At 38.8% G+C, this 144,179-nt stretch overlaps 2 protein-coding genes across 4 annotated transcripts; one reads left to right on the top strand and one right to left on the bottom strand.

The window, feature by feature from the left end:
- The first annotated feature begins 13,898 nt into the window (after positions 1 to 13,898).
- On the top strand, positions 13,899 to 38,300 carry Mex3c (mex-3 RNA binding family member C). Its single transcript, XM_047526931.1, has 2 exons — positions 13,899 to 14,917; positions 35,281 to 38,300. The coding sequence occupies exons 1-2, from the start codon at positions 14,176 to 14,178 to the stop codon at positions 36,504 to 36,506; spliced, it is 1,968 nt and encodes a 655-aa protein (XP_047382887.1). The 5' UTR covers positions 13,899 to 14,175; the 3' UTR covers positions 36,507 to 38,300.
- A 41,280-nt stretch (positions 38,301 to 79,580) lies between these two features.
- Positions 79,581 to 139,672, bottom strand: Smad4 (SMAD family member 4). 3 transcript variants are annotated; one of them, XR_007105172.1, is made up of 13 exons: positions 139,215 to 139,672; positions 127,114 to 127,492; positions 124,985 to 125,159; positions 124,519 to 124,548; positions 119,466 to 119,678; positions 115,893 to 116,012; positions 115,683 to 115,799; positions 114,275 to 114,325; positions 106,371 to 106,554; positions 104,506 to 104,674; positions 87,477 to 87,615; positions 86,862 to 86,974; positions 85,929 to 86,067 (listed from the first exon to the last, which is right to left on the bottom strand). XR_007105172.1 is itself a non-coding variant. In XM_047526327.1 (12 exons), the coding sequence occupies exons 2-12, from the start codon at positions 127,360 to 127,362 to the stop codon at positions 85,856 to 85,858; spliced, it is 1,659 nt and encodes a 552-aa protein (XP_047382283.1). In that variant the 5' UTR covers positions 127,363 to 127,492; positions 138,891 to 139,003; the 3' UTR covers positions 79,581 to 85,855. The 3 variants fall into 3 exon arrangements, 2 of the variants coding, with proteins under 2 accessions (XP_047382283.1, XP_047382282.1); XM_047526327.1 differs by lacking the exons at positions 86,862 to 86,974; positions 139,215 to 139,672 and adding an exon at positions 138,891 to 139,003 and having other exon boundaries at positions 79,581 to 86,067; XM_047526326.1 differs by lacking the exon at positions 86,862 to 86,974 and having other exon boundaries at positions 79,582 to 86,067; positions 139,215 to 139,667.
- Between the last annotated feature and the right edge of the window lie 4,507 nt (positions 139,673 to 144,179).

Here is a 144,179-nt window from a genome sequence, read left to right as displayed (position 1 = left end):
AGCTCAGGCCCCCGTGTCCTGGTGTCTAGTTCCCTCACTCCAATACACACCTGCCCCTTTCTCTGGTTCATTCTACACACCATGGCAAAAGTAAAATTCCCCAAGCCCCACATCCAACCCTTTACTGACTTCGCTTCCCTTTGCACAAGCCCTCAGGGTTGCCTCCCTGCCCCGCCCACCACTGCAGAGAAGAAATGACCGCTAATGTGATGAGGGCTCTCTTGGCTGGGTCACAATGAACTGTCACTCCATGTAGCCCCACAACACTGCTGGGCAGATGTGATCTCCACTCTTTGGAAGGGAAACAGGTCCAAAGAGGTTAAAGCACCAAGTGACATATTGTTCATACGTGGTGGAACAGGGTCTCATACGTGGTGGAGCTGGCTCTTGTCTCTGGCCTGCCTGAACCCTCACACGAGAAACCAACCACAGCCAGGCCTTTCAAACTTCCAGGCTTTGCCCCCTCCACTGCCATCTCTCAATTTCTCACTTTAATCAAACTCGTCTACTCACCTCCCAGTCCTACCAATCCCAAGTCTGTGAGCACCTCTTTTGCTTTTGAGTCTGTTTGTGATGTTTCTTACCCAGAAATTGCCCTCTCCCTCCTTTCACATACAGAGGTTCCCCCCTGACCTGCTGGTTCATGTTCCACAGTGTCAGTTACCCACAGCATGAACATATTAAATGGAAGATCACAGAAATAAAAGTTTGTGACTTTAAATTATAAGTCATTCTGAGTAGTTTCATAAGATCTTGCTACCACCCTGCTCCATCCTGCCTGGTACATGACTCATCCTTTGTCCAGTGTTTCCACACTGAATATACTATCCACCTGTTAGTCACTTGGTAGCCAGCCAGGTAAAGCGATCAACTCTCCTGGTATCACAATGCCTGTGTTCCAGTGACCCTTATTTTTCTTAATAACACCAGCAAAGTGCAAGATATGATGTTGTCAGTTATATTACAATTTATTTTTAAAATTGTCCTATTTTAATGTTAGTTATTGTTAATCATTTATGGTGCCTAACTTATAAATTAAACTTTGTCATGTATGATGTGTATGTATAGGAAAAACAATCTAACTAAGGTTTGGTACTACCCCTAGCTTCAGGCATCCACTGGAGGTCTTGGAATATATTACCCACAGAAAAGGTGTATTTAGAATTCATCTCCCTCACAGCTTAGCTTAATTTTATTTCTATGAAGTTTTTCCTGATTAGTTCACAAAAATATTTCTTCTCAAAAATACGTGGAATATGTCTCTCTGATTCCATTTAATTATTAGATAGTTTTCTATGCCCTTGTATATAATTTTAAAATATTTTTAGTTGTAGGTGGACATAATATTTTTATTTACTTATTTATTTTTATGTAGTGCTGAGGACAATCCCAGTCCCTCACACACACAGGGTAAGCACTCTACCACTGAGCCAAAATCCCAGCCCTGCCCTTGTATGTTTTAACTTAATACATTCTTCTAACTAGATTCTGAATCGCTTCAGTTCTAGCCCATGATTTAAATTTTTTAAATTTCCTCCCACATGCTAGTTCAAAGCCTTATAAGAAGTTCATAAATACCTGTTGATCCATGTCCTTTTTCTCTAAGGTTCTCTAAGGAGCATAATAATTCTTAAAGAGTTTTTTTTCCCTCTGTTTGGCAAAATATTGATTTGATCTTAAAACTTTCAAATCTTTGGACTTTTCTATTAGGATTAGTGATTTTCAGAAGTGAGAATTATAACAATCATACAATTCTGAGGACATAAATATATTGGAAATTTTTCGCTAGCATTTTGTAGTTTACCTTGCAACATATGCTAATAAGCATGCAGAGGGAATTTACTACTAAGTTTCACTATCAAGAAGTTTTATTGATACAACTTAAAAATAGTTCATGGTACCTAAAGATTCAGGAAATCAGTTTTAGAGGACATTAAACTTTTTATCCATTGCTCTTCACTTTCTAGATTTTATAATATTATTCTATATAATAAATAGCAGTTACTGGAAAACAAAGTAATCTGGAAGAATGTGGAGAAATTGTCTAAAGACCAGTTTACATGGGGGTTGGAGCATCTGTTTCAACTGATATTGCTTGAAAATTGCATGAAACTTTGGGGATGACGAATGTTTACAATTTGCATCCACATTGTTACTAACACAATAGCCTGTTAAGTCCCTTGCCAGGAATGTGAGCAGACTGCAGGCCATTCACGTTATTTATCAAGGGGGGAAAACATCATTCACAAATTTTAATTGCTCCTGTGGCACCCACAACCCGAAAATGAAACATAAAAATGTGGCCTTGGGGAAGTTTTGCTGTGCAATGACTTTAGTGCAAACCTGACCGGAGGGAACCATGCCTCTGTCACAATAACCCAAGGACCTGAATAAAATAAGTTAATAGTTTCAACCCAGGCCCTAGTGGACAGTTAGCATATTTTAAAACTCATTTTATCTACTGTAAACTCAACAACTCCTACACATGACCCAAAACAAATAAGCCAGAGACTCGACTGATGTGGAACTGTATTTTATACTCCTCCTTCAAAGGAGTTTTTCCAGGTCAAGTTTCAAGTATTTTTCTAAGTACTGAAAGAAATGCTTTCAAGTTTTCCATATGGAGAGAAATTAACCCTCTAGTATTGTAAAGTCAGCATCAAATTTGCTGGGGGGTGTGGCGCAGTGGTAGAGTGTGCCTCGCATGCCTGAGGCCACCAACCACCCTGAAACCTTTAAAACCTGAGAAATATTTATCCCAGCTTTCTCTGCCTGCAGCCCTCCCGTTGATGGCAACCTTGCCCTTTGAGTCAACAACCTTGGATGGCACTGTCTTCAAAAAAAAAAATGTGTCCCAAAGCTACTGTCTTCAAAAAAAAATGTGTCCCAAAGCTCATTACTTCTTGTCTCTCTGTTCTATTCCTGCCTCCTGCCATCAGTTCTCAACACCTATGTGACATCACTTTGCTCGAAACTCGCAATGGCTTCTCATTTCACTTAGTAAACAGATCTTTAAATGACCTAGGAAGCTCTGCATGATCTGCTCACTGCCCTTCCTGGAACGCTCTTCTCCCAAGCATCTGCTTGCCTAGTTCCTTAACCTCCAAGTCTTTGTTCAGACATCACCACCTCATCAGGCTCCCTGCCCAAGTTTAAAACTGCAGCCTGCCGGGGCCCCTTGTTGTTGGTACTCCTTACCCTGTTGCACGCTTTGATTTCTGGCTGGCTTGTTGGTTTCTTATGTAGTGACATTACCTTCTAGAGTACTGTATAGTGTACTTATTATATTTGTTGTTTAATTTTTTGCATCCTCCCCACAGAACATGTAAATTCCAAAGAAGAAGGAATTTTATTTTAAGTTCGCCAATACAGTTCAGATTGTTAGAACAGCGCTAGGACTTAGTATAGGCTAAATAATTATCTATTGGATAATAAAATGAATCCATATTTTATTTGTGAAGAAAATGAGGCACAGACAGGATAAATGATTTGTCAAACCATAAGTAGCAAACTCCCATTTGGTTCCCCAGGGTCTCAGGAAAACAGATTCTGTGGGTTAGGTTCTTATATGAGAATATAGTATTTTTATCAGTGTTCGAACACCAAGGCAGAAAGGCCAAGTTGAACTAATGAACCTCATAAGTTAAGAAAACCAGCATTTCATGGTGATTCAATGTTAAAGGCAGGTATATAATTAGAAGCAGAGTTGGCTACAGGAGAAGGAAGAATTCCAAGTCAGTTGATATCATCAAAAATTAGGGCAGAAATTGAAGTAAGAGGAATGTAATTGTATGTGGATCAATCCTCTCTTTTATGTAGTAATTTAATACTTGTTCGACATAAGTTTAAAATGTGTTAAAATCATGTTTATGTAATATATTTTCAGATTTCCTTTTTAACCATATAAAGACATTTTTCTTAGTCCGTCAATGACTTCATTTCATGAGTCCAGATTAACTTAAATATTTTTCTCTTTCCCAATTTCAAACTGCACTTCATTTTCTTCTTCAATTTTTCTAGTTTTACTATTTTTGTCAATTTTTGCTGTTTCATGTATTTTATATAGAATATGCCATAGCTTATCTCTTTTGCAAAAGGTTTAAATCTTTACATAACTCATTTTTTTCTAATTATTCTAACTCTTTGATCATTCCTATATTGCCTTTCATGGCAGTATTTGTTTTTGTAGTAATTCACCCTTCAGATTGAGTCTCTCAGATGGAATCACTTCAAATTTGGGGGCCATTTGTGCTAATTTTTCTCCTTTTATATGAAAACCTAAACTTTAAAATTGAGACTGCCTTCCCCTTCAGAGTCTCAGGTAACTTTCTATTTATATAGATAAGTCCATCTAAAATAATATTACTTCTTTTCAATCTATATGTCTTTTATTTCTTTTTCTTGCCTTAATTTTATGGTTAAAACTTCCAGTACTGTGTCAAATAAACATGGTAAGGGAGTAAACATCTTTACCTTGTTCCTGATCTTAGGGGGAAACACTGAATCTTTTGCCATTAATTATGTGAGCTGTAATAGAGTTTGGAGTTTTGTTTTTGATGACAAAAATGCTATTTTTCTTGGTAGATGTTCTTTACTATGTTGAGGAAGTTCCCCCCTATTCCTCGTTTTCTGAAAGTTTTTATTATGGATGAATTTTCTGATGTGGTTTTTCTACATCAGATAATATTATATGACTTTCTCTCTTTAGATTGTTGTGGCAGGTTATATTAATTTTTTAGCTATAATTCACATACAATATAATTCACACATTTGAAGTATATAATTCTGTGGTTTTCTAGTGTATTCACAAGGTTTTGAACCATCACTACCAATTCTAGAACATATTTGTCTCTCCATAAAGAAACTTTATACCTAATAAAAGTAGCTCCCTTTCTTTTTTCTTTCCAATTCTTGCATCTTCTAATTTACCATCTTATTCCACATCTTATTGCCATCTTATTGCCTATTCTGGATATTTCACATAAGTAGAATCACAATATGTGGACTTTTGTGAATGATTTCTTTCACTGAGTAAAATGTTTTCAAGGTTTATCTGTGTTGGAATAGGTATATCAGTATTTCATTCTTTTTTGTGGCTAAATAATATCCCATTGAATGGCTATACCTCATTTGCTTATAGATATTTGAGTTGGTTTCACTTTTTGACTATTATAAATAATACTGTGGTGAACATTCCTGTACAAATTTTTATGTGAACACAAGTTTTTGATTGGTTTAATTTTAAATACTGAACCCGTCTTAATATCTAAAATGAATCCCTCTTGGTAGTCGTATATGACATTTTCCACACATTGTTGGATTTGATTTGATAATACTTGTTGAGGTTTTTGTGTCCGTGTTCATGGGAGACTTTGATCTGTAGTTATACTTTGTTTTGTTTGTATTGTTTTTACCTGGTTTAGTATCTGTACCAACCTCATAAAATAAAAAGTGTTCTCTCTCCTTTTTTCTGAAATTATATAAAATTGGTTTTAATTTCTCTTCAACTATTTTGTAGAATTCTCTGAATTCTGGGGATTTTCATTTACAAGTTTAATTTTCTTATTATTAGGGGACTATTCAGATTTTCTCTTTCATCTTGATTGAATTTTGGCAGTTCATGGTTTTCAAAGAATTAATCCATTTCTTTCAAGTGACTGGATTTATAATCTTAAAGTTGTGTATGATATTCTTCTTTTAGCCTTCCAGTGACTGCAGGATCTATAGTGATATCCCTATTTCATTGCTGGTATTGGCAATTTGTGTCTTCTCATCTTTGTCAGTTTTATTAAAATTTTGTCAATTTATTGATTTATTTCTAAGAATCAGTTTCTTGTATTGATTTTTCTCTGCCGTTTTCTTGTTTTCAATTTCATTTCTTTCTTCTTTCAGTTCCTTCTGTCTGCTTGTATTGGGTTTACTTTGCTCTTCATTTTCTCATTTCTTGAGGTAGGAATTTAGGTTATTGATTTGAGACTTTTTTCTGTCTAATATAAGCTTTTTGTGCTCCAAATTTCTCTCTAAGCTCTGCTTTAGCTGTGTCCCACAAATTTTGATGTATTTTTATTTTTATTTTAATCAATGTATTTTTGTTTTCCTTGAGACATCTCATTGACCCATGAATTACTTATAAGCATGTTGTATAGTTTCCATGTATTAAAGATTTTCTTGTTCTCTTTCCATTATTGATTTCTGGTTTTATTTTGTTATAGTCAGAGTGCAAACTCTATAGAATTTCAATTTTTCTATATTTGTTGAGGTTTGTTCCCAGCCCAAGATAAGGGCTATATATATATGAATATTGCATAGGCTCCAGAAAAGTAGGTATATTCTGCTGTTATTGGGTGGAGCAATCTGTAAACATCAATTAGATCTTGTTGGCTGATGGTATTATTTGGTTCTATTTTTTGGCTGGTTCTCTGATAATAGTTCTAATTACTGAGAGGTAGATGTTGACATCCTCAACAATTGTGGATTTGTCTATTTCTCCTTTTCAGATTTATTTTCACATTTTAGTGGGGGTTTTTATTCCCCCATTTATTTTTGAAGCCCCGATGTTTGGTACATGCATATTTGGGATTACAGTGTTATATTGGTTTATTGATCCTCATCTAAATAGTATCTTTGTAGTTCTGTCCCATGTCAGATTACCCCAGCAATTTGTGATCAGAGCATATAAGTAATCTAAACTAAATATTATAACTGAGAGTTTGGAAATTTTTTTTTAGTGGACTTTATTTTTTAAAGCATTTTAAGGTTTCCAGAAAATTTGAGCAGAAAGTACAGAGAGTGCCCATACATGCTTTCTCCCTACGTATACAAAACCCACCACCACTATCAATATCCCACACCACAGCAATACACTCATTGTAATCCACAAACCTGCACTGACACATCATTATCTTCCAAAGTACGGTTTATATTAGGATTTGCTGTTGGTGTTATAAATTTTACAGGTTTTGACAAATGTATAATGACATGTAGCCACCTTTGTAGTATCACAGAGTAGTTTCACTACTATAAAAACCCTTTATGCTTAACCTATTCATCTCTCCCTTTTCTTAACCTCTGGAAATTACAAATATTTTTACCATCTCTTACAACGGGAGGAGGGGTAAACTGGTGTCTTTTATTAGTTAAGACAGGCTTACTGCTATAGCATATGTATGCAAAAATATATACTATTTCAAACTCAACAATATTTTTTACTTACATTTCTAATGGGAGGGCACTTCTACGCCACGTGGTGATTTAAGCTCCTTTCATCTGTGACTCTGTCATCTTAAATGTGGCTTCTAAGGTTATCATATTCATCTACATCCACAGATGGGAAAGGAACATGGGGAATAACATGAGGGCTTTTGAGGGACAGGACTAGAGGCAATGTACACTGGACTCAGTCTTCTGGATATACCCACCTATTACCAAGTCCAGGAAATGTAGTTTAACTGCATGTTTAGGAAGGAGAGGAAACAGGTTTAGTGACAATCTAGCCAGTTGGATCCATGGAGAGAGTTTAGGGGGGTCATCTAAATATCCAGCAGATATATACAAAATGTTGCCTTCATATGCATTTTCCTGGAGAATGGTAGAGAAAAACAACCCCTGATGTTATTGACTGGCCCCTGATTCTATTAACTAGGATTGAAAGTTGAAAGAAGAAGTCAAATTTAAGCTGAAGCTTAAAAAGGTATAGAGATGGGAAGGGTAGGATAAAAGGTAAGAGAAATCTGAGAAGAAACACACAAGCAAAGGCACAAAGATGGAAGATTACCATGTGTATTTGAAAAATGGCCAAAAGCTCACAGTAGATGAAATACTGAGGTTAGTGGGAGGAATATCCATTTAAGTCGGCAAACACATACTAGCCCCTCCTGTTTGCCAGGTGTCATGGTAGCCACAGCTTTAGAGGGATGAAAATAGAGGAAGAGGGAAAAGTAAACCACACAGGTAATGAATGCCACTGGGATGCACAGGAGGTCATGAGGGCCTCCTCTGGGACAGATGCCTTACCTAGAAGGTTAAGGAAGACATCCTGGGAAAAGTGACATTTACTGAGCCCAGGATAATCAGAATTTAGACAAGCTAAGCATGAATAGAGGCGAGCCATGCTGTAGGCCTGGAGGCAGAACGAGTGTATAACACATATGGATATCTGCTCGGGGCTTCTATGGCGGGTTCAAGGATGCAGGAAGAAGAATGGCCTGAAATAAAGCTAAAGACATAGACAGGGCCCAGAGGCAAGAGACCTTCTAAGTTTGTTAGGAAGTTTGTACATTATCCAAAGGAAAACAAAAAGGATTTTAGTCAGGGAAGTAGAAGGAATAAACCTGAAATAAAATCATTCCAGCTGCAACATAGAAAATTAATTACAGAGGAGCAAAAATGGGCATAATAATACTGTGTGGGGGACTATTATAATAGCTCATTATCTAAATGACTATAGCCTAGAGTGAGTAGTAATGTTCTTTTAATTTTTTTTTTGTTATAGATGGACACAATACCTTTATTTTATTTATTTATATGTGGTGCTGAGACACAAACCCAGTGCCTCACACGTGCTAGGCAAGTGCTCTACCACTGAGCTACAACCTCAGCCTAATAATAATGCTTTTGAAATACTTTTACCCTCAGCCCTTCTGATACCAAGAATTTGAGGGTTTGCCCCCTTACCAAATAATTCTCCAACTTTCCAGACTAGGTGTCTCATAATTCAGTTCTGACACTAACTACCTAAGGTGGCAGAGGCCCCACAGGTCAAGGGTTCAGTCCCACGACTGCCCCTACTTCAGATGCCAACTGCAAGTTTGGGGTGCTCAGGGTACCTACCTTTCTGATCAACTTGAGAATGAAGTCAGAGGTTCCTAGTACCCTCTCCTCAGGAGTGAAACTTTGTTAGAACAGCTCACAGAACCTAAAAAAGACTTTTCTTTTATATTCGGCCGGGTGAAGAGGTAACTCAGGGCAGGCCTGGAAAGGTCTCAGTACAGACAAGTTTCTGTACTTGTGGGTTTGGGGTACTCTTCCTTCCCAATACATGCACACATTCACCAAAGTAGCAGCTCTCTGAACTCTACATTCAAGGTTTTGGCTTTTTGTTGTTTGTTTTGTGGTGCCAGGGATCAAACTCAGGGCCTTGCCCATAATAAGCAAGTGTTCTCCCTCTGAGCTATGCCCCCAGTTCATTTACGGGTTTTTAGGGAGGTTTCATCACATAGGTATGATCAATCATCAACTCACTCTCCAGTCCTACTCTTTTCCTCAGAGGTTGGGGGATGGGCCTGAAAGTTAAGGTTTGGCCTTTCAGATGACCAGGCTCCATCCCAAAGCAACTAGGGAGGGGAGTGGAGGTCTGCCAAAAAAAAAAACACATAAGAACAAAAGATGCACTATAAAATCCCAAGCTACGTGTCAGAAACTGGGAGGAAAAACCAAATATTAAAATGAAAAAAGTTCATAAAGCCCCTATCACCCCAGAAATTATAGGCATTTTTAGGAACTCTGTGCCAGGAATCAGGGGGAAAAAATCAAGTATAAATTCCTTGTTAAATATCACAGTTGTTAAGATGAAGAAAGATAGGTGGATTTGAGAATTAGGAGGTATGACTAATGGGATCTATTATTTTCCCTGGCTATGGGGATTAAAAGAGAAGTCAAGAATGTCAACCAAGTTTTTGGTCAAAAGAACTGATAGTGGTATTATCTAGTACTAAGCTAAAAAACAAATTTTAACTTAGATTTCAGTTTGGGATTTGGGCTTAAACTGAGGTTGAATTTGAATTGCCAAGTGGAGATATCCACAAAATCCATATCCTATTCATATCCAATCAATCATAGTGAGATTTATGGATCTGGAATTCAATGGGAGATGATGAATAGGCAACAAAGACCTAAGAACTATCAATAAGACAACAGTCACCTTGGAGAAAAGGATAGGAATTTTTAGGTGGAGAGTATGGAATAAGTAGAAAGGAGGCCTGAGATAGATCTTCAATAAATACCAAATCATAAGAGATAAGAATGCAGTCTGCAAAGTAGACCGAAGCAAACTATAGAAGTAGGAAGAAAAGCAGAAGAACACAATCTCAAGGGAGAGTGGTTTCAGGAGCAGTCAATAATATCAAGTCCTGCATGGAAAGATCAAGCTGAATTTAGCGATCAGGTGAGGATAATTTCAGTGAAGCATCAAAAGCCCTGGTTGGATTGCAGGGTGAGGTAAACAAACAGAAATGGAGTACAGACCACTGATTGGATGTTGATTTGGTGTAGAAAAGACAGGATGGTGACAAGAAGGAGATGTGGTATCAAGGAAGAGTTTCTGTTAATAGAGGAAAAAGCAGATGAGCATGTTTGTGAAACAATTTTGAGCACCCACCAGAGTATTGGAAGGCCTAGATTTCCAGGTAGGGAACTATATTCCTAGCTAATGCGGAGTCTTTTCAAGTGAGAGAATGGCAAGATTATGGTCCTGCTGTAAGAAGGCTGATCTTAGAGTTTGGTACTGCTGATCCCAGGGTACACCCTACCCTCAAGAAACTCATTCTGCCTTAAAATGAAGCTTGTGTTTAGTTTGGGCTTCTAGGTGAGGGTCTTAGGCAGAGTTTTCCTCCATGAATTTGTGCCAGTCTTTATATAACCTTACTTCAAAACTGTGGTCTAATTATGGGTTTTCCTATGAGCTTAACATCTTGTTAAGCTCTGTTTAGTTTGCAATTGTTCCGACCTTAATATTACATTTGGATGGATTGGAAGAGCTAATTCAGCAATAGGCCTTATACCTGATAAAAGGTAGTCAATTCTGTAGTTTCTAAGATCCTTAAAATGACTCTTCTGCCCCACTGTATCAAACTGCTTCATAAACAGCAGCATAGGAATAAAACAGAAATCTTCTTCAGGTACCAAATTAACATATTGTATAACTGGGGAAGGGTAGAAGGGATTGGGTTGATAGATTTAAATGAAAAAACCCCAGTCATATATTTTTAGCAAAAGCAAATCTCAAATTTGCTTCATAGGCAAGATTTAACACAAGACAATAAATTCAGAACCAAATGGGAAAGTTGGTGAGTTTCAATATCTCCTGCCTTGTTCATAAATCACAATATTGATCACATATAAATTAATGCACGAATGTATATATTTGTGTACAGGAATAAATGAAGCCTCATTTATTATGTGAAAATGAAGTAGAAAGCAATTTTTATATTATGAACATCTAAATTAAACCATTTAGCATTTTTCTTTTAAAAAAAAAAAAACTTAGCTAAATGATTCTTTGTGTATCTTATCTACCTGAATTGTTTTGTTTTGTTTTGTTTTGTTTTTTTCTGCGCCAGGATGGAACCTGGGCCTCATGCATGCTCAGCAAACACACTACCACTAAGCCACACCCCTAGTCCAACATGAGTCTATTTTTCAAATCATCTCTCAGTGTGGATTATCACTCCTGCTATAGCTTTTGCTTTGGGTCCTTGGGAAGAGAATTTAAGACTAAGAGATGAGCATTAAATGGTAACTCATGAACAGAGGAATGGCCAAGAGTTTCAATTTTAATTCTATTACATATTTCCTTTCAATGACAAATATCCTGTAAGTGCCACTGCATGTTTTATTTGGCTATCTCCCTTGCCTGGATTTCTTTATTTGGAAGTTTTACTCTTCAAATAATGGTTATATGGTTATCATTTAAAGTGAATTGTCAGGCAGTAAGCTTTTTTTTTAATAACTATTCTACTAGTAAATGTCTAGTTATACAAGTTATTCACTGGTGCATTTTAAAAGATTCACTCCCTTTATGTTAAGACAACATGAAATATGTATTTCAGACAATCTCAAAAAGGGTGTACATGTAGTAAGTCAGTCAAGATTATACCTAAATGGAAAGGTACAGACAGAGATCCTGTTTCAGTAGACTTAATAGCAAGGCTTCTTTTGTAAACCCCAAACTCCGACCCTGACTGAGCTTAAGAATAACCTGCATGACTTTTGAAAAACATGTCTAGGCCTCCATCCAAGAGTGTACCTCTCCCTGGTCTGCATTTATCTACTTTTAAAAATACTTCTTGTTTTGATTTATAGCCAGGGTTGAGAATCTCTGTTCAAGAGCACACTGCTAGAAATGAGTTTTTAGGGAAGTAACATACAGGGTTATAGGAGTTAGAGAAACTCTGGAGTAACAGAAAAGGTTTAATGTTAGTTAAAATTTGCCAGGCCTTTGATTGTAGGGGTGCAGTAGGTTGAAGGAGGGTTGTGCAAATGGCCCTGTGGGCACAAAATAGGGAAATGGAAACTACAATACAGCCTTCTCTGTACCACTGCCTTTATAACATCCAAGACAACTTAGAAAAATAGGTACTAAACGTGCCTCATAAGAAACAAGTTTGAGGCAGCAAGATACAGCGAATAAATCCAATATAAAGGGCTGGGGGATATAGTTCTGTTGGTAGAATGCGTGCCTCACATGCATGAGGCCCTGGGTTCAATCTCCAGCTCCACAGGGGGGAAAAAAAAAAAGATAAATCTAATATAAGATTCACTCACTATACCTTCAAAAGCTTCGGTTTACAATTCAAAAATCAAGAGCTCTAGAACTAATGGTTACTGAGTACATTAAGAGTGCTAGTGCACAGCAAATTGAATTGAGATACACTAGGTGTAAAACATCAGTTTCAAAGACTTAGGATAAAAAAACTGTAAAGAACGTAAATTGTATGTTGTTTACATGTTGAAATAGTAGTATTTTTAGACATATTGAACTGTGTGTATATATATATTAAAACTATGTTTCTACTTTAATGGGACTACTAGAAACTTTAGAATTACATTGTTGCTCTCCAACACAGGACAACTATGGAGGTTGACTAACCAGGGGTCTGGTACTACAGAGAGGGGTGGGGCAGTCACAGCCTAAAACAGAGAAACGTAATAAGCTTTGTTTTAAACAAGTCATTTAAAAATAACCGCTAGAAAAGATAGCGATGTTGACATCACCTGAGCAATACTGGGGAAGAAGTGTTTTGGGGAGGAAACAATGAATTTCCTTTAAAAGCCCCAGAGAACTGAAGTTCAGCACTTTCGGGCTCCTGATGTAACCAACCGGCTGCACAGGGGAAGCCCGGACAGCTAGGCGTGGGAGGACCCAACCCCGAGGGAGGAGCATTCCCAGGTCTTTGCAGGGAGGCCGAGGAGCCACGCGGCTCAGGAAACCACCCCCGCGAGTGGATAGGGCACTTGCTGGCCCCTCCTTCGATGACTCTTCTTAGGCCCTTACGCTGAAAAGGGCCAGCTCTAACTCATCCTGGGAAAACGACGCCCTCTGGGCCTACCCACGTTGTACTTCAAAGCTGCCTTCCCTGTAAGACCCGACCCAGGTGCACTAGAGAAACGGGAAAGCGAGGTGGAGGAAGAACCCCATGTGTGCGCCAAAACTGCACGCGCCTGCGCGAAAGCCCCGCCCCGCCCTCAGTTTCAATCTCTGCTACAGCACCTCGGTCCCGCCTCCTTTTTCCCGCCCCCGTCGGGGTTCGTCACAGAGAGTGACGTGTAAAGCGAACAATCACAGTCCCTCTACTTCTGAGCCATAGGGAAAAGAGAGGGAGGGGAGGGGGGAGGGGAAAGGACGGAAGAAGCCAGCTTCCAGGGTTGGCTCGTCCCCGTCACCCAATCAGAGCGCTCTGGGGAGGGGCGGGGCGGGGCCCGAGAAGAGGGTGGGGGGTGGGGCTAGGGAAAGGAGTGAGAAGGCTGCGGGAAGAGAGGGCGGGCTCCCAGAGATTAAAAGCAGCCAATCAGAGCGCGCCGGCTTCATTCGGAGAGCGGCGTGGGGCGTCGCCGCCGCCGCCGCGCGCGCCGGGGGCTGGTTAAGGCCATGAAACAAAAGAAACCCTGAGAGGGGAGCCGCTGCCACCTCCACCAGCCCGCCCCGCTGCCGTCCCCACCCACCCACCTAGTTACCTACCTCTGCCTCCTTCCCCTGCCCCTCCACCCCGCCCTCTCCAGTCTCCGGGCGGCCCTGGCGCTCCTCAGCCCGGGTCGCGGGCCCCGCCGCCTCCCAAGAGGAAAGGTGTTTGCGCGCTGAGCAGGGCCCGGGCCCTGTCCGCCATGGGGCTCGCCGCCCGCCGCGCCTGACCCGGCCGCCGCCGCCGCCGCCGCCGCCGCCATTGACAGCGCGCCGCCGCGATGCCGAGCGGCAGCTCCGCGGCCCTGGCCCTGGCGGCGGCCCCGGCCCCCCTGCCGCAGCCGCCCCCGCCGCCGCCGCCGCCGCCGCTGCCGCCGCCCGCGGGCGGCCCGGAGCTCGAAGGGGACGGGCTCCTGCTGCGGGAGCGCCTGGCCGCGCTAGGCCTCGACGACCCCAGCCCAGCGGAGCCCGGCGCACCGGCGCTCCGGGCCGTGGCGGCGGCGGCGCAGAGCCAGGCCCGGCGGGCGGCGGGGCTGTCTCCGGAGGAGCGGGCTCCGCCCGGCCGGCCCGCAGCCTCGGAGGCGGCCGAGCTGGAACTGGAGGACGACGAGGAGGAGGGGGAGGAAGCAGAGCTGGACGGAGACCTGCTGGAGGAGGAGGAGCTGGAGGAGGCAGAGGAGGAGGACCGGCCGTCGCTGCTGTTGCTGTCGCCGCCCGCGGCCACCGCCTCCCAGACCCAGCCGATCCCGGGCGGGCCCCTGGGGTCTGTGCTGCTGCCTGCCGCCGGCTTCGATGCTCGAGAGGCCGCGGCCGCAGCGGCTGGGGTGCTCTACGGAGGGGACGATGCCCAGGGCATGATGGCGGCGATGCTGTCCCACGCCTACGGCCCCGGCGGTGGCGGGGCGGCGGCAGCAGCCCTAAACGGGGAACAGGCGGCTCTGCTCCGGAGGAAGAGCGTCAACACCACCGAGTGCGTCCCGGTGCCCAGCTCCGAGCATGTCGCCGAGATTGTCGGCCGCCAGGGTGAGTGCGGGAAGTAGGGATGTCCAGCAGGGCACGGCCCCAGGCGTGGGTGGGAGACGAAAGAAACGGCTTGAGACGGAAAAAGGTGGAACCCAACGAGTCCACCGATCCAGGGTCTGGGAGGATCCGAGGGGCGACGAGATGAGATGGGTCACCTTGCGAAAACCCACACTGTTCCTCTGTTTTGACTGATAAAGTGTTAAGTTTCTCGGGTCACCCAATCCGGTGGTGTTCACTTTACTCGGGCTGTATTCGTGGAACAGCAAACTGGCGTGGCACCAGAAACCTCAGCGAGGTGGTAAAAGGTCGGGTCAGAGGAGTTGCGGGTTCGGTGTTTTGTACGGAGAGCTCGAGATTGCAAGTTTGCGCAGCAGAGCCTCTTGTAAGAGCTCCCGACTTCCCTTAGAACCGCGTATTCAGATGAGAAATGGGCAGAAATGGAGGCATGTACAAAGAGCTTATTCGAGAGGGAAGGGATGTTTAGGTGGACCGTATCACACTCCCCCCTTCCGCTATTCTGAAACTTAGCTTTTGAAGAGCAGCCTAACTCTTTTGATCTTACGGTGTTCTCGAAGGTTACATTTTTATTCTCGAAAAGGCACACTGATTATCTTTTAGGACGCTTTAGTGTGCACGAAGAAGAAAAAATTGAACAGTAAGGTGATTAAGGAACTTTAGGCGTTTATGCAGTTTTCAATAAATTCTCTTCTTCACTTGCCAGCACACCAGTACTGCAGACAGACTCCTCCCACATTGTTCAGACAAAGGACCTATGTCTCAGATTCCAGGAGTAGATTTGTGAAGGTGGGGGAAGGGGATGCCCAGAGTACCTCCGTATCCGACATTTTTAGGGAAGGTTCTGTGTTCTTCAGTGTAGCTTCCCCCGCGTCGCACAAAAGAGTAAATATTACCTTCTGCCGCCTATTACAATATGGTTGAGCCTGGTTGATACATGTTTCTTTACTGCTAGGTTGAGAGTATTGTTGGGGTCAAATAAAGAGATGATGGCGCTGCTGCTTAAATGATCTCATCTTTCCCAAGTGGTCTAAAGTACACATAAATAAGAGGTCTGTTGAAATGGTGGTTTCACATATCAGAGTTGACTTTTCTTCAAGCATTTTAATAAGAAAAAAATCTGAAATGTGAATAGAGGAGATAGCTTATTTCAGACAACCTAATTAATCAGATTCACCTGCCTTATTTGTCTGTTTTTGGTGCTATTTAGGATAATTCAGGAGAGAATTGTTTCACCTACATAAGATAAAATAATAACATTTCATATTATAAATCCAGAACTAGTTCATCATTAACAATGATGAGGGATCGCTATGTATCAAGCTTGTATTCTGCCAAGTATTGAGTTTATGGTGATTAAGTTGGAAAAGTGAGATTGATTCAAACTTTCTGACCATTATTAAGCTAGAAGTCTAATTAACAGAATGACACTAAACTAGTATGAAGTTAATGGTCCTAACTGTAGTATGATAAACAAAAAGGCACCCAGGACTGCTTTTGAGAATAGGTAAGAGTTTAACAGAAGTTGAAGAAAGGCTAAGGAACATGAGGAAAGATGTGGAAGAATTATTTCTAGGTGTGATGGGCAAGTCCTGTTGAGTTTTGGTGATGCTCAAGATTTGTAAAAGGGGAGGGGTAGAAAAGGGCTGGGAAGGAAATCGTTGAGGCCAGAATATAGAACCATGAATGCCATGCTAGGATGCTGCTTAACTTGGCACAGGTTGCTTCAGCATTTTTATGGTGACAGTGTAGGTATGATAACAAAAAGAACATTTACATTGCCAGTTTTATACAGGACATGGGAATGTATTTGGTAGATTTAGTTTAATACAAACTTTTGTCTTTCATATATCATACCCTTTAGTACTATACAATGGTCCTTAATTGTGTAAACTCTTAATCTTTATGCAAAACTGTTATTTAAAATGAAAGGAAATTTCAGGTTTTTATTTTGTACCATCTATTACATGATAATAAATGAGAAATTTTTAGTTTTTCTTAGTGCTGTGCTTATTGGTTAATAAGGAAACATAAATCTATGACTTAGAACATGGAGACAAATTGCTGACTGTTCCTTTGCAATTAATATTTTCCCAGAGTTGAGAGTACTGTTAAAAGTATGTCATCTTCCTCTATCTTATCTTAAGGGCAGAAAGCCTTACCCTTTTCCTGTTTGAATCATTCAACTGGTGGATCATTGACCCCTTTGCCACCCACGCACCCCAGTAGCATGGTAATAAAACCTGTGAAGTATTTGCTCACTCCTGTGGAGAACTAAGTAACTTCTAATGCTCACATCCTTTTATAATGCAGTAATTTCCCCCATGAGAGAATACCTGTCCTAAGTAAATTAAACAGGGCAAATCATTTCATTTTCTTGTTTGCTTTGAAGAAGCTAAATATTCATCCTTAAGAATTACCAATTCCTGCCATTTATTCATTACCTGAAGTCATAATTTTCTGTTTGACATCTCTTAATTGGTTTTGGAAATAATTATGTCACAGATGGAGACATTTATGACTTCAGCTCTAAAGCAAAGAGTGGGACAAAAGGAATTCTGAGTCACAGACTGGCAACTAATGTAGATGGCCTCTGGTTCCAGTGTCTTCCAAAAAAACAAACCACTGCTTTTGATAGTGATGAAAGTTGGCAGAGTGTTTGACCTCAGTATTTTACTCCCTGGTAGCATATGGTCTTTGTGAATGTTAAATTGGCCCTGTTTTGTTTTGTTGTCTTTAGCTCTGCATCTATTGTGAAGCCAACAATACTGTAAAATAAAGTCAGGAACTAAAAAGGTTTATTGATAGTTAAAGAAGTTTTAGAATATGTCTGACCACATTTTAAGACCTAATTTTATGAATTTAGAAACATCTGCTTTTTAAGTGTAGCGCCTACAAGACTCATTGACAGTGGTTAACAGATTTAAGTCAACAGGTTTTGTTCATTCATATAGTCACTGATATCTAGTAAGGCTAAAGAGTTAAAGTAGATCTCAAGATGCATTCTTAACTGCACTATAAGTAATTATCGAATATTATAAATTCAGTCATTTAAGGACTAGCACCTCAAAGTTTTTTATTGCTGTTTAAGATGTGCATCTTCAAATGAAAATCAGAAACTTTAATTGATGGAGTATGTGTGTTCTGTGACCTCCTAGTCTAGAAAAGTCATCCCTCGCTTTTTTATTTACTGTACACTGGGTCAAAAAAGAAATTAAGCTTATACTCCCAATATCTGGACATTTGTGTACGAATAATATGCCTGCTAAAACATTGCACATTGTAAAGCTTAAAAATTTTAAAGAACTGAGTAAAAATGAAAATAGGAGTTCTTGTGCTTTCATTTTTCCTGCACTGCAGTGGACTCCAAATTAGATACTGTACCTTTCTAGACTAAATTTATAGTAGTTTGAATGTATTAGTTCAGGAACCATTAGGATAGTTTGAACTACTATCATCACTTTACAAATGGATGTGAATCTCCTGCCTTTTCTTCTTTCCTTATTTAGTTAATTCTGATTCACTAGGAAGGAAATGGGAAATAAAATAATGTGGTAATTCAAGGATGTATTTTTTTACCCCCTGGTTATCAACAACCTAAAAATTATCCACAGAGCCACATATTTGAGAACTGTTATTCTATTAGAGACTTCTACCTAGAAAGATTTCCACCAATGTTTATGGGTTGGAATTCTGGGTAATTATCTACATCTCAAGTTTTCAAGGAAAGAAGAAAAGCAGATCTGTGACCATCTCAAATGTTACTGGTCTCCTTTTGTGCAGGAGGATAAGAAACATTGCAGAGCACACACTAGTCTTTAAATGTTAGAGCCGGAAGTAATAATTATCATATCTGCTCATATTACATTAGCATTATTTCTAATACTTAACATATTGCTGATTTGGTTTTGAATATTTTGGTGTTTGTATAAATTAAAGAATTTATGGCAAGTTTTATACTTTTGCCTTTTAATGCAAAAAGATGTTTACAATGCATGTTCTAATATTAAAATTACTGTAAACTACATCAAAATGCCTACAACAGTTTCTGTTCAGCTGTGGTATTCTGGAAAGAGCTAGCAATCAGAAGTAGATATTATTGAATTCTGATTACTCTATTCGAATAGTTTACTTCAGGGTCTTAAGCAAGTCACTGAAACTCCTTAGGCCTCAGAGACTCCTCTTTTGCAGCTGGACATAATCATATCTGCGATACTTCTACAAACTCTAAAAATAAGTTGACATATATGAAACTTTAAGTAATGAACACATTTTACTTTGTTAAAGCAAATTTGAAGTTAAATTGGAACCATTATAGTTAATACTCTTCACCTTTTCTCAGCTTTCACAGATTCACACATTATATTATGTAATAGAACTAGAATCTACTGATGATTAAATGCATGTTAGATATTTGGCACTTATGCTGTAGTAACAAAGAACCCCAACATCTTAGTGTTAAAACACCAAGGTTCACTGGAACTTTGCTCATTTTAGTCAGGCCAGCAGATCTGTGACCATCTCAAGTGTTACTGGTCTCCTTTTGTGCAGGAGGATAAGAAACCATTGCAGAGCACACACTGGTCTTTAAATGTTAGACCCGGAAGTAATAATTATCATATCTGCTCATATTATATTAATCAAAGTAAATCATCTGGCCACACCTAATTCAAGTGGACTACAAGGCACGTTATAACAATGTTCCCACAAGGAGAGAGCCAGAATATTAGATAACGACCACAGTGCTATTTTATAATGTATGGGATGGTATAGAATTTTAAACAATGTAATTTCTGCTATTTGGAATTTGTCATTTTAAACTCAAAATGAAAATGAAATAATTTTCATAAGATACTAAATTGATATATTTGCAATTTTAAAAATGTTTTAGAAAGCTCCAAATAGATCATGGTTAATATATTTTAAAATCCCACTGATTTTCAGATGATTATAAAGTAATACATTTCTTATTAAACTGCATTCTTAAATCTCTCCCAGATGGCTTACACACCATAATTTCTGGTTTTAGTTTTAACTTTTTCCCATGATACCTTTAATTCTTATATAGAGATTTACCAAGATTAAATCTGATATTTAAACCTTTAAAATAATCTTGTTAGAATTACCAAGTCCAATTATACTAAGTTGAATGTAATTCTGTTTAAACAGTTCTAGTCTTGATTCTATGACTAATTTTGAGAAACTTAAGTTACACTAGGTAACTGCAGAACCTCTTTCATGCCAGTATTTGGAATTTTTTAAAATATGTTTTTAGTTTTTGATGGACTTTTATTTTTTATTTATATGCAGTGCTGAGAATCAAACCCAGTGCCTCACACATGTTAAGCAAGGGCTTTACTACTGAGCCACAACCCCGGCCACCAGTATTTGGAATTTAAGAACAATTCAAGTATACAAAATTCATTGCGTTTGCGCAGTAAGCAGGGAAGCCTTATTTGACCTCAGTAAAGTTATGTCATGGAATAATAAGACCAGGCCATAAAATAATAAAGAAAATTCTTTTAATGAAAAATGGAGATGCCGTTGAAAGTAAGCATAAAGAATTTGGTCATGAACACGGTTGACATTGATCATGAACATTGTCCTCCCCTCTCAATCATTCTTCCCTTTTGCCTTATCCTCTTTGTGTTAGTTTCACCACTTGTTACTTATGACTTTGGACAAATCACTTGCCTACTTTGAGTCTCAGTTTCCTCTTAATGGAGAAAACCTATTGCATTTACTTGTTCTTCTGGGTACCTTCCTCACCTTCCCACCCCCCACATTTGTCATGAGGATCAAGTTTGAGATGTCATTAATATAAATTCATTATACAATTGAAAGTATAGAGGTGAGAATTATATTTAAGGTAAGGTAAAGTTGGGAGTTGTTTTTTGTTTATTTTTAAATGGGGTCTCCAGGCTGGCCCTGAACTCCTGGACTCAAGCAATCTTCCTGCTTTAGCACCTCCAGTATCTGGACTACAGGTGCACACCACTATGCCTATCTTAGAAATGTTTTTTAACTGATAAATTTCTTTCCTACTCTTAATTAAATTATTTAAATTTAAGTTATTTGTTTTGCAAAGTTTACAATAATTTAAAATTGGAACTCTGAAGTTAGGTATATACCTGTAATCTCAGCGACTCAGGAGGCTGAGGTAGAAGGATTGCAAGTTCAAGACCAGCCTCATTAATTCAGAGAGGCCCTGAGCAATTTAGACCCTTTCTCAAAATAAACAAAAAAGGACTAGGGATATAGCTCAGGGATAAAACACCGCTGGATTCAATCCCCAGAACCAGTTTTTTTTTTTTAAATGGAGCTTTGAAAATATATTTCCTGGCAGAGATCTAAGCTTGTGAAAGGAAATCATTTACAAATAATTGATTCCTTTATATGGTATCCTAAAAAGCAGTTCTAAGATTTCTTTCTTTTCTGGGTTTATGGGGAGTTTTTTGGTGTTTTTCATTTGTTTGGGATATACAGGGAATTGAATCCAGGAGCCTTGTGCATCCTAGGCAAGATCACTCTCTCTGCCACTGAACTACATCCCTAGTCCTTTTTTATTTTACTTTGAGAGATCAGGGTCTCAATAAATTACCCAGGCTGGCCTCAAACTTGGGATGCCCCTGCCTGAGCCTCTACAGTAGCTGGTATTACAGGCGTGTACCATTGCTCCCACATAACTTAAACATAACTTAAAGCTCCCTAGTTAGGAAAATTGTTCTGTCTTTCATCTCTAATTTACACTGTCTTCTGATTGTTTCAGCGTTAATACAAGGCCAAATGTGAACCTTTTCATTAAATTATCCAATTCTTTTATCTAATACAACTAAGTAAAAACTGGAAAGTGGGGGATTAGGTTTAGTTTTGTCCATATTTTTAAAAATACCTTCAGTGAGCAAGAATTTCTTTTCCACTCAAAATATAAAGAAGGAAAAGAAGATAGGTTGGGATAATAATGATTTTAAGAAACATTAGTTTTTAACTGAGAAATTCTAAGCTTTAGTTTTCTTCATGTGTGAAATGAGAATGAATGAAATGATCTCTCAAAGTTCTTATATTTTGAGTTCTTTCTAAAGATAATTCCTAAAATGTAGAAGTAAACCAGATTTCAAATTACCAATTAGGTTGATTTCACATCTCCCAACTTTGGAGAGTTTATAATATCTTAACATGTTTTTCATAATCTAAATGTATTTTATCTTTAGAAGATAGATTCTTTAAATGTTTTTAATTTCCTGTAGAAAATCAGCCCATTTGACTTTTTTATAATAACAAACATTTAAGTGTGTCAGGCATTGTGCAGAATTGCATGTATCAGCTCATTTGATCTATTCTTATTTCCATCACAAAGATAAGGAAATAGGTCTGTGGAGGTATAAGCAAGTTGCCCAAGGTCTCAAGCTAACATAACTAGAGACTTCAATCAATGCTCCTATCCCAATGAACGGTAGAACAAGGAGACAAAAAATCATCAAGAATATAGATGATCTGAGAACACCATGAACAACCAACAACATAAGAAAATGATTGATCATCTACATGAACATGTAGAAACACTAAATCATTCTGATGCTTGAAATTGATACAAGGTAGTAAGGGCATAACTAAACTTTGGTCATCTTTGTATCCTTAATATTAGTTAAAATGCTGGAAGTAAAGTAGATACTTGCTGTTTATTTGATTGGACTGAATTGCTAGATTAGAAACTTTCCATTTTGTTATTTACATTTTACTTTCTATATTGTAGTAATGAGGACTTTTATCTCTTGCCTTTAATTCCTAGCCCTTTATTTAAGGAGACAGTCCAGTTGAGGTTGTTTGGAGCTTTTGTTTGAAGGACAGTAAATACTGCTTGATTGAAAGCATTAAATGTCCCTATGAATACTGATAAATAAAGTAAAATCATGTAAATGGAGCTATTGAAGGCTGTCAGAGTGAGATGAACAGTATTCTTAATCAAAAATTCAGACAATTTTTACTTTTAAAAAGCTACAAAAAAGACACTTGAGCCCTAGAAAGAAAAGCTTTTAGTTCTATATTGTACATTTAGGGATACATTGCATCCTTAAACTAAATTACTTATTATTTAAATATTGGAATAAATTCTTTTATTGGGATTTAGCTGATATTTATCAGACCTTGAAGATAATTCTGAAGTTGAGTTACTAAAAAGTGGAGGGAACTTTTGAATAGTCTAGACTATTGCAAAGGAAAAAGGACTTTATTTTATATAAAATCATTAAATAAAATGATCACCTCTTGCTAATTGTAACATATCACAAACTTGAAATGATGTGCTTTTACAGGGAAAGTGTAGAACAGTGAAAAAAGTGTGGAATTAAGACAATTTAGGTTTACGATCTCACTAAACAGCTGGATGATCTTGAGCAATTCAATTAAACTCTATCCTGCCCTTCCTAAAGCACTCTGTTCTGATGATTAAATGAAAATGTATCTGGGAGAGAGCCAGGAAGACTAAAAGTGTTCTGCAGTTGTTTTTTTTTTTTTTTAATTTCAAAACTAGGTCCAGTCTCCTAGATACTGAGTTTACTCATGAAATACTTCCTAGGAAAGGTGGAAGAATGTGAATTAGTTCTAAAAAATGATAAAACCTGTCTTTATTGAGCACCTAACTGAATAATAGGTATTATGATTTTGTTTTTGGTTTTTGTTTTGTTGAGGAGTGAATCCTCGGCCTCACACAAACTAAGCATTCTTATCACTGAGCTACAGTCCCAGTGAGCATTTTTAATACGGTACTTTGTTTAATCAACAACTAAACTAGGGAAGTATTTTTAATCATGGTTATTCATACATGAAGGAGAGATGGAGGTTTAGTGACCATTCACTAAGCTGGTTTGCCATAATCTATCCAGTCTTATTCTCAATCACTATTCTACCAACCCTTTGTGAAAGAAAGAATAAATGGATATATTCATGTGAAATATGGTAGTGTATGATTATCTCAAGTGCATTTTAGACTTCAGGAAGAGGAAGCAAGAACTATGCATTTCTTAGAAGAGGGACTTTATCCAAAAAGATAAGCATTAGAGAAGACCTGGAGGTTGACTGACCTAACATGGAAACAGCAGGTTACTAGGGGTTAATTACAACCCAATCCTACAGATAGTTTTTTGCTTCTTGTAGTTTCATTGAGTGGGACCTCAAAGGATTCATTTATGGTAGCTGTGATAATAAGTATATTCCCATGTTTTTATTATTCTTGATTTCCACAGAGCTTTTCCTAAACACACACACACACATTTTCTACTTTGCTAAGTGACCATGTTTGTTACTCAGGTAACTCAGGGAGAAAAGGATATGTTAGGAAGATTTTCAAAGGCTATTTAAGGAAATAATCTGAGCAAAGATAGAATAGAACCAAGACATGCTTAGGACATAATGAAGTTTGGAAGAAGATAGTTTATGATGACAAGAAGGAGGAAAATAAGTAAGGAGGAAAAGAAATATTTTTATCAGGCCAAGAAGTTCAGTTTTCTTGAAAGTAAAAAGCTGCTCAAGTTTCAATTCCCCTCTCTTCATTTTTACTAAAGAATATATATTGATTTCTGAGTAGGATCCTTTTCTCCTCAAAACAAAACCCCTGGGGGTGAGGGGCAGATTTTTGAAGATGGGTATACCCAGAGGACTACCAAAAAGTAAAATATACATACAGTTTGTTTCTGCAGTGTTGGGGATCCAACCCAGGAGCAACCAAGCTTGCCTAAGTCAAGCACTCGACCACTGAGCTACAGCCACAGCTCCATAGTGCAGTTCTGATGTTTGTATTTGAGTTTCTTAAATCACTATATGTATAAATAAGTAAGAGAGAGAGAGAGAATGTGCGTGTGTTTATAATGTATGAAGTAATGGAAACTACAATAAGGGAGTATGTGTGTATGTGTGTGTATATATATAAAATTTTTATATATATTTTATATATATTTCAAAATTTTTATATATATTTATATATATAATATATAATATTTTATATATATTTATATATGTAATATATAAATATATATAAAAATTTTATATATATAAAACATGGAATAAATGGAAACTACAGTTGAGAAACACCTTCTTGTCAAAAACCAACAGCATAAGAACTTGAAATAAATATATTAGATGTTAGAATAGGCCAGTATTATATATACCTGGCTTCTATCTTGCATACTATCTTTCATTCTCTTAGTATTTTTCATCTGGTTATTAGTATGGTTGTTCAGGTAAGTCTCTCTGCCTTAAGTCTCTGTGCACTAACATTATATGTTCCTCCTCTACCCAAAATTCTTTACACCTTCAAGATTAATTCCTTTGTCTGATGTTGAAGACTTCTGCCTTATCCCCATTCTGCTAGCCTTCACAATACTGAACTAGTTTTCATTTCCCCACTAGGCCATTCTGTACTTTTCATTCCTGCTTTTGACTTGTAGTTGTTTAACTCTCCTTTCCACCGGGCAAAATCACTTTTTTCAGGCCTCAGTTCAAATGCCTTTGAAGCCTTCTTTCATTTACTATAGGCGGTAAAGCCATCTTCATTGTATGCTCCCACTGCTTTGTACGTCTGCTTTCCTTAAAGCAATTATCTTGTATCATTATTGCTTGCATGACTGTTTTCCCTCTAGACTGTGAGCTCCTTGAAGTCAGAAATACTTATAACTCCTTACTCTATCTGAAAGTAGCATCTGTACCTTTAGGGGGGAAGTTTAACATTTGAATGGATAAAGCATTAGGTTGAACTTTATATCATAATTGGTAAAATGCTCTTGAGCCCCACGAAGGAGTGATTCAGCTATAAACACCTAGGCAAAGCCCTTAGGATAAAGAGGAAAAAGGTTACTGCTTATTTTCCACCAAATCACTCACCTCTCAACAATAAACAATTACCTAGTAAGAGTCCTTCTCGACAGCTAACTTGTAGTATACTTCTTTTCTTACTATTTAATTTATAACTCTTGCAAGGGGAGGCTACTGGGGATTGAACCCAGGGGTGCTTTAGCACTGAGTTGTATCCCCAGGCCTTTTTTTATTTTGAGGCAGGGTCTCATTAAGTTGCCAAGGTTGGCCTTGAATTTGGGATTATCCTGCCTCAGCCTCCCAAGTAGCTGGGATTACAGTTGTGTGCCACCACACCTGGCTTATCTTTTACCTCTATCCCTTTACCCTATTTCATTGTTCTGTGATTTCCCCACACCTCTCCCTGACTGTATTTTATGTCTGTCCTCTGCCCAGGCCATTAGGTTACCATTCCTGAATTGGGATTTAAAATTTTCACAAACAGATACTTCATTTCTTTCAAAAAGGAAAGGGATAATGTGATAGGCAGAATAATCCTAACCATCAAAAGATGTCCAACTCTTAACCACCACCCCCAGACTGTGAAAATGACAATGGGCTGTTTTAACTGTTTATTCAAATATAATTAAGAATGTGGACCTTGCTTTTTAAAAAAATTTTTTTATGGACCTTGCTATTTGGAGTGTGTCTGGAATAATCTGGTGGGTTCACATGAATCTGTAAAAGCAGGAAACCTTTCCCATCTGGGTGTGAGATATGAAGAGGGGAGCTATATTCTTGAAATAATAAACTTGGTAATCAAAGCCACTATAGTAACTTGGTATGGCAACATAAGAAAACAAAAGCAGTTAATAAGCAAATTAAAGGATGGAGAAAGATTTTTGGACTGGCAATTACTATAGCATGTTTTTAGTATAGTATTCAATGTTAAGCTACTGCTTAACAGTGAATATTCTGACTGAAAGTCTTCCAGAATATTCTGTAAGGTACTGAATAAGAATATAAGATAGACACATAACATTTTTTTCTCTGCTCCCTTAAGGCAGTGGTTGTGGAATTTTTAAAGGCTTAAGAACTACATAGTAATTTTTTGTTGCTTCATAACAGTTACCATAAATTTTAGTAACTTAAAACAACACAGATTTATTATCTCAGTTTCTGTAGGTTAGCAGTCCAGACTTGATGTGTCAGAATTCTTTATTCAGGTCTCACTGAGCTGAAATCAAGGTATTGATCAGGACTACAGTTCTCATCTAGGTGCCTATGTACTCACCCAAGCCCACTGATTATTGGCAGGATTTATTTCTTTGGGATCGGAGGATGAAGGCCTCCATTTTCCTGCTAGCTATCAACTCCAGAGGTCACTGCCATGAGGTCGCCATAGGCAATTCACAACAGGTTGTTTGCTTTCTCCCCCATTAGCCAGAGCACATCTCTGACTTCCTTCCAAGTAAAGCTGGTTTAAAAAAAAAAAAAAAAAAAAACTTTTAAAGGACTCATGGTTAAGTCAGGCCCACTCAGAAAATCTGGATAACCTCCCTGTTTTAAGATGAACTGATTTGGATCATAATTACATCTACCGTATACCTTTCCAAGGGCACCTAGATTGTATTGACTGAAAGTATGTGTACTAGGGCCAGGAATGAGGGTAAGGGGACATTTCAGAATTCTGCCTGCCATATCTTCTACTGAAGGATTGTAGATGAAGGACTGTACCTTTTTTAAGGACTTGATAGTGAATGACGTATGGTTACTTGGAATTTTTTTTTTTTTTGGCAGTCCTGGGGGGATTGAACCCAGGGCTTTGAGCTTGCAAGGCAAGCACTCTACCAACTGAGCTGTCTCCCCAGCCCCAGTTCCTTGGATTTTTGCCACAGTATTAATTCAGTTTATCATGTAATGTTTTTTCTACTGAAAAGTGGGAACAAATGGTAAGGATAGGCTGTGTGGTATTTTTGCCAACACCTGAATGAATGAACGAACCATGGTTTTAAAAATTAGAATAAACAAAAACAAACAACTTGGAAACCCTTGCTGTGGGTATTCAAGTTATGTTTCTGATGGCTTGAAAAAGTAGTTTTGGTTTTGTTGTTGTTTTGCTTCGTTTTAATTTTCACTGTTATTAATATGTCTAGGCTCTCTGGTCTCCAAAAGATACTTTAGATCACCACAGAGCAAATCTGTAGTATTACCCTTTTCAGCCATACCACATTCTATCTGCAAAATCTTATCTTCAACCTACGTCCTCTCAACAACTTCCACTTCATAACACTGGTTTTTTTTGTTGTTGTTGTTGTTGTTGAAAGAACATCGTGATGTTTCATTGATCTAGAAAATGGTCTTTAAGATGATCTAAGATAAATCTAGTCTAGAAGTTTTAAATTTTAGTGGCTGGAACCCACGGGGGGGGGGGGGTGGAATTTCATCTTGCAGCTCATTGTATACATATTTAACTGAAACATTTGAACATATTGGTTTTTTCTTCTTATTTTTGATTGTAAAATATTTTGCAACTCATGGGTTAAAGAACACCAAAGACACTAACATTTCAGTTCCTTTTCTGTCTTTTAACTCTCCTCCCACCAACAAAGGGCCTTCCTCTTGGTTGTTAAGGCTGAAAGAGACTCTGTACTGCAGAGAAGCAAGGTATATACTAGTAGGGAAAGTATCAGAGTTCTGGCTGCAGCTAAAGGGTTTTATTCTCTGCAATAGATATAGAAAGGGCAAAATGGGTTCTTATACCAACAAGGTAAGCTGGAGACTTTCTATTTGGGGATTTTTTTTCCCCCAAAAAAATTAACGTAAAATTATACCTGTGAAATTTGTTAATGCTACACTAATTCTTGATCTCTGAACCACTGGTCTAGATTTGTCTGTTGACAAACTTAAGTACAACTTGCCATGTTAGTTTTTTTCTGTAACTGTAAGAAAACAAGTGTTAGTCCTTACATTTTGGAGTTATAAAACCTTGTTCAACTTTGAGATTATTAAATCATTTATCCTGCTATTCATGTAATATAAAATAACCTAAGTCAGACTGAAAGTCTAATTAGTATGACTAGTAAAATTATCATTTGTTTTTCTTTTCTAATCACATTTTTTGAAAAGGTATTATGTTTGTATTGAGTATACAGTGAATACTAAGGCTCCTCCTTGCCCTATCCCTCTCATTGAACCAATTTTATAAGTGTATAATATTCTATAATATAACTGTGCTGATCTGAACAATAAGTAAGTAATATAATAGAGGGTATTCTGTACATGTGCCAGCATTTCTACACATGGGGTTGATGATAGGGGCACAAAGATAATTTTGATAGATATTACAAACACCCCTCCAGAGAAGGCAGTTTATACTCTGAACAGGTAAATATGAGTGCCCTTTTCCCCATTCTTACTCGAGTGTTATAGTGTTTCTGATATTTGAAAATCTCATGGATGGAAAATGATAGCTCAGTTCCTATGGAAATAAGAATTTCCATCTTCAGAGCCACTTGTTTGATTTCTTTACAAAGGGCTATTTTAGCTATTTTTCTCGACTTTTTAATGTTTTGATATGTAAGGGAAGGAATGGGGATGAGGGAGAGAAATTAACCATTTGTGAGATAAGTTGTCAATATTTCTCTTTTTTAACCATAGTTTTGGTGCCTTTTGTCATGCAACTAATTATTTTTAAAAATGCTAAATTTTAAATTTATCAGTGCTTTTATGGCTTATGATTTTTGTGTCACTCTGATTATGAAATATTCCATTATTTTTAAAAATCTTTGCATTTTCAAATTCAATCTAAAATACATTTTTTAAAATATCCTTACCTTCCCCACCCACAAGATTAAAACAAGTATATTACTTCTTATTTACTGTGTCAACCTTTTTTATTTTTCACTCCCCCCACCATTGTGTGTTAGCATTCACATATCAAAGAGAACGTTCAGCCTTTGGTTTGGAGGGATTGGCTTATTTCACTCAGTATGATAGTTTCCAGTTCCATTCATTTACCAGCAATTGCCATGATTTCATTCTTTTTTATGACTTAGTACTATTCCATTGTGTATATATACCACACATTCTTAATCCATTCATCTATTCAGGCACCTGGGTTGGTTTCATAGCTTAGTTGTTGTGAATTGAGCTGCTGTAATCATTGATGTGGCTGCATCACTGTAGTATGCTGATTTTAAGTCCTTTGGGTATAAACAACAGGAGTGAGATAACTGGGTCAAGTGATAGTTCTATTCCAAGTTTTCTGAGGAATCTCCATACTGCTTTCCAGAGCGGCTGCACCAATTTGCAGTCCCTCCAGCAATATATGAGTATACCTTTTCCCCTACATCCTCACCTTCTGTCACCCTTTTTTAAACTCCACCTATAAAGTAGTCCCTGACCTTACAATGTATTCATATTCTAGGAATCATCTGTTATTTGTTTGGAACTCAGAATATATACATAGCTATAGGATCAGTGAGGTTTCTTACAGTCCGAATCTGTTTCAGGTACTTTGTTAAAACTCATAAAAATTTAGGGAAAAAGTACTTCCCTCTGTTTTTAATTGGCAATGACTTAAAAAGGGTTGACTTTGCTCTCTGCCACTTATTTCTTTTCCATGATGCACAAAACTAAGCACATGTCTCTTCTAGATAGTATAGACCTTTCTCCGTGTCTCAGAAGTGATTTAAATTCAAAATATTCATCTTTTCTCTTTCCACTGAGCCATATATTGAACACCCATTTTTAGTAACAGCCATAGGCCAGATATTGTCCTGTGTACCTTTAAGCACACTTCCTTGGTTAATAGTATACCTATGAAGTATTAAACAGAAAATATTCTACAGTTTAACTGACAGTTCTTAATAGTCTCAGAAGTATTTATTTAGAGAGGTTTCTTAATTCAATTTTCCACTGGTAAAGGTTAAAAGTGGCCAATCCTAGAACCTTAGACTAATTTGCCCTTTGTCCTTAATAGAATTTGCCAGTATTTTTCTGCAAGATGATCAGGATTGTTGTTGGGAATGTGACTAACAGACAGCCTTCTTATCTTGTCAGGCTGTGGCCCAGAGTATAAACTCATATAACTGAATAATAGCTGTAACTTCTTGAGTAGTATGCGTGTTTATACTTTCAGATTTTCTTTCTTTTTTGTTATTCTTGCAGTACCGGGGATTGAAGCCAGGGGTAGTGTACCACTGAACGGTATCCCCAGACCTTTTGAAACTGGTTCTTGCTAAATTGCCCCAACTGCCTTCAAATTTGAAGTCATCCTACCTCAGCCTCCCAAGTCACTGGGATTACAGATATGTGCCACTGCACCCAGCTTCCTGGTCCTTTTGCTATGGCTATAACAAAATGCCTGTGACCAGGTAATTTATGCAGAATAGATGTTTATTTGGCCAGTGGTTCTGGAAGTTGTCAAGTCCAGCAGCATGGTTCCAGCACCCACTCAGCATCTAGTGCTGTGTTATATAACATGACAAGGGATCCCATGGGGACACAGGGCAAGCACATTAGTTCAGGTCTCTCTTCTTCTGCTTGTAAAGTCACTAATGCCATCATGAGGGTTCCCCCTCATGATACCATCTGATCCACTTACCTCCCAAATGTCCCACCTCCAAATACTATTACCATAGGAATTTTCAGATTGTTTCTAAAATGACCAGGTGCAGTGGTGCACACCTGTAATCCCAGCAGCTCAGGAACCAGAGGCAGGAGGATCACAAGTTCAAGATAGCCTCAGCAACTTAGCAAGACCCTAAGCAATTCAGTGGGACCATGTCTCTAAATAAAATCCAAAAAAGGGCTGGGGATGTGGCTCAGTGGTTAAGCACCCCTGGGTTCAATCCCTGGTACCAAAAAAAAAAAAAAAATTCAGTGAACTTTCTGGAAACATTCATATCACAGCACCAAGTATCTTGAACAAGATCCGACACTTAGTAGGTGCTCAGCAAACATTGAGTGCAGGGATGGACTAGATAGTGTTACTTTCAGCAAGTTATTTCCTTTCCCCAAACGTCCATGTGTGAACTGCAAAGGGGCAAGATAGCAGCTGTTTTCATTAATTCAAGAAGCATGTGCACATCTGCTGCCCCACCTGACTGTTGGGCACCAGAGACCCAGCTGTGAAAAAACCTTTCATATTTTCTTAAAACATCTATCAATCACAAATTGATCAATGGAATATGATCTCAATTCTTAGTCCCAAGCAACGTCTACTGTGCTGAGTAAAGGAGTTTTGCCTGTGTGAATGATAAAATATGAAAGATGTGTTGCTCCAATCTTGCAACTCATTCTGTTGTAGAGCAAAAGCAGTGTGTGACATACCTAATAGTTATACTACCCTTTTAAATGTCCTATAGTTCAGTCAGGCATGGAGGCACATGCCTGAAATCCCAGCTACTGAGGAGACTGCGGTGGGGAGAATACAGGTTTTCTCTGTCAGTCTGGACAATTTAGTGAGACCCTGTCTCAAAATTTAAAAATAAAAAGGACTGGGGATGCAGCTCATTGGAAGAGCGCCCTGGGATTCAATCCCCAGTACAAAAAAAAAAAACTTCTGTAGATTTAAACTTATAGTAGCACGCTATAATGAGTTTTCACATTTACAGTAGCATGAATTTGACTGTTTCCTGAAGAACCCCCAAACCACCCCTCCCTTAGCCTCTTATACCTCCTTTAGTTCCTAAGCTTAGTACTTTCTGTGCAGTTTTTCTTTTGGCCCTTTCCCCCCAGAGTTTTCTCAAAGGAAGATGACCTTAAAGTTACAACATCTCTAACCTTGATATACTATGTTTCTTATTTCTTTAACTAGCAACTCAGTTTTCAGTTCCCCTTTTCTGAAACTAGCTTTGTAGCCAGTGGTGAAATTTTCGAAAATATAATAAAATGAAGGAAAATTGAGACACTGGGAAAGCTCTTTGAGGAAGAAAGGTATCATCTTCATGTCACCTTTGGTGATGCTTCCATATATTTTATTGCTGTTTTCAGAAGAGCATACCCAAGTGTTTTCATGATAAAGTACCTAGGATCCAACAGTGAAAAGCCAGCATTTCTTTTTAAGTTCCAGTTTGTTAGAAAGAGGAACAGAATCTTCATTTGTGGTTGAGATCTAGATGTCTAGTAGTAGGTTGAATAAAGTTGTTCTTGAATATGCTAAATTAAAATTAGCTCAATCAGCTCCCTTCTTTAAGATCGAATTAGCAATATGTGGCTAGAATCTGAAAGTCTTGAAAGCTAAGAGGTGGGGGAACAAATAAAAAGCTTAAACGAAAAGCAGTGTGGTAAGAAAGGCCCAATGTCCTCATACAGAACAGTGATCTTCTCTTTCAACAAATGTTGCACGGCCATCTTGCAGTCAGCTGCCCAGTGCTTTTGGAATTTTGAGGAAAGATTTATCAGCCAGTCCTGGGAGAGGCAAAACTTCATAGAGGATGAGGCATCTATACCAAAACCTGAAGGATTAACAGAAGTTAAGCAAGCAAAACTAGGAACAAAGAGGCAAAGGAAGACTTTAGGCATGGGAGTGAGGGAACATGGATGTACCATGGGTTGAAACACACTGAAGAGTGTAAGGAAAGAGGACGGGGAAAGGGAGTGATAAGAGATGAAGTTAGAAGCATTCAGATAAAAGCTGAAGAGGGGCCTTGCATGCTGTATTGTTTGGACTTTACCCTTAACGATAAAAGGGAGCCAAAAAAGCACTTTATGGAAAGAAGTGATTGTGTGACCTATGCTGTATTTAGAAAGATTCATCTCCTCAGAGAGAACGTTGGAGAAGTAGTTGGAGGAAGGCAGGACTGGAAACAAGGAGACATATTTGGGTGTTTGGGATGGGGAGCACAATTCCAAGTCTATGGGCTAGAAATGATGTATATAAAGTCTTAGTTTTTACACATTATTAATTTTTCAGGGGTAAGGAAAGGAAAGGAGGGTTTAAGGAAAAGACCTGCCCAAATTGTGGCTCTTTGTCTTCAATAGCACCTAGCTTCTTTATTTTTTGTTTGTTTGTTTTTTATTTTTTTAAACAGTAGCCCACCCCTACCAGCCTTCCTTTTTTTTTTTTTTTTTTTTTTTTTTTAGTTCTAGGTGGACACAATATGCATGCTGTATTCATGAGGTGAATTTATTTTTCATGTTAAGGTCTTTGAAAAGTATAACCCCAAAGTTTTATGCCTTAGTTGTGCATTTGACATTATAGGTTATAGTGTAAAGCCCTATAATCTTACATTAGTGCTGATAACCACTGATTATTCAAATTAAGTTGACTAAAGTCAGGAATTATGAAAAGTTATGCATATATGTCTTCAGTATTTTATTTAACTGTAATATTCTTAGAATTTGAGACTGAGGTCTTTTAAGTTTGGGTCTGCCAATCAGAGTAGTGCTTCCTTAATAAAACCACATTCAACACCAGAATTTCATATAGTCTCCAGTATCTGTTTCTTATGAATGGATCAAGAATTTATAGTTGGTGCTAAATCATTCTATATTACCTTTTTTTTTTTTTTTTTTTTTTCTTAATCCCGGCCTTTTATGGTTGTCTCACACATGCATAATTCAAGGACAGCTTTTCCCCCCGTAAGGTGTTTACCTTTATTGGAATTTTCAAAAACATTCCACTCAGTTTTCACAGAAATACAATATCTGTTTCACATTTATATCTCACAGTTTTATGTAATAAGATGAATAATTTAGATTATTTCATTACTAGCATGAATACAGCTAACATAAACAACATGGGAGTAAACACAATTGATTGAGCCTGGAATTCAACTAGTGGGAGCACAAGTGAGATGACCCGTATTCAGTTGTCATCAATTGAGTTTTAGAAAGGAGAGAGTAATGTTAAGTTCAAATAGTTAAGACCATTGATTTTGAAGTCAGACTGAGTTTAATTGGCTCTGCCACTTATAGTTGTGTGAACCTTGGGCAACTTATGCAATTTTTCTGAGCTTCAATTTAGTTTCCTTAGCAGTTAAAAGAGTGTAATAATCTAGTTCTTAGAAGTAAAAGGAGCGTTATAGTCTGGTTCTTAAAATTATTGTGAAGATTAAATGAGACAATAAATGTTAAATGTCTCACCTGCACATTAATGTTTTTTTGCCACTAGTACCCTGCAATGTAGTAAATTGTTAGTGTTCTGAAAATCAAACCCTCGGTATAGCTTATCTATATAGAAAACTTCATGCATCATTTGCAGTGACTAATGACAAGAGGAAGTAGCCAATGAGACTGACTTCTGAGTTACAACCTTCCAGTAGAGGTACCATCTCTGCCCAATTGAAGACCAACAGATAAGTACACCTCCAGATATAGGAACACTAGTAGAATGAGGAAAGTTTTATCATTTAGTGATGTTTTTATGGCAAAGAACAAACTCAAAAACTTTTCTGAAAATAAAAACTGCCCATTGGCAGACATTAGTTTGAAAGAACTCTCTGATTTGTCTTTACAAATATCTTTGAAGTCAATAAAAAATGATCAAAAAAAATTTTAAATCAAATATCTTTGAAGTCAGTATTGACTTTTGTGAAATGTTTTCTTTCAAACAGGTTGTAAAATTAAAGCACTGAGAGCCAAGACAAACACGTATATCAAGACACCTGTTCGTGGTGAAGAGCCCATTTTTGTTGTCACTGGACGGAAAGAAGATGTTGCCATGGCCAAAAGAGAAATCCTCTCAGCTGCAGAGCACTTCTCCATGATTCGTGCATCTCGAAACAAAAATGGCCCTACCCTGGGAGGGTTGTCATGTAGTCCTAATCTGCCCGGTCAAACCACCGTCCAAGTCAGGGTCCCTTATCGTGTGGTGGGATTAGTGGTTGGACCCAAAGGAGCAACGATTAAAAGAATTCAGCAGCAGACCCACACGTATATAGTAACTCCAAGCAGAGATAAGGAGCCTGTCTTTGAAGTGACAGGGATGCCTGAAAATGTTGACCGAGCACGGGAAGAAATAGAAATGCATATTGCCATGCGTACAGGAAACTATATAGAGCTCAATGAAGAGAATGATTTCCATTACAATGGTACTGATGTCAGCTTTGAAGGTGGCACTCTTGGCTCTGCGTGGCTTTCCTCCAATCCAGTTCCTCCTAGTCGCGCAAGAATGATATCCAATTATCGAAATGATAGTTCCAGTTCTCTAGGAAGTGGTTCCACAGATTCCTACTTTGGAAGCAATAGGCTGGCTGACTTTAGTCCAACGAGCCCCTTTAGCACAGGAAACTTTTGGTTTGGAGATACGCTACCATCTGTAGGCTCAGAAGATCTTGCAGTTGACTCTCCTGCCTTTGACTCTTTACCAACATCAGCTCAAACTATCTGGACTCCATTTGAACCAGTTAACCCACTCTCTGGCTTTGGGAGTGATCCTTCTGGTAACATGAAGACTCAGCGTAGAGGAAGTCAGCCATCTACTCCTCGTCTGTCTCCTACATTTCCTGAGAGCATAGAACACCCACTTGCTCGGAGGGTTAGGAGCGACCCACCTAGCACAGGCAACCATGTTGGCCTTCCAATATACATCCCTGCTTTTTCTAATGGTACCAATAGTTACTCCTCTTCCAACGGTGGTTCCACCTCTAGCTCACCTCCAGAATCAAGAAGAAAGCACGACTGTGTGATTTGCTTTGAGAATGAAGTTATTGCTGCCCTAGTTCCATGTGGCCACAACCTCTTCTGCATGGAATGTGCCAACAAGATCTGTGAAAAGAGAACGCCATCATGTCCAGTTTGCCAGACAGCTGTTACTCAGGCAATCCAAATTCACTCTTAACTATATATATATACATAAATACTATATCTCTATATGGACTCGTAAAGGCATGGGTATAATGGTACCCCCAGTAAACTTCCTAATGAATTCTTATGACTGTTATCAGGCTTTATTGGGATTAGGCTAAAGTTGTTAGTAAACTTATAAAAGGCTGCTATGGTAACACTAAACCTAAGTGGTCTCTTGTCTATTAGTTTGGTTTGAATTATTAATACTATCCTGTAGACCCAGAGACATAGCTTGCGTAAGAATTGCTAAAGCTGAAATTCACCTTGGCTGAGCGAAGATCATAGGTTGTGTGACCTATGAGAAAAGTGTATACATCTGAGATTCCAAACACTGGGTCCCAAAGCCTAACCACATTAAGAGTTTATGGAGGGTACTTGGCATTACAGATGACTCAGACACTTCCAGTGCTGCCTTCTTTACACTGCCAGTTTTGACAAAACAGGTTTGTTTTTTATTTTACAACAACTTATGCCTAATTCTGTAGGATTGCAAGTAACTTTTTAATGCATTGTGATTACTTATTGGTAATAATAGGGCTGATGGCAGTTTACTAGATCACTGGTTATAATTTGGGACAAAAACTGCTACATTGACCTTCATCTCGCCCAGAGTGCTCAAGGCTGGTATGATCAATGGATCAGGAATGCAGTTGTCTCGATTGTGAATTCCTACCCATAAGCCTCCCTTAGTGAATGTGGAAATGGCCACCTGGGTTTTCCCATTTCAGGAAAGGCTTTGGGATGCATCTATATTGGCTGATAATTGAGGATGCGAACATTCCATTCATTAGTCTGATCAAGCTATTAATTAATTTTTAGACTAGATCAAAATGTGAAACATTTTATGTTCAATCCATATTTGTCTTGCACATTATAAATATATTTTTATTTTTTAGTAATGTAGGGGAGGGGGAGGGAGATAATAATGCCCTTGGCATAATTCACGAAAGCAGCTGTGACGACCTCCAATCAGTTTACTTCATTTCAAAACTATTTCCAATCACAAGGAAAGATTTCTTTAAAATACACTTGTACATTTCACCTGTGGATGTCTATAACTTCATCCTCAGTATGTTCCCAAATCTGTGCTGGCATTGAAAGGACAAAACATTATACTGGTGGGTTTTTCTACTAATTATTTTTTGAAGCGTTATTTTCCCAACACAAAAGAACTTTTTTTCTCAGTATAACAAAAATTGAAATCCTATGTGTATTCAATAGTAAATAGACAAATTTTATTTTTTATTTCCACTTGAAGAGTTACATTTCGTATAAAAGTTTACAAATAACGGTTTTTATTTTGATTTTTTCAGTATAAAAAAGTTGCCTTGATGGCATATTATGATGTAATGCTAATTGCTTGTAGGATAGTTAAATGTCAGTATTGAAACCTAATCTCTAGCTGCCGTCTTGTAGATATGAACGAATGTTCACCAAGCATGTATTTTGTATTTTGTTGCATTGTACACTGCAACTAATAAGCCAAGGAATCGACATATATTAGGTGCGTGTACTGTTTCTAAAAAACACAAACTAAGAATGATAAATTATCAATATAGTTTAGTATTTGCTAATTTTACTACACTCTTTTGTTATGTATATGTAGGGAAGTCATAGGGATTATAAATTCAATTTGAGTAAAGTTTAAAACCATATATTTTATGATAAAGGGCCTTTAACTTAAGATGGCCAAAGCACTGATATTATATATTTGCTGTAAAGAGAATTATAAGAGTTTTATTTTTCTGATATTAAAAGTTACTTAATAAAGACTTGTTTCCATTAACTTGAATGTATTCTCCTTGGTGTTTTTTATACAATCATTAGCAGTTTATCTTAGATAAGAGAGCTACTTACAATGGAAAATTTCCTCTTACCAAGTTTCCCCATTCCCTAACACATGCTCTTCTTGTGACTGTTTTTAGTATGCACCTAGTGTTAACATGGCACCTGTGTCCAGTCCAGGTTTAGCCTTTTTTATTAAATAAGTGTTACATTATAGTGAATCGGAGATTTAGCCAGTTTTAGATTTATTCCCATATTTGTGTAGGCTTCTACTAAGTGTATATGCTTTGTTTACAAAATTTTGCCTTTTTAACACCAAATCTATAAAACTAATTTCTAATATGAAAGTATAAGTTTTAAGCTTTCAGTTAAAAGTACCTTCTGAAAGGTAGGTTTTGTGATAGACAAAAACATTACTCCATTTATGAAATTGGTTTGATGCTGATTGGAATAAATAGTTGCCATTTGGTTAAAAAGAGATTTCTGAGGTCATTTTAAAGAACTTAAATTTCTATTCGCTCAAAACTTGAAGTATCACACAGCCATCCTAAGTATTTTTGTTGTAGATTTTGACAAATTCTTAGGCTGTGCTTGAGACTGAAGTATGTGGATTCAATGATGGGAAAGATCATTGCCCTAGAATTATATGCCAGAATTACTTTTGTCAGTTTTACGATTGCCTCCAGAAGTATGAAAATTAATTTTGGGAAGTGCAGTTTAGATTGGATGACCTATGAAATGAACTTCTTTTACCTAATTTGAGGTCAAGATCTTCCAGAGGACCTTTAAAATAATGTTTTAAGGCTTTCCTTGCATTGGTTAGTCAAAACTTTGTCTGGTACCAATGTTAGCAAAACTGATAAGCACTTAACCTATTTCTAAGTCTGCACCTGCCTTTCCATGGGTGGTTATGCGAATTTTCTAATTTATAAAGCACTGAGGAAGAGAGGCCCCAGGAACTCGACTTGTGTTAACAGCAACAGCCTTACCAACCTGGATAATCTGCATCGGGAAGAACCAAAAATTTGGCCAACCTATTGAGAGAAGGCTTTATATTAATTCTGTTTTCACAACTTGAGAGGATAGGTACTAAGCTGAAAATATTTGGTTTGCCTAGAAGCTTAGTTATTGTAAAGTTATGTAATTCTTTCTATAAAGGATTTTATCAAAATAATCCCTATGCAAAGGTATTTAATAATACTAAAGAAGGCTAGAATGATTAGATTTAGAAAATAGCAACAGAAGAGGCGCAATAAATTAGTTATTACAAGTTAAATTATCCTCTTTGGTGGATCAACCAAACCAGTCACTGGTTCTCACTCAGTCTACTATCCAATTTCCTACCTTTCCCTTAAGTTTCTACTTTTCTCACTCCAAAACTTTTTATGAATTACAAGGATTGGAGGTGTTTATTATATATTGTGAACATCTTTCACATGTCATTATACTTCTACAAAAATTTGATATTTGTGGTAATACTTTATTTTGTGACTGTTCTAGAACTCAGCCATTTACTATTAGTGATTAAGTAACCGAGCAATGGAGCACTGATAAAATATAGGAAAGGACATTGAAAAGCCTAATGAGATTCCATTCAATAAAGATTAAAAATAGGGCTGGGGATACAACTAGCAATAGAACACTTACCTACCATGCATGAAGTCCTGAGTTTGATTCCCAGCACCACAAAAAAAAAAAAAAAGTAGCTGATCTGTGTAGAGTGGAATTACCTCCCCACTTGATATATCAGTAATTATCTGTATTTTGTCTCCTGCTAACCATGTGGAGTAGTTGAAAACTACAAAATAATTCCATTTTTCTGCTGTTGAGATTTTCTGCTACCTCCATTTTCATTTATCTGTTTTTTCATTTTAAAGGATAAACCATTTTTAGGAAAGAGTAGAATTAATCTGACATAACTTTCCTATGTTCCTATATGAATTCATGACCAGTGCAACTCCACATCATGTACAACCACAAGAATGGGAAGTTATACTCCACATATGTATGTCAAAGTACACTCTACTGTCATGTATATCTAAAAAGAATTTTTTAAAAAGTATAGCCAGACATCACTACTCTGTATTTCAGGGCTTAAATAAAAACTGTAGCTGAATAATGGGGGCGGGGGGGGGGATACCATTTTTAAAGTGCAGGAAAATTTCAATAGGGAGGACAGGTGGTCAGATATTTAAAATAGTAAATGGGGTTCATTGATCAGAGGTGGGAATTCAAGAGACAAGAGGAAAACAACTAAAGAGAAAGCACACATTTCTAGGTCCTCAAGTTGATTTTGGACTCAAGTCTTAAGTCTCATGGTAAAGAGGACGTTCATGAACTGGTGACTAAATGAGCTACAGAAATACTTTCCTGGTGCCTTTGAATGTGTTTAAAGTCATAAATCTTTGTAAGAGCATGTACACAGATCCCTTCCATTTTTCATAACATGGAAGGCTTAACTCTTGAGCTGAATTCACAACAAAACTGAAAAGAACTGGCTTAGTAGCAAAGAGCTTGTTAAAGAAAAGGCAGTAAATGAGAGTCAAGGTTTTATGTAAGTCTGCTCAGTGCCTACCGGCAACAATTCAATGTTTACCCAAGGCTTCTAGCAATAGTATACATAATTTAATGCTTATATTAATATTGAACATCAGGAGGGGGGAAGTCAGTCACCATTTTAAGGGCTGTTCAGAACCTCGAAGCACAGGAATGCTGCGGAAGCAGTCAGATGGAGCTTCTGTTGAATTAGAATATTCTAGAAGAAGTTCATAATTAAACTTGTAATCAGATTGAGAATTTGAGTCTTATGTTGATCCAAGAACTACACATATGTAATTACTTTAGGAAAATAAATTGTAGGTATTCCCATTTTAAAGCACCAAGGCTTACATCTATTTTGTGACATTTCCCAAAGTCAAAACCAGTGAAACTTTGACAAGGTCTATTCCCACAATTTCAGGGGAATTACCAAGAGACATGATTGGGGTAATGGTTTCAAGTTCACTTGAATCAAATGTGATGTGCCGAAGTATGGAAATTGTAGGCATTGTAGACAAACATAATTCTAAAGGTTAAAATAGAAAGCTAAAATTTCAAAAAGGATTGCAGGAATACTTGATAATTTGTGGGTTTAGCTTACACTAAATAGGCAATTGTAAATTATCTGGACTGAAAATATGAGGTTTATTAAATGACAAAACAAAATAGAGCTAATACCCATACCTGTGAAGTTGGTATTTTTCATGAAATAAAATTTTCTGAAAAGTCATTTAAAACCACAGAAAAACTGAAGAGATAGGATACTTCATTTCTTCCATGTTGAGACTACAACAAAAACTTGCTAGAAATAATAAGAATTTACTTGCAAAAATAATTGAATGAGCATCTGAAAGCAGCTTTTAAAGCTATTATGACAGCCTATACTTCCTGAATTAAGGACATTTCTCTCTAAGCTATGGATTTAAAAAAAAAAAAAAACTGATTGATTGGGGCTGGGTTTGTAGCTCAGTGGTGGAGCGCTTGCCTATCACGTGTGAGGCACTGGGTTCGATCTTCAGCACCACATAAAAATAAAGGTGTCCATCTACAACCAAAAATACTTCTTTAAAAAAACTGTGATTGGGCTCTTGGTTGTGTTTGAATTGCATTGCAACTTTCCTATTCTATACGTTAATGTATATTTGGAAACTTGGTCCATTTGTTAAAGTCATCCATCCAATGGTGTTTCTCAGAATGTTTCTTTTTTTAATTATCTCCATCTAGCTATCTAGAAGCTAGGCAGATCTTCTGGGTTTATCTCTTCAACAAATGGATGAAGGTTCTCAAAATTTATACTTTGAAAGCTACTGTCTTCATTAGGTTTCTAAAAGTAGACTCTAAAAATGTGCTTGTCCTGGCCAGCTCTCCATGGCCTTTCCTGAACTGCATGTAACCAGGGAGATGAGAAAGGTCTTCTCCTGACTAGAATCTTGTCAGGAGAGCTCTCAAATCAGTCATATTTTGGTTTCTTAAACAGGAGATTCTTAGATCTTGTAAAATATGTCCTCCTACAAAGATCATATTTGTGGTCAAGACTTGCAGAAATGGTCTATTTATTTAACAAACTTCTCAACATTGCTAGTTCAACCTTTTAGGTGATCGTACTTCACATCTGGACCCTCATATATTCTCTTCCAAGGATCTAGTCTTTTAATCTTCTGCAGGAAGAGCATGCCCCCTTCCACCATCACCCCTGTTCGGACGCACTTAGGTGTAACCCCAAATGGAACCACTTGGACTCCCTATCTCTCATTCTGAGATCTTTAAATCCAAAACAAAACATCGAAGGGCATTCTGTCACCTTTTGTAGCATCTGATTTTTCAGTCATTTCCTGTGTGCTCCAAATCCTGGTAGTTTAACCTAGGATACTGCCCCCCCACACACAGATCTTCCAAGGCACAGCAGTTATAGAATTTCGTTATTCTCCAGTCTTGGACTTCCATTACAATTCAAGTTCCCTTGTCTTTACTGCCTTTGATAGAAGGCATCTAATTCAATATTTCGCAGATTTTGTACTTTGGATCTCATTTTCCTTATCTGTAAAATGGAAATAATTACCTCCAAGGACTGTATGAAGTTCAAGAAATTAAGATATGCTGTGAAATAACTAATTTGCTTTCTTAAATAGCATCTTCTTTGTTTGGATTCTTTTAAAAGCCCAGCCAGCATGACCATGTTGAACTGCTCCTGAAGAGCAATATAAAGTAAAAGTAAAAAGCCTCCTTCCGGGTTTTAGAGCACTATAAATCGTGTGACCCACTTAGTACAAAGTGAACTGAACTCAGGTGCATACTCTTACTTGATTTTTACCACAGCTCTGGGAACAGGGACTATTATCTCTCTTTTTTTTTTTTGTACTAGGGATTGAACCCGGAGCGCTTTACCGCCCAGTCATCCACAGCGCCAGCCCTTTTTATTTAGAGACAGGATCTCACTTCAGGATGCTTAGGGCCTCACTAAGCTGCTGAGGATGGCTTTGAACTTGTGATCCTCCTGCCTCAGCCTCCCGAGATGCTGGGATTATAGATGTGTGCCACCACGTCCATTTTATCTCCATTTTGTAGAGAATTAAAGCTGAAATTTGAAGCCTAAGTAACTGACTTTTAAGGTAAAAATTAAGATTCCTAAGTCTAAATGCATTTTCAGCAGATTCCATGGAAAATGTCTGATTTAATTTAGTGGGTCCTAAGCATGCCAATCAAAACACTTCAGTAGCACTTTTTAATATGGTAGGATTAATCTGTATTCTCAAACTTTCATTACTGAGAAAGGCTTAGGCTAGGTTAAGGTACCAGTTCTTGTTTCAGAATTGATGGGCTCACTGTGCCTTAAAGTGCTCTGCCACGCAAATGAAATGTCAAAATTGGCCAAAACTATGGTGAAATCAGGATTTTTCCTAAGTTTACTTAATTCTTGAGGCTACAGCATGAGCAAATAGTGGCCTGGCCAGATAACTTCGCTGACTTTCCAAAGAACTGGTCTTTTTTCAGAATCATGCAAATTCCCATTTTCTTGGTATTTATAGTTTGTTTCATATGTGGTTTGCCTTATCTTAGGAAGAAAATCAAGAATGGAGCCAAATCATATTTGGCTACTACGTATTACTCCCCTTTTTTTTTTATTCCCTTAGACCACATTTCAATCTCTAGCTGCTTTTTCATTCTGATCCTCCAATTTCTATACTTTTTTCGTATCTTACAAAACTATGACCTGTGACTCAGTTTATCTTATACCGCCCCCTTCCCCTGCACTGGGGATTGAACCCAGGGCCTCCCATACACTTGGCAAACTACCCTGAGCTACATCCCACACCCATTTTTTTTTAATTGTATTTTAAGATGGTCACATCAAGTTGGCAATGGTGGCCTCAAACTTGATATCCTCCTGCTTCAGCCTCCTGAGTAGCTGGTTTTTCAGATATGTGCCACCATACCCAACTTGACCTATAAGTCTTAATTCTGAATCAGGAAAAAAGGTGGGGGGGAGGGCTACAAAGCATAGCCCTTGTGTTACAGCTTCTAAAAGTATCCTGGTAAGAGGGTTCCTCCTCCGGGATGGTGGGAGTAGTTTTCAGGTGCCTCCAGATCCCACACCCGCAAGCCTACATTCTTCCCCACTTTCCTTGTCTGGATCAGCCAAGCCCAGGTTCTCCATTGAGGTAAGGGGTCCTCATTTGAAGCCAGATAACTTGTTGGGGCGCGGGTGGGTAGAGAGACTGTCCTGTGCGTTACAGGATGTTTACCAGCATGCCTGGTCTCTACCCACTAGATCACAGTAGCACACACACACACACCCAGTTGCAGCAATCTAAAATGCCTTTTGATGTTGCCAGTTATATGTTGGGGGATAAAACTGCCCTCAAACAAGAACCATTGCTTGAGTCAGATGGAAAATCAAGCCCTCATTTAGCCAGTCACCTTGAGCAAAACCTAGGTACTAAGGTAAGTGATCAAAATGTTTTTAAGTGGCTAAGAGAACCACTTTTAGTACTTGGGTTAAGCATGCTATTGAATGTTTTATAATCACATTTAATCCGAAAACTCTAGGAGGGCAGTAGTGTGTCCTCTTACAGGCGAGAAAGACTCAATCAGAAATGAATGGACTTGCCCTGCCTGAAGTCACAGTGAGAGAATAGAATCGGCACTCAGCCCAGGTTGGTGGCATTCTGATGCCAGGGTGCGCTGCTCTCCCGCTTTCTCCCGCACCTGGCAGTTTGCATTCTCATGGAGAGGCTTGAGCAGAGGTCCCTCTGCAAAACTGGCTCTTGCATTTTCGAAGTATTCTAGGACTTTCTGCTGCCTGGAGCCCTGGGCTGCCTTAGAGCTGCAGATCCTCCCCTGCCCCCTCCCCCGGCAGTGCTCCGCCTAGGACAGCCTCCATTCCTGGCAGCCCCATCAAGTTCCCCCAGAATCTGTTTGGTGAAAGATGACGTTATAGAACAGACAATGAAGAATAAGCTACCCAAGAACTCATTTTCTTAGGTCCCAAGTAAGATTTTATTTGAAAAGTTAGAACATCTGTATGTTTCTAGGAAGTCTTATTTTTCTCTGGTTTTCTCATTGACCCTTTCCCAGGAAGGAACCAAGTTCTCAGAACCATCACCTTCAGGGTCAGAAGTAGCTGGTGTGCTGTCTTGCAAGGCTTCGAGAGTCTCCTCTTGGCTAAGTCTTCAGGGATTTAGGGGGACACCCTTAGTTTATTGCCCCACCCTCCTTGGCAAATGATGGGGGATAACCTAAGTATGAGTCCTTGGTCCTCTTTGCGAGATCTGTGCCAAGTCTCAATATGCTGGAAGCACTGCCCTAGAACGTTTTGATCTAAATCCAGTAGACTTATCCTCTAGGACTTTGATGTCAGGACTGGTTTGATCCAGCAAAACTCCCTGATGGATTTGTCACTAACTTCTATCTTGAAGAAATCACTATGTCTCATCTACAAAGGAACCAGAACCAGTGCCCAGGGAGTGTGCCCTGAATGTCCACCTCCTGCCTGAGTTTCAAGAGTGAATGCAACCATGAGCCAGACTGCCTGGAGTCACCTGGGAGGCCCTCGGCCACGCTAGCACTGAATCCCACCCTCAGAGAGCCCACCTCTGTTACTGGGGCTCCGGAAAGGAAGTGGGAGTAGGGTGTTCAACTTTCCCTGCCAGGATTGTGGACAACTGCTTGAAGCTGCAAGACTGAAATATCTCTGAAGGTTTGTGTTTAATTTTACTCAATGAACAGTAGGCATTTTCTGAACATTTAAACTGCTTGAAATTACTTAACTCCCCACACACCCTCTCAAGAGTAAAACCCAAGCACAGAATGATGTTGTCACATACCTCCTGAGTTGCTCTTTAGCTGCAGGCAGGTGGGCATAGCTCAGCAACTGTGTCCTGGAAGGAAACTGGCCAGCACCACAGTCTGCTGGTCCCTGACCCTGGGGGTTCTGTCTACAAGAGTCTCCTGTGAATCTGTGCTTGCCTTTGGATCAGATTCCCCAGGGGATTCAGGAGCGCATGGTCGCAGTTGGCTCTAGATACAAGTAAACAACAGAAAGCGGTGCTCGAGCATTCCGTTTTGACTAGGTAAGGCAACCCACATGAAGGAGGACCTTCCAGCAGTCAGCAGGGGATTCAGGTCAGGGGCAGTCTTCCCCTTCCTAAGTTATCAGGCCCGGGGGCTCCTGGTGCTCACGCTTAAATTCCTCATTGTTTTTTCCTTTCATTCCGGAAAGAATTCCATATGGTGTTACATTTGACTCCTGCCAATCCCTAGAGGGACAGTTACCCCATTTTACAGATGGGGAGTGATGGGTGAGGCTCAGCAGTTACCACAACAGGAGATCAGAAGCAATGGTGCCAGGGGAACGACCCAGTGCAGGGAAGGGTGGAGCAGGCTGCGGCTGCAGGTGCCCACGGGGTTTGGGCAGCCCTACCTGCGCCACCTGGAACCTACCTTTCCTCAGAATATTTTTAGCATTTAAAGCCCTCTGAACACACACCTTGTATTAACTATGATGAAACCAATCTCCCGGGTGTGAAATGCTTTGTTCATTAAAGCACCGTCCCAGGCTGTTCATGGTATCAGACTCTGGGCCGCTCCTGTCCCATTGCCCATGATGTAGTCCCAGCCCCCTAAGCAGGTACAAAACAGCATGGGGCACTTTAGGGTGGCCTTGATCCCACACCATGCTTCAAGATACCTTGTGCCTTACACCCTGAAGGCTTTACAGGGGACTTGGGCCACTAAACTGTCCCCAGGGACCCATAGATCTGACAAGCTGGCATGCATGGGGACCAGAGGTCTGGCACTACTCCAAACTGGGAGGCAGGCTGGCTATGTGGTCACCAGCTTCTTCTAAAACAACCCAGGGAGTTGCTGGGTGTGTGCTGGCCACATGGAGGGGTCAGCATGCAGGGCATCCGGACCAACCCCACTGGGTTAAAATGGAACCCAAACGCCACTTCAGAAGAGGGAAGGGGCCTAGCAGAGGAAAAACTGTATTAACTAGAAACAGTAACTAGAAAGAGACATCCGAGAAAACAGCTCAGTGGTCCAGATACTTGACCGAAGTGTCCACTAATGAGAACAATTTGGCCAGATACAAGTTGTGGCCAGGGATGGGGCTCTGGCAGGGGCAGCGTGATGACTGCCTCGCCTGCAGCCCTGTTACCAGGCCAACTGGAGTGGCCGAGCAGACAGATGGGGCTCTGGGGGTGGCAGCTGAAAACTCTGGACCTGGATGGATCCTCAGGAAGTGCTTCCGCCCCCTTCGCACCCCCAGGCCTCCACCCAGGCCTCTGCCTGTCATCCAGCCACCCTCCTCATTGCTCCCTCCCACTGACATTTGTCAGCTGGGCCCAGCATTCAGCCTGGGGAAACAGACACATAAAAAGGACTCTGTCCTCAGCTAACTGGGACCTCCCCTCCCACTCAGATCTCCCCTAGGGTTTAGGAAACGGGGCTTCAACGCATTCTTCTGATGCTCACTGGATTCCTCCCTTCTGGGCAGCTTTGTTGGCACAGAGTGGGAAAGGAGCAGGAAGGACTTAAAATAGCACACAACTGGCCAATTTGCACTGCCAACATAGACTGACTATTATAAACCAAAAAAAAAAAAAAAAAATTCCAGGTGATGTAATTTGTTGCAACTGTCTTTGGCACAGGCTCTGGTGTGGGTTTGCATTCTTCAGCGTACACATGCTCTGTTAGCGGGACAGAAATAAACCCACGTGCCAATACTGTTTCTGTTGTATGCTATGGGACCATTACAGTGTGTGGTGGCCATTCAAGCTGTAATTTGCTTTTGTGCCCAAATAAAATGTAGTTGTCATTCATTCCTGGTCACAGGTCCCCTCAGGTGACTTGTGGTCATGGGTACTGTTGGAGTCAGCAATTTCTAGGAACCGGAAGCTGAGATTTCCATAAAAGGAAGACACTTCCTGTGGCTGTATTTAAAGATATGCTTCTCAAAATGACCACCATAGGCCAGAGTCCCTGATTGCAAATAAATACTAGGCCTAGGTCACTCATTTCCCTCCTGAGGCTTTTGAGAGGGGTCAACATCATTTACACAGAGTTTTTATTCACACAGAGTGCTTTTAGTCACTAATAGGTAGTGACTATTAGTCACTATTAGGTAGTAACCAGGGCAAATGGCCAGCTATCCCGGGACACAGATGCCGGACCATTCACCGGTTTCAGTGGCAGCAGATGAGAACTCAGAACACGCCTCAGTCAGATAACAAATAGGCAGGTCAGGGACCTTCCGGGAGGCTAGGGAATGACAGAAACGTCACCTTCACAAGTGCCAGTGGTCTGTCATAGTCTTGCCAAAGCAAAAATTTGCAGGAGAACTACATCTACAGATGCCTTCGTTTCCTTTGCCTAGAAGGGAAGAAATCTACCTTATCAGAATGCTCTAGAATTGACTAATCCTTGCATTTGAGTGAGCCCTTTAGAATTCAAAGCATTTCACAGCTGTCATCTTCCTTGCGAAGGTCAAGAGGTCAGATCTTGGAGAGACGAAGAGAGCATCACGTGAAGGCCTGTGCTCAAAATCACATAATGGGTTAGATGAAGCTGAAGTTAGAAACAGGATTCTTGTTACCAGGCTCCCGGCTTCTAGCATCTGTATTACCTGGCTCTAATTCTTCCCATACTCTCCCCTGGAAAAGTTGGCCAGAGGAAGCCACCTGCCATAGAAAACGTGCCTGAAATTCCACCATTAGAGCTTCATCTCTTCTGCTTGAAATATGAGTATGAATTAAAGGCAAATGTTTCTGAAAGGAAGGTTTCTCTAACTCAGATTAGCAAAGGGCTAAATAATATTTATCTTAGCTTGTGCTGGTCACACACATTCTATGGCAACCACTCAGCTAATTCTGCCTTTGCAACCGTAGACCACGTGACAAATGAACAAATCATTTATGGACACCAACATACGAATTTCATGTGATTTCTGCGGTCACTCGATATTCTATTGAATTTTTGCAACCATTGTTAAATGTGGAACCATTCTTAGTTCATAAGTCGTGTTTAAACGGGCATGGGCCAGGCTTGGCTTGCAGGCCATAGTTCGCTGCCCCTTGCTCTAAGGTGGCCTCCGTCAGTGGCTGTGCTATGTGGGTAAAGTTCTGATGAAAGGATTGGGTGAGTGAGCAGGAGACCACTGGTTGCCCCCAACAGGGAGGCAGGGAATGCAGACTAGTCATTGCCATCTGCAACCCCTGAGCCCATCTAGAAAGGAGCAGCTGCCCCTTGGGCTTTCTGTGCAGCCACTGCGTTTGGGGCAGCCATGGTAGCCACTCAGACCTCACAGAGCTGCAACTTCAATGCACATTGGCCTGCTGAGAGTGAGCCAATGCCGCACCCTGGGTCACAGCTGTATCAGTATTCACCTCCACCTCCCCCACACGTTCCTGAGATCCTTGCCTCGCCAGAAGGAGGCTGAAAGGTCGATAATTCCATGTTGCTGTTAGGTTTGAGGGATTTGAAGCACAACATTCAGAAAGTTTGAGGATTTGGAATGTTTCAGAGTCTGGATTTTCATATTAGGGACATACAACTAGTTCTGTCTATGCAAATATTCTTGGCACACTTCTTGTTTGAAGCATTTCAGATACAGGTGCTCAACCTGTATCTCATTCACTTTTCCTGGGCAGATGTAATCATCACCATTTTACAGATGAAACACTAAGAGTACTGAAGAGACTGGCCCAAGGCAGAACAGGGGAGCCAGTTTGCATTGAGGTCTGACTCCAGGCTCACTGTGCACATGGAGGGCTTGGGGGTCAGTCCGCAGGAGGCTTGCACAGGGAAGCAGCTTCCTTCCACCCTTCCAACAAGGAGGCTTCTGCCCCAGCCTCCAGTCTTAGCCTCCCCTCCCTCTTTGTCTTACCCAGGCCCACAGGCCTGGCAGCCCCTCCGTGGTTCTTCTGCCCTTGTGCCTGGGTGGAGAAGGCTTCCATCTGCTGGCATCCCTGCAGCCTGCCCTCACCCCCAACCTGCCCAGCAGCAGTCTCCGAGGAGGCCCACCAGAGCCAAGCCTTCTGCACAAATAAACCCCCGAGAGACTTTTGTTCCCACGTGTTTATTAGCTGCTCGTCACACATGCAGGCAGAGCTTAGAATATGTTCATTGTATGGATGAACGAGAGAGTTCATTTCTCTAGCCTTCAGACGCTCAGAAATCCCTGGGTGAGGTTCCCTGGGTTTAGCTTTCATGGAGCAACCCGCGGGGGTTTCCAGAATGTTTCAGTGATCGGCATGTCACGAGGATGCTGGGGAGCGTCTGTTGGGCCTGGCTCTTCGCACACATTTCCTGCATCCTCATTCCCGCCTACAGTTGGCACCCTCATCAGCCCGCTTTGTAGAGCCAGGGACTGGGCTCAGTGACATCCAGGACCGTGCTCATGGTTAGCGGCGAGGGTTTGGGCCCTCCGTGGCCTGTTGTCCACACACAGTTCTCCCGGGAGCCTCCACAGGCACCAAGTCCTGCCCGTAGAGAAAGCTCCATCATCAACCCTGAAGATGAAGCTCAGGCCCATGGGATGCAGTGCTGAGAAAGGAGGGGCCCAGCCCCCACGCTGCCTGGTAGGGGCACCGGGCACAGCTTCTCTGGAACTAGCAGGAGCTGTTTCTGGTTGTCCCCACTCCCTGCAGGCTACTCGCCAGGGGTTGCAATTCTAATCATTTTCATTGACAATCAATCCAAGAGGTGCAAAAAGTGACCTCACAGGAAGCCTTCCCTCAGAAGTGAGCAGCCCAGGTGTACGTGGTGTGCTCTGGCCCAATTTAAGGACCCCGGCCCTCTCGCTGCCTGGCCTGGGCTGGAAATCCTGCCATGAAGGCCAAATCCTATGGGTTGTTACTGCTTCTGATTTTCAGGAATGCCCTATAAAAAAGCAGATATGAAAAAAGAAAAGAGAAATGGATGAGAGGTGGGGAAGGGGGAGAATCCAAGATGGGGAGGGTCCTGCTGCCTTCCTGGCAACTCTACTGCCGGCAGGTGACCTCTGCCCCAGCCCTTGGCTTGCACCCACCATTGTGGGGCACAGCCTCCCAGGCCTGCCCTTGGAGGAAGAAGATGCCTTGGGGGGCTTAAGGAGCAGTATGGTGGCAGCCCCAGCTCACAGCAGCCTTCTCGTGGGTCTCCCCAGCATAGAGGGACACAGCTCTGTCATTCCCTGCTCCCCTGGTAGCTCCAGCTACCCACTCCTGCTCCCAATTTCTATACATACACACACACACACACACACACACACACACACACACGGACCTCACCAAGCCTTCAGCTACCAAGACCCTCCTTAGAAGGCAGCAAGATAATTAAAAATAATATAGCTTTTTTTTTTTTTTTTTTTTTTTGTACCTACATCACCTTAGGATTGGAAATCTCAAGCTCATGAGCGCTGCACAGGAATCCCACTCAGATATTTCCAGCCTCAGAGCCTCCTAACCAGGCCTTTGGCAGTGAGGCCAGTAGGTGGACTCCCACCCAGGGTTGACATGGGCAGTGGGGGGTCTCACCGACTTACACTCACTTCCGTTCCAGCTGGTCATTTCCATAGGCCAGGGATCCCCAGCCCTGCAGCCTCAGCATCACCTGGAAGATTGTTAAAGGGGCACAGTCTCACACTGAATCAGAAACTTGAGGGGTAACCAGCGACCAGGAGGTTTGACAAGATTCCTGGGGATTCTGACATGCCTAAAACCTGAGACCCACTGCCCTAGATCAGGTCCTCGAGTGTTATATTGCCTGCCCCTCTCAGGGACGAAAAGCCGTTCATGCGTCCAAAGGTTCTGAATATTTATTTTATTTTTTTACATCATATCTATATATTATTTTTTAAAACAGCCAAAAACGAAGAGTTAAAAGGATGAGACAAAGAGGAAATCACAATGCTCTCAATGTCCTACAAGTCCCGGGCAGCACCCTGTGCTCTCCAGGCAACATTCCCTGGGAGGGATCGTGGGTGTGCCAGCCCCAAGGACAACTCCCAGAGAGCTTCTGCCAGTACAGATATTTACTGAGGAGCCGCAGAGTCCACGAATGCCACAGTCCACTCTGGGTGCATTCAGAGAGGATGAGGCAAGGGGGCGTTTTTAAAGACAAAGAGGAGAAGGGTTACGTCAGATATTTTGAAACCATAATCTTTGGCCATGAAGATTAATAACAAGAGTGGCGTCAGTCCAAGGCTGCACAGACAGTTGCTGGACAGATGTCCTTGCGGAAGTACTTTCTGTGGAAGGTTGTGGTGGCGTCTGTGCAAGCCTGGGTTTCTGGTGGTGTTTTGTGACAGTTACTATCAGGCAGACCTGTTAAGGACCCTTCCTTCAGGGGCTGAGGTTGTGGCTCAGTGGTAGAGCGCTTGCCTCACATGCATGAGGCACCATGAGGCATGGGTTCGATTCTCAGCACCCCATATAAATAAATTAGTAAAATAAAGGTCCATGAATGACTGAGACAAGCAGGAGAAGGCAAAGCCTAGCACTAGTGAGGCCCCAGGTTCGCTCCCCAGTGCCGCAAACGACAACAAAAACACCCATCGCTCGTGACCCCATAGCTTTCTTTTCTTTCTGGTTAGGGTCGACTCCATGGGCTCCATTTTGAGTCTGTCAACTTTCACATTTCAATAGTCTTTTGCATCATTTCAGTTTGGGCTGTTTGTCGCAGCTGGTTAAAGTGCCGTTGCTCTCACTGCAGGACGTGGCTGACGCCGGGCTCACGCTGCGGGTGGGAAGAGGTCCCGCTGCGGCCCTGCGGCTGCTCCCGTCAGTGTTCTCTCCAGTCCACAGTCTCTCTGCAACCTGGTTTGAAAGCCACTTGTCCTTTGTGTGAGTTAGTTTACTTAAAAATAGATCAGAGACTCTCTAAGTCCCTCGAGCGGGGACACGGAAGCTGCAGCTTGTGGCCTCCCACCCCACACATGTGCACTCGGCCTCCTTCCTCAGGGCTCCTGAGGCCACCAGCAGTGGGCTCCGAGGGCTTTCTCTTTCTGTTTCGAAGTGGAACACCGGACTGTTATCTCCTGACCTTGGCCCCAAGGGTCATCTTGCACTCTCCCCGGGGGGTGTCCCGCACCCCAGACGCCCGCTCCCCACTCTCTGCTTCTGAGAGCCCCAGGAGGCGCGGAGAGACGCCCTCGGCCCGCAGCAGCAGCGCTCAGTCCAGGGTCCCCTCTTCCCTGGGACGGTTCTCCACCCGAGAGGTCCCGGCCAGGCACGTGGAGTCTGGCCTGAGGCGGGTGAGGCAGGAGCAGCACCCGCAGCACCGGGCAGGCAGCACCGGCCACAGGAGGAAAGCAGGGGAGTGGGAGGGAGGGCTGCTGCTTCCCCGGCTCCTGGTGGCATTTCTGAAGTCTCATTTCCTGTCACAACTCCCAAGCAGGTGCTTCTGTTTTTAAGTCAGTCTTCCGTTGCTATTCTGGTCCTGTGAGTTGCTGGTTTTTTCTGACGACGGCCCTGCCGTGTTTTCCTCTGACGGAGGCACGGTAAGCGGTCCCTCCCTCCCTCCGCCAGCCCCCACCAGCCACGCGGGGACACACAGACAGCCCCGTGAGCCCCAGAGAGTTGTCCCCTGAGCAGCGACCCAGCCTTGTGTTTTGGTTCCCAGCATGCGTGAAGTGTGCGCCTGGCCCCACCCGGGAAAAGGAAAAGGAAAACAAGCCGGGCCCATGCTCCCTCCCCGGGCACCTGGGCCCCACAGGGCACTGGGAGTGGCTGGGGACAAGCCCAGAAGGACGCAGTCAAAGCACTTCTCACATGAAAAGCCAGAACCTCGAATCCATGCATGGTAGAACTGGGGTCTAAGATACCCTGAAAACCCACCAGACACATTCAGGAGAGCCAAGACCCCCTCATGAGAATTTCAATTTTCATTTGAATGAAAAAAATCTTAAAAATTAAAATAAACATATTCCACATCATATGAATGATCATCTCACAGTTAAGTGTTTCTAGAGATTTCACAACCAAATGGTACTGATATCTAAAAAGAATGAAATCAAGCATGCTGGTGCATGCCTGTAGACCCAGCTACTCAGGAGGCTGAGGCAGGAGGATCATAAGTTCAAGGCCAGCCTGGGCAACACAGTGGATTCCCAACTCTTAAAAAAAAAGCCAGGATATCACAGAGGATTTCACTCATGACCGCCATGCTGGTGTTCTGTCCAAGTGGAAGATGGCCATTTCTCCAGAGAGACAGACACAGTGGGATGACATTACCTCACCGCGCAGGGAGGCACCATTGAGCGTGAGATCCACAGAAAATGCTGGTCACATTGAAGTGTGCTAACCTGAGTCTGGGTAGTTTTGTGGGGACTTTTGCTATTTCATTTGTACACTGATTTTGATTTTAGAGTTATGTAAGAGCTATTGAAATGTACAGAATCTAAGTGATTTTACGTTTGATTAAGTAATATGATAAAGTAATTTAAGTCAACCCTGAAGGAGCATAAGGCTCTTGGTTTCATTTGTTAATGGAGGTTTATACGTGACTCAGATTTAAAAATCCTTACTCTCATGTTTGAAGCAGATGTCCAGAATTTTCAACAAGGAAGGTCAATGGAGAAAGAATGAAGAAAACGCCATTCAGAGCTGTGGGAAGAGAGGGGCACTAGGGACGTAATTGTCATTTGGGTGTTTACCAGGAGCTGCACCTCACAGAGGAGGTTAGAGAGGGGTGGAGGCAGGAGCCAGGCCACCTGCGAGGCATGGGAGGGGCTGCTCGCTACTGAACCAGCATCACTGGAGCCTGAAATTTCTGACACTTGGTGGTCAGTAAAGACCAAGTGAAATTCATACATGTGCTCTTGGCTAGTGAACAAGTTGAAATATAACTTGGATGCTCACACACAGGTTTCCCCAGGGAGCCCTTGCAGACACCCCGGAGGCACCTGGGGCAGGTGAGGTCATCGCCCTGGGAGTGAGGAGGTGGCTCCTTACCTGGCTCCTGCCTGTTCTACTGCCTTGGCTCAGGCCGACATGAAGCTTCCTGCACTCGTGGGCCTCTCTTGCCAGTAGACTGGAGGATCCAAGCGGTTAGGTCTGGGCTGTTGCCGCCAGGAGGGCAGCCTCACACTTTGTTTGGGTTGTTCTTCACATTTCCCAAGAACCACAGTGTCTATAGGAGCAGAACAAGAGAAACAGTGGTCCAAGAGGTTCGCTGTTTAGAAATGGTCAAGTTCATGCAAGCCAGTGATCAAGTCCATAATGCTATAAGGCCCATCCCTGCCAACTACGGTGTGGGGACCTGGCACAGGAGCAAGTCCAGTCATCAGCCTCCTGGGACCTCCAGTAACTAAGCCAGGGTGTCAGCTTCCAAGTCCCCTTAGAAACCCCAGAGATCTAGGCTCTCTGCCCTCTGAGACCGGCACCTGCTAGAATCTCCTCATTTGGAAGGTAGGGAAACGTAAAGGAAGAAAAATAAGAGAGAAACTCAGACATGCCTGGAAACAAACGGAGCAAATGAAACGCCAGGGAGTCACCAAAAGCAAGACATCTCCAGATCACATGAACAGGTGTCACTGTCACCTTTCTGTCAACTGTGTTAGACCCTACCCCAAGTGTATTCAAGTGCTCAGGCAGCCATAGCAGATACCACAGGGGAATGACAGGATTGACCTCCTCACAGTCTGGAGGCCATAAGTCCAGCCCACGATGTCCACCATTAGGGTTCTCCTGAGCCTTCTCTCCTTGGCCTGCAGATGGCCAGCTTCTTGCTGTGTCTTCACGTGGACTTTTCTTGGTGCACATGCATCCCTGGTGTCTCTTCCTCTTCTTATAAGAACATGAGTCCTATAGGATTCAGATCATTTTTTTTATGGTTGTGTGTGTGCTAGACAAGCCCTCTAGCCCTGAGCTGTACCCCCAGTCCTTAGGGCCAAAACATTATGACCATATTTAATCTTAATCACCTCCTTAAAGGCCCTATTTCCAAATATGGTCACATTCTGAGGTATGAGAGATAGGACTTCAACATTCAAATTTCAAGGAAAAACAATCAAATGGCATCATGCCAGATACTGAAGACCCAGGCCCGAGCGATATCCTTGCAATAAGAGTCATTGCCAAGCCCCCGCCTGCAACTGCAGCTTCACTCATGTCAAGAAAAGACTCTAGTGGCTCCCAGAAGGGTGAAATCTCACTTGCCCTCAGCCCTGGACATGGATGAGCTGACTCTGACCTTTAGCCTAGACCCCTGTCTTTGGACTAAGGACCGCTGACCAGGACCAAACACTCACTGTATCCATCTTGCTCAAAGTGGAACACAGAGACTATTTTTTCATTGACTCATAGAATCTAGGTAGGTCTCAGTAACCCTGAGCACTGATCCAAAATCGACTCAAGACAATGCAGGCCACCACAGGTGCTTTTTTGGATTGTTTATTCAGATAGCTAAGCATATGTGCAGCCCCCAGGCCTGGCTAACACACACACCTGACCCCATCTGGGTGCATCCTGGGTGCATGAGTCACCTTGCACAGACACGACAAACACCAAAGAGCCGTGGGATTTAGACCCCTGCATTAGCAGCAATACTCCATGCCTGCTCCAAGGGCCTTCGTCAAGTATAGTTAATAGGCCTGAACGTCCACTTCCGTTAATGACAAGATAACTAAATCAGAACAATTGTTCTACCAAGGGTAACTAGAGAAGCTGAAATAGGTACAACGATCATCGAAGGCATCAGAGTCAACATCAGAGTGACAAATTACTGGGCCAACATGTCTGGAGAGCAGAAATCCAGGTAGATAAGGCAAGCTTCTGGAGTCCGCGAGGACACACAGAGGGCAGACCAGAGAGAAGCATGGCCATCGAAAGCATCACAGGCTGCTGGGCAGCGACACAGTCACTTATAAATCTGAAGTGGAGTAAATGGGACTTGTTTTTTCTAAGGCGCTTGTCTAAGTGGTACAAGTACTAATTTTAGAATTTGATAACTCAAAGAAGTATGTTGTAAGCTTTAAGTCTGACCACTAAAAATCATATTTCTAAAAAATATAACGAGAAGCCAGGAGCAGAGGTGCACACCTGCAATCCCAGTGACTCAAGAGGCTAAGGCAGGAGACTCAAGTTCAAGGTCAGACTCAGCAACTTAGTAAGGCCTTAACCAAATTAGTGAGAACTTGTCTCAAAAAAAAAAAAAAAAAAGGGCTGGGGATATAGCTCAGTGGTAGAGCGCCCCTGGGTTCAATCCCCAGGACCACAAATAATAATAACTATGAAATCAAGAGAGGAGAAAGTTAAATAATTTGAGATAAATTAAGTCAAGAAAAAAGACAAGGGAACATAGACTAATTGGAACAAAAAGAGAGCAACTAATAAGCATTTAAGCTCAAGCAAATCAATAATTATATTAACTATAAATGGTTTAAATGTTCCAATTAAAATGACTTGATAAAAACAAAACCCAACTATAAGCTTTCTACAGGAAACACACTTAAAAAATATAGACTATTAAAAGTGAAAGTATGAAAAAGATATATCAACCAAAAACCTAAAGGAAGTTGGAGGAAATATATTAATATCAGAAAAATAAAATAAATGATAAGAAGCATTACTAGAGGTAAAGAGGTATTTTGTAATAAGAGGTTTTATTCACCAAAAATATCTAGCAGATCTAAATGTATATGTGCATAATAATATAGCCTCAAAAATGCAGAACATAAAATTTGACAGAAGTAAAAGGAAAAACACAAATCCATAGTGATAGGAGAGGATATCACGTTTCTCCAAGAATCTTAGGAAAATCAAAACAAAAACAACCTGAAAGGAATCACAAGGGCATGCCATTTAACTGAAGAAATTCACCCACAATAACCAACCCCAACACAAAGTCCACTACAATACTGGACTTTTAAGAAAGAAAATTCTTGGGTGTCCAGATGAAAAGACCAAGTAAGGTAGGAGAAGGGAAAGTTAGATTATCAAAAATCATTTTAACAGCAACATTTTTGACATTTTATGTCAGATGAAAATTAGTAAAGATTTTAAATACTCAAGGAAAGAAACTGAAAAGCTAAGGATTTTTTTTTAATCTAGCCAAACAATCTTGTTTTTTTCAAATGCAGAGAATCAAAACCAGGGTTTTCTGCATGAGAGGCAAGCACTCTGTCCCCAGCCCCCAAACCAACTTTTCAATATGAATATTGCAGAAACATGGTGTCCAGAACATATGAAAATTCGGGGAATAGTAATTTCATAGCCCTTTCTTAGGAAACTATTAGAGAATGAAGTTCTGACAATTGTAGGGGAGGACGCAGAAGTAAGGCTGCTCCAAACTCAGCTCAGAGTGAACCAGAGACTTAGGCCCTAGATCAGAGACCCTGCACCCACCAGAGAAAAAGTAGGCCCAACTCTCCATCATGTTGGCTTAGGAACCCAATTCCTCAACAAGACTCCTAAAGCAAGAAGTAAAATAAAAAATCAGTAAGTGGATGGATTCAAACTAAAAAGTTTCTTCACAGCATAGGAAACAATCAAGAACATGAAGAGAGAACCTACGGAATCTTTGCCACCTACACCTCAAATAGAGCATTAATCTCCAGGATATACAAAGAACTAAAAAACTAAACACCAAAAAAATAAAATAACTCAATCAATAAATGGGCAGGGCTGGGGAGATAGCTCAGCTGGTAGAGTGCTTGCCTTGCAAGCACGAGGCCCTGAGTTCGATCCCCAGTACTACAAAAAAAAAAAAAAAAAAAAAACTATAAAATAAATGGGCATAGGAACTGAACAGTCACTTAATAGAAAAAGAAATATGAATGGTCAATAAATATATGAAAAAAGTTCAACATCATTAGCAATTAGAGAAATGCAAATTAATACTACAGTCAGAATGGTAATTACCAAGAATTCAAGTAACAGCTGGGCGACTCAGGAGATTGAGGCAGGAGTATCACAAGTTCAAAGCCAGCCTCAGCAAAAGTGAGGTGCTAAGCAACTCTGGGAGACCCTATCTCTAAAAAAAAAAGAAAGAAAAAATAGGGCTGGGGATGGTACTCAGTAGTTGAGTGCTCCTGAGTTCTATTCCTGGTATCCCCCCCACATTAAAAAAAAAAAAAAGAATACAAGTAACAATAAATGTTGTTAAGGATGTGAGGGGAAAGGTTCACTCATCATTGCTGGAGGGACAGAATATTTGTGCAACCCCTTTGGAAAGTAGTATGGAGATTTCTCCAAAAACTTGGAATGGAACCACCATTTGACCCCGCTATCCCACTCCTCTGTTTAAACCCAAAGAACTTAAAATCAGTATATTACAGTGATGCAGCCACATCAATGTTTATAGCAGCTCAATGCACAATAGCTAAACTATAGAACCAACCTAGGTGCCCTTCAACAGATGAATGGATTAAGAAAATGTGGCATATTTGCACAATGGGATATTAAATAGCCATAAAGAAGGATGAAATCATGGCATTTGCTGGTAAATGGATGGAACTGGAGACTATCATGCTAAGTGAAACATGCCAATTCCAAAAGACCAAAGGCCAAATGTTCTTTCTGATATATGGATGCTAACACTAACAAGGGGGCGGGGAGAACAGAAGTTCATTGGATTACACAAAAGGGGAATGAAGGGAAGGGAGGGGGATGGAAATAGGAGAGAGTAGAATGAATACTTGTATATGAATACACAACTGGTGAAACTCCACATCATGTTCCACCACAAGAATGGGATCCTAATGAGAATAAGTTATACTCCATGAATGTACACCATGTCAAAATACACTCACTGACATGTCTATCTAAAAATAACAGAATTCTTTGACAAAGTAAAACGCCTGCTCGAGGGGTAGCACAGAGAGAGGATGGAGAGTCTAACTATATGCCCCATAGAGGAGAGGCAAGGGAAGGGGAAGGTAGGTCCTGGCGAGAGCACACCAAATACTCTGTTTAGCTCTTCCCAGCTACCAGATTTGCACAGCAGTGTATCATTCCAACGAAAGAAACCAGTGCTTCAGGGAGTAGCACCTGAGACAAGAATCAGACAGGAGAAGCCCAGAGACCTTGTTACACCAGATGGGAAAGAAGTCACAAAAGCGCAGGAGCCAAGCAGCCTCCAGCTGCCCAAACGTGCGGCGATTGAGCGTCAGGGATGATTGCTGCAACGGGTGGAGCACGTCGCATGCTTCAGTGAAGGGCGGGGGTGGCTCCGAGTGGAGCACCTGCTTGGCACGCGCAGGGCCCTGGGTTGATCCCCGGTACCGCGCACGCGCGCGCACACACACACATCCGTTGGTTCATCATGACACTCAACAAAAAATGTACTAACTGGTCTTCCTGAGAGGCTGCTGAGAAACCAACTCTATTTTAATAACTGGTAAGTAAAAGGAAATAATTCTTAAGTATTTATTCTGTTTTTTCTCTCAAGTTGGACAACCGGAAACTGAATAGTCAATGAGGTGAAATTTCTCCTGCTGAAGTTATTTCAGCAAATGAATGCAGAAGGGGCGTTGGACCTGCAGTATCGCTATTTTGCAGCCCTGAGCGACTCAATGCGCCTAGACCCAGGCCACCAGTAACTAAATCTCAGGGACTTCGGGCGTGATGTGCCTCCTGAAGACAAATAAAACGAGTGACTATGAAGTCTCACCCAACACCACCCCCACCGAGAACCCACCCTGATTCCCATTTGTCCTCCAGAGCCGATCACCAATTAGCAGGGACACAGAGGAAATGCAATCAGCAAAACCAGAATACTAGAAACTCTACAAAGTTTTTAAAAACTATGAGAGAAAAGAAGAGGAAAATGTCAGGTTAAATGAGCCAACCTAGATGCCCTTCAACAGATGAATGGATAAAGAAAGTGTGGTATATATACAATATGGAATATTATTCAGCCATAAAGAATAATAATATTATGGCATTTGCAAATAAATGGATGGAATTGGAGAATATCATGCTAAGTGAAATAAGCCAATCCCAAAAAAACCAGAGGTCTAATGTTTTCCCTGATAAGTGAAGGATCTGATATATAATGGGGAGTAAGAGAAGTGGGGGGATGGGGAGTGAGAGAAGAATGGAGGAACTTTAGATTATGCAGAAGGAAATGAGAGGGAGGGGGGTATGAAAAATGGTGGAATGAGCAGACATCATTACCCTATGTACACGTATGATTACACGAATGGTAATGAATCTACATTGTACACAACCTAGAAACGAAAAGATGAACCCCATTTGTGTATAATGAATCAAAATGCAGTCTGTAAAAAATCAAAAAATAAATAATTTTAAAATAAAATTTTAAAAAACATCAAAATGGTCAAACAAGAAAAGTCAAAATTAAACGATAGTACATAGGTGTTTACACTTGGGTGATAAAATCATAGACAAAAAAGTAATCAGCACTAAAATCTGGATTCCATTAGGATTCTGTCCAGCAAGGTGGGGTGGCTTGATGAGCCACGGGCTCTTGATGGCGCTGTTCTAGTCGGTGGCAGACACAGAAATGTCCCTGTTATAAAAATTCATTAGGTGGCACATTATTTCAATGAGATTTCCTGAAGGTTATCATACTGAACATCAAAAGGTTTTAAGCATCAAAGTTTTAAACAACACGATTAACAAATTTGACCTGATTGATAAACATAAAATATTGAACCAAACAACTAGAGTACACACTTGTTTTAGGGACACATCGACCACTTACGAGATTATTATTTGGAGGGTCATAAGTGGCATAGACTCCCCACAATTAAGATCAGAGTATTTTCCCTGATCACAGTAGAAATAAAATTTTAATCAATAACAAAAAATATAGCTCTCCATGTTTGAAGAGTCATAAACTTCTAAATAACACTTCAAAGACAAAAATCACAAAAGAACTTTAAAACATTTTGAACCAAAAGATAATATATAATATAAATCTCTAAACCCGTGAGATATATATGCATATATAAAGCTAAGCCTAAAAGAGGCCTGCATACTTTTTTTTTTCATTTTTTAAAATCATTTTATTTATTTATTTATTTATTTATTTATTTATTTATTTTTGGTCCCAGGGATTGACCCCAGGGATGCTTTACCACTGAGCCATATCCAGACCTTTTTCTATATTTTATCTACAGACAGGGTCTCACTGAGTTGCTTAGCACCTCGCTTTTGCTGAGGCTGGCTCTGAACTCACAATCCTCTTGCCTCAGCCTCTGGAGTCACTGGGATTCCAGGCCTGCACCAGCGCACCTGGCAGAGATGTGTATACTTTTAATTGCATAATAAAAAAGGAGGAAGACTGAGAGTTGCTAATCTAAGCCTTTTTCTCAAAAAAAAAAAAAAAAAAAAAATTAAAAGGGCAAATTAATCTGCCCCACCCAAAAAGAAACAGAAGAAATAGTAATGATAAGACCAAACTAATAAAGTAGGAAACAAACATATTAGAGATCAACAATGCCAAAATTAGGTCTCTTTCAAAAACAATAAGTTACTGGCAAGACTGATGAAGATAAAAGAGTGAAGTTCAGCCGAGCACCATGGGGCGTGCCTCTAAACCCCAACGGCTTGGGAGACTGAGGCAGGAGGATCTCAAGTTCAGAGTTAGCTCAGCAACTTAGTGAGCCTCTAAGCAACTCAATGAGACCCAGTTTCTAAATAAAAAAATACAGAAAGGGCTGGGGGTGTGGCTCAGTAGTTAAGCACCCCTGAGTTAAATCCCTGGTACCAAAAAAAAAAAAAAAAAAAAGTGAAGTCCAAGCCACCAATGTCCGGAATGGAAAAGAAGTCATCATTCTAGATCCTAAGCACATTCAAACATAGTTAGGGTTATTGTGAACTTGGCATTTCACTGGAAAATTCTAACAAAAGATGCTCAGTGCCTCTATGTTAAAATCCTTAAGAGCTGGGACGGTGGCACATGCCTGTAATCCCAGAGGCTGGGGAAGCCGAAGCAGGAGGCTCGCAACCTCAAAGCCAGCCTCAGCGAAAGCCAGGCGCTGAGCAACTCAGTGAGACCCTGTCTCTAAATAAAATACAAAATAGGGCTGGGGATGTGGCTCAGTGGTTGAGTGCCCCTGAGTTCAATCCCCAGTACCAAAAGAAAAACAAAATCCATAAGATATTTTTGAAAGTGAAGATCTAGGGGTGTGCAGCTCAGTGGTAGAGCACTTGCATGGCATAAGAGAGACAGAGAGAGAGAAAGAAAGATCTAAATAAGTATTTCATGTTCAGAAAATTAAATACTCAATATTGTAAAGATAGAAATTCTCCCAAATCCAATCTGCAGAGTCAATGCAAGTTCAATCAAAATCCCATTTTTGAACTTGGAATGGATCCACCATTTGACCCAGCTATCCCACTCCTCAGTTTATACCCAAAAGACTTAAAATTAGCATACTACAGAGATGCAGCCACGCCAATGTTCAGAGCAGCTCAATTCACAGTAGCTAGATTGTGGAACCAACTGAGATGCCCTTCAGTTGATGAATGGATGAGAAACTGTGGTATATATGCATAATGGAATATTTCATAAAGAAGAATAAAATTATGGCATTTGCTGGTAAATGGATGAAGTTGGAGAATATCATGCTAAGTGAAATAGGCCAAGCCCAAAACACCAAAGGCCAAATGTTTTCTCTGATAAGTGGATGACGGTACATAATGGGGGGGGGGGGGCGGTGAAAGGGGGAAGAGAAGAATGGAAGAAATTTGGATGGTGTAGAGGAAAATGGGGCAGGAGGGTGGGGGAAGGAAAGATAGTAGAATGAGACAGACAGTATTACCCTTTGTATATGTATGATTACATGAATGGTGTGACTCTACATTGTGTACAACCATAGAAATGAAAAGTTACACCCCATTTGTGTACAATGAATCAAAATGCAGTCTGTAAAAATAAAAATTTAAATAAAAAATTTTTTAAAAAATTTTTTAAATCCCATTTTTGTTGGAATGGACAAGGTGATCTTCAATAAATCACAATACCTTCTTACAGAGTAATAGTATGTAGCATTGAACATGAATGAGCTACATGTAACAGCATGGATTAATCTCCAAAGTCACAGAAGAGTACTTACAGTACCACTCCATTTACATAAAGTGTAAAATGCAAAACAAAACAAAATCCTCTTTCAGGATCCTGACTTATATGATTAAATTAAAAGAAAAGTAGGAGAACAAGAAACACAGAATGAAGGAAGTTGTTCCCTCTGAGTTTAGGGGCGGGGTGCTCTGGGGAGGGGTACAGGGACCCACAGAGGGAACGGCACTACACTCCATGTCTTTGCCCAGGTGGTGTGTAGGTGGGTGTCTGTTATACCTCTTCATGCCTTACTTATATTTTACCAATATTCTTTTACACATACCCAGAAATTTCTTTTAGCATTTTTTAGAAAACTGCAAGCATGCAAAAAACTGAAAATAGCCTATAATGACATTTTGACCCTACCCCAAGATTATAACTGTTAATGATTTAGTATTTATTTCTCCAGATTTTGTTCTTTGTATATAACTAACATGACAGATAGATAGATGATAGGTCATATAGATAATATATCTATGCATATTGTTTAAAATATGCATTTTTTTTCCACCCAAATAAGCGTTCCTCAGATTTGGGTTGCTAATTCTGGGAGTGTTAACTAAGCAAACCCATATTAGGCCCCAGTGAAAAGTTCTCATAAATAGAAACCCTAGCCCAGAGCCCCTGCTGGCTGTGCAGAAGTGGCATTATGAGGTCAGGAGATTTAAGAATAAGTTCCCACCCAGGGACAAGAAGGCATTTTTTTTTTCCTTTGTTCCACTTTGGGTTTTTTGGAGTTTGTTTTGGAGGGGTTGTGGGGGAGTTATTTTGTTCCGTTTTTGTAGTTAGTTTTATAATAAATATATATTAAGTTGATTAAAAAGTCTTCAGGTCCAAATAGGGAGTGTATTTGTGAACAGAAATCTCAGAATCCTGCAAACAGTCTTGTGCTTACTGACCAGGCTGCAGCAGCCAAGGCGGAAGGGCCCCTAGGTCTCTAGGCTGGACAGACCTGGGGCTGTAGCCAAAAAGCCGGGTTTACACCTTGGCTGTGTGACCCTGGAGAAGTGGGTCCCGCCTTTCCATGCTCCACGTCCTCAGGGGCAAAGGGAGCTGATAGCTTTCCTCTCCCTTGTACCTCAAAGACTTGGCCCAAGGCTTTGTCACCCCTCAAGTCCATAAGCCAAGTCAGCATCTGCCTTTCCTGCAGACCGGAGGTGAGAGGGGCAAAGGCCCAGGTGGCAAAGCAAAGGAGGAGGAACCAGCAGAAGAACCCACAGAAGAAATGGGGCAGGGGCAGGTAGGGGTTTCTGCCTCTCACAGGAGGCCTCTGACCGCCCTGGGCTCCCGTAGAAGTTCTGAGATGATCCTGTAACCTTTAAGTTAGAAGGCAGCCATGAACTTTATGTCTCTGTGACAGATGTCAGTACCTCAATGAAAAAAATTCGAGCTTAATTAGCCCCACATTATCGTCCAGCCTAGCAGTGTCTACAGATTATCAGGCCCGGCAGGCTGCTCACAAGCTGATATACCCAATGTAATGCTGCCCTGGCGTCCATAGTAAGTGACCGTGCCCAGGAGAAGACGGTTGTATGCAGGACCAGCAAGCACCACAGAACTCGGCTCAAGAGAAGTCTACTCAAGAGACAGCCCCTCAAACCCCTGGGACACACCAGCTGGGTTTACCAAACTCTCGCCATTTGGCATCTTTTCCCTTTCCACTGAGAAATCCAATTTAGAATGTGTGGTTTGAGTCCCAGCTGAGCTGCCAAGCATGTCTTCTGTGGGCTTCTGCTTCCTAATCTCTAGTGGGCCTGAATCGCCTCCTGCTAGTTATGGAGAGAGGGAAGCTGAGTCAGGTATAAAAAGTGCTTTGTGAACTCAAAGGTTTTGGGCATGCTTCAGGCACATTCCTCAGATAATCTTGGAAGGACCCCGGGAAAATTTTGCCAAATAAATAAAGGGCACAGCTACCTAGACAGAAGGAAGCTGTAGCCTGGAAAATGATTCTCTGGCATTTCAAAAGAAACATTTGACACAATCACAAATTATTCTTAATCCATTCTTCAGCCAAGTCCCAAAGGACACCTGATTGATAAGGACCACCCTTGTCCGCACACAGATTGGAATGTCCCTTGGCTGAATGGCTCTAAAATGCAATGCTGCTGGACTTTTCTGGGACCCCAGCTGAAGTCCACCACAGGGCCAGCCACGCATCCTCAGTTGATTTTCTTAATGAGCCTGGTTTCCTCAAGCTACCTGGGAGGCAGGGTCAGACAGTGGTTGAGACCCAGGCTTTTGTGGCTGGCTAGACTGAGTCCATATTACAAATCACTTGCTAAGTGTCTCTGGGCGAGTCACTTAGCAACCTCCACAAGCCTCTCTATCTCCATCTGTACCACAGGTATGATAATCCCCTCCTCACACAGTTGCTGTGAGGATTAAATAATTCACACAAAGCAACAAATAATGCCAAGCATTTAGGGAAGTCTTCATAAAATATTGGCTATTACACTCATTGGTGGTGGGGGGAGTAGAACTTTCCTCAGAGAGGCAGAAAAGTCCATGGAAACCTCCTTGTGAGCTTTGTTGCCAGGAATGGACTCAACATAAATGGTAACTCTCCACCGAGAAAGGACAGCTCTGGGCCTTTGCCCAGGTCACAGGCTAGAGAGGACTCAGAATGACTGGCATTCAGTGTTAAGTTCTTACAGAGGAGCCAGCAAGTCTTGTCCCAAAGGTCAATAGTAGCTGAAATCACTCACCTTACGATTTTTGATTGTGTCCAACTGCTGGGAGGTTGTGGCTCCAATGGAGAGACCTCAAGTCCACCAGAGAGGTTCCTCTTCGTGGCCCTGCTGCTCACAGTCCACACATTAAGATTTTATTTCAAGTCTCCCACAGCACCTCACAAATGGTGGGGCCCAGAGCCCCCCACCCTAGTGTGATTCAGTGTTCCAGTTATTTACTAGAGACCAGGAGTTCATTTCAAAATGTCAAATGATCCTCAGTGACTAATGGCCCCTGCTATGCTCAATATCTTCACAGAGGTTGTATTTCCGTGCCTCAAGAGCTCTGCACTCCAGGAACATCCATCACAGTGTCTGTGGCAAGGAGATACTGTGTCAGCATCACCCAGAAAAGTTAGGGAGCAACTGATCTGCCCAGGCCCTGTGGGAGGACTGCCAGGGAGCCTCAGTCAGAAGGCATGTCCCTGAGATGGGAACGTATGAATCCAAGCACCCGCAAAAAGTCATCAGCACGCTGGACAGCTGGAGCCCATGGGGTTTGCTCAGAAAAAAGGGGATTATTTAATAATCTCCCAGTATAAATTGCCCACTGAAACCTGCTCTGCAGGGCTGGCTCTGATTCCAGCAGCTTCTGTACCTGTCCTGCCCACTCTCAATTCTAAAAAGTCCTCTGTTTATAAACATTCATTATGGAAATTTTATATATAACTAGAAAAAAAGACAGTGATATGATGAACCCCCATGTAATGAATCAGTTTCATTTTATCAATTCCCATTCCCACCCCAATGCATACACTTTGTTTTTTCTGGGATATTTTAAAGCAAATTTTGATTATTTTCAGAAACAAAAATGATCTTAGTTTATTAATAAATATGTCTGACTCAGCAGAATAATCTTATTTAATAACTCTTATCAAATTCAAGTTTACTCTCCCACTCAGGGCTGCTGCAGTTGGAGACCTGCCTTTTGAAAAAGGGTCTGGGGCTGGGGGGACTTCACTCTTCCTCTCCTTAAGTGTCTTCTCCTCCTACTCACAACTGCCTGTGGTTCCTTCAGGGCTGATGGGGGTGGCCCAGAGCTGGAGGACATGCTTCTGCAGAGCCAGCTGAAAATCCCAGAGCGGGCTCTTCATCTCCCCCCTGCAAGTCTCACCTTCTCCAAGCTGTCTCCAAAGCCGCTGGACATATGGTGGATACAGATGTTACCCGATGACCTGGTGTGGTCAGCAGTGTGCTGCATGCTGGGTACACTGAGCACAGTATGCCCATCCTTGCCTATAAAGACATTCTTTTCTTTGGAAAGAAAAATTAAGAAGTGGGGAGAATCTGCACTGCTTTCTCTCACTGGGGGGATGCAGAATTCTTTTCCTGCTTAGGTCTCACTTGAGAATGTGGCAAATGATGGCACCTCCTGCTTCGGTGTTTCACTGTCCAGTTCAGTAACCACATGGCTATTGAGCACTTGAGATGAGCCATGTAAGTGTAAAACATACAATGGACTTCCAAAACATGGTATAAAATATAATGTACAATATCTTCTTAATATCTTTATAATAGTTACATACCAAACAGATGTTTATATATTGCACTAAATAAAATATATCATTAAAATCTATAAAATCTATTTCACCTATTTCTCTTTCATTTTTTACTGTGATGACTAAAAAACTTTAAATTACACCTGAGTTTGCACCACCTAGGATGGTGGACCACTAGAGATTCAGTGAAAACCACGAGTGAAATTGTTACATTTTAATATCATGTTGCAAAACTCCCTAGTCAAAAAAAAAAAAAAGAAAGAAAAAGAAAAAGAAAGGCCCTAGAGCCAATGAGGGTTTCATTTGGAGTATCGAGTTGGACCCTTTCATATTAGATTATGAAACAGCATCGGAGAAGGGCAGTCGCCCATTTACAGTCACCCCTGAGCCACTGCAGAGCACTTAAGCTATTTCAAGTTGTTCCTGAGAAACGCTGGAAAAGATAGGTGCCAACTCTCCAGAAAATTCTTCCTACATCTATGCCTCAAAATGAAATATTTCAGCATCCTCAGGCTGTGCAACAGCTGGGGAGCAGTGAGGGCAGTGCGTGCCCGTTTTCCTGCCTCTTGCAGACATGACTGGTCAGGAGCCAGCAGACTGCACACACCCCAAAGAGGTCTGGTTCTGGGGTCAACCAACTGGCAGCGGAGGCTTGATCTTGGCCCTCAGAACTGTTTGGATTGGCGCACAATGTCTGACAATTTTTTTTAAACATTTGCCAAAATTTCAACATTGGGAAACATCAATAAAAATTACAGGTTTCCGCCTTCCCTTGAAATATTAGGCACGAGGCCTGTCGCCCTGCCTGGCAGCAGGCTGCTGGCTCCGCAGCTGTGGGGCATGTCACCACATTCCCCTCTCCCCCGAGGCCCACCCCAGCAGGGCACAGCTGTACACACCTGGTCTCTGGCTGTCCCGAGAGCCGCATTGCAGTGTTTGGTACCTGTGTCTCCACGAGAAACCTAGGGAACCAGAGCTCTGGCAGAGCACTTCACATTTCAAGAAATAGAAAGCTGTGGGGTTTGCTTTCGTGTCTTGTTTGATCGTTTGTTTTTACCCCGCTGCTTCTCCCGTCGGCTCACTGCAGGCACCAGTTCGCCCTCCTGATCTAACTTTTCCCTGGCAGCCCTGTTACCCTCTCTCCATGAGGACGCAGCGGTGCTGAGAAGAGGCCATCCGCTGAATCAAGGGGCGGGTTTGAGTGGGTACCCGAAGCCAGGGGGTCCGGGGCCGGACGCTGCGGCTTTCTAACATCTCCGGGAGAGGCCATCGGGATTCGTGGAGACCGGGCTTTCGCTGCTTCTGCCCCAGGGACAGATGATGCCCCTCTAGGGGGCAAACCCGGAACAGTCAGCCCCCCGAGGCTTCTTCAGAGCCGCCTCCAGCGCAGAAACGACACAGTTTAAGTTAGACTGCGGGCAGGAAGCGTCCCGCAGAGCCTGCAGGCCCTGTGGCTAAACGTGCTGCCTGGCACTTCTGCTGCTTTTCCAACTGTCAGGCCACCCTCTGTCCCTGATGCTGTCCTGGCCTCGGGGCCCTGGAAGCCAGTCCGGTCTCCGGGGTGGACGAAAGGCCATACCCAGAGGCTAGCAGCTTTCAGAGCAGACCAGCCTTTAGGGTCGCCCCCACCCCCTGAATGGAACTAGGCAGGGCCGCCCCTCGCTCCTGCGTTGAGGGCCAGAAAGCTTTCCACTGTCCGGGAGACTAGGATCCGTTCTTGTATCGGAAAGAGCAGGCGGGACTGGACCGGGCGGAGTAACTGCTTTCCACTAGCCACAGGGGAGGCAGTGCGCCCGCCTTGGGACCTTGGAGGGGGCGGGTCCGGGGGACCTGAGACCTCAGCCCTGGGGGGGTGGGGGTGGGGGCCCAGATAGCAGGGCCCGATTCTGAGCCCACGAGAGGCTGGCTCGGCCACTCTCCAAGACCAAGACTCCTGTGGCCCTTAAACGACAGTCGTGGGAGGCTTTCTCCCAACAGTCCCGCAACTTCTCAGTCGCGACCGGTGGTTTGCAGGACGCAGGTGTGGTCTCCGCCTCTGGCTGCACAGGGCACTGCGGTGGGCGACCCCAGCCGCCGCCGCCGCGGTGCTTTCTCGGGTACCCAGATCCAGGAACCGCCTCCATCAGCGGCAGAAGGGAAAGGAGGAAAAGGAGCCTCGGGGGACTGGCTCTCCCGCGCCCTTCGCGGAGCAATAGCGACACCCCCTGGTGGCCGCAAGAATGTGGAAAAGTGATTTTCAGACCCCAGTAGGTACCTGTCCCCTCCCAAGCCGCACCTCTTTGGCTCTCAGCATCTTTCCCAGGTCACCCTCAGCGCTGCCCACCCAGATCCCCCATCCTCCTGAGAAGCAAGCCCTGTTCAAGTGAGCCTACCCGGCTCCTGCCCAGGGTCCCATTGGCTCCGTGGGGAAAAGAGCCCTCCAGGAATTGAGGTGACCTCGGCCTGGTGAAGGGTTTACCTGTGCCCAAACTGGGTGTCTGCGGTGCTGAGGAGGGATCAGGAGAGCTGGACCAGACCTGAGGCCACCAATCCCTAAACAGGACACAAAAACGACTCCCTCTGCCGAGTGCACAATCAGGCCCATCTTTTTCAAAAGCCAGGAACATCCCAACAAAATTCTGGTTTCCCATGAAGGGTCTCCTAATGATGGCAGCTGTGCCTCCTTAGGCTTTCCCGAGGCCCTTCGTTCAGGACTATATTTTTCTCACACCAAATACAATATGGTTAAGTGTTCCTCTTTTTTTCCAGATAAAGGAACCAAAATTTCAAGAAGTTAAATAAGTCACCAAAGGTCCAACACACAATAAGTAACATTCAGAGCCACACTTTGATCTCTGGCTGACCCAGTGCCAACCCAGATCCTCTCACCAGGACACGTACACCTCCAGGTGTCTGCCAGTTACTGCTTGTTGTGAATGTGCGGAAAGATTACTGCTGCGGTAGTGTCGGTGTCCCCCCCAACACACACACACCAGTAGGACAGTTAGCACCTGTACTCCCTCCTGTCTGAGCAGTCCTTTAGTTTCTCCTCAGTGAATCAAGGAAAGGCACCTCCAGGACCCAAGGAGGTGGCAAGCAAAGTTCTGCTCTAACCCTGCCCTGGGCATTTCAAAGACTTACTCTGACCCAGTCCCTTATCGCCCTCAGTATTGACCTTCCTAGCCTGAGGCTCTGCATTTTTGGTGGGTCTCCTCAAGACATGATGGCTTGTCCTGACCAGATACTAATTCCTTAGAGGACAGCAGCCTGCCAGATCAGCCACATTCAGGTCTTTATGTGGAGCCAGCATCCCACTCAGTAGAGTCACCTGAAGCCCTCAGTACAGGGCCTGGCTCAGAGAGGGCACGTGCTATACTTTTGCAAAATGAATGAGTGTTGTATTACTTGTCTAGGGGGGCCATAAGAAAGTACCACAGACTGGGTAGCTTAAACAATGGAAATTTATTCTCTCACAGTTCTAGAAGACAAACATCCAAACTCAAGGTATTGGCACCTGCAGGGGAGAAGCCTTCCTTGCCTCTCCCCCAACTGGTGATGTGGTCAGTCCTTGGTGTTCCTTGGCTTGTAGCAACACTCATCTCTGCCTCCTTCTTCACAGGGTCTTCTCCCACCCCACCCCACCCCCTTTTTTTTAGCCTGGGATTGAATGCAAGAGTACTTTACCACTAAGCCAATTCTCAGCCCTTTCTATTTTTATTTTAAGACAGGGTCTTGCTAAAACTTCTTAGGGCCTCACTAAGTAGCTGAGGTTGACCTCGAATTTGCGATCCTCCTGGCTTGGCCTACCAAGTAGCTGGGATTACAGTGTGCACCACCATGCCCAGCTCAGGGTCTTCTGTCTGTGTCTTTCTCTTCTTCTTCTAAGGTTACCAGCTATACAGGATTAGGACTCATCCCAATGACCACAACTTGATTACAGTCTATTCCATAGGTACCTGGGGTCTAATTAGAACATCAACACTTCTTTTGGAGAGACACAATTCAATCCATAACAACCACGAAGAGCAATTTACTTGTGGGCCAAATTTCAATTAAAACAAAATCTTGAAGGCTTAATCTGTCACAGGAAAGGTCAACTGCGTTTCCGGGGCGGTGGTTCTTCACACGCTGGGGAGATGTATTTGCTTCTCCTGTGACTCCTTTCCCTTTTTATTGGTCCATCAGGGATGCTTTATGGTCACTGTAATGGCTGTGTTTACCCCAGGTTTAAGTGCCCGTGTTTCTCTTTTTCATATTAGGTGTTAAAATGGAATATTAACTCAGAATATAGCTTCTCCCTCTTGGGCAGTGGTGAGAACATTTCTACTGCCAAAATAAGTCAAACTGACCTTGCGTTTGTGCTGAAGTCCACCCTCCTCTGCCTGTTCTTAAGCCTCAGCCACGGCCAGTTCCAACACTTGTCTTTCCTCCTGTTCCTCCGTTCTTGAACTCCTGGGGCTCCAGGCACTGACAGCTTGCCCCTTCCTGAAATGCTTCTCGGGCTTCCATTCCCAAGCCTTTTCTATGTCCTTTCTGGAAGGTCCTTTTCATATCCAGTATCTCCTGTTGAAACTCTCCCCAATCCTCAAGGCCAAGTTCAAAGGCCAACTCCTCCAGGGAAACTTCCCTGATCCTCCTGCTTCAACCCTCAGAATACCGATGGCCTTGGTTATCCTTCAGTTGAGCACTGCCCATGCTGCTTTGGTCTGAAGTCAAACCTGTGTCTTTCTCTTCTCTCCTTCCCACTACTAAGCAGGAATGGAAGGAAGTCTGGTACCCACTCAGAAGAAATAGCTGGGGTGTTTCCTTGGAAAAGTGGCACCTTCCAGGAGTCACACGCCCCAAGTTCCCTTCAACTGCTAGAATGCTATCAGACCATGAGTTCCTTATGGAAATTATACATGGCTTTTTAGTGGTTCTTTACACACACACACACACACACAGCCTCCGGGCCAATATAAAAGGCCTCTCTTTTGCCTTCTTTTCAGGAGCTATGAGAAGCAATATCTAATAATATCCCAGGATTTCCTGCACCCCAGGTGCACATGCCCCTGAAGTAACCCCAGGTCTATCAATATGATGGAGTTTTATAGCCATGACTGAGCCACCTTGTATGGCACAGTGCCCTGAAAAGAGGGAGATGATCTGGATGGGCCGGCCCATGCCACACGCCCTCCAAAACAGCTGGTCACAGGAGGGGAAGACGGAGAGCTTCAGGGTGAGAGATTTGAGGTAGGAGGGTATACAGGTGGAGGAGGAGAGAGCCACATGGTGAGGACTTGAGAGTGACCCGTGGGAGCTAAGAGCAATCCCCACCTGACAGCCAGCAAGACTCAGTTCCATAACCATAAGGAAGTGAATTCTGCCGACGATTCCAGGTCCTCAGATGAGGTGCAACTGGCAGACGCCTGGGTTTCAGCCTTGTAAGACCCTGAGAACCCAGATGTCATGGATGGACTCCTGACATGGAAATGATGAGCTAGAAAGTGCAAGTTCCTTTAGTCTACTCTGTACGTCAAGTGTCTCAGGGAAATGTAAACTGAAATAACAAACAGTAAGACATCACTCTTAATGCAGTGTGACTGGCACCAACTCCTAAGTTTATAATACCCAGTGTGGGCAATGGTAAGGGAATGTATAAGCATGCTAATACACAGTGGGAGGACTGTAAAATGGGGCCTTCTGGGGGACAATGACAAGTCTTAAGTGGGCACATCCCCTCAAGCACATTCTGCTTCTAAACATCTGTCCTAGATAACCTGACAAAGGGTATTTATTATAGCATTTTTATAGCATATCCAAACAAAATAGATACCCATCAGTGGAACGGTGGCTGTATTAACGGAGGCACACCCACACTGGGAAGGCTACAGGCTTTTCTAAGTGGCAGGTCTATGCAGACTAACATGAAACATCTCCTGCACATGTCATTAGGTAAGAAAAAGAAGTCACAGAACAGTATTTATAGAAAATCCATATTTTATCAATGGAACAGTTTTCCTAATTTCTCTTTCAGCTGATTAATCATTGGTGTATAGGAATGCAATTGAATAATGGGTGTTAATTTTGTATCCTGCTACTTTGCTCAATTCATTTATTCTGGAAGTTTTCTGGTAGAGTAATTTTTGGGTCTTCTAAATATAGGATCACATCATGGACTGTTTGCTGTTCTCTTCCTATTCATATCATTTTCCTTTCTTTCACCCAATTGCTCTGGCTGGAGTTTCATGGATTATGTTAAATAGAAGTGGTGGAAGGCATCCCTGTCTTGTTTCAATATTTAGAGGGAATGCTTTCAGTTTTTCTTCATTTAGAACAATATTGGCCTTGGTTTTGTTACATATAGCTTTTATAATGTTGAGGTATGTTCCTACCATCCCCAGATTTTCTGGTGTTTTAAACATAAATGGATGCTGTATTTTGTCAAATGCTTTTTCTGCATCTGTTGAGAAAAATCATGTGATTCTTGTAAGTTTAATTTGTGGTGAATTACATTTATTGATTTTCATATGTTGAACCAACCTTGAATCCCTGGGATGAACCCAACTTGATTATGGTGCCCTGTCTTTTTAATGTGTTCTCGCATGTGATTTGTCAGTATTTTATTAAGACTTTTTGCATCTATGTTCATCAAGGACATTGGTATGAAGTTTTATTTCCTTCATGTGTTTTTGTCTGGTTTTGTTATCAGGGTGATACTAGCTTCATAGAATGAGGTTGGAAGGGTTTCCTCCTTTTCTATTCCATGAAATAATTTGAGTACTGGTGTTAGCTCTTCTTTAAAGATCTGGTAGAGCTCAGCTGAGAGTTCATCTGGTGCTGAACTTTTCTTTGCTGTTAAGCTTTTGATGGTGTCTTCAATTTCACTAATAGATTTGTTTAAATTCTCTGTATTTTCCTGGTTCAATTTGGGTAGGTCATATGTCTCTCAAAATTTGTTGATGTCTTCGAGATTTTTCTAATTTATTGGAGTACAGATTTTCAAAAGTTTCATTTTTTTAAATATATTTTTTAGAAGCTGATAAAGACCTTTATTCATTTATTTATATATGGTGCTGAGAATCAAACCCAGTGCCTCACACATGCTAGGCAAGTGTTCTACCACTGAGCCACAACCCCAGCAGCCAAAATAGTTTGATTATCCTCTGTATTTCAGTAGTGTCTGTGGTGATATTTTTTCATCAAGAATTTTAATAGTTTTGATTACTGTAGTTTTAAAATATCTTGATTTCAAGCTACAGTGCTTTATTTTTCAAAATTGTTTAAGCCATTCTGATTTGTCTTTAAACATAAATTTTAGTATAATCTTGGCTATTTTTAAAATTCTTGTCAATATTTTAGTAGGAATTGAATTTAGCCTGTCAATTTTACTAAAATATGGGGAGAGCTGACATCTTTACTATGTCAGGTGTTTCAATCTATGAACGTGGTATGTTTCTCCATTAATTTAGATCTTTGTCAGCATTGTGTACTTTTCAGTGTATAAGTCCTGTGTTAGATTTACACCATTTTGTTTCTTTTCTATTCTTTTTTACCCTTTTCTTGACTTATTACACTGCCTAGAACTTTCAGCACTAGAATTTTTCCAAATGATAAAATTAGACATCCTTGACTCTTATTCATCTAATATGGAAAGCACTTGGCACCAATCAGCGTAATGTTAGTTATAGGCATTTTATAGGTGCTCTTTATCTAGTTGAAGCAATTCCCCTGAGTTTTTATTATGAATACGTGTTGAATTCGTCACATGCTTTTTCTGCATTAATTCGTATTATGAGATTTTTCTTATTACTCACTGTGGTGGTTAGAATGATTTATTTTCAAATATTGAACCAATCTGTAAATCCTGGAATAAGCCCCTTTTGGTCATTCTTTCTCGTGGTGGTGAATGCAATTTGAAAATATTATCAAGGATTTTTCCATGAATATTCATGAAAAATATTAGTCTGTTGTCTTCTTTTGTATTGTTTTTGCTTTGTTATCAGGTAACACTAGTTTTCTAAAATGCATTGTGAAGCATTTCCTTCTCCTTTTTGGAAAAACCAGAACTGGTTACTTTTTCTGTGGTAAGAATTCTCCAGTGAAATTATCTGAGCCTCTCGATTTTCTGGAAGATTTAAAAATTGTGATTCTAATTTCCTTGATAGCTGTAAATAGGCTTATTTAAAAACATCTACTTCATATTGGGTAAGTTGTTGTCTTTTTTCCTCAAGAAATTGTTCTATTTCATCTACACAATCAAATTCATGCTTATATTCCCTTAATACCTTTGTGATGTCTGCAGTCTGCAGATATCCCATTTCATTCCCCATATTAATTTGTATCTTTTTTCATCTTGCTGTCAATTTTACTCTTTCCAAAGAACCAACTCTTTATTGCATTGATTTTCTGTTTTTGTTTCAATATTATTCATTTCTGCTCCTATCTTTACTTAGTACTTTTTGCTTGCTTTTGGTTTATGTGTTCTTTTTCTAGGTGCTAGAAATGAGGAGCTTAAAAAGTACTGATTTAAGGCTTTTTCTTTTCCAAGGCTTGCATTTAGAACTATAATTTCCTCTTTCAGCTCTGCTTTAGCCATATCCCATAAACACTGATACTGTTTCATTTCCATTTTCATTCAGCTCAGTGTTGTTTTTTAAATTTCCCATGACTTCCTCTTTGTCCCCCAGATTATTTGGGAAGTGTATTGTTAGTGTGGAGCATTTGGAGATTTTCTTGCTAACTTTGTTTTTCAGTTTGATTACAATGGCATCAGAGGATACTTTATACGATTTATTATGACCCATATGATATGATACATCATGGTATATGTTGTGTTCACTTTAAAAGCCATATGTATTTTTAAAACATTTTTAATGACACAGTGATTTACACATTTATGGGGTACAGTGTGACACTTCTGTACACACAATGTGCATCAGATCAGGGTAATTGGCATATCTATCACCTCAAGCATTTATTCTTTTTGTTGAGAAAATTCAAACTCCACTCTATTAGCTATTTTGAAACATTCAATTAATTTTTATCAACAAATTATCCTACTATGTCATAGAATATTGGAAGTTATTCATCCTAACTGCACCTCTGTTATCTACTAACTACCATCTCTACATCCCCAGAAAAGCACATATATTTTGCTGTCGTTGAAAGACTTCTACAAATATCTTATCCAAGTTGGCCTCAAATGCCTGGGCTCAAGCAATCATCCTGCCTCAACCTCCCAAGTAGCTGGGACCATAGTGTGTACTACCACACCTGGCTCAACTGACACTTTTATCATTATATAATCTGTTGTCTCTGGCATTTTTCTTTGCCCTGAAATCTAGTTTACTGATGTTAACATAACCCATACCTGCTTTCCTTTTTCTCTCTTTTTTTTAGGTGCTGGGGTCAAACCCAGAGCCTCATGAATGCTAGGCCAGGACTCTGCCACTGAACTATACCCCCATACCTCACATTCCTTTATTATTTACCTGATACATACTTTTCTGTACTTTTTCAATACTGTTGTTTAGAGTAGTTTCTTGTGGACAGAATAGGTTGGACAACATTTCTCAATCTATCTGGTCAATGTCAATTCTTTTAATTGGTATTTGGATATTTTAAAGTAATTATTGATATATTAGCAGCACATATGTCTACCATTTTTTATTTTCTTCATTCTGATTTGTTTCTACTCTCTTTTTCCTGCCTTATTCTGAGTAAACAGAACATTTTTTAGGATTCCATTTTGATTTATCTAGTGTTTTTCAGTGGATCCCTAATATAGTTTTTTCAGTGGTTGTACTAGGTATTACTTTGGATATTGTATCAGTCTATTAATTTACCATTTTGAGTAAAATTTAGAAAAATTATACTCCTTTACATGAAGTCCCTTACTCTTCCCTATTTATAATTGTTTCAAATATTTTCTCTCTATATATTTAGAACCATCTTAGGCAGTGTTATAATTTTTGCTTCAACTGTCAATATCATTTAGAAAATTCAAGATCAGAGACAATCTATATACCTGTATTTTTACTTACCTTTTTTTTTTCTTTCATCCTGATGTTCTATTTTATTTTATCACTTCCTTTCTGCCTAGAAAGGAAGAACTTCCCTTAACCATTCTTTTAGGGTAGATCTTCTAGCAATTACTCTTGGTCTCCCTGAGCCCATCTGTCCATCTCTCTGACAATAAATAGTGCCCTGCAGAACTGCATAAAAATACAGAACTAGAAGCCACCCCAAAAGTAGGGTCAAAACTAATGGAATTACTTTTAGAGCTGAAGGAAGAGGTGTTACTGTAATTTATCAGTCAGGGAATGGGAAAGATTTGAAGGAGGGCTGAGAACATTCCAACTTCTAAGACTGCCATTTGTGGTCACTGTGATGATGGGGGAGATGGAATAAACATTTCAAGGGTTAAGAGCAGAGGGCAAAGAGAAATGAAGACTATATGAACTTCACTTTCTCCCAAAGTACTCCACAAAGGATGTTTTCTTCTCAAAAACACTGACTGAATGCCAGTCCACTACTCCCTCCAAGTTCTACCCTAAAACACTGTAAAATTTAGGTTAGCAAACAGGTGAGGAGTTTCGCAGTCTGATAAACATCGCTGAAACTCATGTCAGCAAGATCAGAAATATTAATGTTGTCATGATATTTATAAGCCATTGCCATAGAACCTTACCTGACACACCTGTCTCAGTGATTCCCATCTCACAGAGAGGCAGCTGGGAGGGAAACAATTTTTCTTAATCCTCAGATAGGCAATGGCAGGGTCTCCAATTTCTGTTTCTTTAAGTAACCAGGTTCTCATAATCTCCCAGCACCTATATCTTCTCCAATCACTAACTCTACCCCCTCCTTTAGAGAGAAATGAGAAAAGAATGGGGACTGTTATTCCAATGTCATATTTGGAATTTCATATTTCCCATTCTGGTGGCCACAAAGCAATAAAGGAAAATGCTGACCTCAAGTTTGAGAATTCTTAAAGTGATTTGGAACTCTTTCCAGATCCAAGACATGTACAAGTTTAAAAAAAAAGAATGAGCACATAAATGATTTGGTTGGCTTTCTCTTTTAATCAAAAACATACTTTGTTACAGAGTTCTCAAGAAAAGGTTCAACTGTTTTTTTAGCCACAGACTTCAACCAGGCGAAAGTATACAGAAAGCCACAAAGGAACTAACTGGAGCTTCAGCTGACCAGTTTTCCCAAAAGCAGAAGCTAAGAGTGGCTCTTCTCTGGGTTTTGGCATAGCTATATTCCTTGGGCTTCAGGGGAAGGAGACAGAGTTGGGAAATACCATCACCAAATCTGTCCCTAACCCCCTAGTCACTTCTTCCAAAATGGGCTCTGAAGCCCACCAGGTTTTCATCATCCACAAGCATTCACACTTTTTCCTTAAATCACATATTCAATGCAATACACAGAACCCCAAATTGGAGGAAGTTTGCCAACTCCATGGTTAGCTATTTAACTAATCCAAGCCCATGAGTCCTTCTATCAATGGCAAGCAGCCTTAGCATTAGCAGCTGGTTTCATCCCAATCTCTCCAGCTATCACAGCTGGCCTCTACCAGGACTCCCCAACCCCCGCCTTCAACCCACCCACAAGGAATTCTCCCTAGGTCCTTAAAAATGCCAAGTTCATTAACTATCCTCATCCAGGAATAAGCTGGAAGAGAACTCAGAAAGGAATGACCCAGTCAAAAGTTGTCTAATCAAAATGGACCTAGAAAGAACCAAAATAAAAGTGAATTATCATCCACTGGTAATGTTTCGAGTCATATAAACCATTTTAACAAATGCAGTTCAGAGGAATTACCACTTTGAGCACAGAAGAGTTAAGGAACCAAAGACCCAAAGTATGGCCTCTCATCATTAGGCATTAACAATAGGTTTTCAATCCATTTCAGTTGAAAAAAACTACCAGTACACAGCACTAATAAAGATGGCACCACACACATACTCACTTGAAAGCTAGAAGGTCATGACCCAGAAAAAGCCTTTATAAACTTTGAACAGAGATGATGGAAAAACGAAGGCTTTCCCCCTCTCAGGTTTTTGTTCTTGTAAAGTATTTATTGCAGCCCCTACGGTAGTGCTAGGCCTTTGGTTAAAATTAAGTCTTAAGGACATATTATGTAACTTCTAGTCCACAGGAGAAGAGTAGTAAAATAGCAAGCCTAATCTTATTTGAATAACAGGGGTGGAAAAAAACACCTCAAACAGCAGAGTAGGTAAGGAAGAAATACAAAACTGCTGCAAGGTAGGCAAGGTCACTTAGAATTCAGAGCTGGAAGAACTAATCTAGTCCAACTCCCTCATTTTACAGATGAGGCAACTGAGGCCCAGAAAAGGTAAATGACTTGCCCAAGGTCATACATGAAATTAGTGGCAGAGCACAAACTAGAGAGTGCAAGGGTCTGGTCTATCCCAGAGCCATTAGTTTCAGATTGAACATGAACATGAACTCTGGCCCTACTGAAAATGCATCTTAAATAAACTGTAAAAAGTACCCATTATCCACAGAGAGAAATGATTGTCTTCACCTAAGTTTTCTCCTCAGTCTTCCTGTATTAAGGGGGGAGAAGGTGGGGTGTCTTTCATTCATTCAAGTCTGATGTTAAAATCCCTGAAAACATCAGCCATTACTTTAATTAATCCTTGGGGCAGGATATCAGTCACTCAATTTTCATAAAGGCACCTGTAGGTCAAAAGTATAGAGGAAGGTAGAGCTAAGAGGACACCAAAACAAAACAAAATCGACCCTCTGATTTTTCTGACGGCTGTGTGTGTGTCTAGTTTGCTGGTGTCCTAAGGGGAACAGTATTGCCTCTGGCTGTTAATGCTAATTTAGGAACCCCTGTAACCCCAGATTGTGTATGAGCAGCACTTAAGCGGAAGCAATAAAACTTTTCAAAATATTAAGGGGGAAAACATGAATATGACTCACTTCTCTCCACCTGAAATTCAGCAAGAATCAGGGAACACTGGAAGTAGTCAAACTGATGTCAAACACCAGTGCACTGAAGTCCTTCTCAACACCTGACAGGAAAACATCTTGAGTCCTGTCCCAGAGTTTGTACTTTTGTTTTAAAGAAAGATCTAAAATTTTTGGTTATCTGGTTTCCTTGCTCAAGCAGTTAGAAATAACAGAAAGGAAAGAAGAAAATACTAAGGAGAGGTACACCAAACACCACACAGGAAGTGGCAGCTATCACAAAGGAAGAAGACCAGAAGAAAAAGGAGGGTTAAAATGACTGAAAATTCAAAACCATAGCAGTTTGGGACCATTTAGTAAAGGGAAAAAACGGTTCTTAGAAGCTCCTGAAGTCTGCACAGATAGCTAAGTACAAAAAGAAATGTTATATCCACTATATTCTGATATACATATTAAATAACTCCATCAAAAAAAAATAGCTTAAGAAATTTTACTGCTTAATAAGGCAAGTTTGTGGAAAATTTCATTCCACAGTGATACCAGATAAACAACCTAGCAACACTGGGACAAGTGCTAGGAATGAGGCTGGGCCAAGGGTGCTACTATGAATAAGGCCACTGACTTTTTACATCCTTCTTGATATATGTATTAAGAGAAGAAACTATCTAGTTATCAGAAGGAAAAGAATGGAAATACTTACCTAAGTTCCTCCCAGCCTATTCTCTATAATCTTGCAAAGCAGGATTTAAAAGATTATTTACAGATTGCTACCTGCAACAAGATGAGTTTTGCCTTGAAAAAAAAATAAAAAAAATTTTAAAGGCATTTCTTCATGCAGTGTTATCTGCTAGTTTCTGCCAGGCCCCACCTACAAAAATTGTTAGCTGATTTCACAGGTAATTGCTTTCATGTAGTCATTTACCCTAAATTCACCATTTTACCAATCTACTGTCATTAAATCAAATGCTAATAAAATGAGTGATAAAAGAAGTAAACTATAGAAACTGTTAAAAAGAAGTCTTTCCTTTTCAGAGAATAAAACTGCTCCTTCAAAAAGGCTCTCACAAAGGGTCTGAAGTAAACTGACTTTGCATAAAACAGCTAGTGAGTGACTCTTAACAGTTACCACTAGATCAGGAGCAAAAATATTTCACCTCCACAGATATTTAGGGAGCATTAGGGGGGAAAACGTAAAATTTCCTTTCCCAGATGACCATAATCAAAAAGATACCTGCAATTCACCTTCCTACAATTAACAATAAAGTTTTAAAGTAAGAATTTATCATATGGAAGTCAGAATAGTTTACTTTGTCTTCAAAATTGCTATTACAAACCACACCATCCCAAACAAAAATGGATTTTTAACTTTGAAATACAATATAGTCAATAATGTAGTGTACACTTTAAAATTCCAGGTATTGTTTTTACAATATAGCTAATAATATGTTATTTATTTGGATGTTCAGGTATAATTAAACTTAAGCCAGATCATCCAATCCGTAACCCTGTACCATTTACAGGAAGAATAGGATAGGCAACCTAGTTAGTGGTTACAGCAATCCAAATGAGCCATGTTTCTAGAAAAGCAAGGTTATATGGCAGTTTATCACCATTATCTTTGTATACCAGGGGCAGTAAATTACAAAAAAAACAAGATAGACTCAACCCCACAAAAAAATCTACTCCCTGGCAAATAAAGGCAATCCCATTAAGAATTCCCTTTGATAATGCACATAAAGGCACAAGACAAAAGTGGAATGGGTTTCACTGGATATACCTGGTTCATCTCTCTTTCAGCTGTCACTGAAATTCAACATTCTGAAAATATTTGAGATATGTATGAGCTAGAGAAACCCACCCAGAACCATACCCACATTATAATCAGACTCTAAGAACTATAGAAACTATTTTATCCTAAAGTAGACAAAGTTTTAAGCCTAGTGAGAGCCTTTAGTCTTACTAAAAGATGACCACCTCTAACAAATGGAAATACAGTTTAACAACCACACTGTCAGGAATAATTGATAACATACTAAATATTTTCTCAAAGCATGTAACAATTCCAGGTACAAATACAAGACGTTACTAACTAGTATTTCTATACTTTATGGCTCTTAGTAGAAAGAAACCAAGAAAGGTAGCTTGGCTCTGAAGAGATATTTTTCAGAAAATATTTTCCACATACTTTGTGAAGATAATTAAACATGAAAACCTTCCTTAAAAGTAGAAAAGGAGGCCACAGGTTATACCACTGCATGGTAAAGATTCTAATTAAATAATCTAGATTTTTTAAAAATCTGTTATTCTAAAACTCTTTCCTCTCACTCCTATTCCTCACTCATAGGAAAATGGACCTAAAAACAAAATTTCTACAAAAGATATCCTTTTATAATTCTGCCCAAAAGAAACCCTGAAAAATCACCAAATTATACAGTTGAAAACTGGGTCTTTACCAAAATACTTGTAAATACTCAAGAGTAGAAACTGGTAGAGAAGCTGTTTAAAAAACAAGACATGTAATTTCGATCAAGAGCTATGTTTACTCACAGCAATAAGCACTCAGTGGTTTCTAGAACTGTCTTATTAAGAAGACCTTCTGAGCAAGGCCAAAGACTTGTTCACTTCGGTTGATATAGAAGGGTCATTATGCCAAAGTGTTTCTAGAGCTTAAATGTATAACACACCTTAAAGAATCTTAGAAAGCTTACAGAAGTCCTCCAAGCAGAAACTAAATACATCTGAAAGATAATCTTTGATTTTATTTCATACTACTTATCTTGTAGATAATCTCTTGTCTGTAGACAATCAGGGTTTTTTTGTTTTGTTTTGTTTTGTTTTGTTTTTTGCCATAGTAAAAGTTTAAAAAAAAAAAAATCAATTCTACACACGATATATAACATCCATGGGAAAGTCCTGGTAGGGTGTGAGGGAAAAACCAAAGCTGCCCAATACAACTGGCTGTTGCCTGTCATTAGTAGAAGGTGTCTTGCCACTGAGATTGGACTCAAAGTGCAAAAGAACAAAATTTTAAAAATCAAATCTAGAGTTCAACTTTGTATGTTGAGATTCAGTTTTATTTATGCTACTAGCTAGGTAAAAAGCATACATATTATGTCTGTGGTACAGTCAATACATCTGCAACTTTTCTACTTAAATTCTCTATACAAAGTCACTGCCAATTGATATGATCAATGATGGCAAAGGGCTTAGAATAACCAAAAGGTATAAAAGTTTGCAGTCTTGCCCCAAGATACAAAAACTGAATTTTAAACAATGTCATAACATACATGATTTAAACAGTATACGAAAAAAAGGTCACACATCAAATCAAGTACAAAAATATCCAAACTACCTATTATGAACTGCAATGTTTCCATTATTCTGCACAGTATTTAACACAGAATTTAGCAGTTTCCAACACACTCATTATTTAGTTTAAGCACTGCACCTTTGTAGAACAGTGAGATATTAGGTAGAGGACACTGCTTTTAGTGTTTTTTAAAATACAAAACCTTTCCCTATGAATTAATGAAGGAAAAGAAATTCCTCTTCTAGGCTTCTTAGAAACCACCCTTGTGCCTAGATATACAGAAGAATACAACTACTGTTTAAACAGGGCAAAAGTATACTTCTTGATAAATAGTCACCCAATAGGGATAAAAAAAATGCAGTATCTGTTACATTTCTTTGTCTGGTAAATTTAAGGAATTCTCAATATACACACAAATTAGTGTTTTTTGCCTTGGCAAAATAAAACTGAAGTTGCAAGACAATCTGAATTGAAATCATCTTCACTAGTTTAACTTGCAAAAAATATTTTGGATAAAAGGTTATAATACATTACTATCTTATTTTTTTAAATACAGAGTAAAGTTGCTCTTGGTAAAATTAACTCACCTGCATGGCACAATATTTTGGAGTAAAGTATGTTCAACAATAACAATTTGCACAAAAAATAACATAGGTGAATTAACTTTGAGAACTTCTCTGCCTTTAAAATCAATAATATTGAATTTACTCTGTAGAATAACACGCATACCAATGTTCTGCATATAAAAGGCTCCAAGACATTTTAAAGGGCTAAATTTTCCAGCACTGGAATGACTCCTTCATACATTACTGATAAAGACAGTAAGAATGAGTTCTTCCTGATCTTCCAGCTCTGCACCATGCCTGAAAAGTTCTAAATAGGAAAAAAAATTGTTTAATCCAGTTTCTGTCTGCTAGGAGCAAGGCAGCAAACACATTTTTCAACCCTTTATGAAAAGATAAAGCAGAACAAAAATGAAACAGATCTTCAGGTTATAAACAGGATTGTATCTTATAGTCCACCATCCTGATAATGGTAAGGGCCCCCACAGTGAGAGACCTCAGTCTAAAGGCTGTGGGTCTGCAATAGGCATGGTGTGAAGTACTTCATCTAGGAGCTGGAGGGCCCGGTGTAAGTGGATCTCAATCCAGCAAGGCGTTTCTTTGATACTCTGTCTTGGATAATCCGGTCCCCAGCCTTTCACAAAGCTCATCCTGAGTATGCATAAGCGACGAAGATCATCAACACCAATGCCGGCAGCAGCTGAGAGACCTAACAGAAAAGGTTTGGAAGACATTAGGAGAACATGGTGATCTCTTCCCATCCTCCCTACATTCTACGTTATTTTCCTCAGCATAAAATTTCTCTGTCAAAGTGCCAAGAAGTAACAGTAGATCTAAATCTTATCAATAGGAACTGAAAAGGTTTGGTTAAGACAGTTTACATTTCATGTGTGTCATCTACCTATTTCCAATTATAAAGTAAATTACCACAATCCACTAACACCCCAGCTATTTTTCTCTTTAGAAATGGAGGTGAAGGGATAAGAAACTTGTTTTTAAGAGGTAGTATACATACACAGGTTGGTTCTAGGAACCTTGTTGTTTGTCTAAGTAGCCTATTTTACAGTAAGACATGACTAATAATGAGACAGTTAATACGTCTGGCTCCACTATGACATCTTAGATGACCCAGATGATGTTTATCTTGCAATTTCACAGTATAAGGTATGCAATGGGGACAGTAGATGAAAATAAGAAAGTTAATACTAGTTCTGAATTCTTTAGAAAAAAAACATGTTTATAACATCAAAACTAGCAAATTAATGGTTTAAGTGCTCAATTTTTTTTAAGATGAAACTCTCAATGAATGTCTTATCTATGTCTAAATTGTAAACTCCTGAACACAAATGGAGACTCTGCATCTAATTTTCCAGTCAGAATATACAGTCATATAGTCATCTGCATTTATCAATATTACCATGAAACTAATGGGAAGAATTTGCATGTACTGTAGAGAAACCTGCAGGGCCACTGCAGTTTTCTTAGCCAGTGTGATTTGCTTACCACACTGAAGAGGTTAAGAACAGGGGTTGAATGAATCACTAGTTATGCCTTCAGACGTGGAAGATGGGTGCCACGTGTTTCCATCATAAAAGTCTATAGTCAGGAGTTTAACTCTGCAGTAAAAAATTCCCCATCAGTGTGAAACCTGGCACACAGTTCAATTTTACCCTAAAATTAAAAAAAAGTCTACAAGTTATCAAAATACCACCCTCACTCAGTTTTCTCTCCATGCTTAGCATACTTAAAAAAAAAAAATCAGAGAAGTGTCCAATTCTGAAACTAAAATATGCCTTTCTTAGCAGAATAATGCCAAGCACTTCAGTGATTATAACCCACCCTGGTTGGTGAGGCAGAAATCATAAAAAAAAAAAAAAAAAAAAAAAAATCAATAAAAAAAGGGAGACAGAACAATATAATAATAGCCCTCTTTATCCCAAACTCCCTTTTTGATATAAAAAGAACACAAATGGTTCTATCCTAGACAAGGGAAACTATTATCATCCCAGCAAAAAAAATATTTTAATTTCTATTACTGCTTAAAGGAACTGATCAACTGAGTGAATCAAGATAAAATGCCACTATTACATTAAAAAAAAAAATCAAGAGCATACTTACTGATAGCTGGAGCTATGCCACCTACTGATCCTGGACCAGGGATGTTTCCTGCCACGGCTGCTGCCTGGGCAGCTGCTGCAGCTTGTGCAGTGGCCGCCTGCTGCTGCATCTGTCGATGACACTGACGTAAATCAAAGACCTTTAAAAAAAAAAAAAAAAATTAAGTTTAATGTTATAAATCCACTGTAAGAGATTTAATACATCAATAACGAAGGAGCAGGTTATTGAAAATTCATAGCTTCCTTTGATCTCCCACTAGACGAGATTTAATTAAAAATTTAAATTTCTATATAGATTGTAACTGGTATAACAATAGTTAGGAAGACTGGCTTACAGCTCACCAAGAGGTATATTCTACTATCAGAAATCTGGCTGCCACATACTTCTGTATCCTTTACCTAGTTAGGTGTGGGTCAGCCATACTCTCTTTGTGAAAAGTCACCCATCTGTGAAATCATCCCACCCTGAGTTTTCTTCAGGTTGGAGTTGATGGCTATGGTCACTGGTCACCATCTTGTGTTCCCATTCTTTATCATTCCTGGAGTTCATTAAACTAGTTTATATGTTTGAAAATATACATGAGTTAAAAAAAAAAAAAAAGTCCAGCTTTGAATCCCATCCTGATATCTGCTAATTATGTGTTGTTTCTTAAACTCTCTTGAGCCTCCTCAATTTTCTTATCTGCAAAATGAAAGTGCTAAGTGTACATACTTTCATAAGATTACTGTAAACTTTGCAGAGTAAACTGCCAATAAATGTTATTTATTTATTTATTTTCTTGCCTCACCAGTAGCCATCTTTCAGGATGTGTTAAGGAGGTGCTGGCTGATAAGTAATTCCAGTGTTCTCTTTCAAGGAAGCCAAGGAATGGCACAGCAAGAAAGGAACTAATGTCACTTTTGCCTCTATCATGAAAATATTGACAATATTAGGACTATCCTATTCTTTGAAGAGATAAATTTTTCAAATATACATGTATTACCTGACCAAACCACTAAGTCCTAAAAAACTTCAAAATAGAGAGCATGATAAAGTCAGGTTCTAGAAACCAGAAATCTCACAATGCCCCTAATAAAAACCACTACATTCTCAAGATTTCCCAATAGTTCATTAGATTCTGAACTTTTCTACTGGGTTATGACCTTTAGAAGGCACATTACCCAGCATGGCACAAAGCAAGTACAGACATCTTAAGAGATGAATAGCTATAAAAACACTTTAAGAAAGATGAAAACTAATAAAATTTACTTTTTAGAGCAATTTTAAGCTCAGAGTAAAACTGAGCATTTAACATTCTTACTATTTGAAGAAGTCTAACAAATAGCATTGTCAATACATAAGAAAACATCAGGGTTGGGAATTTCTTTTTTTCCCGCCACCAGGGATTAAACCCAAGGGTGCTTAACCAGTGAGCCACAACCCCAGCCCTTTTTTTTGTATTTTATTTGGAGACAAGGTCTCACTAAGTTGCTGAGGCTGGCTTTCAACTTTAAAATCCTCCTTGCCTCAGCCTCCCGAGTTGCCGGCACTATAGGTGGGATTAAAGGCGTGTGTTACCACCCCAGCAGGGTTGGGGATTTCACTTGTGGCAGAGCACTTGCATAGCAAGTACAAGACCCTGAGTTCGGTCCTCAACCCTGGGGGGAAAAAAGAGAAAGAGGAAAAGAGAGAAAGAGAGATAAAGAGAGAGAAAGAGAAAGAGAAAGAGAGAAAGAGAGAGAGAGAATGAATCTATATTTTTTTAGAGATGCCTATTCTAGTACCTAGGAGTAGAATAACCTGATAACTAAGGCTTATTTCAAATACTCCAGAGAGTAAGCAAAAAAAAAAAACAAAAAACAAAAAAAGATCAAGTAAATATAAAATCTTAACTACTTCATCTGGGTTTTGTGTTCTGGATTTAATTAAACTGGTTAATTCACTAGTCATCTACAGAGTTCCTGCCATCACACACATAAACTCCCCCAACTAATGACGTCCCCAGCATAGTGGCTGGGGACTTGCTGACACAACAGATGAATCTAGAGTGACACATCATTCACCCCAAGTTCACAGTTTACAATGTAAGGGCTCACTCTTGGCACTGTACATTCTAAGGGTTTACACCAATTTATAATGATGTGTATTTGTCATCATAGTATATCACGCAAAAGAGTTTCACTGTACTAAAAACCCTCTGTGTTCTATCTATTCATTCCTGCCTTCCTGCTAATCTGTGGTAACTGACCTTCTTACTGTCTCTATAGTTTTGTCTTTTCCAGAACATCATTTGGTTGGAATCATACAGTATTGGGAGAAATCCTAAGTCTTGGCTAGCAGCTGTGAATGTCTCAAGAGTGTAAAAGGAAAACCTTTACACCTTCACACCTGTCAGGAACTACAGAGAGGAGCATTCCCCAAATGCCCCCAAATTTACCTAGTGTTACCAAGGGAACCTGTATAGGGGCCCGGTGGTCTGATCCCCTGTGGCACATTGTGATTGGGCAAAAAGTTTATAAAATGTATGGTTTTTCCTGCAATAAACAAGTTTGCAGGCTGCTTGCCACAACTACCTACCCAACTCCCAGAGTCTGGGTCCTGACTCTGCAGCTCTTACCTGTGCCTGAGCTAACCTGGCACACCCTACAATACAGTATGCAGCCTTTTAGATTGTCTTCTTTCACTTAGTAATTCCTCCATGTCTTTTCAATGTTGGACAGCTCACTTCTTTTTAACACTGATTAATAGCTCATTGTCTGATGTACTATAGTTTATCCATTCACTTACTGTAGAACATCTTGGTTGCTTTCAAGTTTTCTCAGCTGTGAAAAAAGTTACAAGTTTTTTTTTTATGGACTTAAGCTTTCAATTTATTTGAGTAAATGCCAAGAAATGTGATTGCCAGAAGAATGTTTAGTTTTATAAGAAACTGCCAAACCATCTACCAAAACAACTCTACCATTTTGCATTCTTACCAGCAACAAATCAGAGTCCCACAATCTCACTGGCATTTGGTATTGTATTTTGGCCATTCTAATAAGTGTACAGTGGTATCTCATTTTAATCTTCAATTTCCTAATGACATATGATGTTAAACACCTTTTCAGATGCTTGCTTGCCATTAGTATATCTTTTTCAGTGAGGTGTCTGTTCAGGTATTTTGCTTATTTGTAAATCAAGTTCTTTATTTCCTTATTGTTGAGTTTTAAGAGTGTATATTTTGCATCACAGGAAAGATAGTAGAATGAACTGGACATAATTTTGCTCATAAATGAATGCACAACTAGTGTAAGTCACTATGTACAAACGAAAATGAGATCCCAGATGGAATGGGCTATACTCCATTTAACATGGTGATAAGGCCTTCAGGACGCCTGGCCCAATTGCGCCCCATGCTGTGGCTCCCCATTTGTTAACACATTTGGAAGCTGGAGCAGCTATCTTGGATTATCACAGAAGTGGAAGCTGCCATCTTTAGGTGGGGCACTCTCATCCTGAGATGCCTGCTGGAGATGGAAGCTCACTGTCAGGTACCTCTCATGCATCAGCTACTGAAGGCTGGGAGGTTTGAATAGTATATGACTGTTATAGTGTAGATTTTTTTCTCCTTTCTGAATTCTTAAGTTTTTATTTCTTTATTTTTTCTCACTCTATGTTCTTTAGTTTACCTGCTTCCTCAGAGTCTCTCCCTTTTCTCATGCTAACAACCAACTTCTTTTGATTCTGCTTTCATTCTTCCTACAATCTAGTACTTCTATATACTCTTTTCTTATTCCATTAACAGTTACACCCTACATCCCTCCCCATCCTCTTTGCCCGCCATTAGAAACTCTAAACCTCATTGCAAATCTATTGGTTATACTGTAGATAATAATCAAACTCATCCTCTGTTTATTATGACAATATTGTTAACATCTTCATAGGGGTTATTTGGTTTAGAGCTGCGTATTGTCTGTACCAGGTGCTGCTAATATTGATCTCCCCCGTAAAGGAGAGGTTTTGGAAATCCACAGGGTCACTATGAGCTCATGGGGGGGGGGGAAACTGCAATACCCCCACAATCCACACTGCTTGAGAGGAAGATAAGTGAACAGCATTAAAAAACAAGAGAAGAAAATGTTCCAAACAAACCAAGATTCTAAATTAACAGAATTCAATGACAGCATGGTAGATGAATTGGCAGAAAAGGAGTTCAGAATGTACATAATTTAAATGATCCACGAAGCAAAGGATGAGATAAGAGAGCAAAGGCAGGCAATAAATGATCACCCCAATAAACAGTTAAAAAGAGCAACTGCAGGAAATAAAAGATCATTTCAATAAAGAGACAGAGGTTCTAAAAAACACCACACAGAAATCCTTGAAATGAAGGAAACAATAAACCAAATAAAAAACTCAGTAAAAAGCATCATCGACAGACTAGATCATTTGGAATACAGACCCTCTGACAATGAAGATAAAATATTTAATTTTGAAAATAAAGTTGAACAAACAGAGAAGATGTAAGAAATCATGAATGAAACCTCCAACAACTACGGGATATTGTGAAAAGATCAAATTTAAGAATTATCAGGATTGAGGAAGGCACAGAGATATAAACCAAAGGAATGAACAACCTATTCAATGAAATAATATCAGAAAATTTCCCAAGCCTGTAGAATGAAATAGAAAATCAAATTCAGGAGGCTTACAAGACCCCAAATGTACAAATCACAACAGATCCACACCAAAGCACATTATAATGAAAATGCCTTACATTCAAAACAAAGATAGCATTTTAAAGGCTGCAAGAGAAAAGCATCAGATTACATATAGGGGGAAAACCAATACGGATATCACCATCATATTTCTCAGAACAGTCCATAAAAGCTACAAGGGACTGAAACAACATATTTCAATCTCTGAAAGAACATGGCTGCCAACCAAGAATCTTATACCCAGGCAAAACTAACCTTCAGATTTGAGGACAAAATAAAATCTTTCCATGATAAACAAGAGTTAAAAGAATTTACAAATAGCCTGCACTACAGAACATTCTCAGCAAAATATTCCACGAGGAAGAAACGAAAAAACAACAATGTAAGTCAGCAAAGGGAGGAACTACCCTAAAAGTAAAGCCAATCAAAGGAGAAATCAAGTCAAGTTAAAAACCAAAAATAAGCCAAAATGAACAGGAATACAAATCATATCTCAATAATAACCCTGAATGTTAATGGCCTAAACTCATTCATCAAAAGACATAGACTGACAGATTGGATTAAAAAGAAAGACACAACAATATGCTGCCTTCAAGAGACTCATCTCATAGAAAAAGACACCCACAGACTAAAGGTGAAAGGATGGGAAAAAACATATCACACACATGGACTCAGTAAAAAAGCAGGGGTTTCCATCCTTATATCAGATAAAATGGACTTCAAGCCAAAGTTGGAGAGAAGGGATAAAGGAGGACATTTCATACTGCTTAAAGGAACCAAAAATCAGGTAGACATAACAATCATAAATATTTACACCCCAAACAATGGCACATCCATGTACATCAAACAAATCTTCTCCTTCTCAATTCCAGGAACCAAACAGACCACAACACAATAATTCTGGGTGACTTTAACATACCGCTCCCACCACTGAATAGAACTTCCAAACAAAAACTAAACAAAGAAACCACAGAACACAACAACACAATCAATAACTTAGACTTAACAGACATACATAGAATATTCCATCCATCAACAAGTGAATACACTTCCTTCTCAGCAACACATGGATCCTTCTCTAAAATAGAACATACGTTATGCCACAAAGCAGCCTTAGTAAATACAAAAAAATAGAGATACTACCTTGTATTCTATCAGACCATAATGGAATGAAATTGGAAATCAATGATAAAATAAACAGAAACTACTCCAACACCTGGAGACTAAATAATACACTACTGAGTGAAGCAAGGATAGCAGAAGACATCAGGGAGGAGATAAAAAAATTCTTAGAGGTAAATGACAATGACGATACAACATATCAAAATGTCTGGGACACTACTAAGCAGTACTAAAAGGGAAAATTCATTGCATGGAGAACATTCAAGAAAAGAATAAAAAGTCAACAACTAAATGACCTAACATTACAACTCAAAGACCTAGAAAAAGAAGAATAGAACAACACCAAAATAGTAGAAGACAGGAATAATTAAAATCACAGCTGAAATCAATGAAACTGAAACAAAAGAAACAATTCAAAAAAACTGACAAAACAAAAAGTTGGTTCTTTGAAAAAGTATAAACAAAATAGATAAACCCTTAGTCACACTAACAAAGGAGAGGAAAACTCAAATTACTAAAATTTGTGATGAAAAACAAAACATAATGACAAATACCACTGAAATACATAACATAATTAGAAGCTACTTTGAAAATCTATACTCCAACAAAATAGAAAATCTCAAAGACATCAACAAATTTTTAGAGACATATGCTCCTCCCAAACTAAATCAGGAGGACACACACAATTTAAACATCAATTTCAAGCAATGTGAAATAGAAGCAGCCATCAAAAGCCTACCAACCAAGAAAAGCCTGAGAGCAGAGGGATTCTACTCTGAGTTCTACAAGACATTCAAAGAAGAACGTATACCAATACCCCTCAAAATATTCCATGGAAGAGAGAAGGAGGAAACCCTTCAAAACTCATTTTATGAAGTTAGTATCACCCTGATACCAAAACCAGACAAAGACTCATCAAGGAAAGAAAACTTTAGACCAATATCCCTGATGAACATAGATACAAAAATCCTTAACAAAATTCTGGCAAATTGCATACAAACACATATTAAAAAGATGAAGTGGGGTTCATCCCAGGGATGCTAGATTGGTTCAACATCCAAAAATCAATAAACATAATTCATCACATCAACAGACTTAAAGTTAAGAATCGTGATTATTTCAAAATATGCAGAAAAAGTGTCTGATAAAATACAACACACCTTCATGCTCAAAACACTAGAACAAACAGGGATAGGAGGAACATACATCAACATTGTAAAGGCTATCACTATTTGTTAATGACATGATTCTATATTTAGAGGATCCAAAAAACTCCACCAGAAAACTTTTAGAATACATGAATTCACCACAGTAGCAGGATATAAAAGCAACACACATACATCTAATGCATTTCTATTTGTAAGTGATGAATCCTCTAAAAGAGATATTAGGAAAACTACTCCATTCACAATAGCCTCAAAAAAATAAATAAATACAATCAGTCTAACAAAAGAGGTGAAAGAACGCTACAATGAAAACTACAGAACACTAAAGAAAGAAATTAACAACAACCTTAGAAGATGGAAAGATCTCCCAAGTTCTTGGATATACAGAATTAATATTGTCAAAATTGCCATATCCAAAGGCGCTATACAGATTTAGTGCAATTCCAATTAAAATCCCAGTGACATTCCTCACAGCCATCATGAAATTCATCTGGAAGAATGAGAGACCCAGAATAGCCAAAGCAATCTTTAACAGGAAGAGTGATGCAGGAGGAATCACAATACCAGACTTTCAATTATACTACAGAGCAATCGTAACAAAAACGGCATGGTACTGGCACCAAAATAGACAGGTAGACCAATGGTACATAACAGAGAACACAGAGACATGCCCACATAAGTACAGTAACCTCATACTAGACAAAGGTGCCACAAACATACAATGGAGAAAAGATAGTCTCTTCAACAAATGGTGCTGGGAAAACTGGAAATCCGTATGTGGTAAAATGAAATTAAACCCCTCTCTCTCACCCTGTACAAAACTCAACTCAAAATGGATCAAGGATCTAGGAATTAGACCTAAGACCCTTCACCAAATAGAAGAAAAAGTAGGCCTAATCTTCATTACACTGGCTTAGGAACAGACTTCCTTAACAAAACTCCAAGAGCACAAGAAATAAAAGCAAGAATCAATAAATGGGATAGATTCAAACTAGAAAGTTTTTTCTCAGCAAAGAAAACAATCAATAATGTGAAAAGAGAGCCTACAGAGTGGGAGAAAATCTTTTCCACACACACTTCAGATAGAGCCTAATCTCCAAAATGTATAAAGAACTTAAAAAACTTTACACCAAAAATACAAAGAACCCAATTAATAAATGGGCTAAGGAACTGGGCAGACATTTCACAGAAGAAGATATACAAATATATGAAAACGTGCTCATCATCTCTAGTAATCAGAGAAATACAAATCAAAACCACCCTAAGATTTATCTCACTCAAATTGGAATGGCTATTATCAAGAACACAAGTAATAATAAGTGTTGGTGTGGATGTGGGGAAAAAAGCACTCATACATTGCTGATGGGAGTTGCAAATTGGTACAGCCACTCTGTAAAGCAGTATGGAGATTCCTCAGAAAACATGGAACGGACCCACCCTTTGACCCAGCTATCCCACTCCTCAGTTTATACCCAAAGGACTTAAAATCAGCATACTATAGTAAAGCAGACACATCAATGTTTATAACTGCTCAACTCACAATAGCTAGATTGTGGAACCAACCTAGATATCCTTCAATTGACAAATGGATAAAGAAACTGTGGTATATATACACAATGGAATACTACTCAGTCATAAAGAATAAAATTATGGCATTTGCAAGTAAATGGATGGAGTTGGAGAATACCATGCCAAGTGAAATAAGCCACTCCCAAAACACCAAAGGCCAAATGTTTTCTCTGATAAGCAGATGATGATACATAACAGACAGGTGGCGGTGGGTTGCGGGGAGAAGAATGGAGGCACTTTGGATTGTATAGAGGGAAATGGGGCAGGAGGGGTTGGAGGGGCTGGAAGGAGGAATGATAATGGACTGAGACAGACATTATTACCCTATGTACATGTATGATTACATGAACGGTATGAATCTACATTGTGTACAACCATAGAAATGAAAAGGTGTACCCCATTTGTGTACAATGAATCAAAATGCAATCTATAAAAATTAAAAAATAATTAAAAAAAGAAAAAGAAATTATGGTGATAAGGTTTACTCCATTTAATATGGTGATGACATTTATTTAATATGGTGATGAGGATCAAACCCAGTGTCTCACACATGCTAGGCAAGAACTCTTCCACCAAGCCACAACCCCAACCCCCTGTCATGTATATCTAAAACCAACAAATTTTTTAAAAATAGTCCTTTATCAGCAGATCAGCAGTGCCTTTGGGGACTAGTTTCTTCCTAACTATGCCGTGTCTTCTCATTGTTTTGACACTGGCTTACACAAAGCAGAAGTTAATGAAGTACAGTCCATCAAATACTTTTCATGAATCATGTCACTGAAGTTATATCTAAAAAGTTACCACCAAGGCTGGGGATATAGCTCAGTTGGTAGAGTGCTCGCCTTGCAAGCACAAAGCCCTAGGTTCAAATCCCCAGCACCGCAAAAAAAAAAAAAAAAAAAAAAGTTATCACCAAGGTCATTTAGGTTTTCTCCTGTTACCCTCTAGGAGTTTTATAGTTTTGCATTTTAAATTTAGGTCTCTATAAGCATTTTATTTCTTTTTTTTTTTTTTTAAACATCACTAATCAAGTATGGTACACATGTAATATTATCTGGAAGTGGGGAATAAACTGATCTATACATCTCTATAGTTCAAATGTGGTCTCAACATTCCCCCACCATGAAATCATTAAAAATAACAGAAATTCACCACATATGAGAATACTACTATTATGTTATAAGTAATCACATTTAGAATTGTTTTAGCCAGAATCTATGCTAACACCTGCAGTATATACTACAAGAAACCAAAGATAAAACCTGAGGACTTTTATCTGAAAATGTAGTAAAAATTATTCACTAGGCACCTCAGCAAACCTTCCTTCCATACTAGACTATTTATGTAATTACAATATTCAAACCAGAGACTTAAAATTATTCAGTTAAACAGCACTACACTACTGAGACCTGAGCTTCCTCCTGATATTACACCATAATTGATATACTTACACATGGGAGAAATCTGTTAACACTCGATAATAAAATTAAGGCTATCATTGAAATGCTATCTTCTTCCTTTCAGAATTTGACTAAGCTGTTGATAAAGGTAACTCAAAGAAACCAAAGGCTTTAAATGTTCTTTTTGGCTCAGATCCAAAAAATACTTCTGATCACCACTCTAAACTAAACAACAACTTAACTCTGTTTTCACTTAATCATGCTTCTAGTAGTGACTCTCATAAGTTTATTACAAACTTACAAATATCACTGCCAACATCTTCAGGATACTGTCTTTCAATCAAGAGTCAAATTTTGGCATTTTTCTTTCTCAAGGCTTAACTGCAATCCCAATATCAGCTTGAGTTAACACCAGGAACTAGCAATCTGGGAGAAGAGATGGTGGTATTGGTATCTGGGGCACCCAAACATAAGAATGGATTAAGAATTTGCTAAGTTAACTACCTAGAGGTAAAAATCACAGTATGTATTAATTAGGAATAAAGTTCAGCCTAGCCCACCTGTGGTTTAGAAGCATCTTCTGCCTCCTTCCCCTAACCTAACATGACTCAGTATCATCCAAGAAATGCAAATCAAAATTACCACAAGACTTCACTCCAGAGCCACTAGGTTGGTTAATATAAAAAAAGAAGTGGTATCAGTCAAATTAATTGTTATATTGTGTGCATATACAAATATGTAACAATAAGTTCCATCAATATGTATAACTATAATGCACCAAGAAAAACTATAATGCAAGAAATAAAAAAACATACAGAAAAACTGGAACTTTCACACACTACTGGTAGGAATATAAGATGGTACAGTCATTTTGGAAAACAATCTAGCAGAACCTCAAAAAGTTACACATACCTTATGATCTGGCAGTACTGCTCTTAGGTATAGTCCAAGAGAAATAAGAACACATGATCATAAAATACTTGTATACAAATGTCCATAGCAGTTTCATTCATTATGAGGCCAGAAAGTAGAAATGCATGTCCATCAAATGGTGGATAAAGAAAATGGAATTATTCAACTATAAAAAGGAATGATACACACTACACAGATGAAGCTTGTGACATTATGCCTAGTGAAAGAAGGATGTCAAAAAAGACATTTTATTAATTCACTTATATGTAATGTCCTTGATAGAAAAATACACAGAAAGACTAGTGGTTGTCTAGGTTGATGGGGAATGAGGCCTGGGGGTGACAGCTAAGAGTATGAGGTTCTTTCTGGGATGATGAAATGTTGTAACTTGCAGTGAGGTGATGGTTGCATAACTGTGTGACTGTACTAAAAATGATCAAATTGTAAACTTCAAATGGATTGTTTGGCATGTGAATTATGGCTCACATCTCAATACAGCTAATGAAAACCAGATCTCCTAGTGCTTAAAGGAACACAAAACAGATCTTCTTTCTGAAAGTAAAAGAACAAGGCCACCTAAAAAAATGTCAAATATTTATTTCATTTAAAGCTTTAAAATGTCATTTCATTGCATCTGACTTTTATGAATGTAAGATGACTATATTATGAGATAAAAAATATCAACATCTAAGAAGAAAAAAATTTAATCCTAGCTTTCTGGTTTGTAAAATGTAATTATGGCTGTCCAAATATGTTTTCCTCAGAGAAAAAGTGTGTGTGTGTGTGTGTGTGTGTGTGTGTGTGTTTGTGTGTAGTCTCAATGTGTGGGTACTCCTTCTAGAAGTTCACTTGTCCCACGCCTTGGGGGGTTTTTCAACAGCAAACTGTACCAAAGTAGAGATGGTATTTTTATTTGACAATCAAATAAATTAATTATGCAAGACTGCATTGCTTAAGCTAAATACTACTCCATATCTGGTAAATTCATAAATACTATTTGGCACACCGTATATATTCAATACTGTAGTTCCCAGTCCATCTACCTCAAATTACACAAGTAATCCAGAGACTTTCAATCAAGATGGATGAGTAGGTACATAAAAGTCTTTTCTCTTTCTGTTCCAAAAACTTTAGAATAGAAAACCTATTAAAAATAAATATCCTTTCTGGGTCAATCATATAATGTAGATAGAAGTATAATGGACTGGGAATAGCCAAACAATCTCAAAAAAGAATTCACATTTCCCAATCTCAAAAGTTATTACCAATCTACAGTAATCAAGATACGGCCAGCACTCCTGGAAAAAGGCTAGACATACAGATAAATGAAACAAAAATAAGAGTACAGAAATACACTTTTACATTTATGGGTTGATAATTATGAATTGATTTTTCATCAACACTTTCTTAAACATGATACCAAAAGCAACCAAAGATAAAACTGAACTACATCAAAATTAAAAACTTTGGTGCTATAAATCAGATTATTAAGAAAGTGAGGGCTGGGAAGATAGCTCAGTTGGTAGAGTGCTTGCCTTGCAAACACAAAGCCCTGGGTTCGATCCCCAGCACCGCAAAAAAAAAAAAAAAAAAAAAAAAAAAAAAAAAAAAAAAGAAAGTGAAAGAATTTCTCCACTTGTACTCTTGACATCAACAAAGAAATGTGCATGATACTGGTAGCTGGTGCTCCTTCAGACCAAAACACATAAACCTATGTTAAGTCTGGAATATCAAAACCACACTGGACCACAGACTTGAATTCCTAAGGAACTAGAAAAGGGACAATCTATAAGACAGCATGGTCCCTCAGTCAACTTTCCAGATCTGTTCCCACTAATTAGACTTTCACTGGAAGTTTTTTGGTAAAAGAGGGAGAGCACTGTACAATCTTAGTAGTAATAGGTTCAAGCTCCCCAGTGCAGTTATTAATGTCCTCTGAACCTCCAAGGGGTATTTAATGCCAATAAAGAGAAAACAAAAGGAATATGGTAGACATGAACTTTCTTGTGCCTTTGAAATTATACAGTCATGATATGAGAATAAAATATGTCATGCCCATGTAGAATCCCTTAATAGTCAGTGATCAATTTGCTCTCTCTTCCCTCCAGGCTCAGTAATGCTGGAGACTCCCTGAATGAGGACAACATGGGAAGAATTCTTAACACATGACAGGCAGTATGATTGAGAAATAGAACTATGCTGTTTGAAGTCACCAAGATTTTAGAGCTGACACTACCTTACAACCTAGCATATCCTGATTTTAGTAGGATGAAACTTCAAGGACTATGGGAGAAGGTGAGCCCATTGTGCATGTGAGAGGAACACGAACCGCTAAAGACCAGAAGGCAAGTGGTAAATGAATCCCAAAGATTCTCATCTCTTGGCATTCACATGCTTGTGTAATGCAAAACTCTCCTTGAATATGGGTTGGACCTGGTGACTTGTTTCTGACAAAAATAATGATGCAAAAGCAATGGAATGTTGCTTATGAGATTTGATTATTAAAAAAAAAAAAAAAAAAAAATGTGGCATCTTTCTTGTTCACCCTATCACTCACTCCAAGCGTTGGTCCAGGGAAAGTCAGCTGCTATGTGCTGACCAGCATTACAGAGAGGTCTACAAAGCAAAGTATTAATTCCTATGGCTTATATCAAAGAGAACCTGAGGCTTGTCAATAGTGACATGAATCAGATTAGAAATGTATTTTCTGAGCCCCATCGAAAGACATATTAGTAAATTTGGAAGTAATCCTCCACTGAGGCCTTGAAATGACTCTAATTCTGGGTGATACCTTAATTACAGTCTAATGAGAGATCCTGGCCCAGAGATACCCAGCTAAGTTACTTTTACCTGTGACCCAAAGAAACTATGAGATAATACAAGTTTACTGTAAAGAAAGGAAGGAAGAGGAAAGAGAAAAGAGATGGAAGAAGAGAGGGAAAGAAAATGAAAAGACAACTCAAAGAATGGAAGAAAATACTTGCAAATCATATATTGATAAGGGACTAGTACTCAGAATATAAAAAGAACTCTTACTACTCAATAATTAAAAAAAAAAAAAAACAAACCCAGTTGAAAAATGGTCAAAGAATTTGAACATAAATTTCTCCAAAGATATACAAATGGTCAATAGCACACAGAGATGTTCAACATTATTACCTACTGGGGAAATGTAAATCAAAATCACACTGAGATACCACTTCATATCCTTTGGAAGGTTAAATCAAAAAGGATATGAGCATTAGTGAGAATGTGAGGAAACTGACACCCTCACACATTGTTGGTGGAAATGTAAAAATGACAGTTACTTTAGGAAACAGTTTGGCAGTTCCCCAAAAAAGTAAACAGAGAGTCACCTGACAAATCAATTCTACTCCTAGGAATACATTCAAGAAAATGAAAATAGACATTTACTCAAAAACTTAGAAACAAATGTTCATAGCAGACATAAAGCAGAAACAACCCACAAGTCAACTGATGATAAAATCCACAGTGAAGAGCAGAGACTAAAGACAAAGGCATGAGTGATAACAAGACCATAAGCAAAGGATAAACAACAGGAATTCACCTTCTTAGAGTATTATGGAAACAGGACAACAGCCAAGCACTCTGAGGGCTACAACTGTACAACTAGATATCTGCCCATTAACCAAATGCTGGTGAAAGATTTTGACAGTCAATTCAGAAATGCACATAGGAAGAAATAATTGCCCACAGCAAAGAGTAAGTATCATAGTAACTTACACAATGACAATTAGGTCCTGAGCATATCTGGGAATTGGAATGCAATTTCCTCAAAGTCCCCCTATCTCGTAATTATCTGAAATGTGGATGCCAGGTGCCAGGCAAAATTGCCCCATGGGTAAAAGCAATGACACAGGAAAAAGTAAAAAATTACTTGTTACAAAATAAACTTGCCAACGAATACAAAATGGGTTACAAGGTATATAAGGAAACACAATGCGTTAAAAATACTAATGTGGGACATATAATCAAATATAAAAATTCCTTGCAGAAAAATTAGGAAATATATGTAACTCCCTGAGAGAGTTCCTGGTAGGACATTTTGCATACACATTTTAACAAAGATGTGATCATACTCTTATATGTTAAGAACCAACTTTTAAGTCAGTCATGGTAGTGCATGCCTGTAATCCCAGCAGCTCAGGGGGGCTGAGGTAGGAGAATCCCAATTCAGTGCCGGCCTTGGCAACAGAGAGGTGCTAAGCAACTCAGTGAGACCCTGTCTCTAAATAAAATACAAAAATGGGGCTGGCTCAGTGGTTAGTTGAGTGCACCTGAGTTCAATCCCTAGTACTCAAAATATCCTAAAATAAATATAACAGTATTTTCTTGTTCTAACATACCAAAACTATAATTGATGCTCTATTGTTAAAAAATTTTAACAGGCAATTACAGTAAATTTTGTTAGGTAAAAACAACATTGTGATTATGTTTTCAGAAGTCTTCAAATGAATTAGAAATTCATACTGGACTTATTTTATGAGTCAACTAGTATAATCTTGGAATTGGTTTAAAATTACTCAGGGAAGGGGGGAGTACATGGAGAAACAAATTAAAGATTGGTAAAATGTTAGTAATTGTTGAAGGCCGATTAGAGGTATAGAGGTTTGTTATTTTCTCTGTATTTGCTATGTTTGAAAGTTACACATTAAAAATAAAATTAACTAAATCACAACCCAAAATGACATACTGGGTTTGCCACTATATGGTAATCAAGCTTTTCATATTTGTAGTTTCTATCTGGTTAAAGTATTTGTATCTCATGCAACTTCTTAGAAATAAGTGATAAAATATAGTTAATTCCTTTAATGTACAAGAGCTGATAATAAAGATGTTCAGGATGATTAAAAAGCCTGAAATTAAAAATGTATTTGGCCTAATTACAACTATTTTTCTCATCTAATAACAGTACATGTTATAAAGTAAAACTGAACTGAGTTGAATATGTAAACTGCAATAATCAGTAAAAAACACCTCAGGCTTCTTAGGGTCTTGATTTGAAAAGCATTTGATTTTAGAATTTCCTTTCATAAAATCTCAAATATTGGCCAAGATGAAATTCCAGGCTGACGGACGGTATAGCTTAGTGAAAGAGAACTTGCCAAGCTTGCAAAAGGTCCTGTGCTCAACCCCCAGTACCATTAAAAACTTTAAAAATGCCAGTCGCTGTGGTGCATGCCTATAATCCCAGTGACACAGGAGGCTGAGGCAGGAGGATCACAAATTTAAAGCCAGCCTCAGCAACTTAGTGAGACCATATCTCAAAATAAAAAATAAAAAGGGCTAGCTGGGTGCAGTGGTGCACACCTGTAATCCCAGCAACTCAGGAGGCTGAGACAGGAGGATTGCCAGTTCAAAGCCAGCCCAAGAAACTTAGTGAGGCCCCAATCAACTCAGCAAGACCCTAACTCTAAATAAAATACAAAAAAGGGCTGGGGATGTGGTTCAGTGGCTAAGCACTCCTGGGTTCAATCCCTGGTAAAATATTAATAATATTAATAATAATAATAATAATAATAATAAAGGGCTAGAGATCTGACTTAGTGGTAAAGCACCCCTGGGTTAAATCCCCATTACAAAAAAAAAAAAAAAAAAAAAAAACCTAAAATTGTAGTCTGGACTTTTGCTAATTTCCATGTCAAAGTAACATAAGCTTGGAGATTTCATTCAATATTTTCAAGTCTATGTTACTCCAAAACATTTGACAAATCTGTTAATAAAGAAGTAGGACACAAAGGCAACCCATGAAACTAGATATAACTGATGTTATCAATAAACATCCCCATGAAAGATGTCTTCACATACATACCCACAAAACCCACAATATTTTTTTTGTGGGGGCGCAATTACCAAATGATTGAACCCAGGGGTGCTTAACCACTGAGCCACATCTCTGGTCCTTTTTTATATTTTATTTAGAGGCAGCGTCTCACTGAGTTGCTTAGGGTCTCATTAATTTGCTGAAGCTGGCTTTGAACTGTGATCCTCCTGTCTCAGCCTCCCAAGCTACTGGGATTACAGGTGTGTGCCACTGTACCAGGCACAAGTTTTTATTATGTATTAATGCAAGACATTTTTCTATTCCTCTCAACTCCACTTCAATTCTTTAAGCAACAAGGGATTTCGAAGCCTAAAATATTCAAATAAAATTGCAACTAACCTTTATATATGCACTTGGGTAGATCTTATGAACAGCATCTCCAGGTGCACGCCCAGCTTCTCTGTCTAAGTAGTAACTCTGTACAAAGACTGCATGGTCACTAAGGCACCTGACCCAAACATCACCTTCACCTTTACATTCCAACTGCACACCTTTGCCTATGTGCAACCTAGAAAGACAAAAGAAATTATATTACATTTTAAGTATTCACAAATAAAATTTAGTTCAGATTATACTGCATATTCAATACCGAAAACAAGAATTAAGGACATAACACCATTAACAAAAGATAATCATGGTTAACATTCTTTACATTTCTTTTTCCTTTTCCTATTCATATATAATAATAATGAGCATATATTCAGTCTTGTTATGTGTCAGGAACACTTAACATGAATTATAATTTAACCCTCACAACTCAATAATGTATGTACTATAATTTTATTTTTTATGAGTTACACTGTCCAATCCAATAGCTACTAGGAACACAGAGATATTTAAATTAAAAATTCAGTTAATCACATGAGTTGAACTCAGAGGCACCACTGAGCCACATCCTCAGTACTTTTTATTTTGAGACAGTATCTCACTCAGTTGATGAGGCTAGCCTTGAACTTGCAATCTCCTGCCTCAACCTCCCGAGCCACTGAGATTACAGCTGTGTGCCACCTTTGTATGAGCCATATTTTAAGTGCTCAAAAGTTACATGTGGCTATTGGTTGCTGAATTGGACAGTGCATATATAAATCATTTCCTTCATCATAGAAAATTCTATAAGCCAGTATTACTGTAGAGAGTAACTTGCCAAAGTTACATAGCAAATGATAAAACCAAATTATGTGCACACACATATCCTTAAACAGGTGAGATCACACAACAGCCAAAATTATACATTTCCCATCATCTTTTGTTTCATTATATAAAACTTTTTTGTAACATTTTAAGAGTTTAAAAAATTTTAATGATTACATAAAAATAGAAATTTATCATAAGTTACTTAACCATTTCCACCATTTTCCTTTTTTTTTTTTTTGGTGCTGGGGATTAAACCCAGGGCCTTGTGTATGCAAGGTAAGAACTGAGTTATATCCCCAGCCCACTAACCATTTCCCTTTTGTTACCAATTTTTCAACACCATAACCTTCAGAAACATCTATTCTCATAATATATTATTTCCTTTCAACAAATTTCTAGAAAATAACACATTATCAAAGAAAATGAAATTCATTTTCAAACTGGAGTCCAAAGGTCTACTATTTAAAACAGAGATTTATCTTTTAGTCTTACATATTAAACAAACATCAAAAATTAAAACAGAATGCTTAAAAATTCAGAATTTTCAAGATGATTTTTATTCCTTCATTTATATTTAAAAGCTCATAATGGAAATATATTATCTCAAAAGACAGGGGCCAGGGAGTAGCTCAGTGATAGAGCCTACCATGTGAGAGGCACAGGGTTCTACCTGCAGCACCACAAAAACAAAATAAAAACAAAAGATAATATATGGGGCTGGAGTTGTAGCTCAGTGCCTGCCTAGCACGTGAAGGCACTGAGTTTGATCCTCAACACCACATAAAAATAAATAATAAAATAGTTATTTAAAAAAAAAAAAAAGGATAAGAATGGAGGAAGGAAGGACTGTATAGAGGGGAAAGAGGGGTGGGAGGAGTGGGGGGAAAGGGAAAAATAACAGAATGAATCAAACAACATTACCCTATGTAAATTTATGATTACACAAATGGTATGCCTTTACGCCATGTACAGAGAAACAACATGTATCCCATTTGTTTACAATTTAAAAAAAAAAGGATAATGTACTATGTTTAATTTTTAAAATAACTATGGAGCTGTACAATCAATACCTTGCTCTTTCAATGGCTTCTGTCCTGTGGACATTGGAGAGTTGACCCAAGCAAAAGCGATCTCCTCCAGAAGGATCCACATATCCATCAACAGTTACAATAGGGCAGCTTGAAGGAACCTTAAATGTCTCTCCTACCTGAACATCCATTTCAAAGTAAGCAATGGAACACCAATACTCAGGAGCTACAGGAAATAAATGACAAAGAGCATCCATTCATGTGAATATTAGGCTTTTACTTACACTCCACGGAAAGGTTTTCTAAAAAGAAAAGGTGAAACAGGGGAGAGAGAAATGAAAAGCACCCAAAGAACTGGATTAAAATAACACACTGCATTAAAAAGTAGAAATTTCCATGTCTTCTATTTTCCAACTCAGCACCTAGTACTGTTCTTCAAACCCTGAAGCCATTTTTAAAATCTAGAATTTGATTAGGATCAGATCAACTGAAAATTTAAAGAATGTAAGCCAACAGAATCTAAAATAAATTATTTTGCCATGTTTCACTTAACTATACATATTTTCTATGTTGTCTGAACTTCTGTTTTTTAAAAAACAAACTCACTGACCCTAATACATATTCCAGAAAAGTGTTTTTGAATAACATCAATCTACAGTATATTTTTACAGATCCTTGAGAGAAAATACATGAGCAAATGGACATGACATCCCTGGGTCAATGTTAATTACAATGTTGTTGTATACAGGCATTCTCAATTGTCTCATGTGTGAAAGATCTTTATCCCATTTGTACATAAATATCCCAGAGCCAGGAATATTTTTAGCAAAGTCAATTCATGTCACCCACTACCATTTTAACTTTGAAGGTGTATTTAGTCTATTCATTTGAACAACAATAAATGTTTTCAAATCATTTTACATGACTCATAGGAAAAGGAGTACTTAATCTGGATTGCAAATACAATCAAGTACTTCCAAGTTTGTCTGAATACAACAATTACATTAAACCCATATACATGAAAAATTATTTGTTTTGCCTCTTTTATTTAAACAGATATCTACAGAGCATGGTGGGATCATCTAAGCATTCACAGTAGTAAAAAGATGTTTAGTCCCTATTTTTAGGGAAAAATGAGCAAACAAATGAACAAGGTAACTCAGGTAATGATACATACCATGAAGAGTAGTTTAAAAGAAAGATAGCTTGAAACAGAAAATGACTGAGAAAAACACTTCAGCCTGGATGGTGGAGGACATCCTATTTGAAAAGGCTTTATGTGAAGACTGTGGAAAGAGCATTTCAGAGAGGAAAGTGAAAGCAAAGGTCCCGGAGTAAGGAGAGAAAAAAAAAAAAAAAAGTCCAGTGACATTTATTACAGAATGAAAAAAAGGGTAGTATAGTTTTATCTGCAAATTTATCTGCATTTCAATGTGTTACTTATGAATTCTGAACTAGAACTTGAAGGATCAAAAAATTCTGAACATATACCCAGAATGGGGGGGAAAAGTCATTCCAAGCACCCTCCCTTCCCAGTCAGAAAAATCCTAAACTGAAAATTAAAAAAAAAAAATGTGTTTAAGAAACTGATGAAGGTTATTAGGTATACCTAAACTGCTTTTCAAAATGTTGTCAAGCAAGAGTATCTTTCAATGAAGAATAAAACAAAACACATGAAGACTTGGTAATTAAAAAAATCCAAATGTTTTGCCACATCAATCTAATGAAGTCTTCACAAATATAAACATTTCTTTAAATGTATTTGTTATATTTAGAACATAAGCACTAGTAGTAGACTTAAGTATATTCTTTAAAAGTCTTAAAATATTTATGAAGTTATTTTCTATAATAAAATTGTTTATTGAAGATAAATATTATGCTATAAACAAGAAGCATCAGCAAACAACTGGTAGGTATACTGGCTGAAGGTAAAACTGAGAGGACTAAGATAACAACTACCCGATGTTCCGGCAGCAATAAATAGTAACAGTATTTAAAAAGTGGTTTTTAAGTAATTAGTCCAAAAAGTAAATGTTGTTGCAAAATGTTTACAATGCTAGGTGGTGTGGGGGAAAGGTCCAGGTACAGTGAATTTCCTAGTTTCAACTGAAGATTATTACCCAGAAGTAAAAGTTCCAAGGTAAACAACTTTTTTTTCTGTGAGTCAACTCAATGAGGAAAAAAGGTGAGATTTATAGCCTCCATGTTAAGAAAATATTTTCACTATTATCAACTGCAACATTTGCAATTGCACTTTAACCTCATTTCTTCCCAGTCACCAAAGAACTTTTTTGTTGTTTATTTGCCTCTTTCAGACACCATATAACAACAATCATTAGGCAAAGCTGCATCTCCAAACAGGTTTAATATAAATGACCTCATGATACTGAGAAGAGGCATTTTAAGAGACTTGAGAATAAAAAAAACTGCCATTGATGTTGTACCACAGACCAGGGATGAAAAATGAAGGCCTAGGAAACCAGGACAGAAGGCTAGAAGTAATCTACGTAGGTTCCAGAAAATTTTATGGTATTAGGCTACAAAATACTACATGAAAAACTTCTTCACTCTTAATTGCTAAACAGTCAGAAGGGAACATTTTTATTTTTAAAACAGCAGAAGGTAATTGAAAATTGCCATTAAACCTTTCTGGTTATGTGTAATGGTTTGGATATGAGGTGACCTTCAAAAGCTCACGTGTGAAACAAATTCAAGAATGTTCACAGGTGAAATGATTACATTCTGAGTGTATTAAACTACTGTATTCATAATTAAATGGATTAACTGGGTGGTAACTGTAGGCAGGTGGGTTGTACCCAGAGGAAGTAGGTCACTAGGGTGTAACTTTGGGGTTTATATTTTATCCCTGGCACCCAGTTTTTTCTCTGAGTCCTAACTGTCATGAACTGAGCCTTCTCCCATGATGTTTTAGAATCTTAGTCCCAAAGCTATGGAGTCAGTCAACCAGGGAGTGAAACTCAGAAACTATAAGCCAAAATGAACTTTTCCTCTGAGTTGCTCTTGTTGGGAATATTGGTCATAGCAATACAAACTTGATTAAAACAGCCTCTTTCCACTCTTTCACCCCCAGGAACAAATGCCATACAAATGTCAGCTCTGCAGGTTCTCAAAACCAGCATGAACAGAAGTCTGGGATTACTCAATTCACAGAGGTTTTTCTTAAAGTTCCAATTCTTTAGAAAGGGACTGGGAATTTTCTGTGCTTACTTTGATATTTTTTTTCCTTAAATTTTAGTGTAGTTAAACCAGTCTCATGAAGTCTATGGAGTACAAATCAATGCCCGAATAAAAAAAAAGGTTTTAAAAGTCCGAGTAGGACTGAGGATATATAACTCAGTGGCAGGGAGCTTCCCTAACATGTACTAGGTCCTGGGCTCAATTCTTAGCACTCCAATAAAAAGAGATTTAATATAATTTTTTTTTATAATTAAGAACTTTATATATATTACTAAATATTTCTCTAACAGGGAAATGTATTACAAAGTACAGTTTTAACAAGTAAATAGTCAATTATAATGGAAAGTATGTCTCTAAGATATTCTCTAAAATATGAGATAAAGTCAATCAAGAAAAAGTTAAAAATATGAATACTAAGAAACTCATTATGAATTATTCCTTTTATTATTCAGATCTGAATGAGATACCCTGTGAGAATCTTATCAATACATAAAGGTGCTCTCTGGAATGGTGGATTGCTCTAAAGTACCAGAACATATCTTAAGTTGTCATGTTAAGTGTTTCAAATCCATTTGTGAATCTGAATACAACCAACCTGAAAGACACTGAAGAAACCTTTTACTTTAACTTGTAATCAATATTTAATATGATGAATATATCTCAACTTTATGATAAAGCAAAACCAGAGTTAAGTCTGAAAATGATTAACCTTTTCCAAATATGTTTTTTATTTCTTTTCTGTTTGTTCCCTAAACAGGGATAGCAGACATGTAAACTAGTGTGTAGTATGATTAGAAAGCACTAGGTAGCAGGGGACAAAGGGTTAGGAAGGCTTCTCAACAGTGGTGTACTTGAGCTACATTTAGAAGGGTAGAGGTGTATGGAATCTAGTATTCAAGATGGCCCCCAATGATTGTCACCTCCTAACAGTCACATGCTTGTATGGTCCCCTCCCACATGACATAGGATCTTACAAAAATGACGGTGTAATTTCTGAGATAAGTCTTAAAAGACAATGAGATTCTGCCTAACTTTCTCTTGACCATTCATTAGCTGTAATGTGAAGACAAGTCAGGCAGCTTTATAGAGAAGTCTACATTGAAAGAAACTGGGGCTTCCTGCCAATGATAACACTAACTTGCCAAGTATGCTGGTAAACCACCCTAAAAATGAATCTTCCAGCCAGTAAAAAGCCTTCAGATGGTGACAACACCAGGCAACAACTTTACTGTAACTTCAAGAGACCTCAAACCAGAAGTACTCAGCTAAACAAAGTGATGTAACAAATTGCTATTATTGTTTGGTATTATTTGGTATAATTTGTTGCACAGCAACATATAGCACAATACTTCATTCAAAAAACAATATACACAAAAAAAAACGTAGAGGGATGATCTAGCAAAATTAGGTAAGTAGTGCAAGATGTTTAAAGTATGAGGAGAAGGAGCTATAGAAATATACAGGGACCAGACCAAAAACTCTCCTCTAATTTGCAAGGGAATGTGAACTTTAATCCTATAGCCAAGCAATGAGTAGGTAATAAAACAAGTTCTTCATCAGAGAAATAACATAACTATATTCAAATTTTAAAAATACTGAATAGAAGTAGAGATTACTTGGTAAGGAGGAGGATACCAGGACTGAAAGCTCTCCTAACAGAGACCAGTGTCAATATTCTTTCTAACAGTGTAATAGGAGACATGAAGTCTCACAGTGATGAGGTAAAACTCCTTGGGGACCCATTAGTATCCATAGTCAAAGACAATCTCAGTTCTAACCTGCTGACTTCATTAAAATGTATATGCATTCAATGCCCAGTACTGCAATAAATTAAATAAATAAGACAGACAGACAGTATATGCAGAGCTAATCCCCTCCTGCAACCAGCAGGCCAGAGACCTGTTCAGGATTGTCACCACTGAGTCACTTCCTTAGTCTACCGAAAACCAAAGGCAACAAATACCAATGCAGATTGCTATGGATGCGTATCCTCATCTAGTAAATGTTATTTATTCCCTAAATATCAGAGATTGTTTCAATGGCCTAAACATTAGTTTTACCATAAGAAAAAAGTCAATCTATCAAAAGGTCAAAAGAAATTGTTAATCTGCAATGGAGTCCACATCACTAGCTAAATACTACTTCCTCTACTCCAACTGCAGCATTCCATCCATGGTAGGTCCTCCTCTAGATCCCTGACTATAAGCGTTCCTGGAGACAATTTCCCACTAAGCTACTGAGATCCCAAAGGTGGTAAGAACCATTACTGACTCTCAATGATGCTACCTTGGTACCAGCAAAAATTTTAATTCTTGAGGCTCAACATTTTCTCCTTACCATAATATTCTTATTTATACACAAAAATTAAGATCATGACAAAATAATCCAATTAATTTCAAAAGCAAGTAAAACCAATCTGCTAAACTAGATTGTTTAGGGATTTTTTTTCTTTCTTTTCATTTGTTTTGTTTTGTTTTGGTATTGAAGATTGAACCAAGAGGCACTGAGCTATACAGCTCCACTCCTTTTTATTTTTTGAGACAGGTTCCAAGTTGCTGAGGTAGCCTTGAACTTCCAAACCTCCTGCCTGAGCCTCCTGAATTTCTGGGATTACAAGCATGAACCACTGTGCCCAGCAGGCACACATTTATTACTTTAAAGGAGCAAAATGATATCCATAAAAAGCAGAATAGTGGTTGCCTCTAGGGGGAAGGGAGGAAAAGTTTTTAAACAGACAAAATGTAGGTAGGAGGATTTCTGGGGTACTGCAATGTTCTAGTTCTCAATCTAGGCAGTGGTCACATAGGTGTTGGCTTTAATGTCATTCATTAGATGATTTGCTAATGTTATACACTTCTGTATATGTTACATTTCTGCAAAAACTGCTCAAGAAAAGGCCACTTGATCTGCAGAAAAATGTTTAAAATCACAAAAAATGTGCCATATAACACATACAGAGAATAGCTATTAAAGAAGTAATTGAACTAGTATATATGTAAAGTTTAAAAACTTTTTTGGACAAGCATAATGGCTCACACCTCTAGTATTAGCTACTCAAGAGGCTGAAGCAGAAAGAATGCTAAGTTCAAGGCCAACCTTGGCAACCTGGTGAGACCCTGCCTCAAAATAAAAAATAAAAAGGTCTGGGGATATAGCTCAGTAGAAGAGCACCCCTGGGATCAATCCCAAAGACTACACACAAAAATAAACACCTTTCTGTCCCACCAGCAGCACTTTTCTCCTAACAAAAAAAAGTATTATTTGCCTCATTGACCAGTAAAAAGTTGATTTAACCAATTACATCTACTGCTAGTGAGCATAAACTAATTCTCATATTCTTGATGTTGTCACTATAAAGCAATTTGACCTTTCGATCCAGAAATTGCTAATTTCTTAAAAGAGGATAGTCATAAATAAAATTTATAAACAAAAAGATCTTCCCTTTAATTACTTTTAAACAGCTGAAAAAAATAGAATCAACAAATAATCAGTAATAGCACACTATTTACACAAACAAAAATAAGTAGAACTATGTGAACTATATATGTTATTCTTTAAATTAATCATTTTGGTCACTGTGGTTATTTTTAAAGTATTTACTGGAAATATATACAGTTGTCTTTCAGTATCCAAGGGGGATTGTTTCCAGGGTCCTCTGTATTTATCAAAATCTGCAGAAACTCAAGTCCCTTATATAATATGTAATATTCCCATACACTTTAAATCATCATGTGTAGGTTATATGCAAATACTATGCCATTTTATATAAGGGACTTGAGCATCTGCAGATTTTGGTATCTGAGAGGCATCCCAGAACCAACCTCCTGCAGCTACAAAGACACAACAGTATTTGCATCTTTTTAAGCTAAGAAAAATCATTATGAAGAGATGGACGGACACACGGACACACACACACACACACACACACACACACACACACGCAAAATCCTGTGTTTGTGTTATAAGAGAACTTCAACATTTATTTTATTTTCAAACATTTTTATTACTTCTATGATTGAAAAAAAAATATGTACAAACTTAATTAAAGAAAGCTGGGTATGTGGCTCAGGGTGAGTACCCCTAAATTCAAGCCCTGGTACCCAACCCCCCCCAAAAAAAGCTACTTAGCTACTTAGGTGTTTGAACATAGTTTAATCAGATAGTTTCTAAATTCCAGTTAAAGAAAGATTCCTGAAATCTTTCTTCTAAGACAAGATACAATGAATTATTTTTCTTTTCAGCATCTATTTATGATTCTTTCCTGCCTTCTAAAGCTAGTTTTACAGTGGTTCTATTTTGAAACCCAGTTTTATTCTATTGCATATTTATGTATCCAATGCTGAAACCAGCATTTCTGTACTTTATATTTTAGTTAAAAAGAGTTCTTGTTTTTTCTTTCCAAGACAGTTAAAATGAATTAAATATAGCTGGGCATGGTAGCCCACATCTATAATCTCAGCTACTCAGAAGGCTGAGGCACAAGAGAATCCTGAGTTCAAGGCCAGCCTGGGAAAAAGAGCAAGACCCCCCCATCATGAGGAAAAAAAATATATATCTAGACAGTCTATGTAAAAAAAAATATACAGACAGTTTCTTAGCTACTCATATATACTTAACTCACATCATAATGAGTATTACATTTGTCTGAGAAGCTAACTTATCCTGTAATCATGGTAACACCTGTATGTGTATTCCAATTACCATAATGAAAATCTAAATATAGGGAATCAATTTTGAAATACACTTACCAGGATGATTGGAAATGGGAGGCTGGAATGCAAGCTCATTGTGAACTGGCCCTAAAGAAAAGATAATAAAAATCCCATTTTTATTTATTAAAAGTTTTCCAATGCTAAAACTTTTAATAAACTTTACTATACCCTAGGACTTGTTTAAATCAAGCTTATACAATGCCTAAGAACTTAAAAGCTTAGTTTAGATTGCTTTGTAATTATAATAAGCAAATACTCCTGAATTACTTTTGTGGATATTTAATAGCTAACCACTTTAGTACTATTTGCCAAATTCTGTTAAGTAATTTACAAATAGTTTTACAAGCAATTTGCCAACAGTTTTATATGCAGTATTTAATGCAAATTATAAATGAATTATTCATATAACATGTAATATAGTATAATTTATAAGGCAATATATAGTAAAAATTTAAATCATTAAAATTTCTAAAAACAAGTGCTTATGTTTATTAAAGCTATTTATAGAATGGAATAATAGCTAACAACTGGAAAAAAAGTGAATTATTACATTTTCTTACAACACTCCTTGAGGTAGATACCACTACTACCATTAAGGCTTAATGAAGTTAAATAAGTTGCCAATGATCATACAGCCAAACCCAACACTCTTAACCACTATGCTGATCGAGACAGTCATTAAAACTATATTCTTTTAAGACATGGAAAAACAGTAATATAATTGGAAGAAAGTAATATATAACAATATACATATAGCGTGGCCACCCCCCTCAATTTATATATAATTTATATGACTGGAAGAAAAATAACAAAATATCAGAAGCAGAGATCTCTAGGGTTAATTTTGTTACTCATACTTTTTGGTATTTTAGAGGTTTTCTTTGGTCCTACTAATCTTAAAGTAAGAGGAAAAGGGATTTTATATATAAGGAAGATTCATACTTCTGGTCTTACTAAGTCACATGAATAATGTTCCTATTCTGACTGAAGCCAGACGCTAACTGCAGGGTACCCCTCCCATCATGCCTGCATAGAATATTGACAGATTACACATCTAACTATGGCAGTGAATACTATGGTGAGGGATCACTGAGAATGTAGCACTCAAGATGTTTTGATTCACTATGGATGGATATACAAGATATACATGAGGTTTAAGAACAGACACAAAGCAAAAATGAATGGAAATCAATGTGTGGTGTTAATGAAACATCAGCAACAGAGAAATGTGTACTTAGTACATACATCATTCTAAAACAAAGGTATGGTAACTATAAAAAAAAGTCCTACTTAATAAAAATGCTGAAAAAAGTAAAGAAAGCACTAATTATTTAATGAAATTAAATTGTAGGATGAATAAAAGATGCAAAAACAGCTTTAAAAAATAAAATCAAAACAAAGTCCTACAAAAGAAAAAGTCCTTACAACAAAAACAAGAGCTTACAGTAATGTCCGGGATGGGGCGGCATAGGCGGGTGGTGCTGAAGATGGCCGTTTTGGTGGTGAGGCAAATTAGGTGTGTATGGAGCAGTCCTACTTCCAGTCCAGGTGGTAGTGCTGTCTAAAAATTAAGGCCCACATGGATTAATTTGCTTTTATAAAGGCTGCCTATTTTTCTCAACTATTTAAAAGATTTTATAAAGCATGTACATACTATGATGGTAAGTAGCTGGCTGACCAGTAAATCCATTCTGCTGCTGTCCTGGCTGAGGCCCTGAAGCTATCTGCAACAGTCCTTCACTATGACTACCTGCCAGAATACCGGCAGGCTGACCTAGAGAAACAAGAAGAAATTAACATGGTACAGGTATAGATGCAATCCTATGATTTTTATACAATAAATGAAGGACCAATTAAAACTGATAATCCACAACTATAAAGATGAGTTCCAAAAGAGGAAATCACCCATTACCTATCAAATAAAGAAAACTAACATCATCTTTAAAGGCAATTCTTAACTTGAAGAAGTTCAAAATTATTTCATCTTAAGTAATGTCTGCCTAATTTTAGTGGTCCATTTTTTCACAAATATTCTTTAAACGCTAGACAAATCCAACTACATGTCTACACTACCATAAGTTAAGAAGCACATCAATTAACCCCTGGCCACTTCACCCAACTCTCTGTCTGGACTTTTTAAAATTAGGACACTTAAAACCCAGGTTCAAGAAAATGTTGAAATCTAAAAGTTAATTATTATCAGCACTAGTATTGGTAATGGCAGAATGCTAGAGTTTGATTTAAAAAAAAAAAAAAAAAAAGCAGAGGAGGCAAATATTTTAAATGGGATGCAATGGGGAAGGTGAGGAAGTTAAAAACACCTAGCTCCACTGTGCAATCAAATCAATATAGCATTTAATTAAGAAATAAATTAAAACCCTATCTATCCATCTACTCTGAAATTTTTTCATGTGTTTTTAAAAACCAAGAATCATGCATTTCCACGAATATCATCATCTTCCCATATTTATGAGTAGATGCCCTCTCTCAATGCATCATACCAGGAAAACTAAGTTTCCCCTGTTTTTATTCCACTCAAAATATTCTATGATATTGTTTACTGTCTGGCATTTTTAAGGCTTTCCCCCCGCCCACCTTAAGTGGACAAGACTAATCACTTTCTTAAAGCAAGCATTAAATAAGGCAATTGTTTACCCCATTTGGAAAGCATTGAAATTTCCTAATTATTATTTGTCACTGGATCACTTCACTCTTTTCTCATCTAGATGGAAACGTAATCAGATGGAAGAAAGTAAATGTCAACATTACTCAAAGTATCAAGAAAAAAATATTTTCCTCCTCTCTACATACCACATTTTTATAAAGCTAAGAACTATAAAATCAAATGCTAAAAGGAATATTTCAATAACCCTCAAATTGTTTATTTTTAAAGATGATATTTTTAGCAACTTCCCATCCTAAATCATCCCAAAAATTTCTCCATGTTTTCTTTAAAAGTCAATTATGTTTTTGCTCTTGGTTTTAATACCTGTATAGGCCATGTGCTCTTAGCTGACATACAAAAATTGTCACTACACAATTTAAATTAAATCATTTTCATTAAATTATTTTCATTTAAAAGTATCTAGAAAGAAACCCTGAAGATTCAGGTGCCAAACTAAACAAATTATAAAGTGACCCACTACTGTCATCTGTATTGATTATTTCCATTACACAGTTCCAAGTGCATCAGATAAACAATGAATATAATGAATATAATGAAATTGGCTTATGCAAAACAGCCTTCCAATTCCTCTATTTTAGTCCAATTTCTTTTGTTCAATTCTATCAATAAACTTTTTGTGATGTTAGGAAACACTTGACCACAAGTTCTAAAATCTACAGTACTTACTATGTAATTACAAAAATTTACCCCCAAAATACAAAATTAGATGCATTTGCTTCGTAACATTTTTCTAGTCTTCAAATAGGACTCAAGAACAAGGAACAAAACAGTTGAAATGAAGTCACTTTAGTAAGCATTATAAGGGTACCAAAATTTAATCTCCAGATTACATAAAGAGAGGTAGATGGCTGTGCTCTAGCAGTAATCTATACTCAAGCAGCTATCATGTATGTTTTTATTCTCCATTTGTTTGTCAACCATAATCATAAATTGGGAACTAAAATTATCTGTAAGAGGCCAAGTTTTAAAGTGAATCCATATGGTCCACTTCAAAACACTATCCACAGTGAGCATATCATGTAGCAAACCAAAGGATATTGCTTTGAAGTCACGAAATGGATTACAGAGAAACGTTGATAGACTTTACTTGAAAACTCCCAATTATAGAAACCCATCTCCCATTTATTCCAAAGACAAATTTCAATGTTGACTCTGACCTGATATTAAGGTAAACAGAATAATGGTCCCTTTGATAGCAACTAACAAAGTTAACAGTCTAGATCTATCAACTATCTATTGCTCATGTAGGCTTAAATACAATCCCCTTAGCATCCAGGTACAATTAACACTATACACATACCAAGACAATGTCCTGTAATTCATTTAAAAAAAAAAAAAAAAAAGAATTTTTTTTTAAGCTATTTCATTTGCTAAGCAGCGAACTGTTTAACCTTTGGTGATGAGAAAATAAATAGCAATACTAACAGAACAAGGTCGTACTGTCTCAGGCATCCAAAAAAGTTGAACCTGAGCTGGGGAAGTGGCACAATGGTAGAGCACTTGCTGGTATTCTCAGGGGCCTGAGTTGAATCTCCAGCACTACAGAAGATAAAAGAAAAAGGAAAATCTGAACCTAATAGCCCTCTGCCTCCTATAAAATGTCAGAGAAGGTAACACCTCTACCAAGAGAAAGCCCCTTTCGAAAAACACTTATTTAAAAAAAAAAAAAAAAAAAAGAAGTGGTTCTAAAATATTAGGGAAAAAGAGATGTAGAATTTAGCTTTACAATGACACTGACTAACATAATGTCTATCTGGGGGCATATATGTTATAAATAAGTTTATCAAGATCCCTTTTTTCAGGCTAGGGCTGTACCTCAGTGGTAGAGAACTTGCCTAGCATGGTGTGAGGCAATGGGTTTGAACCTTAGCACCACATAAAAATAAATAAATAAAGGCATGCTGTCCATCTTCAACTACAAAACAAGAATTTTTCTAAAAAAAAAAAAATTTACATCCTTTTTTTCTAAGTTTGTATAATGGAAAACTGAGATGACTCTTATAAAGCAATATTCTCCCAGACAGAGCAAAATAAACACACTGAACTAAAGAAAGGTAGCAATTCCATGAATAAGACCTTCATAAGTACTTGGTTCAAAACTACTTGTTAACTACTTAAATTATTTCTCTAAAATCTGGAAAATTGAAGACACTTCTTACATTTGTAAATAAAATACAAATTCAATCATTAATTTAAGTCAGTTATCATAATCAAATCCCTTCATCAACTTCCAAATGATTATACATGTATGTTAATATAAGAAACTTTAAACAAATTACAAACACTGTTTTTTCCAAGATCAACTCAAACATCTGTCCAATATTTGTTTCTCTAGGGCAGGAGGGTATGTATGGCTCAGTGGTGTATAATGCATGCCTAGTCTGTACCAGGTCCTAGGTTTGATCCCTAAGTTCACCTATGAAAGATACCACAGTGCCTTTAATTTTTACTTACTTGGAGTTTTCCTCTAAGTGACTACATGTAAATATTCATTGTTTAGGACAAGTCAACCTGCAGACTACATCTGATTATATAACTTACTTGTGGAAGCCACAGGAATGTTGGGAAAGTTGGTGGTGCTGGTAGCATTTGACTCAGAAGGGGCTAAAAGAGCTGGGGTGCTGTATGTCTCTGTCGAAGCACGATTACTTGGTGGATGCTGAATGGTTTGAATTGAATGTCCTTCTGTGGATAACGATGGCTGTCCCTCAAAGTCATGAACATATTCATCCTTCACCAACATACTTGGTGGAGCTATGCAGAAAATTAAACATTTTTTAATTTTGTAAGCTTCTATTCCCAGGGAGAGAAATCATATATGCAAACAATATGACAACACTTAAAAATCAACTATTGTATAAATATGTTATCTTTCAATCTTTGAAAAAATACCTATTACACATAAATATCAATGTTACATGACTATTATTTTTTCATATTTAAAAGCGTACTACTTTATCAGCAAAAGCCATTTATTCAGAGGTAGTAGGATCAGATATATTTTATTAATCTGTCTCTGATATTTGAAGCTAGACTATATTCCAACAGCCTCCACAGCAATGGTCCTAAAGAGGCATTCCTCAGATTCCAAAGTAGTAATTATCTAAATAGATAACATGAAGAAGGTGAAAAACAAATGCCTGGCAAAATGTTTATCAGCTGAGAAGACCAATTACTTAATTTTTTAATTTCATACAAATAAAGATATGAGTGGGATCTTATAGTTATTCCATATCAGGATCTAGAATTACCGTTAAGTAACATATTCCTTAAAATTGAAATGTACTAAATGTCCCCCATAAGTTTAGAAACAAACAAAAATCCTTGAAAAGTCAAACAGAAAGTTCCTTTTAGAAACCTAATCCAAAAAAGGAAGTCTGATAAACATGTGGTATGAAAAAACTCATTATTATCAACTAACTGTAACTGTGGTTACACTTTAGCAAGTAAAGCTAGACTCTAACTGAAAAAGCACAATCACTTTCCATACAAACTAGGGAATGCTAGTAGCATTAAAAAAAATATTAAGAAACTAGGGAATGTTCTGTTGCATTAAAAAAAGAAGACAAAGAAACAAACTGAATTATAATATTCATAATGTCAATTTTCTACCTAGAAAGTCCCCATCTGGTTTTGGGCTACTGTTTTTGGGTTTACTTTTTATCTCTAGCAAAACAACCCCTTACTCTCTGTGAATTAACACTATTCCAGAATTTTACAGTCCAATGAACTCTGATATTAGGTCTCTTCTTAGAGCAGTCAATTATAATCCACAAAGACATTCCCCTTTCCATTAAGAACCAGCATCACTTCCCTTATCTTTTCCCATCTTTTGCTCTTTGAAAAAAACCTATTACATATACATTTCACTTAGTTATGTGGATTTTTTTTTTTACTTAATAAGTGAAACTATTTCAAAGCAGTAAGAATAATCCATTGTTCAAGTTTCTATATACAACCTCTTAAAAAAGCATTTTCATGCATCAAAAGGAAGACGTTGATTTTTTTAAGAGCCATTAATTCCACTCCAAAGTTTCTCTTTAGAAAATTCCATGGAAATAAAAAGATAATCAAAACAATGCTTAACACATCATCATGTATCAGCAAAAAATTGGACCTAACCATTCATCATTAATTATAAAAATAAGACAAAGAAACCAATGTGGCATAAAGTGACTATGTCCACATTTAGTCAGCTTTTTATTATACCCTTCAACAAAGTCTGCAATTTTCTTCATATAGATCCTAACATCTCTATTTAATTCCTGAACATTTTATAATTTTTCTTGTTACAGTGATTGAGATCTTTTTGCTGATCCTGCATATAAGGACAAAAGTACTGACTGGAGGCTATAACCGGTCAACCTGCTATTCACTGCTTGTTTTTCAGTTGACCCTGAAAAGGCTTAATGGGCAATCATAACGTTCCCTTAAATAGTTAGGCCTTCCAAATTCTTCTCGCCTCAATATGGTAGCTCAACTTTCCTAAGTGTAAGTTTAAAACCTCTACAGGTCTATGGATCTTTTTAATCAAATAACCTAAAATATGTATTTCTTAGGTAAAACTGAAGGTAACAACAAGGATAGAGTCTGCATCATGTTTTTGCCAAGAGAAAAAAAGGAAGTTACAAAACACTATTGTATGCTGTGGTCATACACGTTTTAAAAAATCATGCACTGTAAGTAAAAAAGCAAGGTCTAGAACAGTGTGTACAGTATGCTTTTTGTGTAAGAAAGGAGGGAAATAATCCATGTATATTTGCATAAAGAAACCCTAGAAGGAAACACCAGAAACTAATAAAAGTGATTACCTGAGGTAGGGGGGAATGGGGGCAGGGGTGGGAGCACTTCTTTTCACTGTATACCTTTTTATAGTATTTTGATATATGGACCATGTATTGCCTATTCAAAAAAATAAAATTAAAAAAACATATAGTATATATTTTTTAAAGTCCAGAAAAACAGACACCAAACTGTTAAGTATTTCTCTTTATGGGCTAGCAGTCGATAAGTTCACTCATTGAAAAAAAATTTTTTTTTTTTTTTTTTTTTGTGATGGTCAAGATCAATTTATTCATTCAATAAATAGTCACCAACCCACTACTATGTATCAGAATTATTTTTTTTAACTTTTATTTATTTATGTATTTTCATTAACTTTTTTGGACCGTGATAAATATTTTTTAAAAAATTATTTTCATACATGTATATAGGGTAATAATGTCTTTCTCAATCTACCATCCTTCCCATCCCCACCCGCCTCACCCCTCTGCTCACTTGCCTCTGTACAATCCAAGTTTCATTCTTCCCTACCCATCCCCAACTATGGATCAGCAACCGCTTATCAGAGAAAACATTCAGTCTTTGGTTTTTAGGGATTGGCTTATTTAACATAGCAGGATACTCTCCAGCTCCATCCATTTGAAAAAATATTTATTGAGCACCTATGTTCCAGGTACTATTCTAGCACTTAGGATATAGCTATAAACAAAACAAATATCCCTGACTTCATGGAGCTTACAATCTTTTGTAATATTTTTTATCTAATATTTTGTAATATCTAATAGCAAGCACATCATACTCCAACTCCTCCTTTCTAATACTGTGTCACATCCTTGACCTCTCTGGGCACCAATCTCTTTTTCTAGTAGAGTGTTAGATAATCCCACCTACCAAGTTGGAGCATTGTGAGAATGATAACACAATATTCATAAATCACTGAGCTCAGTACCTGACACACAAGTACTCAGTATTTGCTATTATTATTCTATCATGTATAAGCATTTTTAGAATGCTTGTACATATACGGTAACTACAAAATGTTCTATGAGGGGTAAAGAATGTACTATCTTTAAATGAAGCCAGTGGACTTGCCCTAGGTCTCTTATCTTTACCACTGTCAGCAGGCCGGCCACAACACTTGTACGATGTTACAGTCAACTCTATGACTTATTCTTTTTTCCACCAGATTATGAACACTCTGAGTGGAGAAAACAAGGCTTATTTAACTTAGTGTCCCTGGAATCTAACACAGTACCAGGCAATACATGCTCATTAAATATTTGTAAATGAAAACATAGGTCAATATGGTCATGAAAGAGATGAGACAGGCTAAGAGATTACCACACGACCACAACTAATAAGTGAAAGAACTGTTCCACTTTCTCAACTTTTAATTACCTGGTCTTGTATTATTTCTTTATCCAAAACTAGAATGAGCTGACAGACATGTGTTTTTCTGAGAAATACTGTTTTCTTTGGAAATAAGCCACTCAAGACAGCCTTCACAGACCACTAGAGGGCTCCACAAGGCTGAATAAACCTTAGAGTCACTTAAAAAAATAAAAAAGGCCATCAACCTACACAATCCCATCAATAACAAGTAACTCAGAACAGCATTAATATTAGGATAGAGAAGACTGAAAAAGCTTAAGAATTTTAACCCCCTCACAACCACACCCAATGGGATATTCTATACTTATCACTGCAGTCTCCTAATCTCTCATGTGCACTGAGCTAATTGCTTTAATTCTCCAAAAACATTGATGGAGAAGGGGAAGATCTGATGGACATTCACTATCAAAGAAAAGAATTGACATGATAACATCTATGTGGCATTCCCAGACCAAGCCACAGCTCCCATTACCAACCCACACTTCTCAGAAATCTGTATGGCATTAGCAATGGTGCACCACAAGACACTAGAGTCTTCCTCTCTTATTAGTGACATGGAAGAAAAGTGAAGAATAACAAGGAGGCTTACAAAATCTTCCCAAATTTTAAGGTCACGTGATATTTCTCACCTATCACTAAGATTTTGTAACAAAAGAGGTTCCAAGCGACTAGCCTCCAGAACAACAGCACACCTTCTAAGATGAAGGTGACTCTTAATTGGAGCTTCCCTGCAAATTAATTAATTATTAAAAGGTTTTAGTTCATTAACAAGTTCTAAGTAACAGAGCTAAAGATACATCCATTCATATCAACACTTTAAAAAAAAAAAAGCACTCAAACTGGATTTCTTTTCATCACCTTGAGGCATTTTTTTCTTTCTTAAATCAGGATTAGATCACCTGTAATTAGCATATACTTTATAATAGCCTTGTTTTAGTTACTCAAAATGTAACAAAATTGAAGAAAAAACCACTAGTATGTATAATTTTAAATCATTCTTAACATTTGATCATTCATAAAAGTTACGATAAAATGAAGAAAAACTAAGATACTGGTATTTTTAAAGGATATGTAACACATAACTCCCAATTATCACAAATTACAGGTATAGATTTACACCCATTTAAAATGGTTCTATAAATTTTCTACCAAAATAGTCGCTTTTTACCAATTCAAAACATATTAAATTGTGTATTAATATTTTTGGTGCCACTTCAAATCCAAAGAGCCAATAGCCAATTTAAATCCAGTTGTTTTTCTTTAAACAAACACTCATACATACCAAAAAAATCTCTATTTCCAAAGTAGTTATTTTTTTTTCTTGTTAATGTTACTGGCACCTATACAAACTACTTCTACATGAATCAAAAAAAAAGAGCAGATAGGCAAAAAGAAAAGTTACAAGAAACAGATTACCTACCATTACTCTGCAGTGTTAATCCTGAGAGATCTTTATTTTTTAAAGGGGAAAAAATAAAATGAACATTAATCATTACCATGCAGAAATGTTCCATTATATTTAAATTACAGAATGTAAATTTAAGCCAGAGATTACAAAACTTTATAAACCATTTCAGTTTAATTCAGGAAGTTGCATAAATGATATCTAATAATATGTAAACTAATCATATCTATAATGCTATCTATTTTTCAAAGCCAATGTACGAAGTGGGCAAAATATGAATTATACTTAGTTTTAGCACTCAAAACACAAGTTTTGTTCCCAAGTTCAAAATTAAATATTTATACTTCATTAAAAATGTCTGATTCTTTAACCTTAAAAGTTCTCGGTAATCCCCAAATACTTAATTTAACTTAGAAGAACTATGACACTATTGGGGTCTTTTCCCTTTATGCACCTAAGGATAAAAATAAAGTCTACTTACCAATTCCAGGTGATACAACTCGTTCATAGTGATATGGATTCACACAAACACTATCACATTTTAAGTCAAATGCATACTGACAATATTTAACATGCTTTAATTCATTTTTGTGAAGATCTGGCCACCTCCACAGACGGGCATAGATCACATGAGGAAATCCTTTCCGACCAGCCACCTGAGGAAAATAAACATAGATCACATGAGGAAATCCTTTCCGACCAGCCACCTGAGGAAAATAAACAATCATTTATTAAGCATCGGTTATATATTAAGTATCAGTTGTGTGCCTCACATTATATAAGGGACTTTACAGATGTTCTCATTTAATCTTCAAAATCCCACAAAGTCAGCATTACTGTAAAATACACATATGGTGTTGTCCATTTCCTGGCACACAACTCCTAAAATCTTGGAATCTTCAAAGTGATGGGTTTAGTAAGCTAATGAGTTGGCTGATGACTGGAAGACCCTAGGTAGCTGCAGGATGGAGGCTGTTCACTAGAAAGACCAAGGCAAGATAAGAGGTCTGGTACTTCAGCCCCACTCCTCAACCTTGGGGAAGGGGAAAAGAACTATAAGTAGAGTTGATGACCAAGAGACCAATGATTATAATCAGTCATATCGAAGTAATGGAGCCTCCATTTAAAAAAAAAAAAAAAAAAAAAGAATAGGGTTGAGAGACCTGAACACGTGGAGGTTCCTGAAGGGTGTTAGGCCTGGAGAAAGCTTAGAAGCTTACCTCACCTTATGCATCTCTTCATCTGCATCCTTTGTAATATCCTTCACACAAATCAGTAAATGTGTTTCCCTAAGTTCTGTGAACCACTCAAAGCAAATTAATCAAACCCTAAGAAGGGGCTGTGGGAACCTGAGTTATAACTGGTTGGGTCAGAAGCACAAATTAAACTGAGGTTTGTGACTGCCTCTAAAGTTGTGGGGTGGGGGGAGCAAGTCTTGGTAACTGAATACTCACTACGGGTCTAACACTATCTCCAGACAACAGTGTAAAAATTAAACTGAATTACAGAACACCCAGCTGGTGTCCCCTGCAGAATTAATTGCTTGTTTGCTTACTGGTATAAAGAAACCTTCATACCTTTTTGGGTCACAGAAGTGAATAGGTATTGTGAGCAGGAGTAGGAAAACCTGAGTCTGAGCAGTTTTTCCCCCTATATTCAGAATATCATAAACCTCATTTCATAAATGAGAAAAGTCATGGTCATACATCAGAGTCAGAACTTAACTCTATGTATAATTTTAAGGTTTGTATTCAGATTTTTAAAATGCAAAAAGTATGCTAGGTGCGATGGCACATGCCTGCAACCCAAGCAATTTGAGAATCTGAGACAGGAGAATCACAAGTTTCAGTCAGCCTCGGCAGTTTAACAAGACCCTGTCTTAAAATAAAAAAATAAAAAGGGCAAGAGATATAGCTCACTGGTAGAGTGCCTCTGGGTTCAATCCCCAGTACCACAATAATAAAATAAAATATAAAAGTACAAATGTGTTAGAGAAACTATGAATAAAACCTACAACTAAAATTTTTAAATCTAACAACATAAGATTTTTATAAATTTCTTGAAGTATAGATTCTTCAGTTCTACATGAAAAATGTGACCAGTGCAATAATAATCATTGAAACACGATATCATATCTCTAAATGATAAAAAGATCAAGTATAATTCAGATTTTTTATTATGTATACAATACCCAAAAAGGTTATAAGGATGAATACCAGAGTGCTAAAGGCAGTTCTCTCACAGTATGGGATTTCTTCTGCCTTTTAATTTTACTTTCCAAATTTTCTCCAGTGCAGGCCATTTAGCCCATCTCGTAGAGTCCCTGCCTCTCATGCTGGAGGCCCGGGTTCGAGTCCCCAGCACTCTGCGGTTGTGGAAATTACAAATTTTCTTCACTGAACTATTTTTGAGTAAGAATAGTTAAAAAACTTTTAAAATATACCGTTCATATATTCTTCCATACATTCCCATAATCCATGCATACTGGTACAGAATGTAAAGTATCTAAAGAAATGGACCTCACATTAAATTACCCTATAGTAACTATAAGAGAAAACAAGAATGTTTTTAATCTACCACCACAGAAGACAGAAAAACTCTAAGACTAACCTGAAGTCTTCCATCCAATGTTCTCTGTATTGTAACGCACTTGCTAGGATGAGCTCCATTTGTAGTTATAGCTGTTATTAAGGAATCCAATTCATCTTTCTTCTCCTTCAGCTTCTTTACCAAACTTTCAATTGCTCTTTTTGCAAATGTTTCACTTTCTCCACCTTGTCTATGGCACATCAAACTATGTACAATGCTCAGGCAGGCATCATTACTTGTTGGTGTATTCGTAATAGACATATTGTCCATTTGTTCAAGTTTTTTCTTTTAAATCAAATCTCTCTCCAATATCTGGAGCAATTTTGATCTTTTGGAGGCAATGGGAAACAATGGCTAACGTTGCAAGGAAAATTGTTAGACATCTGGTGTTCAGGATAACCTAAAAAAATAAATAGAGAGAGACCTAAGAATACTTCTCAAAAGGTAGATTCGGTTATTTGGGAAAAGACAGAACTGCTATAGTTAAGTCAAAGACAATGCACAGAATTAAATATTGAAGCTAAGAGTTTTAAATAGCTTAATTAAAATGTTGCTGACAGTAATTAAAATGTTTTTGACATTCCAAAACATTATAGTTACGCCTTCTCATTAGTATAAAGTCATGCTTAATCAAGTCTAGATACATGTTCTTCCATGCAGCTATGCCTCCAACCCCCTAAAATAAAACCTCGACTTAGTTATTTCTGTCTCCTTTCTATTCTCCCTGTCACTGTTAGTTTTGAGTCATCTTAGAATTTTTATTATCACTTGGTATTTAATATTTGCTTCCCTCTAATGTAACTTCTTTTAACAAATGCCTGTCTCCTCAACTCATAAGCCTCATATAGAGAAGCAACTTTTCATATTACTTTGAATACTTACCACTTACCCATAATCGACAAATAAATTTTGAAGGCACTATTGCCAGATAATCAAAGATTACTTGCATGGGGAGTTTTGGAGTCAAGAGATCTGGATTAAGATACTAGTTTTCACACTGAGGAGTCAGACAAATGAAGCTACTTAAACTCTGAATCTGGAGTATACAGAGCTCAAAGGAGAAAAGTCTGTGTAAAGTTACCACACAAAGTGTTCAGCAGAAAGTACCTATGGCTTATCACATACTAAGTAAGTTTACTTTGCTTTAAAAGATTACCCTAAAACACATTATGCACTTTGTTTTCTTATTAAAATTTATCAAAGAAAATGTAGGAAGGTAATGACAGAAGTAAACCACTAATCCAGGACAACGCAAAGGCATGGTAGAGGCAGGCAAATTACATAAATGAATAAAATGTGCCAGCTGTAAAGACAAAGTATTGAGCAATATAAGTGTATGCCCATCTGAAGTGGATAGTGCCACTTTAGCACTTAAGACTGTTAGCCTACTGCTGCTAGATCTTCAAATGAAAGAGAAACCAAAAAAATTCCCATTAAGTATATGAAATCTCACTTTCAAGTAATAGTAATTTATCATGGGGAAAAGGAGGGAAAGGAAGCAAAAGAAACCACCATGTATGCCAAACAAAACACAATTTCAACTCGAATCTCACCCAAGAAAATGACCAGTTTGAAACGTGAAAGACCAACTCACTACAATTTTAATTTCTAGATTGCAGAGTCTAGTGGACAGGAACTGTAACTTGTCTTTATCACTATATGCCCAATTCCTAGGACAGGTAAATGCTCCATGTTGTCCAATGAATGCATCTCTGTATGTGCTTTCAGATGCTTGCTCATGCTTTTGGGGGTGGAGGGATTACTGGGGAGTGAACCCAGGGCCTCCAGAATGCTGGTTAGGCAAATCCTCTACCACTGATCTACCCTTTTTATTTTATTTTGAGACAAGCTCTTTTTGAGTGGCCCAGGCTGGCTTCAAACTTGTGATCCTCCTGCCTCAGCCTTCCAAGTAGCTAGGAAGTACGTACCACCACCCTCAGCCAGCTATTTCTTTTGCCTAAAATATCTAGCCCCATTTTATCCCAGTAAAGTCCCAGTCATCCTTCAAAGTGCAGCTTGTTTAAATTTCTCCAAGAATTTTTCCTTACACATGGTCTCCTCTCCTCTCAATCCCAGAAAATTACTTACTTTTCTGGTATTTTCACTATGTATGTATTCCTTGCTGTGTTATCTAACCCCTCAACTTTAAAACATACCCTGTTACAGCTTAACACGTATTATAATTATTTGATTGTCTTTTTTTATTATGTCTTACAAATCTAGCAGCTCAAAATAAATTCTCATCTTAGAAATTTCTAACCACAGACATAGTACCTGACATAAAAGGCAAGTGTTTGTAAATTGACTATATCATTTTTATTCTGTGGAATTTTCTGAAAATAATTTTTGAAGGTTGAAAATATTTTTATTGAACTCATTTTATATTATGCTCCAAAATATTTGTACCAATTTATAACATAACTAAAGTGTTTCAAAGTATAAATTACTTCACCACAACCTCACCATCAAATGTCACCACTTCTAAAATTTATTCTATTTGGGGGCTTAATGGTATTGTAAAAGTTCGCTTTAATTACAAGTTTCTTTTCAACACAAATGAAAATACCCTTGTTTTCTTAAACACAGCTGTCTCACATATGATTTCATTACACTCCCTACTTGAAACATATTTTAAAACTTCTTTATACAAAAAAAATAATACCAGCAAGGATGTGAAGATGTATCTCTGCATTACAATTCTGGATTATGGCAGAAATAGGCACAATACTGTTATAAATAAAATTATATGTTTCAATGAAAGCTCTAGCAGCATGACTGGATGTGTTATCTCTCTTAATTGTCATTATATCATCTATAAAATGGGAACAAAATCTGCCCTGCTCACTTTACAGACTTACTTTGGTAATCAAATGCAACATAAAAGCAATCTCAGAACCATAAACTGACCAACTCGACAAATACTGTATCTATTATGTGCAAAGCACCACAGACATGAAGATAAGTAAACAAAATCAGAGTGGTAACTAACTGTATCAGATCAATATCCCATTTTTGTAACAAATTATTTATACCACCTCTTAGCTCTCTTAAAAGAAAATTCTAACTTACTTAACACATATTTCTAAAAATCTAACAATGTCATAACTGCAAGTTCAAAGATGAAAAGATCAATACACAACAAAATGTATATTTCAATTACGCAGGCATATCAACTAACTTACAATGTATAATAAAGAAATTAGAGGCTGTCAATGTAACTTAGTGGTAGAGAACATGAGTAGCGTGCCCAAAGCCCTGGATTCAATCCCCAGCATCACAAAAGAAAAAAGAAAAGCAGGAAGTTAAATGCTTGCATTTATATACAGAATCATAAATATGACAGCTATAAATTCAGACCTTCTAAGATAAATGTGCTTCATTGACAATTCAAATAATACAATGATATATTGGTGACACAAACTGTTCCAAATGGTGAACTTCTGATAAAAAGTTCCAAACAAAACAACTTTAATTAAGAAACTGAATTAAGAAATATTTAATTCCTAAAAACTTGAGTATATATTAAGATGGAACTGAGTTCTAAACTAATTTCCTCCTACATGAATTTCTGGGGCATTTTATTTATTTATTTATTTATTTATTTATTTATTTATTGCAGTGCTGGAGATCAAACCCAGGGCCTTGTGCTTGCAAGGCAAGCACTCTACAGACTGAGCTATCTCCCCAGCCATCTGGGGCATTTTAAAGGTTTGTGGGATGCAAGATGATTCTTCACTGTCTCCCCTGGACCCCACCCATGAAGTTCCTCTCACAAATTTACACAACTCCATTAAGAATTACTAATCCTGGCTGGGCATGGATCCTAGTAACTCAGGTTGAGAAAGGAAGACTGCAGGTTCAAGGACAGCCTCAGCAACTAAGCAAGATCCTGTCTCCACATTAAAAAAAAAATTTTTTTTTTTTAATTAAAAAAGGAATGAGGATGTAGTTCAGCAGTTAAGTGCCCCTGGGTTCAATCCCCATTACCAAAAAAGAAGAAAGGAATTACTGATCTTGGTCCAACACAGTGGCACAATACCTGTAATCCCAGCAATTTGAGGCTGAGGCAGAAGGGTGAAAATTCAAGGTCAGCTTTGACAACTATCTTGAAATTAAAGGTCTGGGGATGTAGTTCAGTAGTAAAGCATCACTGGGTTCAAACCCCAGTACCAAAAACAAAAGAATTACTGATCCTGGTTAGGAGGGAGGTATGCATATAATCCCGGGTACTCAAGAAAGCTGAGAATGGGTGATCATTCCTGGAGACCAGGAGTTAAGACCAGTATAAACAATAAAGTGAGAACCCATTTTTTTAAAAAGGCAGGCTACTGATAATGGGGATGGGATATCAATGGTAGAATGTGTCCTTTGCATGAAGACCTTGAGTTCAATCTTCACACACAAAAAATGAAAGAAAAATAAAAGCTTATCTAGAAAATCTAAATATATTTGCACCAAGTAATAAGTGCTAAAAGAGGCATGTAATTCAAACGATTTGCAACTATAAATGAGAAAGCATGAAAAGGTCATAGGTAAGCTAAGTCTTGTCATAATGTATTAGTCAGGATAGACCAGGCTATGTTGCAATTAAAACCAACCCCCAAATCATCAATAGTCTAAAACAAAGATTTATTTTCTGCTTATGCTATTTGTTCATCACAGATCACCTGGTAGCACTGTTCACTGTCCTTTCTTAGGGATTACACTGACAAAGGCTCCATCTCTACATATGAACTTAAATCGCAGGGGAAGGGATAAGGCAGCTCATGCACTATCTTTTAAAGACTAGGTATTACTTATGCTCAAATTTGACTGGTTAGTCAAATGGCCATGCCAGTAATTTTCAACTAGGGGCAACTCAATCCCTCAAGGGACATCTGGCAGTATCTGTAGATATTCTGAGAGTCACAACTGGAAGGGAGGAGTGAGAGATAGTACTAGTGGGCACCTAGTGGGTAACGACCAAGGTCACTACTAAACATCCTGCAATGCACAGGGCAGGCACACCCCACCACCACCAAAAAAATAATTACCCAGCCCAAAGTTGGCAACCCAAAGTCAATAGTGCCAAGATGAGAAACTTGGGGCCATGACTAATTTCAAGTGGAGGGGTTGGTGAGGGATACAAAGAAGTGCAATTCTAACATGTGCCAGAAGAAAGCCATCAGAATATTGGTTGACGAGTACTAATGACTACCACACGTGAATAAGAATTTGCCACACTAAAGGAAAATCATAGAGAAAAAGCAGAGAGGAAAAGAGTCAAACATTTTGTCAAGAATAGGTTCGTGTTTGGAAAGAAGAGGGTAACAGCATTAGATTTACAGAAGAAAGGAAACCAGTGACAACATGGAAAATAGCTTTGGAAAAAGAATCAGAAAAACAGGAGACAATGATGAGAAAAGTAATAAAGGCCTAGATCAAGGGCATGGACAGCAGAAACAAAGTGGAAAATCAATGATAAACTTCTAGGTAGAACAGATTGGATTCTTTAACCAACTGAATATTGAGGTAAAAGTGGGGGACATTAAAAAGATGACCCATTTCCTAGATAGGCTAACTAAATGATGATAAAAGAATATGTTTTTAAAGAGGACATGTAGCAACTTCAGTTTAGATATGCTGAATATGAAGAGCTCAGTGGCGAAGTTAGGCCTATTTGAAAGTCACTAACATATAAAACAGAAAATAAAGTCACTAACATATAAAACAGAAAATAAAGACAAAATCATAAGGGTTAATAGGGTCAAGCCAGCAAAGAGGAAGAGGTTTGTTCTTTTATCTATATTGGTATTAATTGTAAACGTCACTTGTTGGCCACAGGTATAAAAACCAATTTATGAACTAGGAAGTCAGATAATCAAACTCATTAAGACACTCTTCTAAAATTAAACAGGCAGAATACAGGTCTGAGAGGCTCTCGTGTAAAATTCATAAATTTTAGTTAATGAATGATGACATGTTCTCAAATGTTAGTCTCCTTTTGAACTGACTACATAATTTATGTCAAACATTATATTTTAGAAGTCAGAAGGATTTTACTCAGTGATGAAGAAACTACTTAGTATAGGAATATTTGAGAAAAGTGCTTAAGAGTTTTTAAGAAGAAAAAAAAAAGTAAGGTCCTGCCTGGTAAAATATCGCTAGGAAAAAATTTTAAGCATAGGCTTTACAAGCAGAGAAAAAAAAGTTGTTCAAGATAGTTCAACTATCTACAGCACAAGTTACAGCCTAGATTCTAGACAACTGAGATTCACCAAATGGAGGGCAGTTAAGAACCTCCAAGAGCACAAAGGATTAATAATATAATCAAAGCAATCAAAAAAATTTTTGTGGCAACTTTAAAGATAAACTACAAGGGATAAATTGAGAAGTATGCTTTTTAAGTATTTTTTTAAATAATCTTATTTAAAAATTAACACTTTAATAAATTAGAAGTTGCTAAAAGAAGAATCAACAAAGTACTATAGTTGACATCTGTTTTTGTCTGCCAGCATATTTCCTCTTTTGTAATAATAATCTGATTTTCCAAGAATCTCCCCATCTTGACAGGTGGGATAATTCCCAGCCAGACTATCCAGAGCTGATTCTTGATCACACAGTTGTCCTAGAGATGGAAAAGAACCCCAAGTGAAATGGCACAGCTCAAGAATCACTAACATTCCTAATCAGTATTCTAGTCAACATAGAACTATTATTATTATTATTATATTTTTAGTACCATTACTTTAAAACAGCACCTGTCAAACTCAAATCTAGGATCCCTTTATTTACATTTGTAATTTGTGAGGATCCAAATTAGTTATTGTTTACATAAACTACATTGCTATTTATCATATTACAAATTAAAACAAAATTTTAGGTATTAATTTTGTAGTTTACTTAAAATAAACCCATTACATGTTAATACAAAAAAATTTTATGAAAAATCATTTCTAAAACAAAAAAATAGTAATAACAGTGACACTGTCTTACGTCTTTGCAAATCTCTTTAATGTCTAACATAATTGAAGACAGCTGGATTCTCTTATCTGCTTCAGCATTCAATCTGCTGTGATGTTAGTTTGGTTAAAGTATATAAACAAAATGTGCCTCACACAGCTATGTAATCAGAAACAACAGGAATACTTTATTAGTTTTACAAGGCACTAATCTAGTCTACAAACTTCATTTCTACAAATAACCAAAAAAGAAAGTGAAACATATTACAATATAATGTATATATTCAACTAAAATGATTACAAAGAAATTGTGTCATTTTCTTTACAATTGGTCAGCCACTTCCTTTCAATATCTATACACAAAAAATTCTTCCATCAACTAATTTTAGCAGAGGATATCTATGACACAAATGCATTTAGTGTGGTTGTGTTCAATGATTCTTTGCTTAGTTTGGTTCATTTAGTACTACTATCATCCTTTCAGTCAAACAATTGTTACACCACTCAGCCATCTATTGTTATCAAATGCTCTAAAATTCACCAGCAAGTATCACTGCTAAATATCCTGAATTCGATTTTACATTTAAAAATACATTTTTACCTGAAAAAGACCTGAACTGGCCAGGCATGGTGGTGCACACTTGTAATCCCAGCAACTTGGGAGGCTGAGGCAGGAGAATCCCAAATTCAAAGCCAGCCTCAGCAACTTAGCAAGACCCTGTCTCAAATAAAAACATAAAAAGGGCTGGGGATGTGGCTCAATGGTTAAGTACCCCTGGGCTCAATCCCCAGTACCAAGAAGGGGAAGGAAAAAAAAAAAAAAAAAAGACCTGAATTGCACATATTCATTCATAGTTGAGCAACTTTCTCAGTGTTTAAGCCCTGAGAGCAAAAGTTGAATCAATGCAACCTGCCTCTCAGGAACCAGTGAAGACACCAGTTAACTTGTGTCTAGACGACTTTATGATTTCCATATAGATTAACTTCCTAGGAAGACCAAATTCCAACAGGAGTAAGATGTTAATTTAGGGAACTGAAGTTCTTTTTTTTTTTTCTTTCTTCCAATAAAAGGAGCACAAATAAGCACTTTATGGTATTTTAAAAGATCACCAAATTCCTATTTAAAGTAATGACAATACGGAACCTCATATCATGGAAAAGGCAGTGTTGCTACCAGACAGTTCAAATGAATCGAAAATGATGCAAGAAAAAGGGGATAGGGGAAGGAGAGGAGGAAAGGAAGGCAGTGAGAGACTTGAAGCAAAACAAACCTGGCAACACCTTCAAAAAGCAAGCTACAGGCTGGGGTTATAGCTCAGTGGTAGGGAACATGCCTAGCATGTGTCAGGTACTGGGTTCTTCTCAGCACTGCATATAAATAAATAAATATCCACCGAAAAAGAAAAAAAAAAAAAGCTAGATGCATGGTGCAAATATCACTTTACTAAAGAATGTAAAGTTAACGCAAGTGAAACAGTTCAAAAGAAAACATTAGAGAACGCTAATGGCTCAACTGCTGCAGTGCTCTTACCTGGCTGTACCCAAGTCCAACTGAATCAAAATTTCTAGGAGAAGAATCTAGGCATCGGTGGTGGTCTATAAAGCTCTCCAAGAAATCTCAATGTGCAGCCAAGATTGAAAGTCACTGCCCTAAACCTTGGGGTTTAAAAAGCAATAAAAAGGGCTGGGGAGATAGCTCAGTTGGTAGAGCGCTTGTCTGGCAAGCATAAGGCACTGAGTTCGATCCCCAGTACCCAAAAAAAAAAAAAAAAAAGCAATAAAAAAAGGGCTGGGGACATAGCTCAGTGGTAGAGCACTTGCCTAGCATGTATGAGGACCTGGGTTATATGCCTAGCGTTGGGTTATCACCAACTTTAAATTGATTAAGATACAACAATAGACCATCTTTACCATCAGTCTATGGTAGTTACCTGTCATCTAACCTATAATTTGCTGCACCAAGTTACCAAGACTTAAATTATAAGAACCTTATGAATTATAAGAATCTGACCACATACCATCTTAGTTTTACATATGTAAGTACTACCCAAGCTTTCACCTTCCTGTTTAAAATTTTCTAGATGCCAATTACACCATGTAATAATGTCAAGGTGACACAACCTAAAATATCTTGTTCCTGAGAAACTGGAATTCAGTCATCACCAAAATACACATTTTTAAAATAAGAAAAAAATATGCAAAAATTCTACATCTAATTATTGTTTGGGATGTCATGATGCACGCAATATCATACTCAAAATAGCTCAAATAAATTATCTATATATATTTATCAACTTTGAATTTCTAATTTTAATTCTAAACAACTGAGTCTTAATAATTGACTGTTGGGCAAAAAGTCCTAAAAATTGGTAATTTAACAAAACTGTAATTTAACAAAACTGTACAAAATGATGTGTTATCCTGGCCTAACTCCTTTAATTTTCATTTAGCATACAATACAAATCAAAGAAACCATTTTAGTTCAACTAGTTTATACATGATTAAGGGTCACTTCCGAGTCACCATTCCTCATCACTTTATGCAAAACAAAACTCTACTGAACAACACAATCTTCTAAGGAAAAAAGAAATCCAAATATGTATAATGAGCACTGAAATGGGTACTATAACATGTTTAAAGAATCATTCACTCAGTCAGATGTGGTGGCACAAGCCTGTAATCCCAGCAACTCAGGAGGATGAAGAAGGAGGATCACAAATTCAAGGCCAGCCTCAACAATTTAGCAAAACCCTTTCTCAAAATAAAAAAGGACTGGTAATGCAGCTCAGTGGTAAAGCAATTCTGGGTTCAATCTCCAGTACCCAAAAAAAGAAAAAAAAAATTCAATCTAAAATCACAATTAAAAATGGAAAAAAAAAATGAATAAAATAGAAGTGAATAGGTAAAGTCTAAACAAAAGAAAGATAACAACATATGTTCTTATCAAAATAGGCGAAATATTTCGAAAAGACTATGCATTTTAAATATAATGAACCCTGGAAATTTTGTAGAGTTAATAGCCCTACTAGAGGTCCCAGAAATTCACAGTTCAATTAGAATAGTGTCTAAAAATGTCACTATAACATTGGCTCAATCAGAAATAAACTGGGGGGGGGGGGAGCTTCCAAATGGGGGAGCTGGAGTGTGGCTGGCCTGATGCTTACTTTTTTTTAGGGTGGGGGTACAGGGGGAGTCTGAGGGGTAATGCAGAAAAAGAAATTATACAGAGAAATACCTCATCTAAATGTAGCTTCAGTGAAGCACTGACTTTCAAAAAGAAGACTGGCTGCATCTTAGTGTAAGTAGAAATGCTTCAAGCAGCAAAGCCAACAAAAAAGGTCAATGGTCCATATAAAACTTATTCCAAAATATTTCAAAGTGACATTCTCAGTACAAATTTTCATTAATTCTAAAACAGATTTGCAGTTGTTTCTAACCTCAAGTTTTACATTGAAGGTACTTAGGAAAGCAGAGAAGTAGATTGCAAAAATGCCTCTTTAAAGCAAACTCACCCAAAAACCTTGAAAGCAAAGAAAAAGCCATTTCTATTAATAGATTCACAAAATGTTATGTCAATTTTTTCTAGAAAGGCTTTTAGTTTTAATTCCAATAACTTTAACCTACATAATTCGTCACACACAATGCTACAACAAATCATAAATTCATGGTCTCGCCTTTACATTTGTTCTGTAACAAACACATTCAAGGAAACAAAATCATAAAAGCATTATAAAAGAAACAATAAGGAGAAACCACATTTTTAAAATACTAATTACACTTTGGAATATCATGTACTAACCATAGCAGAACTTTACAATGGAAGTCCCTACCCAAAAAAAACTGCCCTTTATAACTTTGCACAGTACATGTCAACTGAAATATATAATCTATAGTCTTGGCACTGCATGGCAAAGGTAGTTCATGAAATCTATAACAAAGATTATTCAAAAACAGTGTTCTATATCCAATTACTTTATGAAAGTATGCATTCCTGAATTTTCAATTAAAACTACATTGTTGGGGCTGGGGAGATAGCTCAGTTGGTAGAGTGCTTGCCTTGTAAGCACAAGGCCCTGGGTTCGATCCCCAGCACCCAAAAAAACCAAAAAACTACATTGTTTCTGCCAGCAAAAAAGTACTGAACCTATTTCTTAAAACAAGGAATAATCAAGCTGCTACTGAGACCAAAAGGATGCTAAATCTCGCAAAAGCCAAAGGCTGTTAAAAATTAGCCAAGACTGCAGAATTCATTATCTTGTTATAGTTATACCTTTAAAAAAAAAAAAAAAAAAGCAAACTTGGCAATTCCACCTCAAACTATGGTCAAAAACTAAAGGCACTAAGAAACTGATTTTCGAAATGAATTAAAACTAAACGTGTCTTTAAAAAAAAAAAAAAAGTTTCCTAGGGTGGGCAGGGAGGTAATCAATCTTCAAGGAGGTTTTTTAAAGCCTCTCTACACCCGCAAAGGAACCGTTCTAGTTAACCATACACAGCCGAATCTTTGAAAATGTAGCTTGAGAAATCCTAACAGCCAACGCCCTCCATCCTACACCAATTTCACGCTCCATACATGTGGTCCTAACAATAAGATAACCTGCGTCATTTATTAGGAGACACTTTTTACTAGGGCCCGGAGGAGGTTCACTTAAGGTGCTAAGAATGTTTTCCTGCATGCCGCCGTCACCCACAATACCCAAAAAGTAAACAAATCAAAGCTAGAAATGTAAACTGGAAGGGCACAACCAGAAAGAGAAAGTAAGGAACAAAGAGAAAACAAAAATCTGCCTAAGGAAGGAAAAAATAAACCATTTACTACTTTCATGTAGAAATGAGGCAACAAACACTCCAACCGACCTAACGTGCTGCGCCAGGGCGACAGCGAAACTACTCAAGAACAACAAAGAGGAGCTGCCGCTGCCGCAGGAGTCCCCATTCGAGTGCAAATGGACAGTCCCACAAACTGCGAGCGGAGTTTGGGGCCGCCGGGCCAACCCCGGAACCCGAAGGGCTCGAGGCGCCGCGACCCACCTCCGCGGCCGCGCTCACGCGGCCGGCGGACCCACCGGGCCCGCGCGCTCCCCGCCGCCGCCGCCGCCCGGAGCCCGCCCCGGGGCGGGGAAGCCGCGGGCGGGGCGCGCGGGCCCGGCGGGGGAAGGGGAGGGGACATGGCGCGGTTACCTGGGCTCGGGCGCTGGCGAGGAGAGTTCACTCTCCCGCCGCTGCTCGTCCGCTGACGCGCCGCGCCCGTGGTTTCCCCCGGCGGCCCGGAGCGCTCCTCGACCCCCGCTCCGAGGCGTCCGGGGCAGGCCGCCCCTCCTCGGCGCCGCGCCGCTGCCCGCGCGGGCCGGGCCGCCTCGAGCTCCCGGGCCGCCCCGCGGCGGGGGGCCTCTCTCGTGAGCGCCCGACTCCCCTCACCCGCTCCCGCCCCCTGGGAGGCCGCGGAGCCGAGGGGAAGGTGGGAAGAGCCTCCTGAGAAGAGCGGGCGGGCGTGAACGCGGGCTCAGTCACCCGAGCCACTCCGTTACCGCAGCAGCGACGACGACCAGGGCCGTGTTGTTGCTGCCAACTTGTCGAGAAGACACTGAGCATGCGCGCGCGGAGACCACATCCGGGTAATTTCAGGGTTTGGCCCTTTTTCCCCGCAGCTCTCCTTTCTCCAGGCTGCCCCCGCCTCCCGCCCCGAGAGACTGGAGAGTTACTCTGCGCAGGCGCCCGCGGGGCAGCTGCGAGTCCCGGCCTGGGCCCGCCCTGGCCGAGCGCGCTGCGCTGCTTTAGGTGGACCGAGAGGCGGCTCCAGGGGTTGGTCACCAGAGCGTGGCATCTTTTTGCAAAATACCCAAGCCGCGCGAGAGACTTCGGCGTCCAGTAAGTTGCTTATGATGAGTGATCAGCAAGGCCTCTTGGGGTTTGGTTTTGTTTCGAAGACTGCGTGGACATAAGTTAGACATTAACAGCCAAGCACTAATCCCGGGTGGTCGTAGTGGTTTACTTTGGGAAGAAATTGGCGACCGGCTGAACCTTCTATCCCTTTCCACCAGCCGCGAATCACGAACTCCAACGGTGTATAAACTCGACAGATGCCCAGGACAGTGTCAAAGAATCACATTCAGAAACCTTGCACCGTGTCACGAAATGCGAATGGTTCTCGTTGGAAGCGACCTGGGAGACCTCCACATTTCCTATTAATTAGGTTACTGTTGGGTGGGGAAAGGCATAAACTCTGCTTTCCATCTTACCCTTCTCTTTATTTGTAGTTTTATAAGATACATGCATTTCTTTTGTAATTTAAAAAGTTCGGGATTGGGGGTGTAGTTAAGTGGTAGAGCGCTTGCTTAGCATGCCCAAAGACCTGAGTTGATTCTCAGCACTGCAAAAAAAAATAATAAATTTTAAAAAATTAAAAATTCCAGAAAACACACGAATTGTATGGGAGCTTTTATTTGTTTTTGTCTTCACCAAGCAAGGTATAAATCTATCTGGGTCCCTCCAAGATTAATTTAGACCGTTCTAAGTCGTATCTTAGATTGTGTTGCCAAAAATAACTATACACACACTCATACACACACACTACTTTTCACACACACCGCCACATTCCGTCATCTCCATCACAACCTGGGCTCGTTTCCCTGTTCTACCAGAAAGACGTATACTCTTCAAACTTGTGTTCTCTTACCCCTGGGGTTTATGAACACTTCAAGGGAATTCATTTCCAGATCGTCAACTATCACATGTACTATTTCCTAAAATTGCTCAACTTGAGAAGGCTGAGGGCACTGCATCTTTTAAAACTGTCCTCACACCTTACAAAAGAAAGTAAAAATTCTCACCTATCACTAAGGCGACCCAAGACTTTAAAACCTCCAGGGCAATCCAAAGGGACATTGCAAAAATTGATGTCTGTGCTGAGAAGCTAAATGACCTTAATGAATGTGTATTAAATTATTTTGAAAGTCTAGTGTCTCCAATTATTTGCTGTCAACAAAACTGAAGGAAAATCTGTCAGTTGACAGATTATTAAAAATGATTTGGTGATAAATCAAGATGTGATTCCTCCATAATATACCTCAGAAGGAGTTTTTAAAATCGGATAACATTGCTATCATTGAAATTCTTACATTCCATCTATATTTATCTATAGCCATATAACAATATTACCATGAATAAAAGAGTTTGAAAGAACACATATCTGTTGTCCCATAGTTTTTGTGGAGTCTAAGCAAGGCTTAGGTAGGTCCTCTGCAAATTGAGGCTCTGCTGAGGAAAATAATCTGCTCCCATGCTCATATAGTTGTTGACAGCATTTAGTTCTTCACAACGTAGCAACTTGTATCTTCAAAGTCAGCAAAGAGGATAGTTTGATCAGCACACTGGTTACCCCCCCCCCTTTTTTTTTTTTTTTCAAGGGACTTAACTCCTGGGCTCCAGCAGTTTCCTGCCTCAGCTACCTGAGCTGGGACTATAAACAGGAGCCACTGAATCTGGGTTGGTTACAGTCTTTTGTTATATAATCAGGCCCAAAGTAAATCACAGGTCTCATCTACACTCAAGGGGACAGGACCATACAAGGGTGTGAACATTAGGGGATAGGGATCATATAGGTCTACATTATAATCCGTCCACCACATCATCTTTTTACTTATGCAAATGATTTTTTCTACAAGTTCAGCCTCTTCTCCCAATTTCCCTTCAGGTTCCCTTCACCTTTTTATTTAAGGAAACCTGGATTTTCCCCCAAGATGCTGCTGTGCTTTCTGCTGCTCAGGTAGTGGCAACTGTGTTTTCAGCCTCTTAGCCTGCGCTTGGAGGTGAGGTAGATCTCTGCTCATCAACAATCCCCCTTCTCTTCCCTGCAAAAGAGCTTTAAATTTTGTTATCCAGGACTCCTATCAGTGCCCTCATTCCCCTTCCTTTTTTCACATCTGCTCCTTTCAGTTACTCTGGCGCTACTTCTGTCCTAACCTAGGGTAGTCATAACATGTACTTAGTTGCTCTTCCCAATACCTTGGTCTCTTGCTTCCTTGACTTCTCCAAGGATCTTGCCCTCTAGCCTAACTCAGTCACTCACTCCCTTGGTCATTGCCACGGGAGCCTTATCAAACTCTGTAGCTTCTTCACAATCACAGTTCCAAACATCTCACACTCTGGTCACCACCTCCTGTTTCCAGGTTACTCTCCATAATGCACCGGTCCTTCAGCCTTCACCTCTACTGCCTGCCATTCTTATCCATCTCAAATCCCTGGTCAATCATCCTAACAACTCTCGCACCTACCCTCAACTCCCTTTCTTCTTCCCTGTGTCATGGTTGCTTGGCAAAGCCACAATCCAGATTCAAGCTGACTCTCTATGGTATTACTCCACACCAGCTCTCATGGATCTGAATATGGCCAGAGAAACAATCAGATTGATTAGTTTCACTTTAATTTTATCACCATGAACCTTGAACCTTAGTGCCACCCAGCCATCCTACTGCCATTCTTTGTTCTTTCAAGATTTCTTATCTTCTCTGTCTTCTAACCTACACATCCTCCCCTCCATCCTCATTCTCAAAGAATAACCTTGCTTTCTATTTTATTGACAGCATTAAAGCAATGAGACAAAAACTATCACAATTCTACAATCACATCTATCCATACCGAGGTGCCAGCCTCTTCACTGCCTTCCCCTCCGTTACATAGTTGAAGTACTATGCTGCTACCAAGGCCAATCCCTCTTCTAAGAAAATGGGTCCCAATCCCTTCTTGTCTAATCCAGATCATCACCTTCCACTCTCTTTTCCTATTTACTGGGTCATTCCCATAACCTTGCAAATGCCTGTTTATTTCTTCAGTCCCCAAAGTTATCTTTCACTCATTTCCATTGTCAGCTACCTCCCATTTCTCTGCTTCCTTTGCAACAAAATTTCTAAAATAATTCTATATAATATTTTGTCCTAGTTCTTCTACTTTGTAACAACATATACACAATATGATTCCATTTATATGAAGTTCAAAAACATGTCAAACACTATTTGTACATGAAGACCACACATACATGTAATAAAATCATAACACATAAGGTTACATATGGAATGCATTTTAAGTTATCAGCTGAAATGATAGGTCTCCCACCGTCTCTTCACCAATTCCATCATGGTCTCCTCCTTACCATTCTCTCAATATTACTCTTCTCAAGGTCAACAACAAGCTTCATATTAGCTAAATTCAATGAATCCAAAGATCTGGTCTCAACTCTCATCTCAACTGGCTTGTCTATAACAGTTGACATTGCTAATCACTTGATTCACAGTTCCCCAACCATCTTGATTTTCCTCCTTCTTGGTATATTCTTCCCTTTCCTCTTTGCTGGTTCCATCTCTTCTCTCAAACCCCTTAGTCTTACAGTGAGTGACCCAAGACTCATTCCTTGGTCTTCTTTATTTATACCCACTTTCCTAGTGATCTCCTCTGGACCCCTCACTTCCAGTGCCATCTAAGATATATGCACCACCATTATGATGACAGCTCTCAAATTTTTATGTCCAGCTCAAACCTCTTAATTGCACCCCAGATTCTGATATACAGCAATGTATACTGTGTTTCTAATGCCTAACATGTCACAAACTGAACGATATTCTCTCAAACCTGTTCAATCCACCAGCTTTTCTATCTCAGATGATGACAACCCCATCCTTCAAGTGTCTCAAACCAAAACCCCCTAAAATCATGCTAGGCTTCCCTCTTTCTCTTACATTCCATGTCTTACATTCCATTCCTTCACCACATCCCTGCTACCCCCTGGTCTCAGCTACTGTATCTCACACCTGGATTAGTCTTCTCAAAGCTCTCCCTGTTTTTGTGCTTACCCCTTCTCAATCTAATAGCTAGAGTGACCCTCTGAAAACACAAGTCATTCCTGCATTAAGTGCTACTTATTTCATTCAGAGTGAAAGTCAACTTTCTTACAACAGTCCAAAAGGTTCTATAAGATCGGCATCACCACCTTACCCAGATCATTACCTGTCCAGTCCTATCTCCTCTCCTCTTCCTGAATCACTCTACTCCAGACTTTCTGACCTCCTTTGTTGACCCTGGAAGATGCCAGATATGTTCCATGGCCCTCTGGTACACATTTCTCCCAGGAACCTATGCTGATAACTCCTTACC

This window comes from Sciurus carolinensis, chromosome 15 (genome assembly GCF_902686445.1).
Source record: "Sciurus carolinensis chromosome 15, mSciCar1.2, whole genome shotgun sequence".
Taxonomy (NCBI): Eukaryota; Metazoa; Chordata; class Mammalia; order Rodentia; family Sciuridae; genus Sciurus; species Sciurus carolinensis.
The sequence above is the reverse complement of the archived record's forward strand: the minus strand, read 5'-3'. Positions and strand labels throughout refer to the sequence as shown.

Excerpts from the sequence above, each read along its gene's own strand:
- Mex3c (XM_047526931.1), top strand. The coding sequence starts at position 14,176 with ATGCCGAGCGGCAGCTCCGCGGCCCTGGCCCTGGCGGCGGCCCCGGCC. Across the intron at positions 14,918-35,280 it reads CGAGATTGTCGGCCGCCAGG|GTTGTAAAATTAAAGCACTG; the intron begins GTGAGTGCGGGA and ends TCTTTCAAACAG.
- Smad4 (XM_047526326.1), bottom strand. The coding sequence starts at position 127,362 with ATGGACAATATGTCTATTACGAATACACCAACAAGTAATGATGCCTGC. Across the intron at positions 124,549-124,984 it reads AGTTGTATCACCTGGAATTG|ATCTCTCAGGATTAACACTG; the intron begins GTAAGTAGACTT and ends TAAAAAATAAAG. Across the intron at positions 87,616-104,505 it reads ACCCAAGTGCATATATAAAG|GTCTTTGATTTACGTCAGTG; the intron begins GTTAGTTGCAAT and ends TTTTTTTTAAAG.